The sequence below is a fragment of the Rhinichthys klamathensis genome, unplaced genomic scaffold (genome assembly GCF_029890125.1).
Source record: "Rhinichthys klamathensis goyatoka isolate OS25496 unplaced genomic scaffold, OSU_Roscu_1.1 h1tg000015l_1, whole genome shotgun sequence".
NCBI classification, from domain to species: Eukaryota; Metazoa; Chordata; class Actinopteri; order Cypriniformes; family Leuciscidae; genus Rhinichthys; species Rhinichthys klamathensis.
Window position 1 is genome coordinate 6,757 of NW_026606567.1, and position 113,043 is coordinate 119,799.

At 37.5% G+C, this 113,043-nt stretch overlaps 4 protein-coding genes across 4 annotated transcripts; 3 read left to right on the plus strand and 1 right to left on the minus strand.

Moving 5' to 3' along the window:
* Nucleotides 1-6,059: 6,059 nt before the first annotated feature.
* Nucleotides 6,060-61,043, minus strand: ntn1b (netrin 1b; the record flags this gene model as incomplete). The annotated part of the gene is made up of 6 exons (XM_056234055.1): nt 60,790-61,043; nt 59,575-60,624; nt 33,810-33,998; nt 14,471-14,620; nt 12,266-12,319; nt 6,060-6,134 (listed from the first exon to the last, which is right to left on the minus strand). Coding segments are annotated over exons 2-6 (1,483 nt in total), but the record flags the coding sequence as incomplete, so codon positions are not given.
* Nucleotides 61,044-65,682: 4,639 nt separating this feature from the next.
* On the plus strand, nt 65,683-81,032 carry pik3r6b (phosphoinositide-3-kinase, regulatory subunit 6b). The gene is made up of 19 exons (XM_056271648.1): nt 65,683-65,865; nt 68,756-68,860; nt 69,520-69,611; nt 69,781-69,849; nt 70,049-70,181; nt 71,439-71,508; nt 71,974-72,160; nt 74,317-74,458; nt 75,673-75,759; nt 75,849-76,236; nt 76,333-76,426; nt 76,503-76,616; nt 78,042-78,155; nt 78,302-78,416; nt 78,765-78,835; nt 79,503-79,593; nt 80,056-80,111; nt 80,227-80,330; nt 80,459-81,032. Exons 1-19 carry the CDS (start codon nt 65,859-65,861, stop codon nt 80,610-80,612), a joined length of 2,193 nt encoding a protein of 730 aa, XP_056127623.1. The 5' UTR covers nt 65,683-65,858; the 3' UTR covers nt 80,613-81,032.
* A 584-nt stretch (nt 81,033-81,616) lies between these two features.
* Nucleotides 81,617-84,411, plus strand: mfsd6l (major facilitator superfamily domain containing 6-like). Its single transcript, XM_056233895.1, has 2 exons — nt 81,617-81,776; nt 82,678-84,411. Exon 2 carries the CDS (start codon nt 82,701-82,703, stop codon nt 84,324-84,326), a length of 1,626 nt encoding a protein of 541 aa, XP_056089870.1. The 5' UTR covers nt 81,617-81,776; nt 82,678-82,700; the 3' UTR covers nt 84,327-84,411.
* Nucleotides 84,412-87,921: 3,510 nt separating this feature from the next.
* Nucleotides 87,922-109,205, plus strand: zgc:171844 (uncharacterized protein LOC100151763 homolog). Its single transcript, XM_056271661.1, has 6 exons — nt 87,922-88,171; nt 100,690-100,813; nt 103,298-103,371; nt 105,160-105,274; nt 107,336-107,406; nt 109,013-109,205. The coding sequence occupies exons 1-6, from the start codon at nt 88,093-88,095 to the stop codon at nt 109,129-109,131; spliced, it is 582 nt and encodes a 193-aa protein (XP_056127636.1). The 5' UTR covers nt 87,922-88,092; the 3' UTR covers nt 109,132-109,205.
* The last annotated feature ends 3,838 nt before the right edge of the window (nt 109,206-113,043 follow it).

Here is a 113,043-nt window from a genome sequence, read left to right on the forward strand (position 1 = left end):
GAGGTGCGACAGCAGGAGGAGAGGATGAGGTGTATAAAGGCCATTTCACAGGCCAAGCAGGGAGAGTGGATGAGATGGGAGAGTGTGGAACAACGTAAGATGGGCTGGCAAGACCTTTGGTCAATGGAAGAGAGTAGGATCAGTTTCCTTATTAGGTCAACATATGATGTTCTCCCATCACCGCAGAACCTAAACCTCTGGGTAGGAGAGGATCCCTCTTGTCCTTTGTGTTCATCACCTGCCACATTAAGGCACATTTTGACAGGATGTAAGGTGGCTCTTAGCCAGGGTCGGTTTACTTGGCGCCATGACCAAGTACTGCGATGTTTGGCTTTAGCATTAGAAGGCAAGCGTAACATGACCAATAAGTTGCCACCTGTTCTAGCAAAACATTACACGCAGAAGACAATATTCCTCCGCCCAGGCGAGCAACCACCAAGAAAAGGTGTTAACACCAATTCTCGCCCAGGACAACTGGAAGCTGCTAGGGACTGGAAGATGCTGGCTGATCTTGACCAACGGCTTATTTTTCCACCTGAGATTGCCACCACTAACCTACGACCAGATATTGTTTTGTGGTCTGGATCAGCACGCATTGTTCAACTGATAAGAGTTAACAGTGCCATGGGAGGATGCGGTAGATGAGGCATATGAGAGGAAGAAACTGCGGTATGCTCATCTGGCCACTGAAGCAGAACAGCGAGGATGGAGAGTCCAGGTTTATCCAGTGGAAGTGGGTTGTCGAGGTTTTGTGGCACACTCTACAACCCGGTTCCTCAGAGACGTCGGATTCAGTGGCCAAGAGTTGCGTCGCACAGTAAAGAACTTATCTGAAGCAGCAGAAAGGAGCAGCAACTGGCTGTGGTTGAGACGGAAAGATTCTAGCTGGCTGTGTACAGGCCGCCACGCTACGGTTTCGTAGAGTTCTTGAAAACTTGAAGAGTCTGTTGGTTTGTTTGTATACGTTCCTGTGGATATTGCGTGAATGACGGGTGGTTGGGTAGATATTGTGTTTTGCGGTAGGTGGTATGCCATACGGAACCGTTGTCCACTGAAACTGCATATTAACGCACCAGTGGGGCTCGACAGCCTTAGTCAACGGGTTGGCGCGTATGGTTGGGTTATTGTGGTTAGGTCTCAGCAGCAGGAGGGATGTAGAGGTCAGTAAGCTGGGCTGAGTTGAGTGGGGGACGGAGGGGGGTGACTCTGGGACGCCAGAGTCACTGTCGAGCCCTCTTGAGGTGTCGTGGGCTAGTCGACGAAACACTGAGGACGGAAGGTGCCCACTTGAAGACCCTAGAGATGTCCCCTACTCGGTTCAATCCAGACGGTTGTCGTGCTGGTCCTGTAGTTGCAGCCGTCGCGTGCGCTAACGCGCCAAGTACACTGCTGCCGTTAACGCCGGACAGAAGGGGAGTCACACTACTTTATGGAAAGAAGCGTAAATGGATGGAGAAGCATAGTTTACTGTAAAGCTACGTCTTAGTTTTGCTTATCTTGGCGAAAGCCGAGTACAAATCAGCATGAAGTTTTAACATCTACTCTCGTGTAATGGAAATCATATAAATGTATAGTTACAGTGTAGGCCTATTGTAACGCTAGCCAATGGATCCCAGAAAAAATTAATCCTATGTTAATAAAAAATTTTACATGTTAAATTAAAAATATTATACACAGAACGTAACAAGTCTAGGCCAGACTTGCAAATATTGCTTATGTTGTGTTGTGTAAAAAAGAAAAATTGGTCACAGTTTAGTGTCCAAATCTCACTCTTACCTAACTATTGCATAACTACGACTTTTGTCTCAATAAACTCCTAATTACTGCTTATTAATAGTTAGTAAGGTAGTTGTTGAGTTTAGGTATTGGGTTGGATTAAGGGACGTATGGTCATGCAAAATAAGGCATTAATATGTGCTTTGAGTACTAATAAATAGCCAGCATTCTAGTAATATGCATGCTAATAAGCAGCTAGTTGATAGTAAGAATAGGACCCTAAAAGAAAGTGTTACCGAAAAAATCATTGGGTCTCTCTCGCACATGGGGGCCGGTTGAATGGGGACACGCCATTAGCCCTTCCATACACCCCACCCAATGAGATTTATACTGCAGTCAGGACACTCGGCTTAGTCAATGTTACCTGTCCAATATAACATCAACATGATGAATGACTTCCCTAAGAGAGCACCCTCCGAGTATGAACACTTGTGGCTGAGAGTGAAAAACGAATGAAACTTAATATCACAGCCTGAACGATAGCAGCTACAGATGACCAGCAATGCCATTAATAGTTTGTTCTCTCTCTTTCTTTGCTTCATTTTATTGTTCAATTAGTCTTCGTGGTTGCTGATTCAACCTGTGGATATTATCTATATTAATATTATCTGCTTCGCCCCAGGAGATGCCTAAAAATGTTTTGAGAACCAATGTGATAGCAGAGAGGGATTGTAAATGAGTCATTTAAAAGTAATGAGAAGTACAGAGATCTTAATATAGATAAGGTGCTATATTAATGAGGAAATTGCACTTTAGATGGCCTGTGTGATTGGGATAAATTGGACATGTGTGGTTCTCTCTGTGTGTTTATAACCCTAATTCTGTGTGCAATAGTTTTAGCCGCAAATTCACATTTCAGTTTGTGCTAGATGCTGCAGACATGCCGAGGCCTTCATATACGCTGGGGTCCAAAACTCTGAAACCACATTGACAATCTGGAATGTTTTTCAAATAAACAAAGTTTTGCACATGAAAGCAAAGTTGCTTCTGCACTATTTCTAGGTCACTAATCATATAAGCAAATTTGTGACAATGTGCATGCGAACTTCTTTGTACAGATGTTTTTGCTTTCACTGAAGCTCAAGATGCTCTTTGGATCATTTTCAAATCATGCTGGAGAACATGATCAGCGAGTTTTGCACCTTAATTCAAACTTTCAGTTTCAAATATAAAACGTAATGCTAACCAGTGTTGTGGAAAGTTACTTTTAAAAGTAATCCGTTACAATACTGCGTTACTCCATAAAAGATGGAAACACATTTACCGAATAAATCCCCCTATGCACAACAAAAAAACTCATGTGACTTTGCCTCAACAGTGGATGTGATTGGATAACTTGACTAACCAGTAGGGTTGCAAAGGGGCGGAAAATTTCCAGAAAGTGTCCGGTAAATTTCCATGTGAAGTTAAGCTTGGGAATTTTGGAAATATTCCATATTAGAAACTTTCCATGGGAATAATGGGAATTATGGGAATTAATGGGAATTAATGGGAATTTAGGTGAACTAACTGGGAATTCATTGTAATGTAATCGATCATTGTATCATATCCAAGCATAAATATAAACAGAAGTCATAAGAAAACATCCATGCAAAATGTTTTCAACAGATATTTCAACAGATTTATTTGTAAGTAGAACAGAACAAGTTTTAATTATTTTACTGAACAATCACTTGTTTCATGGAAGAACAAAAACAGGAATATTGGGTTAAATATTACTCATCCCCCAACCCCACTCAATCAAAAATGCACCCCCATCCAAAAATCCCCACAAAGTCCCATTCAAAATGTTAAATGAAAAAAAAACCTTCTCCCTCCAAAACGTCCCATTTACGTTACAGATCAAGATAACTTATAAAGGTTTTTTAAACTACCAAACAAACTCACTTACATATATTTGAGAATCAGAATAGAAGATAGTTTATGACATGGTAAGCAAGTTTGTTAACATTTAGAAATAAAAGCGCTAAATCTGTCATACAGCGCTATTTTGGCTGTGGTGAATCACGTGCCAAGCATGACGCGTCACCATGGAAACCATGGGGGGGGGGGGCATCATGTCTGATCATGTCTGGGGGGGGGGGTCTGTCAGGCATCACGATGGAGGATGATATCGTCCATCGGCCCAACCCTAGTAAAAATACTAATGCAATGGCATGAACAGATACATAAATAGTAAGGCTAGCTAAACAACTGGAATGATCTTGAAAACATATTGCTGGAGGCAGAGAAAAACAGCCACATGAGGTAGCTAGCATCTACCTTATGTGGGTAAATAAAGTTATGCTAGCTTATTTAGCATCTAACTTATCGGCACTGCTACTAGATTAATACATTTGTATGTGATATTTGCAATTTAAACATTTAATAACCTAAATTCCCTTTAATTCCCATGGAAAGTTGCCATCTTTGAAAATTCCCAGAATTTTGCAACCCTACCCGACCAATTTTATTGCACAGCATCTCAAATGTTGGTTTGATCGTTCTGAAATGCCTGAGCCAAAGTCTGTCATGAGAATAATTCGGTTTAATTCCCTCCCAGAAGGTCTTGCATGATTGCGTTCACAAGCACCAGGCCTCCGAATGCAAGATAACATGACGAGTTTATTTATTGCGTTTCATCTATGCGCTCAGACGCAAGTCATTTATGATGTACAGTAGGATAAAAGAGCCATCGTTTCTTCCGCAATTGCAGTAACTTCCATTTGTATTAGATATTTTGCACCAATTTCCCAGGAAGTGATGATTTTGCTCTCTTGAACACATGGGATGGAAACGCTGCGTTATTCACAAATGTTAGTTTAAAAGTTTAAATTCTCAGCTTTAGATGGAAACCTAGCTTATGTTTGTTTATAATTTTTCCGTTTTCAGTAAGGACAGAAAAATGACTGCATTGCACCATTTTAGGACTTGTGTCTGTCTGTCTCTCTTCATTTTAGTTTTTCTTTCTAGCTTGGCAGTGTTTTTTTGCAGAGGCAGTGCAGTCTTCACTCTTGGACACTGCAAATCTCAGATGTGTTTCCAGACCTGAGGCCAGTAAGGAATGAGTTTATGATATCACACTGTGAAATCAAACATCTTTTCTTTTTCTCATCTCTGCGAACAGCCAGAGGACATGTGTGCAGTCAAAGACAGATTCTGCCTCTACCGAATATGCATGCAAGAGCCTTTGTAATGGTCCCGATAAAAGGTGAAGTATAACAAATATAGTTTGTATGTGCATTTATGAATTTAACAGACAATTTAATCCAGAGAAACTTCCAAAAATTGTAAAATAACATTCAAAGTATACATTTTGCCAGTATAACTATATAGTAACTATATCAAAAGTTTGGAGTCAGTATAATTTTTCTTTAAGAATGTAATACTTTTATCCAGAAAGCATTTTTTAAATCGATCAAAAGTGACAGTAAATTAATTAATTTATAAATAATGTTACAAAAGATTTCTATTTTAAATAAAAGCTGTTCTTTCTAACTATCTAAAATGATTTTTACAAAAATAACTTCCTATATAATAACAATTCTTGATCATCAAATCAGCATATTAAAATGATTTATGAAGGATCTTGGACACTGAAGACTGGAGTAATGATGCTGAAAATTCAGCTGTTTCGTTTCATCAGGAATAAATTACATTTTAAATGGTAATAATATTTCACCAATCACCATATTCCAGTTTTACTGTATTTTTTATCAAATAAATGCACCCATGGTGAGCAGAAGAGACTTCTTTTAAAACATGAACAAATCTTACCGACCCCTTGTTCTACCAGTTGAGCTACTTTGGTTTAATATAGTTGAATAGAGTTTAAAATTTAGTGTATGTGAAGTTTTCTGTATTTTTTTTTCTTTGTAATCTGTTTCTCATGTGTGGTACAACAACTTTCACAAGAAAACGAAAAAACTTGCATTGACCAGATTTTTAAGAATCTGTAGTGCCACTTAAAACCTACAACTACATTCTTGAACCTCTATAAGTCCTTTATTATATTAACTATATTAGTATTTAAACTTGTGAAATCTCTGCTTTGAACAGGAACCAGCTGTCCCCTTTGTCCTCTAGATGCTGCGAGGCAGTTTGAGCGTGTCCATCTGGAGAAACCTGCTGAGTTCACACGCTTTGATGCTATAACATAAACCTTTAGCCTCTGAATAAGCTATCCGCGCAATGAGAGAGGGGGAACACATTTATAGAGAGAGATAGAATAGACCTAGAAGAGAAAGATGTCTAGTGACGTGAAGTGAAAAGACAGCAGGCGTTTCTAAATAACAGCTACTTACCGAAATCTTTTTTGCAGTATTTTTTCATGGTGACCTTCATCTTGCCCTTGGGGCTCTTGCAGTGGGAGTCACAGTCTGAGGAAGATAGCAGACAGATAACTAGTGAAACACAGGTAAAGTCTTCTGTGAGAAACAAAAAAATTAGGTTTCAGCTGTGTTTGCAGGTGGAGAAACATCTGTCATTTTCAACATCTTTGGTACTTTCTTCTGTAAAGCCTGACATATGAAATAATAATCAGAAAAAACAAAAACAAAATTTGATAGGAAGTGTTTATTGAAGCATGAGACAAAATCTAAATTAAATAAAAGTATGCATATGCGTTTTTTTGTTTTGTTTTGGGTATCACATTTTATACATCAGGCTTTCATGGCTCATTTAGTATGATATATGAGAATCTAAAGATCATACTTGAGGAGGAAAAAAACACCTACATTTTATTCAGAGGCCCAAACTGAGCAAAAGTGTGCAATTTGGTGCAGTTGCTTATATTACCAAAAAGTAAGATGAAATTCTGATGGCTTGTAATGTAAATCAATTAGTTCTTTATAACAGTATAAGAGACATAAAAATCTCCCAATAATATGTCTTAGTAAGAAGAAGCTCTGTAGTTTTTAATTTTGGGGGTTAAAACAAATTGCAATGCAATACAATGATGATTGAGAGATGAACAAATAAACGTTCCTCAAAAGCCTGATGTATCATATCATCTTAACATGTTTTTTTCTAGAAAATGATGAATTGATAATCAAGTAAACGTAGTTTCAGTCCAGTAAGTGTTCATCTAGAAATATTACTAACAATATAAAAAAAAATCTTATATTTACTTAATAAAAATCAATAAAGATTTCACAGCAAAAAGACACATGTACCACAACTTTAAGGGGGAAGTTTTTAGAATTAATTGAGCGTCAGCGTCAGTTCTGGCAGGCCAGGTAGTCAAGCCGCTGCTTATGCTATTTGCTATCAACACTGTCCCGTCAGCTGATCTGCTCCAGCTGAGCCGCATTAGCTGGTTAACTCCCCTCGCTGTTCAATGGCCAAAGCTCAAACAAGGCGCCCTATTTAAAGCTCATTCACCCTGCTCATACATGCTTGCTGCTCGCTCTGCTGGCTCGCTGCTCGCTTCTGCTGCCCGCCACCTCCCCAGCTCCTCCTTATGCATAACGTGGCATTTGCTATGTCATGTTGCCTGCTCTGTTCACGGGGGGATATTCTAGCTCTCACAGTCTAAAACTGTGTGAGCGTTCCCTAATGCTGCTGCTGCTGTCCTCTGACTCTCTGCTATTTCATGGTGCTCATGAAAGGTCAGAGGACTCCCTGAACAGAGCCATACCGCCAAATTTCAATTCAGGAACATCAACCTGTTTGCAATCTATTCAAATAATTCTTAATTATTTTGTCTGTGTGTTCTTGACTTTATGGACCTGACAGAAGTATTTTACTCGCTAAAAAAAGTATAAACTATCAATCAGACGACAGAAGGCATGTAATAAATTGTGTACAATAGGTTTTCCAGCAAAGTTTTGATAATGTCGATAACGTAGAAGCCTTAGAAATTAGCTTATTAAATATGATACAGTAGGCTTCATACACAGTAGGTGAAGTTATTGAAAATGGACTTGGCTGTGGCACTAATGTATTAATATCATTGCTTTAGATAACAATATATCAAACCAAGTAGCATTTTTTTTTTTTTTTTTTTTTTTTGAAAAGAAATTTGAAATGCTATTTCCGTTTTCATTGGTTAAAAGTTACTAAAAAAGCATAATATGTTTATCAGTGCCAATTGTTTTGTTTTATATTGTCTAATGCAATAGCATTCATGCACTTTTAAGTGCGACTCAAGTGTCCAGATGATTTTGGGGCTGCTGTATCATTCATACATTTAAAGAGAGTTATGTTAGACCTAATTAAGACTTAATGGGTATTTAATCATTTAATCTTTTCTTCACTTAACCCAGTCATTTTCTCACCCTAATTATCAAGCGCCTCCCCATATCCCCCCACTTACTCAGCAATGTCAGGGCAGGGGGGTTCACAGGTCATTTAAACTTCATTCAGACACAGAACACCCCCATCACAATGCCCACAATACTGAATCCTCATTTAAACGCAGCTTTCCACATATAAACCTCAGGGACGGCATCCAGCACGCAATGATTTATAGCTCTAGTGCTCAGCGGATCCATTCGACACCACCATGGAGACCCAAACCCCACATTGAGCCCTCGGCGATGGAGTCGCTTCAACACCAGGCAACTCTTGGACTGAGACCAGAGTGTTAAAATGGCTCAGTTCTCCTGTTGCAAACCACAACCCGAGAGTCTCTCGTCGCAGCTACTTCACGTAGCGTATAACCTCGAGATTTCTGGTGGACTGGAAGAGATGGGAGCGAGAAGACCTTTCAGCTTTCGCCTGAATATGGACAAACTTCATTATTTTCTCCAGCCCTCTGTCCAATCCACCCTTTTCATGTCCCTTTATATTCCGTCTGAATGAGGTTACCTGGGCAACGGCGAAGCAGGAAAGAACCACCAACCCGAATATAAAAAAGTTTGAAGGGGAAAGTAAAGGGGGAGTGGGGGGGGGGGGGGGGGGGGAGTGGGGGGGTGCTAGAAGAGCGAGATGTCTGGCAGCTTTGGGGGGTGGTGGTAACACAAAAAGGTGGTGCGCAGAATTAGGATGTGAAGGACCGTGGGGGGAGAACTGGAGGCAGGGAGTGAGAAAGTGCAGAGAAGGGGGTGGAGTCGCAGAAAGTAAATGATTCTGACGAGTCCATATCAGCCACGCCTGATTTCCATGTTAATGCATGAACGAAGGACGGGGCTGCTTTTGTGTGGCGATGGCCCTTGTCCGCCTCATCCTGCTTCTCTTTAATAAGACTGGGCGTCCATTAGGCAAGCAGCACAATGCCCATTACACCCACGTCCCCCAAATAATGGACGTCCCCTGTGGAGGGACAAATGTCTGCTTAATAGAGTCCCTGAAGCACAACTGTGCTTCTCCACCCGGCAGCCACACCAGAGTAGGGTTGTGCGATGTCTACCAATTTGGCATCAGACGATGTGTACAGTGAAACATCGCGATGGACAATGATATCGGGAGGGGCGGGGCTAACATTCTAATTTTTCACTTAAGCAATAAGCCTGGCAAAGCCGTGTATTACAGTGGATTTAGAACAGCTAAGGGGCGTAGGCACAACGCAGAGATATTTTTCTCTACATCTCATCAGCAATTTCGATTTCGGCAGCTCTGCAGCAGCTGACCACTAAGGAGCGAATGTACAGTGACGTGACAGAACTGCCAGATTCAAACTGTGTGCTTTCGCGCTGTGGCTGGCGCTGAGCCAGAGATGGACGCGCTCAGCGCTTGTCATATATCAGAACTATTCAGTGTTTTTAACCACATAATGTTTATTTTAGGTTTCAGACATTTAAATACATATAATTTATAGCAAAACAATACATTTATAGTTTGTAAAATACACAATGGTGTCTATGGAAGCCGCAATAACAACCCATTCAAATATATTTGCCGACGGATTTTATTCATATCAGACACACAGTGTAAGTAACTAAAGTTAACTCTATTTTTCTCCCAGTTCACCGGCCATGTATTTCGGGAGAAACTGATGAATTCACGTGCTGTAATAAACCCAACAGACAGGAATCTGACGTTACAGATCAATATAATTTATAAAGGTTTTTTAAACGACAAAACAAACTCACTTACACGCATTTGAGAATCAGAATAGAAGATAGTTGATGACATGGTATGTAACCAGATTTGTTAACATTTAGAAATAAAAGTGCTAACGTTACATCTGTCATACAGCGCTATTTTGGCTGTGGTGAATCACATGCCAAGCATGACGCATCACCATGGAAACATGAGGGGGGGGGGATCGCGATGCTGGCTTAACATCGTGATGTCTGTCAGCCATCACGATGGACGATGATATCGTCTATCGGCACAACCCTACACCAGAGCATTCTTCACAGTAGAGTACAGCAGGACAGGTAAAGAGAATAAGGACTTAAGAGGTTAAACTTGCTATTACATTTAGGTTTTACCCTTTTGCCCTATATTGTATGTATGATTTGATGAAAACACTTTTGAAAACATTAATATCTTATTAATAACCTTGTGGAAACCATGATACATTGAAATGGTTTCCGTTTATTTAAAATAGGAATCTTTTGTAACATTTTATATGTCTTTACTGTCATTAATGTATCCTTGCTGAATAAAAGTAGTAAAAGTAGAAAAAATCTTACTGACCCCAACATTTTTAACAGTAGCGTATATCATTTATGATATAGTGATGTTTCATGTCTTATGTTCTCATTCTCTCATTAATTTCCTTTATATATTTTTTTCTTCGTTTTTGTCTCAGTTCTCTTTAGTGCTTTTAAAAATAAGTATGACAGAAAACCTAAAATATTAGCTGATATAAAAAGAGAAAAAATAAGTGGTCTGAGTCCACTTACAAGCCCAGTGACAATGTGAATGCAAAGTGAACTGTGCTTTTTCACTCAGGTCACTTATCGGGGTGAGTTTAATTATTTTGAAGGACGTTCGAGATTTAATGCTTTGTACAATTGTACAGTTTCATGATGAAAATTATGGCTGATGATGAACAGAGAATTTTATACACTTACCAGCCAATTTTATTTTTTCAATTAATGATATGGTCACGTCACACTGACCACCACTACTGCGTCTGATGCATGTGCGCTAACTGGGGAAATTGAAATACTCTTACTGAAACATCTCAGAGCCAGAAAGTGTTCAGCAGCTGAGTTTGGCTCCATGGGACGACTGCACGTCACGGGCGTTACTCCCACAGCGCAGACAGTGATCGGGCAGCTAGGGTAATTGAGTATGAATGAAAGTACAAGGGTGTATTTTCCCTCATGGCACAGCGCTGCGAGAGTGTGACGGAAAAGCAAACGGGTTCAAATGAAGCATGTAATCAGATTAAGGTCCCAGCCAGTTTCGACGGTGACCGAGACGAAGCATGTAGAGAAGGAAAGCATTGGCTTATGTTGATATCACCAGATCATATGTGTGAAAGATCCACCAATACATTTTTATGGCTCTGTTTTGGCAATCCAAGGTTTGCTGTACAGACACGAGAGGTCTTGTATCGCCATGAAAAGGTTTATTGTGTAATATTGACACAGGTAGCAATCTAAGTGGACATGAAATATTGATCTGGTTTGGAGTGAAATGAGAGACAAGCTACAGTAACACAGCTACAGTATGTACAGAATTTGCTGTTGAGACATATCTTGTTTTATTACAAGCTCTTTGAACAAAAAAACGCGACAGAGTGTACCTTTAAATACGTGAATCACATATTAATTCTATTAAATATTATATTAATATAATATTTAATAGAAGATTCACATATTTTGAAATGTTGTAAAAGTGACACAGAGATGGTGTTCTTATTATTCAACAGGTGAGTAAAGTATTTTATTGAACAGATAAATTGCCATTTGTAGCTCTCTAACATTATAGAGCATTATCTATTGTGAAGGGTCAATTTATTGTGGTAGTTGTAGCGCAGTGTACCGTGTCTATTAATGGGTAAAGCTACAGTGACGTCTTCAGCGAGTCAGCTTGAGATCCTTTCCATCTAAACTGATTATATCTCTTAAGCCTAATAGTGAATGTTTTATGAGCAGTAGGATAACCATATTCATCCTCACACAGTCACGCAGAGCCGAAGCACAACCAAAACAATGTTCTTCCGCAAAATACATGCAGTTTTGTTTTTTAACCGCTAGAGGGCCAAAAGTTACATAGTGTACCTTTAATTTAAACAATTTATTTATTATTAATTACATTATCATTAACATTGTATTCCATTTTATTAATCTTATTAACTATTACACTTAAACACATTTAAATTATGCTTGTAATTTCCCTTTTTATTCTTGTAATTTTTATCTGTAATTTTATACTTTATTTCAAATTTTATGGAGAATATATATATATATATATATATATATATTGTATAATGTTATATAATGTTTTATAATGTTATAATGTTATATAATGTTAATGTTTATAACATTATATAATGTTTGAATCAACGCATAAAAAATCTAAACAAATTTGTATTTGGGATATTTTACCATATAGAGCTTGATTGCTCAGTAATGCCAGTAAATGGTTTAATTTATTTTGAACTCACCTGTAGGCTCTTCTGAACTGCTGTAGGTGGCTGTGGGTGCAGCAACAGGGATTTCTGTAACAAACAGTCAAGAACAAACAATCAAAACCTCATGCCGTACATTTTTTTTCTAGGCATTGTTGCTTTCAATATACATTGCACCTGTTTTTTTATTTTTTTTCGTTTTTTTTCATTAGTTTTTAAGATAATTTTAGTATACATATCAGGTTTTTTAGACATATAACTGGTGTCATGAAGACGTGGTGGTGTCTAGTTTTAATGAGTTTCCTCTCTGAAGCCCCTTCTTCCTCTTTTAAGCGTTCTGCTGTTAGATATACGCCGATGGGGGATCGAGGCTTGTTAAAATGTGCAGTTGGCAAAATGTGTGATGTCGCAAAAATTTAATATCAGGCTATTAAAACAAAAGCACGTTATATCACAAAATATATGAGAAACCAAATATTTTCCTCTCGATTGTCAGGGCTCCCTCTCTCTCTCTCTCTTTCCAGATTTAACAGCACATTTGTTACTTACCCTGAGAAATTAGGGGAAATCTAGTTTCTAAGGGTTTCATTTGTCTACGTGAATCCTTGCCAAGCAAATCTGAATGGCTTCATGTCTATAGTTGCTTTTGTCAGAGGGCCAGATAAATCTTTATTTCGATGTCATCAGTTAGTGCATAATAGAAGCGGTTCACATTAATAGCCACATATTGTATTTCTCTCCCAGTGAGTATCTTATCGAGAAATGCCAGCTGCTGTGTGGGCCTGTCCTTAATCGCCACAGAGACCGTCTGCTGCCTTGTTGATACTGCCAATAAACACATCACCCATCATGCCCCTGGAGCAGGCGTGAGATTTATGAGTTGAAAGGCCGTCAGCAAGGTTCGGGTGAGACTAGGTCATGTCAGCCAGGGCTTTATGGTCTGTTTGACTTAGCGGAGGGCAATCAGCGAAATGTCCATCCAAGGAAATAATGGAACAGGGGACCGATACGGAAATTAACTGGGCTGGGGCCACGAAATCATGAATAATAATAGGTGTTTATGCAAAATTTCTTTGGAGTATTATTATTAATGTCTCTGTGGGTGGTAATGGGGAAAAAAACTCATGCTGCACCACCTCATTTAGTCCAAGAATAATTTTTGAAGGAAGCTGCATAATAGTAGATTTCTTTCTGCTTTTAAAACAACCATTTTGTGTCATTCTGTTATTTATTTGTAGGTCACACTAATTTTTCAAGAGGTAGAGACAATGAAATTTAAGATAATTCAGAAATGTTTTCATGAACATTAGTATGAGAATAGCTTCATATTTATTTGTTGTGGTTAATAAACAGTAATTAACAGATTTACTTAGATTGACTAAGAATCATCCTAATTAGGTATGTTACACAAATTAGAACATACAATCTCGAAGTTGGCGATGTTTGTAAAGAAACACTACGCACCTATAGACTGAACACGTAATACGCAAGCGCATGACGTCACCGTTTTCACAAATTTGTGTTTTTGTTGTTTACATCGAGACAATACCTGTATCGTTTTCAAAAACACTTCTAAACCCGTTTTCAAAAACATTTTCAGGCCAGAAAAACGCCAATGTTGTGGAAATGAACGGCCAAAATGCAGTTTTCCATTTTTATTCGAAAATAGTGTCGTGTAAATGGCGCCTATTTTTAATTTAATATACTTTAATTTAATATAATAGAACTACTGTACAAACGTTTTGAGTCAGCGAGAGTTTTGAATGTTTTTGAAAGAAGTCTCTTATGCTCACCAAAGCTACATTTATTTGATCAAATTAAGTTAAAAAAAGTAATATTGCAAATTATTATTATTACAATTTAAAAAACTGATTTCTAGTTTAATACATTTCTGTTATGGCGAAACTGAATTTTCAGAAGCCATTACTCCAGCCTTCAGTGTCACGTGATCATTTAGAAATCATTCTAATATTTATACATTTTTGTGGAGACAATTTTTTTCAGGAAAGTTCAAAATTACAGCATTTAATTGGAATATTTATCTTTCGTTACCTTTCACTTTTGATCAATATAATGCATCCTTGCTGAGTTACAGTATTAATTTCTTAAAATATATATATCTTGCAGACCCCCAAACTTTAGAATGGCTAGTGTAATTCATTTGTTGATTTTCGACACTAAGTATTAATAAACAACAAGACACATTAGGAGAAATAGAAAAAAAAGCCAGATAACTCTTACTGATGCAAGGGGCGATAGGTGATCTGCTTTGCTGGTATCCTTTAGCGCAGCGGTTGCAGGTGATGCCAGTCACACCATCTTTGCATGGACACTGTCCAGTCGTCTGGTTACAGGTCTTACCAGCTGCACCGACCGGATGACAATCACAGGCTGAAGAGAAAACATAAAACCAGTGGTTACTGATGCAGCACTTTAATGATCTAGTGACTCATATTTGCCAGATTTTACACTTTGTAATACTGTACTGTTGCTCTACATGCATGTTTACACTGCAAATTATCACTATATTAAGTGATACATCACTCAAAAATATAGAGACCTACAGAAAATAATAATAACTTTCAGCTGCGTAAGGATCGGATGTTGATTCAGTTACAGCTCTGTTGAAATCAGTCCAGTGAAATAATTGTCGACTGATTCAAAATGGTGAACTGGTCTTAAGCTATTCATTCTTATAAAACAGAGTACATTGAAAACTGTATCTCTATATTCATCCTTTTTGTCCTCTTAAGGTATATGCATTGCATTGTTCTTGTTTTTTTGTTACCCTGGCAATTTATTTGTGTCTGTGTATCTTTTTGTCTTTTTTGTTTGTTCCATGTTTATCTGTATTGCTTTAATGCTTTGTAATTTTTAATAATATATATTTTTTAGGGCTGGGCAACGATTAATCGCGATTAATCGCATCCAAAATAAAAGTTTGTGTATGTATAATTATTTTGTATATATATAAATACACACACATGCATGTATATATTTAAGAAAAATGTGTAATTAATATATCCAATATTTATATTTATATATAATATTAATTATGTATAAATTTATATAAAGTATATACATGCAAATATTTCTTAAATATATACATGCATGTGTGTGTATTTATATATACAAAATAATTATACACACTACACACACATATATTATGTAAACACAAACTTTTATTTTGGATGCGATTAATCGTTGCCCAGCCCTAATATTTTTTATTCCTAAACAAAGATGGCTTAAGAGACATTTGTTTGGGAATCAGACTACACTAGTTGCGCTCTGTTTTTGATTCAGTAAAAAGAATTGGCTCATAATATTCATTTGTTTGTGAATGAGACTACTGCTTGCGCTGTATGTTTTGATTCACTAAAAATAACCTTCTCATGACTCATTTTACCTACACTGGTAACGTTATATGTTGTTTTCTCCCACAAAGAAACTCTATATAAAGACATCTCTCGCCATTATTTCGCAGATAACTGTTTTTAATTGCATTGCCTTCAATACAGACTTCAAACACACCTTCGTAACTTAGGTAAAATATTATTTCTGTTGCCGTGGCATAGAAGATTTCACAGCGGGGGAGCGGAAGGTTATGCCTGGGTTATGCCCCTTAAAATGATATATCAAATCTGGTACTTTACTTTGCCGTATCACAAACCAGAAACGTCAGTTTGAAATAAATTAGTGGGGTTTTAAGAACAGTTATGGCCCACACCTGTGTCCATGCACTAGGTCTGGATCCTGTCCAGAGTGTGTATGTGGATTTGGTGGATACCCGCCGTGTGGAGGAAACCGACCTGTCATGCGTCTGTGTATGCAGAGTTATACTTTTCACATTCTGACACAGCGCTGTCATCCGCATAGGCTGAGCCCCGTCTGATCAAGTTTCCAATGTAAAGACTCTTGGCAACGAATAACCCTCACAAATAAAGGCTGAATAATGTTCACATTAATAATGACGGAACGGCGTCTACTTCAAAGGTGCTCTGGCTGTGCTGTTAGTCGAGACGATCACACGTTAAAATGTGAGAATTTCTTTGTGCGCTCATGCTGCCAAACGTTTACCATAAAGTTGCTTGTTTGAAGTCTCAACTTAACTCTTCCCATCAGGCCGTTTTTATGTAGCCAGGGATTCATTTGGAAATTATAAGAAGTGGTCCAGCCGTAGTGAAAGCTAAAGCTCTTGGGACTAAAAAAAATGTGATGAATATTAAAAGTCACTTCTTGAATTAGTAACAAAGGCAATTGTTCGTCTCAGATTTATGTCTGCCCTGGAGAAGCGGTACACAGTCTTAGCAGTGCCAGAACAGAAATGGTTGTTCTGAAGAGACGAGTCATTGCACCGTTAATCATTTGGCTTTTTTTCTCTGTGAGTTTTATGCAACCTCACAAGTGACTAATCTGAAAGCACTAAATACTTTAGACACTGTTGAAGCGTCTGTCTGTCTGTCTGTCTGTCTGACGGGTGGTCGTTCTATCCATTTATCTGTCTCTGTCTGTCTATCTATCATTCTGTCTGTCTCAGTCTGTCTGTCTATCTTTCTAACTGTCTATCAATCTGTCTGTCTCTGTCTGTCTGTCTCAGTCTGTCTGTCTATCTTTCTAACTGTCTATCAATCTGTCTGTCTCTGTCTGTCTATCATTTTGTCTGTCTCTGTCTGTCTGTCTATCTATCCTTCTTTCGGTCTGCCTGTTAAATGGTCGTTCTATCCATCTATCTGTCTCTCTGTCGGTTGTTCTATCTATCTATCTATCTATCTATTGGACAGTTGTTGTTCTATCTATCTATCTATCTATCTATCTATCTATCTATCTGTCACTCTGTTGGTGGTTCTGTCTGTCTGTCTATCTATCCATCCATCCATCATCTATGTATCATCTGTATCTCTGTCGGTTGTGCTATCTATCTATCTATCCATCCACCCATCATCTATGTATCTATCTATCTATCTATCTATCTCTATGTCAGTTGTTCTACCTATCTATCTATCTATCTATCTATCTGTCTGTCTGTCCATCCATCCATCCATGTCTGTCTGTCTGTCGATCTATCATGCTCTGTCTGTCTGTCTGTCGGACAGTCGTTCTATCCATCTCTCTGTTGGTTGTTCTGTCTGTCTGTCGATCTGTCTATCTATCTGATTAAGAAAACTGACTGTAGAAGAAATTTCAATAAACATTTTAGAATGCAATGTGTGAAATTCAGGTTGTGTAGTATTTCAGTAAATTATTTTTATTCACATTCATATATAGAATACGTCTTGGGCCTTAGCATTTGGCTAAAGAGATGAGAATGCACTCCGCATATTATTTTCTGAATAGAAGGCACACATGGAAGAACTGTAGAAATCACTAAAAAAAACATTTAAGAAAAATGTTTTAGCAGTGCATTAGTTTAATTTGGATTGCTTTCACTATTCCCATCACTGATGATTTAGCTGATGTTAATAAATGCTACACAAAGTGGTGGGATGCTTTGAATTTCAATGCCCACTTAACATTAGGTAAAAAGCAGCAATAGTTCTGCACTTAAGCCACCCACCAACCAGCCCACCGCCTGCTGAATTACGACACCGCTCTTACGCCTTCACAGGCGACCCTACAACTCTACAGCACATAATCTAAACCAGAGCTACTAATAATTCAGCAGTAGTAAGAAGAAATGCAGGGGAAATGACAGTGGGGCAATGCGGCATAAGTTCTCATGGCTGTTGAAAACCCCTCTCCATGTTTAAAGGAACAGTTCACCCGAAAAATGTAAATTCTGTCATCATTTGTTCACGTCATTCAAAATATGACACTTTCTTCAGTGGAGCACGAAAGGAAAAAGTTGTTTAAAGGGGGGGTGAAATGCTGTTTCATGCATAGTGAGTTTTTTACACTGTTAAAGAGTTGGATTCCCATGCTAAACATGGACAAAGTTTCAAAAATCAAGTTGTAAGTTTGATGGAGTAATTCTGTTCCAAAAATACTCCTTCCGGGTTGTCACAAGTTTCGGAAAGTTTTTTTCGAATACGGGCGTGTGTGACGTCAGAGTGGCCGGAATTTCCTTATACGGGTCTTAAGGGCACTTCTCCCGGAAGGGCGCGCGCGCATCTGTAGCCTAGTGCGTGCGAGAGTATATGGGATGATTTTAGTATCAAAATGATTAACACGTGCAAGCACACTTATCAATGAACTTGATACATGTTGCAGAAATGTTTTATCCATGCCTTTCAACTTGTGTGTGCAAAATTCAAAATTGAATGAATGTGAAGCAATTTGTACAAATAGAGACATTTTTGTGAATACAAATGTTTTCCTTTGTATTAGTGTATCATAATTTGCACATGCAACACAGAAGACGTGCATGTGTGGATCAGGTGACGCGCGTGCATTCATTGACTCGATTCATTGAGTCGATCCTATTTGATTCATTTGGATTTTGAGACTTTCATTTCGCGGGTTTCGCCTTGCACGATCCACACACAGCTGTCTGAGAAAAGCTGCTACCACTAGATGGCAGTATTCTGCTAAAACAGACAACGGCAGCATAATCAAGCGTTCTTCCGCATTTAAGACGCTTAATGAGAGTGATATTAAAGCACCAAATTTAGTACACAATAATATAGGCCTACCCTATTAATAAAGCATACTTTATAGAGGCAAACATTACGTCAGATTATGAACAACACCCATAGAAAACCATTATAAAACGCTTAACGTGCAATCGCGCGTTGCATGTTCAGTAAGGTGTATTGGCTACTGAGTTTAAATATCACTGTCTTACTGCATTGACGTTAAGCTTTTTCTTTATAATATGCTCTATGGGAGGAAAACTATATAGCCTACAGACAAGAGACTACATGAACGCAACGCACGGCGTTTCAAGTTAATACAATTTTCCTTCCTGCTAAAAAAAGGTGAAATTTCGCAGTTGCGTTCATATTATATGCTTATTTTTATCTGACTACACATTGTGTACATAGTATACAAGCAGGAATTTGAAAATGTCTGTTTTTAAATATTAAAAACGATTTTCGCAGTAGGCTACATTTGTTTTCCCTTGACCCTTAAGCCATAGGCTATAGTCTTACTATAGCACGATGAGTTTTAACAATATGCAACCATTGTATATCGACATGAAATATTAATTGAAAATCAACTGGCGTAGCGGGCCTGTAGCTGCATATTTCTACACGAGAATGCTTTGACGCGCTAACCACAGCTCATGATGCACAAGGGAACGTCTGCCAATTCCACTAACTGCGTTAAAACCACTGATCTATTAGGGGTGGTGAAAAAAATCGATTATTGATTAATCGCGATTATGTTATGGACGAGTATGAATCGATTATTACATTTTCAAAAATCGATTTTTTATTATATATATATAAAAAAAAATTGCATTATTTTATTTTGTAAAAAATGTTATACCGGAAGTTGAACGTCACGAACGCGCCCAGTTCCGCAAGCGCGTGTAACGGCAGCCAGAGCGAGTGAGAGCAGGTGTGCCGGAGACACACTGGCTGCGTGGCGGCGTCTCAGCTGCGTGGTGGCGTCTCAGCTGCGTGGTGTGTCCGTTTTTATTTCGGCTCCCATGTTAACTGGTGTGTCCGTTTTTATTTCGGCTCCCATGTTAACAGGTTAGAGCTTGCACACTGCCTGCATGAGCCGCGCGGAAAACGCGTGCATGCTAGAAATAGAACCGACGCCTATTTTTCACGCGACACGCAAGCGTGTTGGAAGCGTTTCCAGGCAAAATAGTCAAGTCAAGTCAAGTCACCTTTATTTATATAGCGCTTTTTACAATACAGATTGTATCAAAGCGCTTCACAGTGATAACATGAAAACAATATAACAAAGTTTGTTTAAAAAAAAATTGCGTCAATGTCCACCTTAAGTAAGGCAGATCAATAATATTATTGAATATTAAATGTTAAATGTCCCCAACTAAGCAAGCCAAAAGCCAAGGCAAAATAGAATAGGAAACGATGTTTATATGTCATTTTGTACACGAATACATATTAATAAATTACATTTTGATGTTTGAAAGTCTAGGTTTTGATATAAATTCAGATATCAATGTAATTTAAACAAATAATAATAATAATAATTATCGATTTTCAAATATTGCCATTATTTTTGCCTATATACAAATTTATGTCATTTTTATTTTTTAAACAATCGAGTCCTGGTGTTCACTACAGAGGTCATAGCATAACATATGAATAAAATATCTCTTTTTTTTCCATTTGTTTCTTATGCTCTTAACAATGTGATTACATGAAGAAGAAAAAAAACTTTTGAAAAAAACGTTCTGGGCCTCAGGAGGATATAAAGATAATAGGCTACAATAACAACATAGTGTGTCTTCTGAGTGACGGTCCACCATCAGGCTAAATATAGGCTCTTTAAAGCTACACAAAATTTGTAAATGTTATTGAAATAAACAGACAGCCCACTTCCCTATTTTTCGGATTTTGGAAGATGTGTGATAACAGTTGAAATTGTTGTCGTAAAGGCAAGAGGCAAGAGTTGAAATTGTTGTAGTAAGGATTAACACACCGCTAACCCAAATGTAGACTGTCCCTCTATGTCACCTAGCAGCAGACACGTTTCTGGTGTGCAAAGACACAGAAAACGCGACGCAGCTGACACGCAACAGAAACGCCACGCTCACGCCACGCAGCCAGTGTGTCTCCGGCCTAACGAGCGTTGCTTGCTACAACACCTTGTCTTTCTAGAAGAAAATTGTCCAATTTCTACAGTATGTTGGTTCTGATCTACTTCCTAAAGGAAATAAGCCTTTCATTTATTTGTTATTGTTTAGTTCAACTTGATGAGTCACAACACAATGTGATGTATTCATTTCTGTGTTCTACAGAACATAAGCTACATACAAATAATTCTGAAGTTATAACTACACGACACAGAAAGTGCTTTGAGTTGTTGTTACTCAATAAAAGAGTTAAGTAATTCAGCAGCTGACTTTTTTTAATACTGCAAACACTTTGTAGTGTATTTTCGTTTACTGTTGTGAAATGGAAAAATCAATAATCGCTAATCGCTAATCGAGAATCGTTAATAATCGAAAATCGACTGTAATCGAATCGGGACTTCAATAATCGTAATCGAATCGAATCGGGAAATCAGACCGATTAACCACCCCTATGATCTATAATGTCATTCTATATAGATCAGTGGTTAAAACGTATAATTTGTTTTAATTCAAATTACTTTTTAAATTTAATAACAGACATTTTCAAATTCCAAAGCTCGTAGAAGGTTTCTGTAAGACTGACTTACAAGTAAAATTTGGACAATACTTCCCTTCATGTAGCCTGTATTCTGCAGAAAAATACTGTAATTCACCAAAAGGGTTTTTTCATGTTCAAAATGGTTGTAGTATGTTCAGTGACTAGACTGGCTTACTACAGGTGAAATTGCCCCAATAACTCCCTTCATGTAGCCTATTTAGTAAACAATTATTATTTTATAAAAAAATTACTGTAATTAACCAAACGGGTTTTTGGTGACTTACTACAAGTGAATAATGTAAAATTTCACCTGACTTGTCACTAGGAACGTACTACAACCTTTGGAACATGAATAGAAAAACAATTTACAGTAAATTAAAAAATTGTTGGCTACTGTTCAATCGAGATATTGGCTGGACATAGTACAGTAACAGTAGGCTAAGTCAGTCTGCCCACTAGACTTCCAAGGTTATAATATAACCTTGGAAATATGTTCATTTGAATGAATGACTGGACGTTTATATTTTTTTGACTGTGAGTGGAGTTTGCAGATGGTCCCTTTATAAAATGAGGCGAATATCAAACTTCACTGCACTCTCGGACCGGTTGCTCTCCCATTCACATGCAAAGTTAAACGCAACTGCAGAATTTTTATTTCATGTTAAGCTTTTTCTTTTTAACAGGCTCGGGAAGGAAAATGTTATTAACTTGAAACGCCGTACATTGCGTTCATGTAGTCTCTTGTCTGTAGGCTATATAGTTTTCCTCCCATAGAGCATATTATAAAGAAAAAGCTTAACGTCAATGCAGTAAGACGGTGATATTTAAACTCAGTAGCCAATACACCTTACTGAACATGCAACGCGCGATTGCACGTTAAGCGTTTTATAATGGTTTTCTATGGGTGTTGTTCATAATCTGACGTAATGTTTGCCTCTATAAAGTATGCTTTATTAATAGGGTAGGCCTATATTATTGTGTACTAAATTTGGTGCTTCAATATCACTCTCATTAAGCGTCTTAAATGCGGAAGAACGCTTGATTATGCTGCCGTTGTCTGTTTTAGCAGAATACTGCCATCTAGTGGTAGCAGCTTTTCTCAGACAGCTGTGTGTGGATCGTGCAAGGCGAAACCCGCGAAATGAAAGTCTCAAAATCCAAATGAATCAAATAGGATCGACTCAGAAACGAGTCAATGAATGCACGCTCGTCACCTGATCCACACATGCACGTCTTCTGTGTTGCATGTGCAAATTATGATACACTAATACAAAGGAAAACATTTGTATTCACAAAAATGTCTCTATTTGTACAAATTGCTTCACATTCATTCAATTTTGAATTTTGCTCACGCAAGTTGAAAGGCATGGATAAAACATTTCTGCAACATGTATCAAGTTCATTGATAAGTGTGCTTGCACGTGTTAATCATTTTGATACTATAATCGTCCCATAAGAGTACGCCTATGCCCATCAGAGCGCTGGGCTCGGTCGGCTGCGCTGCAATTAAAAAAAGGGCAAGACAACACTGCACAAATTTCCAAAGAACCCAGCGTTAAGGGACCAGTGGATGGATTTTGTTTTTCCAGAGCAGCAACGGAGTTGTGCAAGTGTTTTTGTTTGTTCCCTTTATTTCGACGGTAATAGTTTTATAAACAAGGCCCAGTTCAACGCCGGATTTGCAGATCGCCTAATACTTTTAAGATGGAGCAGTCCCAACGATAAAGGTTCACGGTCATGCGTTGGAACCGCAGGCGGTGAGTAAAACTGCTTCAAATGTCTGTGAGTTGTTAACTATCGGCGTGTAAGCACAGCAAATAAACAACATGATCACATACAGATAATGTATATCTATGGACAGGGGTGCACATAACTGGTACGCAGGTACGCATGCGCGACATAAATCAGAAATGCGTAATGCCACTTGTTATTACGCGCCTTTGCGTACTTAAAGGGTAACTGTCGCCAAAATGCAACCTAGGGTCTTTTTGTTAATCTACCCGAGGCAAACTTTCATTTAAAAGCATAATTAGAATGGAAACGCCACTTTTAAGTTTGACCGTATTTTCGTTTTCGGTCAAATTGCCTTTTGAATGGGAGAGCTAGGGGCACGTATATGATAGCATCAAAAATCGCTATTTTTAAAACACTAAGAAGGCTCGACACAACATGAAACTTTGCTGGAAGTATCACCAGGGGCTCTACACATGAACTCGAGCATTGAGAACATTGTTTGTGTACACAGAGTTTTCTAAAAAGAAAGATAGTGAACAACTCACTGTAGCTGTGTCCGCCGGAACAGTAACACCCGCATTTTGTCAGTCAAAAATAGTCGATCTCCGAATGCGAACTGAACTGACTCTGAATTTTAGTATTGTTTCTTATATCCTTTTTCAAATACAAGGTCAATATTGTTTTTCACTTACGACAAAACAACAAATTATCCGTAAATTTATATGGAACTAAGCTTTAGGAGCTTTCCATCTTTACTCTCCTCCCTGTTAAGTTGCATTCGGAGATCGACTATTTTTGACTGACAAAATACCGGCTGACACAGCTATAGTGAGCTGTTCAAAATCCTCACCATGAAGTCTAATGAACTAAACAATCAAATTACACTTCAAATTAATTTTTTCCAAAGATGTTTTCTGTCATTTTAGGTAGTTTTTTTCGCGCTGATGTAAATTTAAGTGTTCGTTTTTTAAAATAAGTTCGGTCTTTAGTTAGTTATTTGATGCTATAAAAATGGGAATGTGATGTCATGATTGACAGCTGTGATTGACAGCTTCTACACTGAGGAGGACTGCACTTATTAAGACCACGCTACATATGGGGTGAGTACCAAACACCATCTCCTGGTACTCACCTGAGTAACTCACTGAAAAAGTTATGTGCACCCCTGTCTATGGAGCATGCGATGTATGGTGTGTGTGTTTAAATACATTTGTTTAGCTGGCCACTGTAGGTGTCAGTTTGTTTATTGTAAAAATAAATCATGTCCTCATAAACCACGAGTCTGTCTGTTTACAACACACAAATGTTATAAAACTCGCGCATGACATGGTGTTCTAAAAACACTGCGCTCAAGTTCAAATCATTTCTATTTTTTTTTAAAAACGCTCGAGACCTTATGGTTTTCACCCATGCATTTCACTGCCCATCTCACGTTTTTGTGAGCAAAAACGCGTTCTGTATGAACGAGCCCTTAGTATTGTTTAGATCCTTGTTCTGCATAGGATTACTATCTGATTGTTAGCCATGATTTATTTTAGGATGTCATTCACAAATTCCAAACGCTCTCAACGCAAAAGCTTCGCGCGCTCGTGTCGTGATTATTTAGCTCCGCCCACACGGCAAGCCTCCACCCGCTCGGGTTTTTCCGGAAAGACTCGGTACAGCCTATCTTTCTTTTATAAATATAATAAAACTAAAGACTTTTTGGAGATATGAAGGATGCAATACTACTCTATAGGTACTCAAGATTAACATGAGATTGAGTGAAACTAAGTGTTTCACCCCCCCTTTAATTTTTTCTTTCAGCTCGCTCATGCAATTGCAATTAATGGAGACTTCAAAAATGATACAAAAGCACGATAAAAGTAGCCCAAATGACTTGTGCACTATATTCTACATAGTCCTGCAGAGGGTAGTTACGTAATCGGATTGAGTCAGTGAACTACTCATTTAGACCTGTTTTGTGAACTGAATTAAACGATTCATTGAAAAGAGCCGACTCAAAAGAATAATTTGTTCACAAACCAGATATTGCTACTTTCTTTAAAGAAATCAACACAGAGATCTAGGTTGGATTTTTACGATTTTTAAAAAAAATACATTTTCAAGTTTGAATTTACTGTAGGGCTTTAGAATACTTATATTTTATGGTGATTTTTGCATCGTTTTTGTATTCTCTTTTCATTGTAACTGTATGAAAAATCATTTAAATGTCAAATTCCTCCGTGTTTCACAAAAGAAAGTCAAAGGTAGGGCTGCATGATTTAGGGGAAAATCTAATTGAACATTTTCTGATAAAAATAGTGATAGGGACTTAAGGTGGAATTTTTTTTTTTTTAAACAATAGATTTTTTGACAATTGACTAAAATGACCATTTAGATTTTATATCAATATGACTATAAAATAGTCTATAAAATTATATGACTATAAAATTATTATTATTACTATTATTTGCATTTTCTGTCTAAACTGCCACATGTAGAGATGGGTTTGTGTGGAGCAGCATTTACTGCAAATCAAGCCACTTCGAGACACGTTTCACTCTGATTATATTTTTTCCGTTAAACCCTAGCCTTTACAATTTGATAGTTGCACAAAGGCAAAGTTGCACTAAGTCGAGCAGCCTTAGTCAAAGGGGTTAATAATGATATGAGGGTGAGTAATAATAATAATAATACGTTTTATTTATATAGCGCCTTTCCAGGGCTCAATTACGCTTTACAATGAACAAGCAACAATAATGGCAATGGACAATAAATACGAGTGGACGAGTAAATAAATAGTGACAGATCTTTTATTTTTGGATGAACTTGCACAAATATGGGACAGAGAGAAATGTCGTAGTTCTGGAGGGTGGCATGGTCTTTATTCTGAACTCAATGAGGGATGAAGTTGTTAATCTGGGATATGAAGCATGAGGTGTTCCAGACTGCCACTGACAATGGATCTGGTTTTGGGTCTGATTTGTCTTGGTAGGTGCTCTGCCGTCTTGTTATTTACAAGCGATATTCCTTCCTTTTCCAAACGACCCCCTATAGAATTTTCGTACGCGCTGAACACTGCTGGCACGATGTTGCGTTTCCTATCCAAAATAAGCACAATGAGATGGTTGCCTGACACGAACAATAAATACAGCAGTCCGCTACACAACGTCACAAAGTTGAGGAGTTTTTCACCTGAGACGAGTGAAGCAATCAGCTTGACAATGGTGACTGGAACTCCTCAGCATTTCCCGGACAAGCTTTGACTCTACCGGCCATATTCTGTATGTTAAGGTCATTACAAGACCTTACAAGCCCGTATCCCTCGCATCTGGCCTCCGAGCATCCCATATATAGCCCGAGTAAATGTTTTGGCTGGCAGGGGAAAGCTGTTTAAAACCATTTGTAACCTCCCCTGAATCAAATGCATTCCTCTTGTGATAACACACAGCAAAGTCAATGTAACATGGGCAGTGTTTGCCATCCATCACATCTGCACATTAGAACCTGACAGTCCGCAAAAAAATTAAGCTACCCCAGTGATTGGGTTAGCAGCCTCTCATATCAATTATGCTGTGGTTTGTTGAAGCTTTCAGTTCGTCAAACTCTGGGTCCGCTAGAGTCAGATGAGAATACAAGTTATCTTGGCTTGAAGTTGGGAAATATGCAATAGCAAAGAATGTTTTGTGAGTGAATGGACTATGGGAACACGGGGGACAGACATTGTGAAATTCATCTGTGGACCAACCGTGGATCAAATCCATGCATTTAAAACTACAGCCGCCTTGGAATGTCTGATTTCGCAAGGCTGTGAACGGATTTCATTTTTCATATGAAAAATATAATATATATATATTTAAAGTAATATAATATAATAAGATTATCTAAATATATCTTTAGGCATGCATTTGCACAACTGTATGCCCATCTTTTTTTTTATTCATTTCATGTCCATAATCAGGCCACGTTGCAAAACCTAGTGAGTAGGAAAGTTGCATAAGAGACTGTTTGGAACGTTCTACATGGGCAGCAGGTGTGTCAAACGAATTATGGTCCTCATGTGAAGTGCATGGGAGATTACACTCACAATTGATTTCAACAGGGTGTGCAACAATAGCATTAGCATAAGTTTGCCAAGATACTTTCAAAATACATAGAAATACACACTGGAATATTATTAATTATTTAATTTAGTTTTTATCAATATTTTTGGCATTAAACCATTATTTATAACCAACATTTCTGTCATTTATCCATATTGAATGGTTCTTTTCACTAAGCCTTTCACAATGCATTGCTTTGTTTGCAAAGGATATGCAGTGCTCCCTTAGAAATTGGCCAAAATAAAGCATAATAATACTACCTACTGTACGTTTTGATATATCAAAAGGCCACGATATACTTCAAACGAAATCGAAGAACGAACAAAATCAGGCCGAAACGAAGTTTGTTTGGAGTTCATTTTGGGAGTTCGAAACAACTTGTACAAACTTTCTGGAAAAGTAGTACTTCTGATGAAATGAGACACTGTCACACAATATGTAAATGTATTATTTACCTATTATCACTCTAAAGCCGCTTTGGTTACAATCTAGATTGTTAAAAGCGCTATATAAACGAAGATGACTGTCACTGTTTTTCATGTTTAATACGGTAAAGCTGATTGATTTTAAGCAATCTATTGCTATAATAAATTGCTATTGCTATAATATTGCTATGATCTAAGCTATAATATGACGTGACTTTATGGAGTGCCGATTACAGAGCTCGTGCAAACAAACATATCCACGTTGCTATGATCAGATGCTTTTCTTATGCTTTATTAAATTGCTTGCTAGTTTTATAATTTTGTTGCATGTTTATTTTGTTATTGAGAGTAAAGCGCGCTGCACATATTTACATATTCATCTAACCGTCGCTTTTAGCAGTGTGGGCGGCGTCAGTCAGATGTGCGATAACAGAATATCGCAGGTCACGTATTTCGAATTTCGCAAGCGCCAACGCTCTACTGTTTGAGCTACAGGAAATAACAGAACCTTACACCCCATCTGACCACTAAGTGTGAACATGAGGTCTAGAACATGTGCATAATCTCTGGTGTCTTTACATTTATTTTCTTTCATGGGTGAGTGAATAATTGGCTTGTTTCACTATTATTGTTAATACGCTCTGTTGTCCCAAATTCTATAGCAGTCCTCCTTGTCTGCTTGGTCTGTGCTCATTTTCCAGGGAAACCCCATTTTACAAAAACTGTCTTATTCTAATCTCTTTCAGCTCAAAGTCATTAGAGTTGTATATCATGCAATTAAATAAAATTTTATATAAAATAATCTGGGGCCTATTTGTTCAATATTTGTTCATATGAAGAAGGACCTTTTGAATCCAAACCCAAATTTAATGTTTTCATTATGTAGTTGATCCTCAAAATAATTTATATTCAGAAATGGTGTAATTTATTATTTATTTAATTACATAAATTATTCTGGATAATAATTGCTGGCTTAATAATTGTTCTCAGTACTGCTACTTTTGTTTACCCAAGTAAGTGTATCCAAGTAAATGCAAAAATGTCTTATTCAATTTAATTCTTACATATGGATTCTTTACATATGGACTATTAATATAAAACGGTCATTTAAGCAAAGCTAATATTGTCTAATGTTGTCTTTTCTCAACTTTTCAGCATTTTAGTTTTTGCTCTTGTAACTTAGCAATTGCTAAACTGTGAATAATTTTGATTCTCTGTGATAAATTGTGTGTGATGTCCTTTACCTAAGTAGCTTTGGATAAAAGCATCTGATTAAATCCAAATATATATTACATAAATACACAGACCCCCTGGGTTTGGCGGTCGCGCCGGCGATACCAGCTCGCTTTTTTTCTTATCAGTGCAAAAGAGACTCAAAATACTCTGTTGATTTTGATCTTACATATGTAAGTGTTATACATCATTCAAAACTGTTAAATGTCTTCATTTATTTGTGTATACTCATAATAAACACAAAAATGTTGTGTTTTTCATAAAATAAAATAAAATAAACAATGCGCATTCTGCCGTCTCTCTCAATGTGAGGTTCATTCTGAAACGCGATAGAAAATGAACTGTAACTCAGCGAATGTTTGTCACACAGACTTGAGACATATGTCTTTAAAGAGCTTGAAGTCAAAATATCAAATTCTAAATATCAAAAACAAATATTCTGTTTAAGTAATCCGTATGAAAGCAACGACATGAACAGTTTCTTCAGTCCGTGCTCATTAGCTCTAATGTGACCACACCCACACGCGCAAGAGCGATTGACATGCAAATCGTCCACGTGAAGTAACGCAGAAGGAACGCCCTGTAAACGCCCCATCACCTCACAAACAAAGAATCAGTAGCCTACCCCTCTGCTTTTCATGAGTTTGGAAGACACATTGTGTTTGTGCTGTGCTGTCCAGTTTACCTTGGATTTACCTCAGAAGAATTAGAAGATTGCGATTTGAAGATGAGAAAGATTTTTAAGGTAAGACATGTCCACTCATAATAGTAAGCATGTTATTGTTATATAAACTTTACATTGTAGCAACTAGTCAAACTGGTACCAGACTAAAATGTACTTTATGAAATGAGATTGGAGTAAAAACATGAAGCCTAATGCTAAATTTATATACTTGTACACAAGGATGTTTTTATGTTCGGTAATAAAACACAGCATGATATAAAAGTAGGCTAGTATGAGTGCTCTAATATGGTGAATATTATAATGTTTAGACCCGTGTTTACTGTTAAATACTGTTTTTGTGGATATCTGCTCAAACGTAGATAATGTATAATTTGGTAACAATAATGTTTCATAGTTTGGAGCGGCTCGATTGCTTCAGTAAATGTTCTCTGCACGCACTGTGAGTTTTAGTCACTCGCGCTGTGGGTTTGAAAGGCATTAGGCTTCATGTTTTTACTTACTCCAATCTCATTTCATTACATCATAACGAATGTAAACATTTGAAGTAACATATGATAATCCATATATTTTTCTTTAGTGTAGTGTTACTGAAGTGTTCATTTTTAACGATATATAGGCCGCCAGCTATAGGCTTTTATTATTATTATTTTATGCCGCCCTACACGTATATGCCTACAAGGTACAACAAACCTGGTGTTCATTTTATATATATATATATATATATATATATATATGTGTGTGTGTCTGTATTTTGTCAATTTTAAATCACAATAATTTTAACCAGAAAAATCTAAAACGTAATCCCAAAATCATGCAGCCTATAGTTTATCTTGTTCTTTAGTTTATCAGCATGTTAACAGTGGTTTAGTTTTTTTTACAAGGACCAGATTCTACTGATGAGTCCTGCTGACTTAAACATTCACATGAGTCTCTGTACATGAACATGGTAAAATGAAAAATCAAACACCTTGGAAATGACAGGTATTTACTATGTTTCAGGAATGGCACAAAGTTATGTGACTGTTCAAGTCTCTGTCTTTAGATCAGTGTGTTCAATAATGAGCTTTTTTTGTTCTTTGTTGTGTATCTTTGGATTATGTTGTATTGTAAATAAATCCAAACAATCAAAAAAACATTCTTTTTTAAATCTCTCCTCATTCTTTGTGCAAGGTTCCTCATAATGATAGGGCCTGCTAGCACCTGATAGCGCCATTATGGGAGGGTCTTTGTCTTTCTAAGGTGTGAAACACATCAATATTAATGTATGGTTAACGCCTCCCCGCATAAAGCTTTCTTACACAAAACATGTCTTACAAATTTTAAATCAATATATTGTTTTATCTGAATGAGTACGCAGGATGATTTTCACATAGTTTTGAAGCAAATATTCTAGGCTACGTGATAAAATTTCCAAAAGTCTTGTAAAGAAATAATCAGTATGGGTTTCATGACCTTATTTCAGTGACAATTTTTTTGTGTTTTTTCACAAACTACCGTAATTCCTCAAATAAAGACCGGGGCCTTTATTTACCTGAACTGCAGATGGTAGCCGGCTTTTATTTGAAGCAGGCTTTTATTAGAGGCAGGCCTTTATTTCTAATTCGCGATCCCCGCCCGCCCGCCAGCCAAGTTTCCATGGTGACGCGTCATGCTTGGCACGTGTTCACCACAGCCAAAATAGCGCTGTATGACAGATGTAGCGCTTTTATTTCTAAATATTAACAAACTTGCTTACCATGTCATCAACTATCTTCTATTCTGACTCTCAAATCCGTGTAAGTGAGTTTGTTTTGTCGTTTAAAACCCTTTATAAATTATCTTAATCTGTAACGTGAGATGGGCACCGCAGTTCAGAGGTTCCTGTCTGTTGGATTTGTTACGTTACAGCGCGTGAATTCTTCAGTTTCTCCCGAAATACATGAAAGTAAGTGGCCGGTGAACTGGGAGAAGAATAGAGTAAACTTTATAGTTACTTACACTGTGTATCTGATATGAATAAAACACGTCGCCAAATATATTTGAATGGATTGTTATTGCTGCTTCCATAGACACCATTGTGTATTTTACAAACTATAAATGTATTGTTTTGCTATAAATCATATCTATTTAAATGTCTGAAACCTAAAATAAACATGTGGTTAAAAACACTGAATAGTTGTGATATGACAACCGCTGAGCGAGTCCGTCTTTGAGTGTACACTAATTTTTCCCCGGCCTTAATTTGAGACCGGCCTTTATTTGTCCGCGTTGACCACGCCCCCGGCCACTATCAGAGGCCCGGCGTTTATTTGAATACCGGTCTTTATTTGAGGAATTACGGTATGCATAAACATCATTATCTCAAAACTACAAGCTTTTACATATATGATGCTGACATATTATTGTAGTTTGTGCTGAATACAGTGTAATAAGAATTTAGCCATGAAAATGTCACAAGTAACAGAAAGAAGCACAAATCAAATGTCAGAGCATGTCAGGACACCTCCAGGACCCAGAAAACACCTCAGACCCCAGAGGGTTAATAACAATGACCATCTACAAACCTCATTATAGTATAACTTTGACGATTTTCAACCCGCTTTGTATTGTTACAATGTCAGTAGTACTATATGCTCGTTCTCCGTGTCACCAGGACTGAGAAATTCATTTCAGCCACATGTATTTGTCAGCCACAATTCAGGGCTTTCATAAAAACTACAGAATATACTTCCGCATTTTTGTATCCCCACCCACAGACAGTCGGATCGACAGAGGGTTATTAACAGAACAGTTATTGTAAGATTATGCTTATCATTGAAAATTGCATTGTTTGTCTACTCTTTAAACAGCATTATGGTAAAAATAGGACACCATGGCAGTAGCTTTTTTACCTGTACCCGGTGGTGTTTTTCTTTGAGGGGTTGGGCAGAACTGACAGAACAACAGTTCCCTTTAGAGTTTGGTTCTCTCGACATTGTGTCAGTCGCTGATGCTATTGGTAAACGCTTTTTTCAGAGAATACTGAAGCCCTATGAAATCTCGCAGACAATGGCGTTCAAGCGCGAAATAGAGGCAGGCTCTTCCGCTCAATAAGGCGCCGCTGAACGTTTTTCTCTCAGAATCTTTCTCTTTCAGACTGCCTTCAAGAAGCCATCTACAGCTCGCCGTTGAGGTATGCTCGCCAGAGGACGATTCCTGGATTGCCGCTCACCCTGTAGCATTCCCGTGAGTATGACATTTTTCTTTCAGATTCCTTCCGGACCGCTTTGTTTTCTGCCTGGGCGATGCCCACTCAGAAGCACCGCTGCTCCTGACTCATGTGATGAGCTCTTGCCTACAAAGTGTCCGCGTTTCTCTCACCCAACCCTTCAGGAAACAAACCCGGCTTCTCATGCTCTCTCTTCTGTGGTGGAGCTGCGAGCTGAGCAAAGAGACTACACCTAAGGGTTTTCTAGTTCCACAGGTCTCTGCCATGTACAGAAGAGAAAACATTTCCCGCCGCTCACTTATTCACACTATATAAGCATCCCCCTGCCTCAGAGCAGCAGTCAGTCGTGTACAAAGCACAAAAAGCTTCCGGCCGCAACGATATTCACACGAAATCCACATGATGTCCGCTCACTCATTCACACACACAATATTGCCTGCCTCGAATAAAGCGTAATGTGTTTGGGATTAGGGCTGGGTGATCTAGCCAAAAAAAAATCATAATACAATTTATCGATTTTTATCGAAATGTCTGCCATTCTTTTTTATTCTATATTTTGTTACTTTGTAAGGTTTTTTAAATAGGGACATTAGTTTGTCTGTACTGCTCAGTCACTTGCAAAATAGTAAAACCAACATGAAAAAGAATCGTGATAAAATCGTGAATCGTGATTTTCCTGAAAAAATCGTGATATGATATTGTTGCCATATCGCCCACCCCAAATTATGGGTGTTTTAAGTCTTCCTACCTATTTGGCCAAAGGTAAGACAACAGCCTTTTTTCTCCGTTTTTTTTTTTTTTGTCAGGTACCATCAATTAAAAAAAAAAAAAATCGCCTTTTTACTGTATAGGCATACAGCCAAGTTCTCTTTTAGGTTGTTTTAGGCTAGTTTGGACAAAATTTTGAGGAATATTAACATTTAAAAAATAATAATAATTTTATCTAGATTTAAAGTACATTATTTGCAGTGATTGCTTACCTTTGCAGGCTCGTCTGTGTGAGATGGCCTTGGTCATGTCTCTGTAGTAGCCCTCTTTACAGTAGTGGCAGTGGCGTCCGGCTGTGTTGTGTCTGCAGTTGAGACACACTCCTCCACTCCTGCGGCCCGATAGCTTATACAGCTCCATGTTGAAGCGGCAGCGGCGGGCATGAAGATTACAGTGACAGGCTTTGGAAGAGATGGACATTGGGAAGATGAGAGAAAAACAAGAGATATATTTAGTGGCAGTTCTTCAATTATCACAAATACATTACCTTGTCTGTTTCTGTTTAAAAATATTTTTTACACATTCCTTTTGAGAGCTTTAACTGACAGGAAATTGCAAAGGGAAAATGACTGCGAGATCACATTCCAACAATTTTACAAGTGCTTATCTGTAAAATACCCATGAAGTACATTTCTCAAACATTATATATTTTAGTGAACAATCATACAATTGCTTTATTGGTGGTGAAGGTTGTACCACTTCTGGTAATGTGGAGTCTGAATCTGATGTGATGTGAAATGATTTTCTGTCCCCTGGTGATCATAGAATACCATTAACACAGTGAGCGAGAGAGTATAGGCCAGATTCATCTAGACATATGACTAGTATCCTGAGAGAGTTTTATTATTTTAATGACATCATTGGATCTCTGGGCTTCCGTCCATTTACAATGTTTCAATAAGAGACAATGGCTTTATAAAACTACTCGCTCCAGATCCGGCACACACACACACACCTGCCCATGGCTTTGACCTCCAACCCTTACTGGCAAATGGTGTTCAAGCTTCATCTATTTCTACAGGGGTTGGACAATGAAACTGAAACACTGGCCAATATAGTGTTGGAGGTTGCATGTCTGTATATGCGAGGCCTGGTGGCCAATCTTCACTGATTGCACATTCCATCAGTAAGAGCAGAGTGAAGGTTGAATTAGCAGAGCAATAGCACAGCTGTACATAAAATATTGCAATACACACAACATAACGGGAGACATATCAGAGTTCAAAAGAGGCAGATTGTTGGTGCGCGTCTCACTGACTAGGCTATCTATCTTTCTATCTGATCAGTGTGCCGCACAAGTCCTGAAAAGTGAAGCCAAAGCTTCCCCAGGTGGCTGGATGCAGTATAGGTCATAAACCCCGCCCTCTTCATGTAATCGAATGGGACGTAAGACAAACTAAACAATCAAATTACACTTCAAATACATTTTTTCCAAAGATGTTTTCTGTCATTTTCGGTAGTTTTTTTATCACGCTGATGTAACTTCAAGAGTTCATTCTTTAAATAAGTTTAGTTTTAGTTATTTGATGCTATAAAAACGGGACGTCATGATTGACAGATGAGATTGACAGCTTCTCTGAGTGAAGTAGTCACTGAGGCACCAACTGACTTTTTTCTGGATTTTCTTGAGGAGAATGGAGCTTTAACTTTAATTTCTACAATTGCATTACTGTTTATTTCACTCCAACCTAATGAGTTGTTTGCAGTAAACTGTACCAGAGACAATTTATATAGAGACATGCCACTTCCTCAATCCTCAATACAACTATATAGGGAAAACCCGTAACGGCAAAGATGGCGGTTGTATGCACATGCCCCGCCCCTCCCGCTGGAAAGCTTTTAACAGTCAAGCCGGGAAACATGTAAGCCTATCGTCTGGTTCCACTGACGCATGCGCACAGTTGAGGTTTGTGACAGCGGAGACGAGAACCCTTGCGCATGCGTAGTAAACATATAACCTGTCGGGAAAAAGACCTTTTAAACCTTATTTTGGGGCAAAGTCATCAAACTTTTTCAGCGTTTTTTATCATATTTTACTGCTGTTTCTATACAAGCAGTTTTTATGTCCCGGTGACCAGTGAAAGTGCAGTTCTGACTCTCTGCCCATTCATTTAGATAGGAGCCTGGTCTTGTTAGTCCGAAATAGCTGCCCGGCTTTATTAAAAAAAAAAAAGCTGCGGCTTTATTAAAATGGAAGAGTGAAGCTGCGTAGTCCTTTTTTTTTTTTTCAGTCTATGGATCGATATAGAACAGAGATGGGCAACTCCATTCCTGATATAAAGTATATACGTTGAAATAACCACAAAAGAGAAGCCACATTCGTACTGCTACACACAGACTGAAGGCACCATCACACCTGCTGAGTGAAATAGGGACATGGACTGTCACTCACACATACACAGAAAAAAAGTGCTAAGCAGCTGTCATGTTTTATCCTGCCGACACTTCAACCACTCATCATAGTGATAACATACCAGGCCTTGACTATGTCTCTCTCTCTTTTACACACGATCTTCCATGCTACTTCTGATAGCGACAATTTTTTTACTTTAAGAAACGCATTTAAAAAATAACAGTGTGCTCATACATAGTCAAGTCAGTTCTGAAATGAGGCCTCCATGTTGAAATTATTTTTTGTGACTTTTCAGCTGGAAAAACACAACACAAATTGATATTGTAACAGTAAATGAGAATTGAAACTAATTGCTCTCCTTGCACCAGCTCCAGGGCACTTTCTTCTTTTTTCTCTGAAAAGAATGAACATGTTTTTCCATTTTCAAACCCTAATTCATTTTATTTGCGCCGAAATTTTTTCCTCACCCTCAGCAGATCTGTGCTTGTGTAATGTTTGTCAAAACATTGTTTGTTTGCACATTAAATCTCTTGCTTGTTTTTACTCCGTTATCTTCTTATAGGATCACAATATTATTACAAATATGTCACAATGTCAGTTAATCAGACATTGAGGAGATGATTTATTATTGATTGCCTAAACTAGCTGGAAATGGAAAAAGTCTGTTACATTTGTCATTCATCCAGGCACGCCAAGCTTGCATGTGAAAAGACATTCAGCCAAGCATGGCTCCATTATTCACAACAGAGACCAGCTCCTCTCACTACGAAAGCCTTGCAGGTTTTTTTGGGCAAGTGACTAGTAATCCTCAGAGAAATGAAAATCTAAAGCAAGGAGGTGTAGAAATGGGGCAAATGATCAGGTTAAACTCAGATGGTATAAACATGGTTAAATGAACTGAATCGTGCCATTAATGTTACCATTGAGTGATTCCAAATGGTGCATGTGTACCAAAGAGGGCAGATACATTGGTTAAAAAAAGACGACCCATCAGTGTTTGGACATCGTTTGTACCCAATATATATATATACTAAATACCACTATTTTACTACACCAGCTACTTTAAGAGTTTAAACTACAGCTCATTTCCACAGGCTTTTTTTATTATTATTATTATTTTGGGAAAGTAGCAAAGATTCCAGGAGTATATGACTGTACAATAATGACTGTACAATAATGAATCATATTTATCTATCTGGAATGCTTTTGATAGCCTTAGATAAATGTAAGCTCAAAGGAAAAAGAGAGTTACTCATGAGTCACTAATATGATCATTGATATCATAAATTGCCATGTGTGAGTTGAGAATAAGTATTTATGTGGAAAGAAGTGGATGTACAGCATCGGGGTTGACAATTTAGCAACTTTGTCACTAGATTAGTGACTTTTCGACTTATCATACACCTGTAGCGAGCGATTTCCCCCATTAGGCCTAAATATGTAAATGGAAACAGCTTTATTGGACATTCAGCTATATTAATATTAAAATACAGTATGTGAGCATGGATTAGGGGAGAAAGACCGTTTACACGACATCGTCTAACGTTAGTGACATATAGCGACTTTTTGAGCAGGCTTTACCAACTTTCCATTGTAAATAGACTCTTGCTTTTTTTCATTCCGTCAGAAATAAGAGTTAATATTTCTGTTTGATGTAGGTATAAAAACACATGATTTTAGTTGCTATCAGCTAATTTGAGTAGCTTTGGAGCTTTGGTGGTACAATTAACCCTAGGTTTGCCAAGTTAGAAACACACACTACTAACTTAGCCTACCTAGTTCTGAAGTGTTTCCAGTAAGCTAGTTTTTCCAATGAGAGGCAGAGTTACACAACCAAACGATACATTGTTTTTCAAATGCCTGAGCTGAGGGAATAATCAGTCACTCACCTCAACGGTCCTTCTCCTTCTCTATATGTAGGCTACTGTAGCGCAAGAAAGGCTTGAGTCATTCTAGTGAATCGATTAATCTTAAACGAATCTCTCTCTCTCTCTCTCTCTCTCTCTCTCTCTCTCTCTCTCTCTCTCTCTCTCTCTCTCTCTCTCTCTCTCTCTCTCTCTCTCTCTCTCTCTCTCTCTCTCTCTCTCTCTCTCTCTCATACTTTGGCTGCGTGATTCATTCTAGTGAATCGATTAATCTTAAACGGAATCTCTCTCTCTCTCTCTCTCTCTCTCTCCTCTCATCTCTCTCTCTCTCTCTCTCTCTCTCTCTCTCTCTCTCTCTCTCATACTTTGGCTGCGTGATTCATTCTAGTGAATCGATTATTCCTAAACGAATCTCTTTCTCATACTTTGCACTGTCTGATTCATTCTATAGTGAATCGATTAATCCTAAACAATACTCTCTTTCTCTCATACGCAGCAGTGAAAAGATAAATTAATTTTATTGAATCAGTTTATTCGGCTAGTTCAGGTAATGTAAATAAATAAATTAAAAACTGCTCATGATTCAAGTCCCTGTAGCCTACTATGTATTATATATTTTCGGTGAAAATTAGGGTGTATTTGTTGTATTTTTGAGTTAGCAAAAAATCAGCTCTGATGAAATTATGAAATAATTGGATTCTTATGTTTTTTTTTTATTTAGGCCTATAAAAACATATTGCCCCTTGAGTAACCTTTTTTTTTTTTTGAATTTGGAAAAGGTTTCAGAGGTCACTATAATTACACTATTCTCAATGATTAAAGAACTGTTAAAAAAATATATGCAAATGCTCTCACAAACAAAACGCTCTTCTTCTCATTTTTAAAAACTCTTTCCTCTCCCGCGTGGCTATCTGGAAGAGCCTCTGTTCACCCGAGTGTGCTGTGATGTAAGGACGGTGAGAATTAAGGGGAGTTTCCGTTATGGGCCTCTGTAATCGTTTGCCAGCTCCAATTAGCGGGGCAATCGGACCTCCCTGCTTTTTGTTTGTGTAACTGCTTGCCACAGTTGCCTAGTGAAAGTGATATACAATGTCTCAACAAATACGATCTGACCAAATTAAGCCACAGCGCGCGCTTAACTAGCAAAAGACAACAAAGAGCTTTCACTGGCTGTGAAATTGCTACAGCATTCATCACAAATCGGTATGATTTTGCACGTTTAAAGCAAAAATGTATGTGACCTGAATGGCATCATCATTTAACCTGCTTAAGTATTATTGGATTACAACGTACTCAGCCTACTTCATGTGATGTTTAATGATTTAAAAAGACTATCTTAGATCAGCACAGGGACACATGCCAGTAGAAAAGTTGTAAGACAACATTATACAGTGTATACTGGTTTAGACTGAGTCACAATAATTCCTAAAGTTGCTTCTGGAGGTCATGAGCCTCTTAAAGTGTGGAATCGTGGGACAACTCAATGCAAAATAAAGATTTAGATAAATATATAAAAAATATATAATTGTATAATTATTCAATAAGTAATGTCCAGCAGGGCTGTACACAGACATTTTAGGGGGGAGATGTTTAAGTGAGAAAAAAGGGCACCTCTCTCAATTACTATACAAAATGCATAATATGAAGTTAGTTACATACTAAATATGTCTTTTGTTGCCATTATGCTGCTGGTAATGAGCAAAATCAATGTTGTGCATTACTGACAGAAATTACTATTTATTATTACTATTATTATTATTATTTAGATACATTTACACTGCAATTAGTTGCAAGAATAATGTTAGGAAATTAGTCTTTTTAAATTTAAATCTTTTAACATAGAAATATGAAATGGAAAAAAATGAAATGATACTTTTCTGTATATACCTTTATACTAAACTGAAATCGCCAGTAGGTGGCGGCCAGTCTAAATATGTGAGTCAAAGAATCATCCATTCACTGATTCGTTCAAACCAGCTGATTCATTCATGAACGAAACCATTACACCCGCCAGTTGGAGTACCCAGGATAACCCCCAGAGGGCCTATCTCCTGTACAGCTTTCCCATCATGAACTACACTTCCCAAAACCCATTGCCTGGACTTTATGGTTTCATTAATTCCACCTGTGTGTGATCAACTTGTTTGTGTTTGCCTTTTTAAGCTCTGTGTTTTCACTCACTCATTGCAAAGTCTTGTATGTTGTTGCACTGTGTTTCTAAGCATTATCCTGGTTTCCTGTTTTTTAATTCTCTGCATGGTTTCTGGATTACACTTTTTGGCTGTGTTTGCTGTTGCTCAATTTTGGATTGTTTGCCCATGTGTTTGATCTATTGCCTGTTATAGGTATTTTGCTTTTGGATTGTCCAATAAAGATGCATTTGGATCTTCAACTCGAAGTAGTTCGTAAGTCTTGGGGTAGTTCGTAACAGAAACACCACTCAGGGAGACACAACTGTTTTGCTTTAAAACTTATTTTTGTTTGTGAAATTGAACAAAATTGACATTACTGTGTTTAAAATTTTAAATTAATATCAACTTGTTGTTCATTGAACTTTTGTACGAAAATGAAAAATTACATTTGCGACGTGCTGATATTTGGGAAAACAGCCCTTTGCTCGAGTGATATTGTTTAACTGCCTAGTTAGCCTGCTCTTTGTAGATATTGTGATAGAGGTTTAATTTGACACTATCGTTACCTGGCTGTCACCAGAGAATGCTGCTCCACTTGATTTGCAAGGTGGCTATGATGAGGGACGGAGAATTAGATCTTAATGCAGTTTTCAGGCACACATTTAATTGAGAATTGATGCCATGGGCCAAAAAAAAAAAAAAAAAAAAAAAATGTATGACTAGGTCTGAAGTTTTTCCTTTGAGTTTTCTGCATACAGACGAAACCATTGTCAAAACAATCCCCATTCACACAGATCTGCGAAAACGACCAAAAACCCTGTATGCTGCCAGGCCATTAGATGGCGATGAAACACTATAGACTGAACACGTACAGTACTACGCATGTGCGTGACATCATCGTTTTCAGAGATTCACGTTTTGGCTGTTTACACAGAGACCGTTTTCAACTAAAAACGTAAAACTTTGCATGCATTTTGGCCGTTCATTTACACGACAACGGCGTTTTGAGTGCCTGAAAACGTAAACTTTTGAAAAACAGATTTCAAAGTGCAAGTTTTTGAAAACGGTCTCTGTGTAAACAACAAAAATGCGAATCTCTGAAAACGATGATGTCATGCACATGCGTATTACATGTTCTGTCTATAGTGTTTTATCGCCATCCAATGGCCTGGCAGCAGAATACAGAATTTTTTACGTTTTCGCGGATCCGTGTAAATTGGGATCGTTTTGACCATGGTCTGTACGTGGAAAACTTAAAGAAAAAAACGTATCCGTTTTAAGCATATCGTTGTCATGTAAACGTACCCTTAGAAAAGGGCACTTATCTAGTCTGAGACCAAAAAGGAAGGTGCTTGAGCACCACTCGGGGTCTATCTGTGCACATGGCTGATGTCCAGGTCTCCATTTCTTTCATGAATAAATCTCGCTAGTGCATTGTGCCAATGATAACAACATGAAATGGATAATAATACATAATAGCGAGAATATCTCTGGCCATTTCTCCTGTTTAGAGTGCTGGAATTGGCCCAGGTTATCCCGTAAGGAATCTGGCTGGTACCATTACTACGCTCAACTCTCAGAGGGAAGCGGTCCAACTGTTCTCAGAATCGTAACTTGTTTCTCATGGCCTGTGGATCTTCATGTCACACTCTATTGACTCCTCGTAGAACCCCTGTGCTGTGTTATTAAACCTCTCTGAGGCTTATTGAATAAAAATGGCATTGAGTATACGAGACCTTACAGTAAGAGTGACTTGACTGCTTGGGCGGGCGGCACTGGAAAACATTGGCCCATAAAAATTTCCAATTAAATCACTGGCTGACACATTAGTCGTGCTAATATTTCAGGGCTTCTGAGCAGTTTGGGAAAATAAACAAAATAGGTGGATGTGTCGGCATGTTCTGTTGAGGAGAGTATGTTTCTTTTTGGAATATAATCACAGGAGAAATGTGCCAGGGTGAAACTCATCGCACCGCGCTGACTTATTGCATCAGCGAATCATTGCGCGGCTTGTTAGTCATTTGATTTATCTCCGAGTTTTGCCTGTTTGTTTTCATAAACCCAACACACCCATTGAGTAATTGGTGATTAATTTGCAGCACTTTAATTTTTCTTTACATGTACAGTGTTGAGAGTGTGGGAGCAGCTGCAAATCTCAAGGAACAGCTAACCTGCCAACGGAGCTGTTGCGCTGTAACTTTGCAGCAAGAGTGGCCTTAGGAAACTTCAGATGCTTTTCCAATTCAAATGAAAACATCCTGTCCAATTAAGACATCTAACATCAAGGAATATAGAAATATTGCAGGATCCATACCCAAGATTTAGCGTGTCTAATTGGACTTTTACTGATGTTCCTGTAGCTTAACTAGTATAGCATGACGCTAGCAAAGCCAAGGTTATGGGGTTTCTTTCTTAGGGAGTGTTTGAGCAGGGTTGTGCCCCATTCAGAATTTAACTGAGCATGTTTTGAGGTACTGTAGCAAAAGGGATGGGGAATTGTAATTGGAATGTGACAAATAATTCAAAGAAATTCTGCCATTTGTAATTAAAAGGCTAACTTCGAATGTTGGCTTGATAAAGCGTTGTTTGGAAGTTTTGAAAAAATTCTAAAAAGAAGCTTAAAATCATCAAGTTTGTATGCAGATTGATAAGTTGCTTTGAAGTATTCAACAAATTCCTCTTCGTTTCAATTCATTTAGCAGAATTAATTCTGGTACTTTGCATGAAATTGCATTTGTTGCATTGCCAACAGTCGTGAACTACTTGAATTGGAAATCAAAATTTCTGATTGGCAAGTTCAATGTATTTGAGACTGTGACTGTAATTCTCCCAGTTTATACATTTGTCAGATTGGCTTTTATTTCAAGACGCATATTTTATCTTGATAATGTACTTCCAGGGAAATCAACCCATGGTGTTGTTGGGACCATATTATATTAAGTTGAGCAACAGGAACACCTTATGATCCAGCATAAACATTATCCCAGTTTCTTTTACAGTTAACGTAAGTTTTGCTCGGATTTCTCACGTTTTTAAAGTCTGTTCTTCTTTGTATTTACTGTATTACCCTGAGTAAATGTTCCTTCAGTCATTCAGTAAACTTCACTAAAATATCTCATGTTGTCTCAGAGACAAGTGAAACTGGTGGAATGGAAAAAATTCTAGATTGGAGCTGAGTGCAAAAGATAAAGACATTTGTAGCAGCACTGGACACTAGACGCTGAAGAATTTGGCAGGACTGGATAGGCTTCCCCATGGAACATAAATCAGTTTGAAAGAGGGGGACCGCAATGTGAGCGCTTCCCATCTTTTTGGCATGCCTTCTGTTTTTCGAGCTTATGTAAATCATCCTCACGACAGGCCCGGGCTGCAGATGTGTGGCCAATCGGTTCCACCACAGCTGGAGTCTGGGGTCCAAATCCCAAATGATCCGTAAATAGGAATCTCCCTCGGATCACGCTGTGATGTGGCACGGGACGGAGGGATTGTGCTTTTCCACTGCAGGTGTCGTCACTCTCATTGTCTATCACCAGCTGAGATTTACAGCCCTTGAACGGCACTACGAAGCCTCATTGACGCTGCGTTACTGGAATGCAGCTCCATGCTGAGGAAAGGCCTCCGTGATGAGCTTTACAAGGTGTGCAGTTGATGTGGATGATTGAAAGGCAATGAATGACTACAGTGTGCTTAACTTGGTGGTATCAGTGGCAAGTTTCAGTGTGAATTCAGAAGGGATGCAGGCCTATCAAGACTTGTATTTGTCAATATTGGATGTTTATCAACTTAGAATGGATATTTAATTTTGGATGCTTATTTCGCTAGCTATTTTAATTTCAACTATTCAACCATTTTATCAACAAAATCAGGTCTAACAGTCATTCATATTTCATACTGTACATGATAATATTGTGATACATAAATTCACTCAAAGGAATAGTTCACTTAAAAATGAAAATCATTTACTCACCCAAGTTGTTTCAACCCTTTATGAGTTTCTTTCTTCTGCTGAACACAAAGGAAGATATTTTAAAGAATGTCGGTAGCCAGACAGTTGATGGGAAAAAAAATACTATGGAAGTCAATGGGGTCAACTGTTTGATTACCGACATTCTTCAAAATATATTCTTTTGAATTCTGCAATAGAAAGAAATTTATACAGGGTTTAAACAACTTGAGGGTGAGTAAACGATGACGGAATTTTCATTTTTATGTGAACTATTCACCTAATAACATTGGTTTGACATTGACAAAAAATATTGATTTGAGTTATTTAGAGTGTTTTTTTAAACAGTCTTAAGGAGATGGGTCTGTTGAATTGCAATTCAGTAAAATCCTCTGAATATTTATTCTGGTAATGAGAAAAGCATGAATGCATTTTAATTCTGTTTGGATAAAAGTGTCTGCAAAATGCATAAATGATTTTGCAGGTATACTATTACAGTTTTTATCAATTGCTAAAACACAATTTCTGAATCCTGCTCCTTTTTCTGAAAACATTAAACACAAAACCTCATCTTCAAGCACTATTTACAAAACCTCTGACTCTTCTTGCAAAATGAAACTTTCGCCTCAAAACAGTTTTACTTGTGTTCAAAATCAAACACTGCTCTCAAATCATAGACAAAGTGATCAAAATGATATACACTATCAAGCAGTCAGTAAACAATACACCAAAAAATAGAAAACACATTGTTCAAAACATACAGTTCTCGAAAGATATCTACGGACGGCTATTCTGTTTGTAGACTTACCTGTGACACATTACTGTACCATCAAAATTTCAGGGAGAAGTACATTTTTAATCTTAAAACAAATTTCATATTTGTCCGTCATTGTCTTTTGATGAATGAAAACATCATAGTAGCGCAAAATTGATCAGAAATTACTACTCTGCTTTGCTCTTTGCAATTTTATTTGTTCTTCCTCCTTGTACCCCTATTTTTACAGTACAGTGCCCTGCATCTCACAAACTTCTCCTTTGTCAGTTCTATTGTTTGATACTGTAATTCTTGTTCTTTGTTGATATGAACCTGCAAGTGCAACCAGTAAAATCTATTGAGCATTCAGTACTGTAACAAATGGTACTGTTACAGTAACGATGTTCGGGGCCATATAATTTGTTAATTGTACAGTATACAGCCTACAATGCACTGTACTACAGTATACAATACTAAAAGGGACAAAAATCAAAGGAGTAAACGTGATCAGTGTGCTTCTTCTTGTCTTTGGGCATCATTTGAAACAGGTTAAATCAATTTTGAGTGGTTGTGTTCAATCAATGACATTTGTTCTCTATTTGTATTTGATCATTGCCACTTGTGTTTACCAGTATGGATGACGTGTGCATTACAGTGCAGAATATGTTTTGAGAATGAGAATGTGTTTAGCGTTTTGCTGAAAAGTCTAAGTAAGATCTGCAAATTGTGTTTTGCCATGTGAAATAGTTTAAGGTATTGACAACAGACTGCACAATTAGCTAAATGAGTTCAGGCAACTGAGAACTGTGTTCAGCCAATGGGTTTTAGTGTTTTAGCAATTGAGAAAAACTATAATTACAGTAATCAGTAGCTCACACTTCTGCTACACTAAAAGTCACACATTTGGGGCATACAATTTATTATTTTACAACATGCAATTTATTGAAACATTGGCATTTGGATGGATATTTGCATAAAATTGCATTTGTTTTTGTTTTTTACAATAATTTTTATACAAGCCATTTATTGGTTAACATCCATAGCATTGAATATGTTTTCACTTATGCTTTAAATTTTACTATGTTTAAATCCATTGCACCGGTTTTCCACCAAAAATCTGCACAGAATATGCAGGAAAAAGTCCTTTAATGTCTCAGTGCACAAGAATGTATTAAAGGGGTCATGGAATCAAATTTTCCTTGTTAAAATCTGTTAAGATTTTTAAAAAAGAGAGGTTTAATGGACTTTGAAAACATAATGTAATTTCAGAACTCAAAACATCAGTGGAAACTCGTAATGAAAAAAAATGACATGATATGACCCCTTTAAGGTCTTAGCCATTTGTATGCATGCAAGCGATCTGTTTTTACCATTTAAGTCTATTACAATAAGGAGCTAGAGAAAAATGGACAATAGATGTAGCTACATATCCATAAGCCAAACCCAACTAAAGACTGCAGACAAAGAATATGAAGGTGTGTCTGTTATTAATTATAAGTTTGCCTGAGGAACAGAGAGCAGTAGCCTGCTGTCAGTCAGACTCAATTATAGAAGCCCCAAGAAAATGAGATGAATCTCTGAAGGGCTGGATGTGTATTTTCAGTAGACGCCACAGCGGGCTGAACCTCAACCAATCTGCCACACGCTCTAGCTTGCAGTTACCCCACCGCGGACAAGAAGCCGATAGCAGAGCTGTAAATTACAAACTCCAGGAGCCCATTCATCCTAACTGTGCTTTGGCTGTTTTGTTGCAGGCCTGTCGTACATAACACTACAAACTCCTTGTGTGAGTTCTATAGCCTCTACATGCATTACCGACACTTCTATATTTGAATCTGAATAAATATTTAATAGGGATGCACCGAAAACCATGGCCGATACGGATAACCGATAAATCTTTATATTTGAAAGCCGATAACTGATATATTGGCCGATAAATCTAAACCCAAATTTTTATATAATTTTTAAGAGCCTGATTGCAAAAGCAAAAGTCTCACATTAAAATCCATGTCTCAAGCACACAATTATTATGTTTTCGGTAACACTTTCCAATAAGGTTCATTAGTTAACATTAGGTAACTACCTTAGTTAACATGAACTAAGAATGAACAATACTTCTACAGCATTTATTAATCTTAGTTAATATTAATTTCAACATTTACGTATTATTGTTAACATTAGTTAATGCACTGTAAACTAACATGAACAAACAATGAACAGTATTTTTATAACTAACATTAATGTATTGCTCATTGTTACTTCGTGTTAATGAACCTGAACTAATAAACCCTATTGTAAAGTGTTACCATGTTTTCATTACATTTTTTATGTAGCCTATATGACAGATTTGTGATGTGCATGTTACACTTTCTTTACTGTATTTTCCTTTTTTCAAGTGATTCCAATCATATTTCAAGCAATTCAAAACCATCATGGCGAACAATGCACATCTGAAGAAAATAATCCATTATTTTTCTGCTTTAATATATTGGCCAAATTTTCTTATTTTCTGGCTGATAACGATACAAATTGAACATATATCGGAAGATACCAGTATGGTGGCCGATATATCGTGCATCCCTAATATTTAATAAAAAATAATAAGTCTGATCACTTCTAGCACCTCTCTTCAACAAGCCACATGTTTTGAGGTAGCACCATTATTTGTTATAATATGAAATGGCAACTGTGTAAAGAAAGCCAAGCCGCACTGTGCCACATACAGTACACTTTATAATGAGACACACTTGTAGCTAGGTGGCTTCCAGCAACAGGGGTGGGAAAGGAAGAGGGAAAGAGCTTCCTGCTGTGAGCCAGAAGTGTGTTGTCCCAGGAAACACACTATAGCCAATTACATCCTGAGCAAGAGAGCACACACAATGATCTGACCTGCGCAACTGTTTGTCTGGTAACCCTTGGAAACACAACATGCAATATGTCATCATCGCTCTCGGACCGGCTTTCCGCATCTGTCAACACAATGTGGCGCATCAGCTCCACGGAATATTTGAAGTGTTTGGAACCCCCAAATGAGTTGTAGATTCGAAAATTTGCACTGTATGTGTAAGTGGCACATCATTGCTTCAGCATGCCTATTAACAAGGTGCAGTATTTACACTGGAAGTAGTTGACTTTTAAGTTCTATGTTTGTGGCGGTACATGCATTCAAGTTTTCAGTATTTATAGTGTATAAGAGTGTGCTAAGGAAATGGCGAGTGTTTTAGCTGGAGCAACTGTTGAGTGATCTTGACGTTTGTGTTTTGTTGTGACGAACACAGGACACAGAATTCACTCCGTTTCCCATTAGAGAGTTTAGAGGGCAAATAGCATATCTCAACAGAGATATCCTGCGGAAATAGAGCTTGCTATTCTGGACAAATATACCAGTAATAGGGCTTGAGCCTTTGGTGTGATTTGACATGTCTCCAGTTAAACGCTTGGCGCACACAGGAAGGATTCACCAGTTTCCAAAAAGTATGTTTTTCTGTATTCATTTACTGAACAGAAAAATGATGTTCCACACTGAAAGTGAAATGCTGACGTGAAGTGATGAAAGTTATGATCCGGTCGGATGCTGTGAGGTTTTTATCAGTATGGGTGGAAAACCAGTCAAATATAAGGTAACACTTTTATTCAATAGTCCACTTTAGACATTCTACTAACTAGTTTCTTTGCAACTACATGTCAACCAACTCTCATTAGAGTATTAATAGACTGTCTGCTTAATATCTGCTAACACTTTATTTTGATGCTCACCTAACAGACATTTAACTGAACTTTGCAACCACGTCAACTTATTCTACTGACCTGAACCCTAACCTAACAGTCTAATACTCTAATGAGAGTTAGCTGACATGTAGTTGCAAAGTATAGAATGTCTAAAGTGGGCCATCAAAATAAAGTGTAACCAAATATAAAAACCTAAATCTTTCCAGATAATTATGTTAAATCTTTCCTCATTTGAAACAATTTTTCTGCAGATGTAACCCAAGGCTGATGGATAAAATTAGCAAACAATCTAATGACCATTGAACCAATAGTATCTGCATTTAACATCCGTATGTGATGGTATTTCAGAGTGAAATTTATTTTCTTGAAATAAATAAAATACGAAATTTAAAGGCATTGCAAAATGTTTCATTTCACTTGCACAACAAGTAAGCTGCAAATAAACAGCAATGATCCCAAACTTGTTTTACAGACAGAAATCTGATCTTCTACGATGGTGTAATATGCAGAAAAGTAATTGTGGCTTGAAATTGCCTCTACTTTCTGACAGTATAAAAGTATGCCTGAATCATCTCTCAACAGCCAATGACAGAAGACCTTCATCCATCATTTCCTCCTCATTGGCAGCCATTGCGCAGATGTAGTCATGATTGGGATGCATTCATTTCTGTGTTTACTGCAAATGCAGCCTTTGATGTTGCTTGTAATGACTGTAACAGCAGTGTGTGTTGGGAAGGCTGGTTTGAAACTGTTCGCCAGGCTACAGCACAAGCTACTCACCATTTACTAAAGTAAGTCAACTACAGTCAAGCTAAATGTTAGCTTTAATTGATCTGAAAGGAATTTGGGGTAATAGCTTGTTTTCATATGACGTCACGCCACTGCGTTGCCATGGCACGAAATGCAAATGGAGGGCAGGAAGTGATTTGCTGTATTTAGAAAGCACTATAACAAGCTCAAAATGCCTATGTTTTGCGTCGTTTATGGTTACTTAAATCGATCAAACCACGAGGAGTTTTTATCGTGTACCAAAAGTTGTTGTTCATAAGGGGGGAAAATGCAAGAAATTGACCGAAAAACTCCGGAAAAACGGCTTGCAAACCTACGTCTGCGGTCGGGAGGAGCCGGATGGGAAAATGCCCGTGTGTGCAGTGATCACTTCGTCAAATGTGAGTTAATACAACTTAAGTGGCTGTGTTTGTGTAACGTGTAACGTTTCCGAACTTTGTAAAGTCAAAGTATGTCTGTAAGACGAGGTAGTTGCTGATATCTACCGCCTCGATGGCAGGAAAATCTTTCAATTCAGTTGAAAATCGCTCCTGAAAATCGCTCCTCTTCATAACGTAAGATCACGTCCAACATATGTTTGATTTTTTTTGTTTATATCTTTCTCTTGTAATAGCGTGTAAAGTAGTACAGTACGGACTTTCCTCCATCTCGTCCATTGCGCTCTTCACTCCCTGCCCTCCATCTGAATTCCGCGCGTCATCATAATCACGTGACTGAAACCCAGCTATTGGCTAGGGGGGAAAGTGTGTGTATTAGTAAAGAAATCTGATCATCTGTGTGTTTCTAACCCGGCACAAAACCTTTTTTGGCGGCGTGTCCATTGTGTTAAGTCGTGAAGCATGAATTCTGTTGGTGTGTGCCAGTGTGTGTAATCCAAAAAAGCAAAAAAGTGTGTGTGTGTGTGTGAGAGAGAGAGAGAGAGAGAGAGAGAGAGAGAGAGAGAGAGAGAGAGGAGAGAGAGAGAGAGAGAGAAGAGAGAGAGAGAGAGAGAGAAGAGAGATGAGAGAGAGAGGAGAGAGAGAGAGAGAGAGAGAGAGAGAGAGAGAGAGAGAGAGAGAGAGAGAGAGAGAGAGAGAGAGAGAGAGAGAGAGAGAGAGAGAGAGAGGAGAGAGAGAGAGAGAGAGAGAGAAGAAAATGTTGTCCATTTACTCTATAGCATTCATTATTCCACCTTTTCTCTCTAGCTCAGGGTGGTCCTGCCTTTAGCCAGGGCGCTATCACAAATGCAGGCCATAAAGATTCAAACCTGCACAGCAAAACCAATTGAAACATACATCTCACCACCATACACAAGCAGATTTTGACTTTTTCACACAAACACAACTATGAAAGACCCTTTAACCTCAAATTACATGTTTACTTCTGAGCTGCTGTTGTGGTTGCTCACTGAAACCAATGTGAGCTCGGGTCAACATACTGCGTCATCGGTCATTGGTGGAGTTTGGGGTGGCTGGTGGGGACAGCAAGAGCCTGAGTTATGAATAAAAAAAAATATATGAATTTTTATTTGTCTTATCCTATCATTTTAGTGGTAGAATGAGTAAAGCTGTTTGTTGTTAGGATGAAAAAAAGTTGTAAAAGTTACATTTTTAGGCTGCTCTACCTCGGCAGTCTAACAGCACTCATCAATGTCAAAATGATCGAGACGCCAATCAAATCAAAAGAAGGCGGGTCTTACTACTTACTGTCACTGTCACATCGCAACAAGAGTTTTTACAAATAGTGAAAAATGTTCAGCGGCCGACAGTAATAGGCTATCTAGTGAGCAAAATTTCCCCTTTTTGAATTGAAAATATGTGATCATGATTCATAAATGAATGTGACGAAACAAGAAGCATTTGCGTTGTGTTGTTTTTTGACACACAAATAAGAGTGATGTGTGCACATTCTAAAATAAAATATTATTTGGCAAATAGTTTAAATTGATTACTTCATAAATACAAATTGTACCTAGTAAAAAGTATTATAGTATACTAAAAAGTATTTTACAATACTTATTTTACCATTCTTATTTATTCCCTTAAATCTTATGTAATCCTTCAATTGTCTAATTCCTATATTATTGTTATTAATAATAATATTAAGCATAATGGTGTGTTTAAATACTTGAAATTATGCTTTTAAGTTATTTTTTTTCATTTTTTGGACATATGCATCGTGGTTTATAATGAGTTATTGGGTGATATGAGGAAGGCTGAAGACAGACATATTAATCTAAATAAATACTCCAATTTAATAAATGAGACTTAAAATGGATTAAACCAAATAAAGACTTGTTTAAGATAATATTTAATCAAGTTTACAGTTTGTTTGTTTTTTTGTTTTTTTAGCCTATGGTTATTGGCCTCTCAAAATAGAAAAATGCTCAAATATGGGCTATTTTATTTGCCTGGCCTATACAGTATATCCATGTCATTCAATAGTAAATATCAAAGCGACATGGTATTACCATTACCATTTGATATCTATACTGTACTAGGGTACAATGCTGACACAGAATCATTTTATTCAATTTCAGCATTTCACAGATGATGGTTCATTTTCCCAAAACAAGTGTATTTCAAAAGTGACATCATCACAGGACCTGAAAACTGCCGGAAAGCTTTGGCAAGAGTTTCAACCCCTGGGAAGAAACACCGGCACAGACATCCAAAAAGAGATTCAAATAATACCCAAAAGGCCGATCGCAAATATACACTGACTGACAAGGGATTCAAAACATAAATATTAGTGGGGAAACAAGCAGAAGGCCAAAGCAAGCAGACCCTTCCACCAGAAAATGGACCACCTCTCCTAACCAGCCTCTAAACCCAGGATATATCGTGTTTTCTCTGAACTCCCATAAAGCCAAACAAAGCCTTTTGGCTCATAAGTCAAGTGTGTTTCGAATTATGAGCTCAACAAATCAAAATCCCTAAAACATGGAGCTCTTTGCCCAGAGGACTGCAGATACACTCGGGTTTGGATTTTGAAATCCCAAAATGCATCCCTTTTGTGTTTTCTTTGTCTTGTTCTGTTTTTTGTTTTTTTTTCTTCACCGCAAGAGCACAAGCCTGCGATCCTACAGTTTTGGTTGGTCAAACAATGCTTGTGGTTTAGAGGATTTTTTTTTTTAAATGGCTATAAATAAATGAAATGTTACATTAAAGGCTTATTCTGTAGAAGACAAAAATAGCATAAAAACTCTATAGCAAGTAAGAGCATAAATATTATAGAGCCATTGTTTTTTTTACTTGTGAGCAAACCCATATCTCTAAGTGTTAAACTACAGTGCATAACTTGTGTTGAGGAGAGATGTGGCACAACTAACTTGGTGGATAAAGCAGGCAAAAAATCCCATAGACTTGCACTGAAGGAGGGACCTACTTTGGAGTGGTCAGCCTGAAAACCTTAGCAACCACATAACGAGCTAAAAAGCATTTAGAACACGTTGCAAACGCATAGCAACACCTTGGCAACCATCAACAACAGCCTAGCATTATGGCGGCTCATATATTCTTCTGAAATCGAGTTGTCTTTTCAAGAAGTATAGCCATGGCAAATCGTAATACACTACAGATTATTTCTGTTTTCTGTTCTGATGCAAATGTCCAACAATCATCTTGATAATTGAATTTAACCTGAGTGAGTCATCGAGTCACCTGACTACAGGGTCCCGCAGGGGAATATATCAGGAGATGTGTGAGTTTACATGTATTCCGGGTCAGAAGCAGCTCTAAAGGACTGACCAGCAGCCCACCTGCTTCTGATTAGCAGCTCAAAGTCACTCCTGCTCTTTCTCTCTTTCTCCTTTTTTTTCTATCTCTGCATGTTTTCATTTTTGTGGCTTCATTTTCTTTTCATTTAGGAAAAAGGATCACACAGGGGTAGTTTTATGAGATTTGAACAATTTCATTTCCTGTTTTTTAACAAATAACTTTTGATTTTCTTGAGGCACATTGGTAACACAAGGTCATAGCCAATTTTTCCATCCACAAATTGCTGCGTGGCAAGAAACAAATCAGTGCCAATCAGAGGATATGAATGTAGTTATGAGTAGAAGGATTTTGGACCAATCAGATTTCACAGTAGGTGGGGCTGTACTCATTTACATTTATGCATTTGATAGACCCTTTTATGCAAAGCGACTTACACTGCATTTAAGGTGTACATTTAAATGGGGGGGGGGGGGGGGGGGGGGGGGGGGGGTGAAACACACAGTTTCAGTCAATCTCATGTTAATCTTGAGTACCTATAGAGTAGTATTGCATCCGTCATATCTCCAAAAAGTCTTTAGTTTTATTATATTTATAAAAGAAAGATAGGCTGTACCGAGTCTTTCCGGGAAAAGCCGAGCGGGTGGAGGCGTGCCGTGTGGGCGGAGCTAACACGCCGATAGACACACACAGATATTTGAAGCAGTTCTACTACTCACCGCCTGCGGTTCCAACGCAAGACCGTTAACCTTTAGTGTTGGGACTGCTCCATCCTTGAGAACTAAACGATTAGCAAATTCGGCTTCGAACTGGGCCTTGTTTATAAAAAAATCATCCTCGAAATGCATGGAACAAACAAGAACACTTGCACAACTGTGTTGATGTTCTGGAAAAACAAACTCCATCCACTGGTCCCTTAACGCTTGATTCTTCGGGAATCTGTGCAGTGTTGTCTTGCCTTGGCAACCGAAAACACACTTCTTTGGTGACATATTCGAGCGCAGCCGATGCACAGCGCTTTGATGGGCATAGGTTATGGCTATCGCCCTTCCGAGAGAAGTGCCCTTAGGACCGTATAAGGAAATTCCGGCGCATCTGACGTCATACGCGCCCATACTCGAAAAAAAAACTTTCCGAAACTTGTGACAACCAGGAAGGAGTATTTTGGAACAGAAATACTCAATCAAACGTACAACTTAATTTTTTAAACTTTGTCCATGTTTAGCATGGGAATCCCAACTCTATAACAGTGTAAAAAAAACTCACTATGCATGAAATAGCATTTCACCCCCCCTTTAAACACTTACACGAACGTTCATTAGTGTCATCAAAAGTACCGGCTTCGGTACCAAGTCGGTCCTGAAATTTAAAAAATGTAACGTTTTGAGCGCTGTTGAGCGGAATCATAAACACCTCTGATTGGCCATTGTGTTCATCCGCTCATCAGATATGTCTGTGATTGGCTACAATGATCAACACACGGAAGTGTTTGAAAGTGTTTTGAAAGCGGGAGCGTTTGAAAGCACAAGCAGGCGTCTATCAGCAGACCGTGTATCTGTGTAAGCGCTTGGTGAAGAGCGTCATTGATGTATATTTACAAAATGTTTTTGAAGCGCTGATCATTATAGCCAATCACAGACATATCCGATGAGCGCCTGGGTACAATGGCCAACCAGAGCTGTTTACAATTCCGCTCAAAGCGTCACATTTTTTAAATGTCAGTACCGACTTGGAACCAAAGTCTGTAATTTTGACAACAAACATACTGTCTGAGTAGGTAATATGTTTGTAAACTATATTTTACTATCACGGCCGTTAAAAAAATCCGTTTTATAGGCTATACAGTATGGGTAGGCTAGTATGAATAAAATCCAGGCGTGCTACATCCGCCATGTTGTCATTATCACGTGACCTACCAGCGTCAGTTCACTGTCATTCACAAATCCTCTCCTGTGGCCCCATGGGATAATAAAGTGTTCATTCCATGCACTTCAGAATCTCTCCGGAAGTAGTAGCTCATCCGGGTACTTTTTTTCACTTACTGTTTTTCAAATGCTATGTATTAAAACATACTACTCTGTTGGCGTACTGCTTTTTGCATAGGGAAATATTTGATTTCAGACGCAGTATTAGTGCTTTCCCTGGGAATCGAACCCATGACCTTGGCGTTGCTAGTGCCATGCTCTATTGTCTGAACTATTGTCTGTCCTTTTTACGTAGTGTGACGCTGCAGAAATGGAAAACTAGTAACTGATAAAAAAGCTGGGAAAATTTAAAAAAGAGTTTGTTGAAAAAAAGGTCTAAGCTGCTAAAAGGAAAATTGTCCTGAAGCCTCATTTAAAAACAAATGAGGAACTGAAAGTCATTGTTTTCTGCAGGGGGACCCGAGAGGTTTTATGACATCACCCTTTTGCACAATTCTTTCATCAGACTTATGGTCCAGCAACACCACTGAGAAACCCACAGATGGTCCACAGACCTCGAGCAGCTCTTCATGGTAGCCCAGAAATCTGCTCACGGTTCCTGTTAGTCTGCTCACATCACAGCAGGCCAAAAACACTACGACTCAGAGGACCAGAGTGGAACAATGCAGAGAGATCCAACGGCAGGACAATTCCAGCCGTCTGCTCTGTGTCAAGGGCTGCGATGCACGTCTGGCTCAATCAGCTTCCACCCGCGGGTCAACTTGCTTATGTGAACATTTAGTCAATGACAACATTTTGTCAAAACTACATTTACATTCAAACTACATGGCACATTGAAAACCTCCTGCCTGCTGAAGACATATGTATGCACAATAAAAATGGACTTCTTGAAAGTTTTTAGATATGTAGAATTCTCATCTAGTGTCAAAGTCTACAGATTTTTTTTTTCTGAAATTTTGTGTTTCAGTGTGTCAATGAAATTTTCAGCTTTTATCAAAAGAGATTTTATCACTGTTGCCCTTTTAAATCTAAAGTTTAAACATGGTAGCTCTAAAATAGATACAGTATGAGCTGCATTGTGGGATACATTAAATACAATGGCACATTTAGTTTTTTAAACCACACAAAAATTGTCTGTCAAAAACATGTTCATGTACAGTAAGTGATGATCTTTCTGAGGGATCTTAAGTCATGCGCAGATTATTTCAAAATATCTACTTGATATCACTACTCATATCTTACAAAGATCCAAAGTTCACATACCAAGCTCTGAACTTACTCTGAAAACTATAGTATACTGTGATCTCTTCAAATTTGAAACAGTTTATGAAAGGTAAAATGCATCAAAACGCTTTTTATGCACTTCATTTTTGAGGAGGCGCCAGTGTAAAAAAAAAAAATTACATTTTTAAAACTATTTCGTGTAACATAATTTTCCATCTGAAGCAAAGCATCTTGATTAGACTGACCAAATGTACACATGCATATCAGAGCATTTTTAATAATTGAATTTTTTCAAAAATGCATGCAAAGCATGTTGAAAAGCTGCATTTAAATGGATCTGATTGTGAAATCCAAAAACTAATTTTAAACACTTTTTGTGGGACAATGATTTTGCATCATTGACAGCTGAGATATTTGACAAGTATTTCCTATCAAATCATTTATAGAATTTATTGACAATATCAGTGACATTAATTTTAACCACAGCATTTGAGGATAGACTTCCTGTTCTCTCATTAGGAAGAACCATTGCCATCATGTGTGGCCATGAAACTAAATAAAGACATTCTATTCTGTATTCTTAAAATATTGTGGTGATATTTAATGTATTTTCAAACAGCAAGACTGGTTTTAGTGTTTGCTAATGAACTAAGGTGAGATCTTTAAAGTTGTATCAAGTTATATTATCATCATAATGCACAATGTAGTATATACTTATAAAATAAATACATTTATCTGTTCAACATGACATATTTTAACTGTTTTTTTCTCTGTCTGATATGTGGTGATAATGGCTTTTTGCTCTGCATGTTTTTGCAAGTTTGGCAAGAATTGTACAGAAGATACATCAATGCCGGAAGTATCTATCTAGATAACATTCTTATCGTCCTGTGAACACTACACCTAATTTCCCTCAAATACCTGCCTTGCCCACCACCCCATTCCACCGAGAAGAATGGAAAGAATCCGCACAGAGAGACTTAATCTTAATTATGAATCATTTAAACAAAGCAAGTAAATTCGTAGCAGATGTAACAATCTCTTTGAAACTGTTTGAGACCAAACTTTGTCTTTTTTTTTGGGGGATTCTGTCACAGATCTCATTTATAGCTTCATCATCAAGCCTTCCTGTTCAGCTTTGTCGCGTGCAAAAGCACACTGTGAGAAAACAGCTTCTGTCAGTCATCTCTCATATCATGATGGTGCCCTCATTCTCCATTCATGGGAACAAACTTTTATTTATAACCACAAGCCTACTGACACATTAATTTGCTGCACAACAATGTTCGCATATGCGTGACGGCCATCTGTCAGGAGTGTTTCATATCTATTCACACATTTTTAATTTACTTTTTGACTTTGCCAAGTGACAACAACCTCATCAAATAGAGCTTTTGCTGACAGCTTGATGCTTTTGTTATGGAGTCGTGCTTGGAATAGAGAAAATCTTTTTACGGCATAAATGTGACAGACCAAAAGAACAGCAACTTATCATGAAATTTTAAATCGTAGATGTTGATAAAACACCTGCAGGAGCCCCTTTTAAAATTGAGAAAATGAGAAGAATCATTCAGTCTGCCCAAGTTCTTTCGCAATAACATTCTAATAGATTTTTTTTTTTTTTTTTTCTTGACTGGGGAAACTAACTTTTCATCTGGAAACAAGCAGTTTACTTTCAACTTACCAAAACAAACAACAAAACTGATGTAATCTTTCCTTCAATCTGATAATGACACCTGCCTTGCAATAACACGACAAGCCTTTTCTCTCCCTCCAAAATGTTTCCTTCCACAGAATGGATGTTGAAAGGCGCTTCCAAACTCAGTTACACCCACACACCCATTGAAGTAAAAAATGATTTTCATGATCTGTTGCCATTACATTTTTTCTTTTGTCAGGTCAACTTAGATATGCGGTTTAGATACCATAACATAATATTTTGAGTTTATGTTGATAAAACCAATCTCCTTCACTGTATTAACTCAATTTTTTTATTTAAATGAACTCAAAATATTAATGCAAACAGTTTTGCTTACTTTTTTAAGTGAAACCAACAAAAATGGTTGACTCACTGGACATGTGAAAGATTTCAAGCTAAAGATTTCAATCAGATGATTTTCATTTAACTAAATGTAAGGAAATCCAATCAAATGTCCCAAATCTAATCAACTTATTACTGTTGTAAGAGCAAATATTATATAATAGGCCCTGATGTGGATACATGGACACATCCATAGTCAGGTGAAATGTGGTTTCTAGTTCAATTTAGTTACTTTTTCTGAAGGATTCCTAACATAAAATGTGAAGAAAAGGCACTGTAAAAATTATTGTTGGTTTAATTTAAAAAAAAGTAAGTAACCTGGTTGCCTTCAAATTTTGAGTTAATACAATGGAGATTGGTTTAATCAACAGAAACTCAAAATATTATGTTATCTGAGCCACATGAATTATCTAAGTTGATTTGACAAAAGTTTTTTTTGTAATAAGTCATGGAAATGTTTTTTTTTTTTTTTTACAGTGTATCCTGCTCACAAATTGCAATCTAAACTGATGTAGATATTTTAAATTAGAATGAATGCTGTTTACTTAGTGCATTGATAACAAACTGTTTCAATAAAGCACTAGTGTGCAGTGTTTCAGGTCGGATATGAAAGTTCATACACAATTCATAAGATTCTTAATCATAAGTTTGTAAGGTTCTGTTTGCTGATAGAAAAAAATAAATATTAATAGATTGCATGAAATTAATAAAGATGAATCTGATACTGTATGTTCCATTTGAATTAATTGGTATTACTTTTGGAACTAAAGTTGATCAATTCATCAAGAAAAAAGAATGAATGAAACCAAAGTCTGACAATTCATTCAAACAAACCATGTCGATGAGCCTAACATACTGGATATATAATACGTTTTAGTGGTCATGATTTTTTTTTATTAACTACGACTTCCTCCTCAATAAACTCCTAATTACTGCTTATTCATAGTTAGTAAGGTAGTTGTTCTCACTATAAACTAGTTTCTTATTAGAATGCATACGGATAATGACCATACTCTATCCCTTATTCCTACCCAATACCGAATCTTAACAACTAACTATGAATAAGCAGTAATTAGGAGTTTTTATGAGGCAGAAGGGTTAATAATTAGTTAATAGTGAGAATTGGACCCTAAACTATAAAGTGTGACCTTTTAAACCCGTCCAACCTATTAAACATTTTGGACATTTCTACCTCTGGTGAGGTCCAAAAATCTGAGGCCACTAATGTCGTTTATTTTGCTTTTTTCTAATTAAATACACATATTTTCCATCAAAAACAACACCATTATTACAATTTAAGAGACAATTGCTTTCGAAATCCAAGAAACCCGTTTATTTTAAGGTTTGAATTAATTTTATGTGTGGTCTCTCAGACTTTTGGACTGGGGAAACACTTAACAAAGTTGATTAAAATTAAAAAGCACATTAAAATAAGCACATTTTCATATTTGAATGTACCACCATTATAACATTTATTAACGAAACCTATTATGAAGTGTTTCCTTTCAAAGAACCATCAGCACTCACCGACACATTCGTTCGCCTCTCTGGCCGTCGCACGCTGCCACGGCCGGTCGTAGTGGAACGGCTTACACCTGTCACACTCCGGTCCCGCCGTGTTGTGCTTGCACTCACACACTAGGTTCCCTTCCCGGTCCTTTACGCACTTTGACGCGTGCCCGTTACACTTGCAGCGACCGCCGACCTGCAGGTCAGACACCGCGTAAAAATACGAGTCCCTGGCGAGCTCCGAGTCATCCTCATTCTCATCCCCGAACGTGTGCAACCGGTTGAAGGTCACTTTGATATCGGTGGCCGTGACCCAGTCCTGCAGAACGGGAGAGTTGTCGAAGTCATGCGCGGAAGGTCTGCCATCCAGCGTGCTGAATGCGATGAGCCCACCTGTTAACGGCTGCATGTCCGTGTGAGAGTCCGTGCAGATCGCTTCCTGCTCGTTCTGCTTGGTGATCGCAGCTTTGCTCGGCTTGTTGTACATTTTCTTGCACTGGGTTGAGTAGAACTGAAAGGGCACCCAGGTTTTCCCATAATCCATGGACTTGAGGATGGCCATGGATTCAGGACGAGGAGAGCAGAACTGGAGGCTCACATAGGTCACCTCGAACTTCTTCCCCAGGGACAGCGTCAGAGTCACATTTTGGGGGTATTGCACGTAGTTCTCCGATTGCCAACAGGTGAGGTTGTGAGGGTTGTTGAGGTCTGTGAGATACGCAGGTGGATGGGTCTTCTTGGGGTCCGTGGCGTCGCAGATGTTGCAGTCCCTCGATCTTTCCTCGCCCTTCTCGGTCACCACGCAGTACCGCGACGCCGGGGTGCCGCAGGTGCTGGAGACGCGCACGTCCTTCCCGAACGCGGAGTTCACAAAGTCGGGGATGCAGCGTCTGGGGTTGCCGTTCTCGTCGTAACAAGGGTCCGGAGGAGAGGATTGAGCCGCGAACATACTCATTCCGTATCCACCACGACCACCAGCAACCATCGCGGTGATGGACACCATGGAGACGCAAGTTACCAAAATCCTTATCATTGCAACCCCTGGTCCTCAGTGTCCCTGAAACTGCACTGAACAGAAAAGAATCGTTTTTGCATGTAAAAAATGACTAGTTTTGCAATGCAATATGCAATCTAGAATGGAGTTTCCTACATGCTATGTTGAAAGTGTGTGAAAGATTTGTGCGTAATTATAGGCGACTTTTCTAAAAGACAAATCCACAAAGTGCACTATACCTCAGAGAGACTGCTTTATTCGGGTGGAGAAGTATGTCAAACCCCTCTAAAAAAGAAATTATAGTGTTCTCTCCCTTTCTTTTCTCTCTCCCGGATATGTTGTAATCTCTTTCCCACTTTCAACCAAAATGAAACAGAAAACCTGCTATTACTTTCCAAGTCTCCCTTTCTTCCTCTGACTAACTCACTCACACCTCTGCCTCTCTGTGACTGAGTGTCGCAGCTCAGCCCTTCTCTCTTTCTGCTGCTCTGCCTGTATTCAATAGGAAGGGGGTTCAGTCATTCACCATTCTCTCTGTGCGCCTGCATGAGTAAAGCGCTTTATTGCCCTGTGTGCAAGCACAATGGAATTCTGATGTACGTTTATCTAGTTGCATTTTGGGTTATTCGTAATTATAGGGTAACGTTCAACTATACTTTCAGTCGTGAAAATTTCAAATTTAAACCGTTTTATTTATGCGCGATGACTTCAGTTTTGTGGAGAGCTTTTTGGGGAATGCAATTTGAAAACGCGCAGATCAAATTATTGAACAAAAATGTATATTTTTGAAGTCTTGTGAAAAAGTGCAAAGTAGATTTTCCCCTGACTAACACTTTTTTTTTTGTCGATGGGGATTAAAAAGTCAGTGTTGGGGACAAGGGCGAAATAGAAAAATTCTGGCAAATATCAACACCTGAAATTATGAAAAAAGAATTAAAGTGACACAATAAAACGTCTTAATCTGTGTTCGTTTCATTACAACTAAATAAAAAAATGATTGAAGTTATTTTTAATTTAATTTAAATATCGTATAGAACAACATTTCCCATAAATACGAACCACATAAAACAGCACACTGCAATACATCTACATTACCAACAAAATAAAAGGATGGATGGATGGATGGAAATACAGATTGCCAGATCTTCTTGACAAACTTTGACTTTGCATGCACAATAGAACTTTCCAGCTACACAATTGCAAAGTTGTAGCCTACATTGCATATTGAGTTATAAACTCTAACCCTTTTTACAGAACGCTCCGTTTAATCTTTGAAAACGGAAATAAATAGCATATGCACATCATACATGTAGGCTACATTCAACTCCAGACGCAGTTCTGATTACGCAACTCTTGGCCACCCACCGTGCCCAGTTGTTGATTCACGGTTCCTCACAATAAAGAAACAACGACACCGTGTGGTAGAGTGGAGAATAGTCCGATCAACAGCGAATCACTAGACTAATTAATTACCTTTATACGAGAATTAAGTAGGCTACTTACTTTGCTAACTATACTTTCTACTTACTTAACTTACTTTTACTAATTTTCTAATAGCTACAGCTTGTAAAATTAATCTACTCTGGATAACATTTAATATTCGGCAGCTCCCAACTTGTTACCCGTTTTATAGGATTTTATCACACAGGAAATGTCCATTTTAGTCATTTTTTAAAAATTATAAACAAATATATGTGCCATTGTTGCTCCATAGTTTTAGGTTTCAAGCTATAAGAACTTTGCCACATTCAATGCATTTAAAAATGTAATGTTAGGCCTCTGCATGTGAACAGACACAGATGCTCGCATGTTGACATCCACCTAAAATGATTAAAATGTCAATATTTTTAGCAGGCTACAGAGTTTACAGAGTGTATGATACTTCTAAAGAAGCTGAAGAGAAGTGACGTAAAGATTTAAACAGGGAACAATCATTAGCATTCGTATTCTTGGCGTCATTATGTATTGTTCAAGTACAGGTCCACTGAAAGCCACAAGACCACAGGCAACTTTAAAGTCACCATGAAATAAAAGTTGACACTTCTTATTATTTTTATATGTATGTGTCCTTATAATCTTTAATCCTCGCTCTTTAAACAACATTTCTTTTCTGATGATGTTTACTTAGGCGAGGGCGGGACAACCTGTCACTCATACATCACAGCAATAGCAAACCACAACCATCCAATCAATTCCTCATGGACAAAATCAAGCCCCGCCCAACATTTGTTCTTGTCCGAGATGCCGTTTCACTCAGGCCTATGTCACAAAAGGGAAGTAAAGGCTATCACAACTTCTGTTTTTATGCCGACTTTAAAAAAGCAACAAATTCATAAGCAGAGCATCTTCTAAAATCACTAAATTGGATCACATGTGTTCTTTTTGTTTCCTGGCAGCAGATGAATGTATTTTGTTTTTTTATCCTGCATGTCATTTTTTTCTTGCCACTGTCCTTGGTGCTGAAGTCTCGGACAAACTGGAATAATGTCATCATCACAGGTCTCAGAGAAATAGCAGGTTTTCCATCATTACCAAAGATTTGTCTTAACAAATAGGCTACTAAGACTGAGGTTCACTGAAACTGCAGCCGTCTAGCACATCATTATACAGACTCTATTTTAGCACTGATGCGTCGTGGGTTGCTTCCCACTTGCGTGGTATAAGACGACTTCAGATTTTTCCATCAGTATTGGGTTTCATTCGATTTACGTAGGCACAATGGATTTTTATGACCACTGGCCTATGATGACTCACGCATGTGAAGAGCTTGAATACAGAACATAGGTCAGTTTAAAACCACTGAAATAAGGAAATGCATGTGCATGCAAGGCAGTGTGAGGTTTCTCATGTCCTCTTTTACATCAGCAAAGGTTAATATCGCAAATTAACTTCTTATTTTACCTCTTTGGTGGTAATGTCATAACACTGCCTACTTCAGGTGGAAGTTATTTGTTACTTAGTGCAAACCAGTGTTTTAGTTCCCATGTGCTATGAATGGATTTTTAAGACCAGGGGCTGGTATTGTGGTTGTCATTGTAACTGCAACATTTGTGCATGTAAAAAGCATGATAGATGGTCATCCGTCAAGCAGCTTATCATCTCGTTTTGGGGTGAAATGAAAATGAAAAGCTACATGTGAGGTGTTCTTTGAGTACAAAGCAGGGTTGTGGTGTATATGAATAGGAAGTAGACTGTTTCCTCGCAGACAAAAAGAGCTGTGTGTGCAAATATAACTGTGTACAAATGATTTCCCTTTTATGTACATCTGACTTATGTACATGGGAGTTTTCAGAGTCTGTAATCTTAGAAAGCTGATAGGCATATTGTATTGGTTTGTCAAAAATGATATTTTTATTATGTTTTTTTATATATATTTATTGATGCATTAGCCTATATGTGGTATTTTTGCATTGAAATATTTTTATTATTTTTTTATTATTTATTTATATTAATAATTTGAGAAGTTATTTATGTAGTTTAGCCTACTTATTTATTTATTTATTTATTTGAGTAGAGTTCTTCATTTAATTTATTTATTTATTTGAAAAGAGTTCCTTATGTAGGCCTACGTCATTTCTCAAAATGTTATCAGTCGATCAAATGATTTCAGAGACGTCATTAATTTGCTTTGTTGATTGTAATGGGAGTGCTCCAATGGGAAGTGACGTGTCCGATGTGGGCGGGGCTACACAAACGCTGCGCTCCTCTGTCATCTGTAAAGGGTGAATGAACTGAAGCGGATCTGCTTAAGACAAGCACGAGAGGTAGGTCGATTGAAAATGTTCTGTGACTTTTCATAACTAACTTTTTGTAAATCTCATGGCTCAAAAATCTACTTCCTATGAACTTCGGTTATATGTTGTATGTATTTATTTATTTTTGTTGTTGTTTGCCTCAGTCAAGATGCTTTACATGGTGTCAACGTAATAGATCTAAATCTTGCTGATTATTGTTGACATTTCAATATAGTGATTCGAAATATATGCTATTAAGCCTATATTCATGGCATATAGCCTAAGTTACCCTTATAGTATTTCATATATTTAGCCTATGTAAAAGAACAAGTGTTGCTCACAATCATTTTTGAATCACTCGTTCAGGGAAAATTAGGAAAGAAGTATAACAAATACATTAAAGATGATTTTTAAAAAGAAGTCTAATTAATATACAGAAATGACTGATTAAGCACAAAGTGGTAACACTTTATTTTTTATCATTGTTACATGTTACTTGTATAGTTACTAATAACTATAAATTATGCATACTTAAACTAACCCTAATCCAAATGCTGATCCTAACCCCTATAGTAAATACATGTTACTCAATATTACTCAATACTTAAATGTATAAGTACAGTGTAACAAAGACACCTTAAACAAAGTGTAACCCAAAAAGTTCAAAACTAGACTAAGTTTACGAACCTTAAACACAGACATCATGTTGGGTCATTTAGGTTGGTCAAGTCATAGGAGAGACATTTTTACCATTGTCGTTAATAAGTAAGGAAAGATGTTTACATTTAAATTTAAACAGTATATGACTTTCTGACTTAAAGCTTTTACAGTAGGTAAACCCCATGTGGGTTCTCATTCTGTTTCTGTAAAGATTTAATTGGTCAGTAATATAAAACCAGAATGTCCGCATCCTGTTTTGATGAATGTCAGATGAATGTGCTGCAAGTTATTTATTATTGTTTGTTTTTCCAGAAACTCGTTGTCAGGGGTCATCTGCATAAGTTGGGCCAGTAAATCGTCTGGTTATGAATGCTATCATATAGTCAGATCAAAATCTGGATTATATCTGACAGTTCCCTTTTCTTCGCAAGATCAAACAGGGGTGGAGCTCAGGTTTTGGTCTCTGTAAAAAAGTGTGATGTCCGGTTTTATTTGCACAATAAAGGAGACAAAAACACAGTCACAGTATGTGTGATGAGCATGAGGCTTTGAGTGAGGGCCTGTCTGGACGAAAGGTGAAAAAAACGACAGTGCTAAAAATATATCCGCTTAGCTTCATTTAGCCACACATTGGTATGGCAGGAAACCAACTGAGTAGTCTTCAGTCTGTCTGTGTTCGAGAGAGAAAGACAGCATTTGAATACCTTGGCCTGTTTAAAGGCCTGTTTGAATAGTAAAGAGCCTGTTTCTTCCTTTTATCACAGGCAGGCGTTCACACAGATGATCAGACTGAGGAAAAGAGACTTCCTGATGAGCAAGATTGTTGTCAAGATTATTCAAATACCGTCTGCTCTCGCACGAGGACTGGGATTATCACATTATCACTGTTCCTTATAGGAACAGCTGTTTTATGCATGGAAGGTAGGCTTGTGTAATGTACATTTACTGTGTATTTCTGTTTTGCTCATAATTTTTGTGTGTGGATAATACAATAATAAGCAAAGAATAATCTATTAAAATGTACTATTTTTAGGTACAGGATGAAAGCAGCAGCATTTGTTTTAGTCTTATTATTTAAAAAAGAAGGTTGTTTCCAATCCAATCCATTTTATTTATATAGCACATTTAAAAAAAAAAAAAAACAGGTTTACAAAGTGCTGAACAAGAAATACAGCATAAAAACACATATAAAACACATAGAAACACTTAAAACAACAAGACGATACAGCTCTCATGCATGCTGGGCTAAAAGACAGGGAATACAAGTGGGTTTAAGACGGGATTTAAAACATTTAAGGGTCGGGCCAATTTGACCTGTGGAGGTAGCTCATTCCACAGTTTAGGGGCTGCTGCTGAAAAAGCACGATCGCCCCTGGTTTTTAACCTGGTTTTTGGAGTGACCAGCCGAAGTTTAGATAAAAGCCTCAGGTGATAAAAACTGGATTTAAGAACATTATTTATCTGTTTATCAAGTTTAAAACCATTGTCTATTTTCACACCCAGTTTTGTCACTACGGGTTTCACATATTGTTGCAGGTAACCCAGGTCAACAGAAAGGATATCACTGGCCCGACTGGGTCCAAACACAATGACCTCAGTTTTATCTTCATTTAAATTTAAAAAGTTAGAAGCCATCCAGGCCTTAATATCTTTTAAACACTATAGTAGAGGTACGAGGGAGTTTTCACCTCTTTTGAGGGGCAGATATATTTGGGAGTCGTCCACATAGAAGTGGTAGGAGATGCCATGCTTTCTAATTATGCTTCCTAGGGTGAAAGAGGGAAAAGAGAAGTGGTCCAAGAATTGAGCCCTGTGGAACACCACAAAAAAGGGGGGCAGTAGATGAGCCAAAGTCCCCAAGCTTTACTGAAAAACATCTCCCAGACAAATAGGACTTAAACCACTGCAAAGCGAGTTTTCACCTCTGCAAAGCTATCAAATGTGGCGGTGAGGTCTAAAAGCACTAGTATGGCAGAATTTCCAGAGTCAGTGGTTAATAAGAGGTCATTAAAAACTCTTAAAAGTGCAGTTTCAGTGCTATGAAGTGCTTTAAAACCAGTTTAACAACTGTTTAGTAATGGTTTAGTGCATGTTAAGCTCATTCATTTGTAAAATGCAAATATGTAATTATGTCTAACACATGATTTATGAGAAGTAACAACATTTCTCTCACAACATGAAAACCCGTGAGGTTTTCACCCCTTTGAAATCTGCTTCCTGTGCCGAGAACCGTGGGGTCTTTTCTGCATCCGTGTTGTGCTCTCTAAATTTACAAACTGTGACCTCAATGCAGGAAATGGGCATACATGCAATATAATTATATTGCTGATGTGTGTATGCGCTCACACAAAGGCGTGTTCTCCTTATTTTGTGCTTGCAGACATGAAGAACCCTCAATGGAAGAAACATGTACTAAAACACTCTTTCCTAACACATGCTTTTCTGTTACAGACTCACTTCCACTTTATTCATGGGGGGGGCGATGTAAAAAAAAACACTTGCATCACTATAGGTGTAGGCTATTGTGGTTGTCAAAACATTTGGTAGCCTAGCTACACATACTTTTATTAAGTTTAGTGACAGCATGGTGCAATAATTGGTATAGAGGCTACTGCTTTTATTATTGCTTGATACAAATTTTACAATTTCAATTAAATTCTTGTGGTTTTATTCTGATTTTGATTCAATTTGGATACATATTATACATATAGGCTACAGAAGATGTTAATTTTTCTCAAGAAAGAAAAGCGCACCTAATGCTGTAAACATAGAGAGCCCTGTCAGCTGGTATTATTAAAGGTTACAAATATCAACTCAAATTAAATATAGGCCTAATGCGTTTTTTTATTACAACAACTTTATAATATTTTAACGATATAAGTAAAAAATATAATAAATATGTAATATGGTGCACATATTTAGCAAAATACTCATTTATACTAATACTAAATATATTATAAAATACTATTTTTTCTATCCAACTTACGTGCTATGGTCATTAAATGGCTTCCCTGAGGTAAATGTAGGCCTACTCCAGCTATTTTATTGACCTCTTTCCGCGGTTGAAAAACACTGATTGGTCGATATTACAGAATGGATGTATGCGATCTGTCACACCTAAAAGCGCCAAAACGGTATTTATTGTTAGAATTTCGTAATAAAATTGACAGAATCTGAGAGCTGGGAATTTGTTCCAATATTTATTTAGTAGTGTGTATGCAATGGGAGTATATAGTACTACCATATATTACTGTAGTACTTTACAATGGATTATTCAAGTTTGCTTTTATTTCAAATAAATGCTATTCTTTAGAACTTTCTATTCATCAAAAGAATCCTTACAAAATGTATCACGGTTTCCAAATATGAAGCAGCACAACTGTTTTCAACATTGATGATAATAATAAATGTTTCTTGAGCATCAAATCATCATATTAGAATGATTTCTGAAGGATCATGTGACACTGAAGACTGAAGAAATGATGCTGCAAATTCAGCTTTGCATCACAGAAATAAATCACATTTTAAAATATAGTCAAATAGAAAACTGCTTAGTTTAAATTGAAATAATATGTCACAATATTACTGTTTTTACTATATTTTTAATTGAATAAAGGCAGCCTTGGTGAGCATAAGAGACTTCTTTCAAAAACATTCAAAAATCGTACCCACCACAAACTTTTGAAGGGTAGTGTACTGTATATATTTACACTTTTCATTTCTTATTAGTCTAAATCTGCTAATTGAAAACTGAAGTTTTCAAACATCTGTATTGTTGGTGTTTCATGAGGTTGTGTGAACTGTTTTGCAGTCGATGGCGTCTCCTCAGTCGTGGAGTCTAGTCTCTACCACAATGTCCATTCCATCCTCAGAGAACTGGACTGTGAACCTCAAGCCGGATCAGCCTGCAATAAAGGTACCGACGCTTTTCTAACAATCTAAACTAAAAGGTAATACAAATCTATGCATGTTAAATCTGCCTTGAGATATCATGCAATTCACCCTGAATGATCCATAATATGCTATTTCCTTGTCCAAGATGTGAAGATTAACCCTCTGATGCATTTTACTTCAAAACAATAATATATAATAATTCCTAATGTTTTTATTCCATCAAAATAGTGTATTCTGGGTTTCCTTTTTGTTATTTTTATTCATCTTGATTATTGATCATTATGATTATTAATCATAACATTTGTGGAACCTTCTTTTAACTTAGTATTTTTATAACCAAAAAAACTAATGTTCCCAGAATGTTCCCAGAATGTTCTAAAGTTTCAAATATTGCAGAGAATGTTGTCATATATACAATTCACAATAAAATATAAACAGGTCAGACACATAGAATTATGGGAAAGGGTCAAAGGTAATTGCCTATGATGACTTTTCGCAGTGGACATCATCATGCTTCAGAGGGTTAATGGAACAGTTCACCCCAAAAATGTTCAACTGTTCCAAAACTAAGCATTTTTGAAGACTTTTCTTGCAGCTCAGTATTATAGTTTATGCTAATCACATCTGAAAAGGCCAAAAAAGTATACGATTTAAGTTTATATGTTATGTCGTTTTGTTTAGGCATGTTGAGATGGACTCTGCATAACAGGGTGGACAGAAACCCATCTATCAGTGTCCCTCTGGTGAGGGTTCTGATAAAAGAGCTCGAAAAGGTCTGTTTCTTTAAAGTTAAATTTGTCAAAGGTCTGTTTCTTTAAAGTTAAATGTGTCAAAGGTCTGTGCGGAACAAGATTTTACCATCAAAGCTGAGTTGTAGTTGTGCAATTTTCACTGTGAATGATGATCTGATTATTTCTCTCCTTTTTATACGATTTATTCCAGGCGGAGAGAATCGATTCCAAGATTCGCATCATTCCTTTACTTCACACACTTGCCTACGCAGTCCTACAGGTCAGATTTCTGTAAATGATTTTGTTTGTTGTGTTATTGTTTCCAGTCAGTGATGTGCAATACATCTGCAAGCAGGTTCCTGGCAGATTTGTTATTGTAGGAACAGTTCCTTGTTGCTTAACTGGAAATCAACATGATTGGATTGTTTTCTAGCCATGTGTGATGCATGTTGCTCATCAGGTTCTCTGCTGTATTTCAGTCTGTATGTATTCCAGAAGACCTCTATCGAAGGATGTACATTTGCCTGAGAAGTTTAGTTACATTACCTTTACCTTACTGTGCAATTGCACTCAACTATGCAAGACAGATGAAAATGGAACAAATTGCACCAGGTAATACAGTTACATTAAAGCATGGAATGCTGTCTATGTATCGAACTAATTGTTAAACTGGAGTTTTGGAGTATTTTTCAGTTTCATTTCTGGTAACATTGTTACTCGAATACACTCATTCAACCCCGTTTGGTTTGCATGGGAATTTCTTACTAACCACCATTGGTGCACCTGTAACTCATGCGAGGAGATGGCATGTTTGGATGCAGTTAAAGGGATAGTTCACTTTGAAATTAATTTTTGGTTTGTTTTAGCTTGCCTCAAGGACATCCAAGATGTAGGTGTCTTTGTTTCCGCAGAAGTTTTAATTTTGATATTTTTAGGTCAAACCGTTCTTGTCTGTCAGTCATGCAGGTCTATGGTCACCACCTCAAAGAGCATGCACAGAGAAGTCCAAATTAAACATGATTTAATGACTCGTAAATGTAAGTACACATTGATGGCCTAAGACACGAAACGAGCGGTTTGTGTGAGAAAACGAACAGTATTTATATCGTTTTTACCTCTTGTAACCACAGCCACGTCCAAGTGATCTGAGGGCGCAGGCGCTTCGGTCTGCGCAAGCGCCGGAAGTGATCTCTCGCGCGGTTGCGAAAAAAAATCAACATGTCTGTTGATATATAGAAATCGTCTTCCATTGCGATTTCCTGTATATCTAAATATGTTTAGATCTTAACAGTGAAAGGTAACACTTCCGAAATCTCTGTGTAAAAAACGAGTGACGTACACGCGCGAGAGATCACTTCCGGCGCTTTCCGGCGCTTTCCGGCGCTTGCGCAGACCGAAGCGCCCGCGCCCTCAGATCACTTGGACATGGCTGTGTTTACAAGAGGTAAAAACTATATAAATACTGTTCGTTTTCTCACACAAACCGCTCGTTTCGTGTCTTAGGCCATCAATGTGTACTTACATTTACGAGTCATTAAATCATGTTTAATTTGGACTTCTCTGTGCATGCTCTTTGAGGTGGTGACCATAGACCTGCATGACTGACAGATAAGAACGGTTTGACCTAAAAATATCAAAATTGAAACTACTGCGGAAACAAAGACACCTACATCTTGGATGCCCTTGAGGTAAGCTAAAACATACCAAAAATTTATTTCAAAGTGAACTATCCCTTTAATCTCAATCATATTTATGGCATTCAAAAGATGCACCAATGAAAATATGGATAGCTACTTCATATGTGTATTTCATTCTGTGGAAATCCCATCCTGCAGCAGTTTTCAAGGTGCTGTTTTCAATCTGTTCCAGGAATACTGTTTCAGAGGAGAGTCATTGCTGAACACAGCCTACGTAATGATCTTTATCCACTTCATGAGAAGTAAGATGATGCCAGTCTATTAATATTCCTGTACTTTTTTATACACTACCATTCAAAAGTTTGGGGGCTGTACTTTTTTTCTTTTGTTTTCTTTAGATAATTAATACCTTTTTCCAGAAAGGATCCATTTAATGGGTCAAAAGTGACAGTAAAGACTTTGAATTTAACTCTGATGAATAGCTACATATTTAAACCCAACCAACCCATGTGATCTGCCCACATTGGTTAATAAGTCAATCCGTCGTGACTCATTTACGATTCGGTCACACTATTTTTTTAATAACATTCTAAGAAATGTCACCTCATTTGTAGTATGAATTCCTCTTTTTATTTCAGGCATATGAAATTAAAGTGTTACCATGCCTTTTTACAAGAGGGAAGTTTTAGTGATTAATTGTTTTTATTTGTAAATGCACTTTATGGTCTTTGTATTCACTGTGTGCAACTCTGTGTTTCTTTGATCAGGGTGTTTGTGTTCATAGATCCCGCTGTGTTTCCTCCGTCTCTGCTGAATGCGCTCAAGGCGGACGTGGAGTCTGCGGACGCTGGTGGTGGAGACCCGTTGATGTGCAAACGCAGGGTTTTACTGCACACAGTGATAGCTGGATTAGGAAAGCAGTGCCATGTTGACCAGCTCGCACATGCTCTAGAGGTTTGTGTGCGATTAAAAATATCTGTAGAGCATCACTATATTCACAAAACATCCCATGGGATTTCAAATGATAACATTTATATATACTGTACTGTTCAAAACTTCTGTCTGTGAGATCTTTTGAAATAAGTCTCTTATGCTCAGCAAGGCTGCATTTATTTGATCAATAATACAGTAAAAACTATTTCCAGCATCATTCCTCCAGTCTTCAGTGTCACATCATCCTTCGGAAATCATTCTAATATGCTGATTTGATGCTCAAGAAACATTTCTAATAATTATCAATGTTGAAAAAAGTTGTAGAAGCCATGATACATTTTTTTAGGATTCTTTGATGAATATAAAGTTCAAAATAAAAGCATTTATTTTTAATAGATTTTTTGTAACAATGTAAAAGTCTTCACTGTCACTTTTGATCAAATAAATGCTCGCAAATGAAAAGTTTCTTTAAATGTTTTTTTTTTTTTTTTTTTTTTTTTTACTCAAATGGGATAATAACAACAATATCAATTGAGATGGGTGCTTTTTTATATTTATAATCAGGTTTAAACTTTTTAATCCTCTAAGATGTACAAAGTATTTAATGAAAAAAACTATACTCTAAAGCAGTGGTTATTAATATTTTTAATTATTATTAAATTAGATTAAAATAAACTAATAAAATGTTTGAATAATAAAAAATAAATAAAAATTTGATCAAAGTTTGACATTTAACAGTATATTACTAGTGAGTATACAAAATATACAATAATGTAGCTTAATAGAAACTAATTTTAGATTTATAATATAATTTTTTCAGTGTATAAGTGTTTATAAAAGATAGATGCCTTTCAGGTTGGGGGGCCCTCACACGAGGATATTTGAGGGCCCTTGGCATCTAAAAGATTGAAATCTCCTGCTCTAAAGAACACTATGGCCCAGATTTACTAACAGCTCACGCCAGCGCAAACCCTGTTTTGGTGTTAAAAAAATAGTCAGGATTTACTAAAGACATGCAGTGAAAAATAAGCACTGAAAAGGCATGGTCAGGGTTATTTTTGCGGCTGAAATTACTGCATATGCATCTTCGCTAAATTTATGGAAGGAGAGTATTTAAAGGTGACATATTATGCCCCTTTCCACAAGATGTAATATAAATGTATGGTGTCCCCAGAATGTGTCTGTGAAGTTTCTGCTCAAAATACCCAACAGATACTTTTTATTATAGCTTGTCAAATTTGCCCCTTTTTGGGTCTGAGCAAAAACGCGCCGTTTTTGTGTGTGGCCCTTTAAATGCAAATGAGCTGCTGCTCCCCCACCTCCGTTAAGAAGACGGCCGATCCTTTGCATGAGCTTTGGATACTCTGGCAATAACAAAACACGCGAATAATCTCTCTCATCCAAAATCTCAGAAATAACCAGTAGCAGAGTGGAGAGGCTCAGGAAGAGGTTGCAACTTTTAGACACACCTGGACGTTTCTGAATGGTTAGTGGATACATTTATGTAGTTGTTGTGGAGTTACATTGATTCATCTCACCGACTTGCATGTACCGTCATGTTTAACTTTTACACAAGTTGACTTAGTTCCTTTAGGTCCCTTATGAGACAGCTGTGACATTTTTGATCTAATAGTGCTCTTTGCTACCAACGACAGAACAGTTTGCATGCTTTGCTCGAACTTTTGCCATTGCGTTAGAACTGGTTACACTAATGACGCTTGCGTAAACCGAATGGCGGCGCCGTGGGCGTAAACGTGCAGATTAAGGGGCGGTAATATTATAATAAGATCCCCTTCCTATGTCAGAAGGGGAGCGAAATCAGATCGGTTTATTTTTGACATGCTTGCATTGAAAAAGGCTTACCGAAGCAAAGTTACTGGGCTGTCACTTTTCACGTTTTCTGGGTTGGTAGATGCACTGGGGACCCGATTATAGCACTAAAACACAGAAAAAGTCAGATTTTCATGATATGTCCCCTTTAAATGAATCACACAAATTGATTTATTAAGGTTTGCGCTCATCAATTTACTGGTATTTGCCTCATTATTTGCCTCCCAAAAAAAGCACGTCTTAAACCAAACGCCAATTTGCTTGGCTCTTGGTAGACGCTTTTATGGGATTGCACTCTAATTTGCCCTGTTTAGTAAATCTGGCCCTAAGTCTTTTGTTTCTTTCAGCATTTAGGTGAAGACCTGGAGCTGCACTTCCAGAATGTTGTCACCATCCTAGAGCAGAGAACAGAAGATGGAGCTTCTGATGATAACCAGTACAAAACAAGATTACAAAAGATCTACCAAGACATCCTGACTGCTGCAAAAGGTAGAAATATCCTCACCACAATCCAATAAGACACTATTTATAGACACAAATAGACAGACTCAAACATATAGGCCCGGTTTCACAGACAGGGCTTAAAGGGATAGTTCACTTTGAAAAAAATTTTTGGTATGTTTTAGCTTACCTCAAGGGCATCCAAGATGTAGGTGTCTATGTTTCCGCAGTAGTTTAAATTTTGATATTTTTAGGTCAAACCGTTCTTGTCTGTCAGTCATATAATGCAGGTCTATGGTCACCACCTCAAAGAACATGCACAGAGAAGTCCAAATTATACACGATTTAATGACTCGTAAATGTAAGTACACATTGATGGCCTAAGACACGAAACGAGCGGTTTGTGTGAGAAAACGAACAGTATTTATATCGTTTTTACCTCTTGTAACCACAGCCACGTCCAAGTGATCCGAGGGCGCGGGCGCTTCGGTCTGCGCAAGCGCCGGAAGTGAAAACTCACCACTCCCGGATGAGTTCGCGCGAGCATACGTAATTGTTTTCATTTACGACGGTTTAAACATCCCGGATAAGCGCAAATTAATACCATTTTAATTAGCCGTCTTACCTACAATCTCTGTTCTGTCTAAACAATGAGTGACGTACACGCGTGAGAGATCACTTCCGGCGCTTGCACAGACCGAAGCGCCCGCGCCCTCAGATCACTTGGACGTGGCTGTGTTTACAAGAGGTAAAAACGATATAAATACTGTTAGTTTTCTCACACAAACCGCTCGTTTCGTGTCTTAGGCCATCAATGTGTACTTACATTTACGAGTCATTAAATCATGTTTAATTTGGACTTCTCTGTGCATGCTCTTTGAGGAAGTTACCATAGACCTGCATGACTGACAGATAAGAACGGTTTGACCTAAAAATATCGAAATTGAAACTACTGGGGAAACAAAGACACCTACATCTTGGATGCCCTTGAGGTAAGCTAAAACATACCAAAAATTTATTTCAAAGTGAACTATCCCTTTAAATTAAGCCAGGATTAGGCCTTAGTTCAATTAGGACATTTAAGTAGCTTTTAAAAATGTACCTTAGAAAAAAACATTACTAGTGTGCATCTTAAGACAAAACAATGGCTCTTACATATTTTAAGATAAGTTGCTTTCAATTAAAAGTTCAAAGATGCATTTTAGTCTGGTCTGTAAGAGGGGGGGTTAGTCTTTTAATATTCACACTTTTGGTCTGTTTAGATTCATCATGTCCAGCCTCGAAAGTGGAAACTCAGCTGCCCTGTCCTGAGGTCAGCTTCCATGTCTGGACCAAAGAGGATGAGATATGTGAGCTCAACTGCTGTTATTTCAACTAATGCCTGTACAAATCTGACATTGGACGTAGTTTGATTGTTTTATGTTTTCTTTTTAAACAGGGAATGAGCTGGTTAACTTTGCACTGATGGTTCCTGCAGACAGAAACTCTGCTTATATGGACGAGGATGACCTGAAACGTAACTCTGTCATGTCCACCGTGTCCATAGACAGTGGCATCGAGGGAGACATGCCCATCAGTGAGTTCTCCTCTATAATGATAGAGTCTCAGGGAGGCCCAGAGGAACAGAGCAGCTCCCAGTCCTTCTACAGGAGGCCGTGTATGCGATTGCCTAAAGCTGGGAACAGAATGACGCTCATGATGGAGGCCATTAAGGGAAATGGAGGATACGTCCTCAATAAAGAGGAAAGGAACCTCACGGCTCGCATTGTTGTTATGGGTGACGACAGAACGCTAGGACGGCTAGCCAAGACTCTCCACACTATACGGTAAGATGTCTGCATGGATTCTTTTACACGTTTCATTTGCATTTGAAAAAGTAAAAGTCTAGTTTAATGATTTCGTCTTGCTGTGTTTGTGCTCAGGAAAAGGGAGGCACGACATCTGCTGCTGACAAAGAGAGTGAATCTGGAGATGTATTACATTCCAGTCACTGACCAGTCGCCGCCTTCCATTCAGGTAATATAGTTTGTGTTTTTAGATGCTTCGCAATGACATCTCAACAGTGTTTCATTGTAATGCATGTCTTTACCAGGGGGATCTTCCTGAAGACATGCTGACACTGGCAGGGTACTTGGGAAGCGTGGATCTGTGGTATGACTGTAACATCACCGGTTTGGGGGCCATGATTCTTAAACTGGCCCAAATGGTAATTAATATTGTATTCCGGTTCCAATTCCTCTTATCTATTCCGGTTTCTTAGTGGTTCCATTAACAATCTTTTAGATGCTTTTATGGGATAAATATATGGAAAAATAAATTTCATTTGATATCATTTCAATAACAAATACATTTAAAACAATCATTGCAAAAGGTATGTTTACATATTGAATGTTAAAACCCTAGACAGGTTTCTAGATACAACAAAAGTGTATCTAATTATTGGACTTAACTATATATTCAACTACAGTACTAAGATTAAAAAATATATTCTTTTATTATCTATCATTTATACTGGCAAAGTGCATAATACATATCTTTTTGTTATATGAACAACGGGTCAGAAACAACACGGAATGTCTCGCGGTTAGTTGTACATGTGATTCGCTTAAAAGAATCGGCTCATAAAAGTAATTCGTTCAGGAGTTGGACTACACTGGGAGAACCGTATGAGTTTGATTCACTAAAAACAACCATCTCATAAGAGTCACTCGGAAGGTAAAGGAATGGTTCACTTCAAAATGAAAATGTTGTCATTGTTTACTCACCCTCAAGTTGTTTCAAACCTGAATGAATTTCTTTCTTCTGTTGAACACAAAAGAAGATATTTTGAAGAAAGTTGTTAACCAAACAGTTGATGGACCCTGTTGACTTCCATAGTATTTATTTTCCTACTATGGAAGTCAATGGTGTCCATCAACTGTCTGGTTACCGACATTCTTCAAATTCTTTTGTGTTCAGCAGGAGAAAGAAATTCATACAGGTTTAAAACAACTTGAGGGTGAGTAAACAATGACAAAAGTTTAATTTTTAAGTGAACTAATCCTTTAAACTTCACTAGTTGTGCTGTATTTTTGATTCACTAAAAAGAATCGGCTCATAAGAGTAATTTTTTCTGCAATCAAAACCGTTTCTCGATTCCAACTCCCAACCCACAGTCATAAATCATCCTCAGTCTTTTCTCTACAGTACTGTACTGTTCATAACGGTACATTTACATAATATAACTTAAAGTGAGAGCATAACTGTGTTTTTAAGTGCAAAAAAAAAAAAGATTGACAGCTCTAAAGCATCTGTGCAGCAATATAGAGAAAGGAGCCTTACTTTACTGTCTTGGTGCTTGAATAATGGAGTAAAAATGTATGTTATTCTATTTTCAACTCTAGGTTTTTGAGTTTCAATATGTTGACATTCATTATCTGTGAATTGCATTTACATTGACAACATTTGGAAGGAAAATACACATGTAATTGTGCTGGCCCTGAGAGTTGATTACTATATTAATGTATTGAGTTGAAAGTCAGAACACACTTTTTCACCTGCTTGCCTGAAATTGTATGAATATAACATATTCAAGAGCAGTTTGAATACGGGTGTTTTTTTTTAACCTTCCTCTTAATTGGTTTCATTGTAGCAGAGCATCAGTCAGAGCGAATCTTCAGACCCCAACACCTTCCTGCTAGATATCATCTCGTACTACACGCGTGTCAGCCAGCATCCGGTGCACCTTCCCGTCTACTCTGTCAAGGTTACATTCAATCATGCAAACCAATGAATGAATACTTGTGCGAAAAGGACATTGCCTTTGTTCTTACCAAAAGTTTGTCAATATTGTATAAATTGTGAGTTGTTATCAATGACAAAAGCTGAATATCTGTATGCTGTCACATCTAGATCTGCTTCTCTGGGCTCAGAACCCACGCGGTGGAGGAAGTGTTTGTGGCTCAGCTCGCGATGGACTTCCCCGAGGTCAAACGCTACAGAACTACGTTTAAAGACACAATTAAAGGTGCTCATGCCATTGAAATGTTTTAAGTCCCCCTGTAGTCAATCATTTTATCCCTTAAAACTTACAGCAAAATTACATATTTAAACGTTTTTTTTCCTTTTTCCTTTTTGAGACCGTCTCTGGTTCACTGCAGTTTTAACTAGAAAATACTCTGCAATGATTCAAAATGAATTTGCACATGGTTTATCTTAAAACACCACATAGACATATGAAACCATTAAAAACTTGATTTTCACCACAGGGGGGGGGGGGGGGGGGGGGGGGGGGGGTTTACTACAAAATATATCTACTGTATGTGCTGTTTCATCTGCCTGTACTAAATGTTTGTCATTAAATTTTGCCTTGAAGGTTCAGTGCGTTACAAAAAATACAACCTACAAGAATTTCATGGTGCAGTTGTGTCAATAAATTATAGAAAGGTGAGTTTCCTCTCAAACTATTGACTCTTAATAAGGGAAACTAACTAGCTAACATTATTTTGGAAAACATATAAAAGAATGTTAAGATTTAATCCAATGTTTTAGTATTATAAACACTACCAATCAAAAGTTTGGGGTCAATGTGTGTTTTTTTAAAGCAACGTTTAGTAAGGATGCATTAAATTGCTCAAAAGTGAGAGCAAAGACTTTTTTATTATATTTCAAATAAATTCTGTTCTTTTTAATTTTCTGTTCCTCTAAGAGTCCTGAAAAAAAATGTAGAACAGTTTCCTCAAAAATATGAAGTAGCACAACAGTTTTCAACATTGATAATAATAAGAAATATTTCTTGAGCATCAAATCATCACATTATAATGATTTCTGAAGGATCATGTGACACTGAAGACTGGAGTAAAGATGCTGAAAATACAGCTTTACTATCACAGGAATAAATTACATTTTAGAAAATATTTCAATAGCAAAGAGTTATTTGAAATTGTAATTACATTTTATGATATTACCAATTTTACAGCATTTTTGATTCAATAAATGTTGCGCTGGTGAGCATAAGAAACTTCTTTTAAAAAACATTAAATCATCTTACTGACCCTAAACTTTTAAATAGAAATCTATGTAATAAAAGATTTGTTGTTAACATTTCTCTTAGGCCTCAATAAGTGACCGAGAAGTTGAGAAGGGAATGTCTTTGTCAACAAGTGGCATGTTAATGAGGGTCACACCTTCCTGCAGAGTCAGAAGTACGTCACATATTTACAATACTACATTCTTCTTTTCGGTTTATTTATGCGCAAACTCTTAGAATTAACATAATGTCAGTTAGATTTTATTGTATTTTATTTTAGTATCATTAATATACTTTTGTAGTATATTATTTATTACTGTAATATTTGTTATGTTTTCTGTTTCATTCTGTTGTGTTTTTGTTGCTTTTTATTTCAGTTTCAGTTCTAGTTATTTTAGTTATTTCTAAATTTAAATTACATTTCTTAGAATTTGTATATATATATATATATATATACATATATACTGTATATAGTTTTAGTTAACAATAACAACATTGGGTCATGGCTGAGAGTATTTATTAAAGATGTATCAAATGTACTTTCATCAACAATTAGGTACTGATACATATTTAAGATGAGGAAAATAATTAATGATGTTAGTTTCCTTGTTTGTAATGTGGCGCTTTGGTTCTACAGGTCTACATAGTGTCAGCATGAGTTTCAAAGATACGAATCCCACAAGGCCTAGCATGGTGAGTGAACGTTTGGACAGCGCTTATAAAATAGTGATTTCTCTGTTACATTCTAGATGTTGTATTTAGTAATCTTGAATGAAATAATAAAGTAAAAAGTGTATTTTCTCTCTAGCCTTCACTCAGAGCTGTCAGTGCCAATATCAGGGTTCTGGAGGAAAGAACATTCAGTGTGTGTTTGGATAAAGACCCACATAAAACATTCAAGAATGTCCAGAGGTGAACAGTCAGATTATGCCTTTCTATACTTTTTTTTTTTTTTTACCTTAATGCCAAGCATTACCTATTAGGTAAACCATATATATATATTCCAGACAGAGCCATTATGTGTGATCTTTTGCCCACAGCATTGAAGTTTCTCCATGCTTGGACCCGGGATACTGCCATCAGCAGAGTACCAAGTCCAAGTACAGTCTTGGAGAGCGAGGCGAATCACTGAGCAAATATCTGAATAAAACCCTCACGCTACCAATCAACACCTTCTGTGGCAATGAGCAATGACATAATGACTCCAATTCATGATATGAGCCCTTATCACGAGCGGAATGAAACCTTATACCTCTCTGAGGCTTTTACATGTGCATTTCCTCTTTTTGCCTCTTCTCTGTTGTCTAAAATGTAACCTCAAGAGGCCATGACTTCCTGCTGAACTGTGAACACATGCCGTTTATATAGACTGTGTGAATGTGTACTGAGTTATGTTAAAATGGTGTCTGAGGATTCATCTTGATCTAAAATGCATGATTTTTGTAAAAACGTCCTTCAGTCTGCACATTTTAATATGTCATGTTTACACTACTTTTATCATTTCATGCATGACAATATGAATAATGTGTTTGTATATTACTTTGGACATGTAATTTAACACTTTGGAAGCACTTCGACTTTCATGTGACACTTGCCAATAATAAACGTGATAGAAAAAAACGCTTGGATTATTTTGTTGTGGGAATTTTGGATCAGAATAGCATGCTACCCCAGTTTTTCTGCAGTAGCCTATAGGCCTAAACACTTTGTGCAGTATGCTAGGTTGGAAACCTGTTTTGTTTGCTAATATGTGCAGTATCATATGTGGGGTGTTGAATTTCACAACAATGTTCTCGATTTTTATTTACTAAGACAAATGAACCTGGGCTAATAGAAATGTGTTTAACATTTTCTTCTTGACTCATGATTTGATCGGACGCCCAATAATTTTTTTTAAAGAACTAAAGAAAACATTAGGTTACAATATCCTGAAGTGACTTCCTTAACAGGGCAAGTTCGTTACAGAAATTCTAATACAAAGACGGGGGATTTTGACATTCGGCATTTATGAATAAAGAACTTGTCATTCAGAACTTAATGGTCGAAAAACAGCTTTTTCTTTTTTTTCAACTGCAATGTTATCTTTAAATGAGATTTAAAAAGCGCTCATGTGATCTTAATTCCTTAATTTTAAACTGTGAGTTCATCCTCTCACCAACAGATGGCGCTGTAATCTCAAAAATTCGAATTTGCTCAGTTTGCCGCAGATAGGAGGTCGGCCATTGGTTGTTTGTCAAAGAGAAGGAAAACTTTTTGCACCTCAACTGGATACGGTATGGACATGAAAAGTCAAAGAAACCTTTAATCGACGATATTTTGTCAATCAAACCATGGTTTTACGGATACGACAAATCTCAGGTAAATAGTAGCTAAACGCACGGCAACATCATGACGTGTGACAACAGGTGCAGGATTACGATTAACCTGTTACTGAGAGTGTGTCGTGTACTTGTAGATACTGAAAAGTGAAGTTTTTTTCTTTAAACCAACACACGCGATTTAAAATGAAGTTTTACAGACTTATTAGAAAACATCGGCTTAAACTCTGTTATAATTCTTATGTATAGGAGTGATTTTATGAAATTGCGATATACTGCACGTTCTCTTCCGTATTATTTTAATAGATAGCCTACTTTTTATTTGTTTTGCTCTCATTTGATATGATATGTCTTGTTTTCTATAAATGTCCTGTTTAAAGAAATCATGATGACACGATGTGTACATATGACTAAAAGACGATAGTAATAATAATACAGCTAATACAGACGAAATACAGCTTCCATATGGAATTTATTAACCCATTATGCTGGTGACGATATCATATTATGGAATTCTATGAAGCGCCTCGAAGTACCATTTAAACGCTATAGAAGCCTAGATTGTTGTCTTTTGTGACAATTCATGTGACCCATTAGAAAGAGAAAATATAAAATGAAGTATAATCATTTCAACTAAGAAAAATTACCATTATGATATTACTATAAAACTTTTATAGCACCACGTTTTTAGAACATAATAAATAATATCATCAAATTAAAAATATGCAGTTACATCATATATGTAGCAAAAATTCCAAACATTCCACAAGATGTAGGCTACCAATCTATTACCATAATAACATACTGTGTTATTTTTTAAATTACCTGGAAGTACTATGGTATGTGAATTCAGTGAATGTGTCAATCATTCAGTTAGCCTGTGTAAAGTTGCCAATATTTCTTAATTTCAGTTTTCTTCTTCTTTTCTTTAAACTACACAGAACGCTAACTCAAGTCGACAAACATGAAGAAGGGAGCAATGCAGAAGAGCAGGCAGTGGAACGTGAAGGGAGCCTTGCGAATGGCTGGCATCTTTCACTTCCTCCATTCCTGTGGCTCCGGTTGCCTACTTCCCTTCCTGACGCTCTACTTCCGGCACCTGGGTCTCAACGCCGCCATGATCGGAATCATCATGGCGTCCAAGCACCTGCTCGCCCTGGCGTGGCGGCCGTTCTCCAGCGTCCTCGCCAGGCAGTACGACAAACGGCGGACGGTCATAGTGGGCTCATTGCTCAGCTCGGCACTGGTGGTTTTTACTCTTCTGCTCTTCCCGTCCGCAGGAATCCAAGCTGAAAGCGGACGGTGTAACGCTAGTCAATCCGATGCTGATCCTACCGCGCTTCTAGCCACGCTAGAGCAGATGACGACATCGCAATCAAACGCTACTGTTTATTCAGTGAATCAAACTTCTTTAAGTACTGAACAACCTGTCGAAGTTAACACATTTGTAAGTCAGAACTGGTCAGCAAGAGGATTGAGATCTTTGAAAAAGGAAGAAGGTCTTCATTCTGAGTTCCTGGGGAGCCTGAAAGCTATGGATGCCCAACACCAGATGTTCTTTCTGGTTCTCATAGTGATGGTTTTGTGGGAGTGCATGGCCGCCCCGTTGGAATGGACGGCAGATGATGGACTGTATGAATACTTGGATTTCGTAGATGCCACCGACCGCTATAGTGGCGTGAAGGTCTGGAAGCAACTTGGGGCCGCTTTTGGCAACTGTGCAGTTGGTGTTCTAGTAACCAGCCTGTTTTGTCTTACAGGAACTTCAGTGGAGTTTTATTCCTACACCGTACTCATGATCCTAACCATACCTACTGCCGCCCTACTACCAATCTACCTCCGAAAGCGTGAGCGCCTCACTAGTGGCGGCTTTAAGGCACTGCAATTGGTGCATGGGAACTCACAGGCGATACTTTGTGCCATCACTGTCGTTTTGATGGGCATGGTGACCTCAGCTGTGTCGGATTTCCTCCTCTGGCAGATGCAGGACTGCGGTGCAAGGGAAATCCACATGGGAATCTCTTTAGCCCTGGTGCACCTAAGCCAGGCTGCCTTTGCTCCACTTTCTGGGCATCTCTCCCGCTTTCTTAAGTACCACGGTTGGTTACTAGTACTCGCCGTCGTCATTTTAGCCCTGCAATGCCTTTATTATTCCTTCTTGTGGAGCCCGTGGGCCGTAATACCCGCTCAACTGATGGCAGGATTCAGCACCGGCGCCCTCTGGTGGTCCGTAACATCACAAAGCGAAGACATCGCCACTCCAGGCACCGAAAAGACCATTTTAAGGCTGTTTGAGGCACTTTCTCTGGAGCTGGGAGCTGCATTTGGCAGTCTGACGGCCGGGTTCGTTGTGCAAAAGTTTGGGGTCATGTTGCTTTTCCAAGGTGCGGGGGTCGTTTTGGCTTTGTGGAGTAGCGCTCTTGCTGTACTCAAGTGGAAGATTCCTCGGCAGCGGCGGATAAACTACTCACGGCTGCTGGCCGCCGACACCGAGATCAGTGAGTCCGAGTCGGACCAGGAGAAAGATTGGCTGGAGACAGCAATGGAAGATGACAGAGGGAAAATAAGTGGACAATGGAAAGTAAAGTAAAGAGTGACTTGTTAACATCTACAGAGAGCAATTTAAAAGAACTGAGAGTAAAATGACACTAAAATTGTTCATTAAACTGTAAAAAAAAAAAAAAAAAAAATCTTACTCAGTATTTTTTGTCTTGTTTTCCATATATCAAATATCAAAATATTCTTAAATCAAGATACGTTTACTTGAGGAAAATTACTTAAGATGTTAAGACTTGTTTCTGGAAAACTGATCAAATTTGAGTACGTTTTTGCTTAAAACAAGACAAAAGTATGTAAATGGGGTAAGAAATATAAACTTATTTGAAAGGGAAAACAAGATAATTTTTCTTACCGCATTGACACCCCATTTAATTTTCAGAAAACACGACTTTGAGTAATATCTTAAGTCATTTTCCTTCTCAAGGAAATGTATCTTGACTTAAGAATGTCTTGATATAATGGAAAACAAGACGACAATACGAAGGCAGAAAATAGTTTGAGAGTGCTTTGAGGCCGAATCATCATAAAGTCCATCAGGGATGAAGTTACATCAGTACTCTTTCAAGCCATTTAAATCTCTTTCTGGGATCATTTAAGGCTTTGAGAGAAGCATTACAGCTCCAATACTTGAACATCCTAAAATGTACATCATTCTTTTGTGAAGATTTATGATTTTATATTCGCCAGCTCTTTGGTACACTGATGACTGGACAATGACTGGAGACGAGCTGATCTGGTTTGTTTGCTTACAGTAAGCGTGTGAGCAAAGCGGCAATAATCACGTGAGCAAATAGTGCCTATTGTTTAACATCTTCACACCCTTTCTTTCCCACTCATTATGTTTTGAAAAGACTTGTGATCTGAAGGTAAGCCTCAGTTACCTGTTATGCAGAGACTTTTTTGTATTTATTGTGTATGAGGCACTCATGTTTTGCACTATTAGGTGTCACTAAAAGGGAAGAGGTTTATTGAAGATAATCATAATAAAAGTGTCATATTTACAGATTAAGGGATTGAGAAAGAGATGCTTGGCTTAGATGTGAGATTTGCCAAACTTGTATTGGGGTGGGGGGAAGCTTCCCAAACTTGTTCTTGAGTACATTTTTCTGTAGAGCTGGTCTGACTGCAGAGCGGTCTAGTTGTGACTAGCAATTCTTTAAAAAAAAATGTGAGGAAGGATTGGAATAAATATTTTTTACATTTCATATATTTGAAATCAAGAACATCTATTAAATGATTATTTCCACTTTCAACAAATGCATGAAGTCAAGTGTTGTTGTGTTTTTTTCTTTCTTTCTAAAATGTCTTGATAAGCCCTGCACCGTAAAAAGGGGTGTACTTTGATCCTGTTTGTCCAGCATTAACCATTTTATGACATTATTATGTAATGGAATCAATAACCTTGAATTCGCCGTGTTGACTTTTTTTAATGGCATAGCATTGTGTGTCAGTGTTGATGTAATTTCCTTTGGATCGGAACTGACGCTGCTTTAATATAACAGCATGCATTGACACTAGGATCAGACCACATAGCTAAAAGTGTTTTCTCCTCAATTGCTGCTTCAAAAGCATAATCTATCAATGCAACCAGGCTGTTAATGGCTCAGCAATAGATGCCTTCATGCTGTAACACATTCTTTAGCTGAATCCCAAAATTTTTTGTAGGCTTCATTCCCAGTGCAAAAGTATGTATGTTTAACTTTTATGTCCTGACTGTTAAACCACTTGATTTGCAATTCAAATTGATTTATGTGCATGTTCATATTATCACACATAGAGGAAAGCCTGTATCATGTAGATGATTTACGTTAGTTTGCTCTTATAAAACTTTCTAAGAATTTGTGTGATCATTCTTTTACAGGCGTTTAAATTGTATAGCCAGTCTTACAGCTTTTGTAATGAAACTGTAGATGCGTTAATGTTACAGTACTTGTCTGTTTTTTACTTTTATGAAAATGAACATGACTAAGGCATCAAGTCAAATGACCCAAAGGCTGAGAGCGTTTCACATTTTAAAGGTATCTACTACAGTAGTGTTACTTTTAGATGTGAGAATTTTGACTTTCCATAAATGTCAACTTGAACTAACAGAAAACATCATGGTTTTATGTGAATATATACCTCTAGCAAGTAAATAAGTAACTGATAGTAGGTTTTTTATTCAAGTGGTATTTTCCATTTTGCTTGGGTATTGCTAATTGGTAATTACAGGCATTTAAAAAATATATTTTAACTGCCATTTTAAGCCATGGCACCATAATACATATGCCAAGATTGTTATTCTATGTGGGAGAATACCCACAATGCACTGTGAATTCCCACGTCTGACCAGGAGATGGCGCCTGCAGCTCAATCATCCATCTGTCCATTTTCCAAACCGCTGGTCCAATGTGGCTTCAGCGTAATCTCATGCAGGTACATTTCTTTTTTATTGATTTTTAAATAGTTTAAACGAGGTTTAGTTTCCACGACAGAGTTCAGGATACATCTTTTTATTACTACTGGAGCTGCTAGTTTGATAACATTGAAATAATTATTAGACATCAAGCAGGTGCAAAAGCATCGGGCAGAGTCCGAATCATGGTCCGAATTCGCTCACTCGTTTTCATTCACTCCTTCAAGTGGACTTTATTAGTGGAGTAATGAAGGGGATAATAGTGAATGAGGGTAGGCTATAGCCAGGGGGCAATTTTGGACACATCCAGACTAGTTAGTTGTTTACATTCATAAAGTGCAATATTATGTGCTTTAAAGACATTCTTAATTAATTTAACGCTGTCTCGTCGTGACACTTTGCAGACTCATGGCTGCTGTGCTCGTTCACGTGTTTTGGAGACTGAAGGGAGGGTGGGTCGGCATCTTATGCTTTCAAAGCAGTGTTGTCAGACTGACATACGATAATTATCGTATTTGTATGATAATTTTGATATCTGTATGATGTACGACCAATAATCCCATAATGTACGATAATTTCAGAATTTTGTGACACTTCAAATGATGGTCGTTGTAATATAGGGCTTCTATAGCCATTGATCCAGCTTTGAATCCTACGTCTACCATCATGATTTTGAGGAGAACGTGAACGTGGTGAGGTGGTTTAGCAATAAAGTAATTTGCAGGTCATGTCAAGTTGTTGGTCTAGAACTCTACACAAATAACGTTAGCTGTATTCTGTACGTTTGGCTCGTGTACGATAATTTTCTTCTAAATACAATAACTTTGAGAATCTGGTATAGGCCTACTTGGGCATTTCCAAACTAGCAACACTGTTTCAAAGCTAGCTTGCTATTGTTAGCCGTTCCGAAATCGCCTACCTTCAAGGTTACTGAAATCAAAAAGCAGACACATTTTTGGATTTTTTTTTTTATAATATGCAAATGTGCATGTTGAGATGCTGTCTAATTAGCTTACTTTTAAAACTTAAACGGGTGAAGTAACAATACAAAAATGTTTTGTGATATGTTTAATTTTAAAAGCAAGGTAGGCTATAGCCTATATTTGATCTCAATTAATGAACATTTAACTTAACGTCACTTTTCTCGTTATTCACAGGGTGGCGCTTTCAGGTAATGGGAGAATAATCGTGTTGAGCATCTACAATGTGTCACACACTGACTCACAGCAGCATCGATCGGCAGCAGGTGCGAGCGCGCGCATCACTCAGCATCACCGATGACATGGAGTTAAAAACCTCCATCAGTCAAACTGCGCTTTAATTCACCGGCCGAGGAGCAAAGCAGCGACATTCTGCTCCAGCTCAAACTTCAAGTCTCAAGTGTGTTGTGGAGCTTCACAGAATGGAGAAAGGGCGAAGCACCTCGAAACAGTACGGATCTCTGGATCAAACAGAGCTCTGCGAAGAAACAGGAAAACAAGGTGGGAAGAATATTATGAATAAACTCATCCGTCTCTGCGTTTATGAAGGTGTTTGAGTGCGTCCACATTGCATAGGCTACTTGACTTCATTTTGACGTACTGTATGCACGAAAGAACTTACTTTTAAATTGATGCAGTTATCTTTACCATTGTCAACTTGCTTAGAAATGAAGTTATTTACAGTGCCACTAATAGTTACAGAAAGCTACATGCATGCAATGCAACGTGAAGACATTATTTTAATTAAATATTTTTGAGAGTGCAATTGACTCATTAATACAAATAGACAACATGATACAATTTTTATAACTGTTTTTATTATGAATTATGAAAAATTCACTATAGCTGCTTTTTCACAATTTCCCTTCCATACAATATCTTTAGTGAATATTATTTGGATCTTAATGTTAGAAAGACTGCTCAATTACTTTTTGTTTCAATCTGAAGTGTACTAACATTTCTTAGGACTAGTAATGGGCATGATTTGTCCCTCATCTAACAGTAGATTCGATTTTAAAGTTAATTTTCCTGTCAGGTCCCAGTATCGCTTTCACCCCTTTCACTTTTATTTTTTTAATGATCCAACAAAGGAAATGCAATAATGTTTTCTTCATTATACAGAAATAGTGACAGCAGGGTGGAAATAGTGAGACCGCTTTCTGCTGTCGTGACTGATCCTGACTAAAGAAATCCCGACAAACAGACCTTGTGGGAACTGAATGCTCACCAATTGAGATTGATTATCAATAAATACTTGTTTGTGATGCCCGTTCAGCAGTTATTCCTTAAAATATATTCCTTCTCACTTTAGTCGTAATGGAGACAACAGACTCGTTCTGTGATCTTTTAGTTCTTTAAAGGATTACTGGTCGATTATACTTAAGCATGTGTTTTTTACTCAGGGTGTGTTCAGTTTATTTAACTAAAGGCCATTAGATTTGAAGTGATCATTAGTGATGGAAGATTAAAGCAATTGTACATTCCACATCACAGATTCTTTCCAAATCCATATGACTTTCTTACCTTCTCTCAAACACAATAGGTAATATTTTGAAGAATTGTAGTCTCTCTTGTTCAGATTGAGGAAACTTAAAAAAAGACACAAACATACTATAAATGTGGTGCAACCACTTAGCTTTGTGTGAAGAACAAAGCAAAATTGAAGCCATTCTTTTCTGATAATCTTCTCCCGTGGGATGTCAGGGAGTTAAACTTAAGAACAGTCTGATTTGGAAACTAGATCAACTGCATGAATCGTTGGAAGGATTTGAGATGATTGTGTATCATATAATGAGAAAGTTGTAAAACAGATGGGGTCCCTACAGTATAATGTGATGATGCCAACACTATTCTGTTAAAATCCCATCATTATATTTTTAATCATGAGGCACAATATGTCAAGACGTTAAATCTGGATCATGCAATTAAAACTGTTAGAGAAACATTCAACTTCATTGACTGAAAAAATGCAGTTCTCCGCATGACAATATGGCTCAGCAAACAGCCGTGGGAATGTTTCAATCAGAGTGTAGAGATTTTTATGCAAAGCGACCAAGCAAATTGAAAACTGTCTTTGTGATTCAGCTTTTCTGCATGACATAACTGAATATCTGAGTAAATTGAATAAGAGATGTCAGAGGAGGCTCATCGCAGATGTACGAGTCTGTGAAAGGCTTTCCGTTTAATCTAATGTGGTCTGTGGAGTCTCAACTGTTTGCCAAACCGTCATGCACAGCTTAAGTAAAGCGCTCCATTGTGATTCTGACAAAAACAAGCACAAAACGCATGGTTTAACACATCTGTACTAGTTTAAGTCCACTTTTTTTTGCGTTATGTCTTTTTAAATTTGAAGGGGTGATGAACTGCATTTTTTTTATAATGTTCACTGAGGTCCACTTATACTGTTATCAATATTTTACATAAAAAAAAAACAATTTAAAAGTAATAGGCTATTTTCTATCCTGTTTTTGACCCTCTCTTTGAAAGACTCCTTTTTGGTGGTTGTGTCGCCTTCTTGCCCACTGCTATGTAGAGCCCGACCGATATATCGGCGCGCCGATATTAGGCATTTTCCTAACTATCGGTATCTGCCTTTATAATGGCCGATAAATTAATATTTTTAAAAATGCGGGTGCGGTGATTCATGTAAGGGTGGCGCTGCCAATAAAGCACATAAAAGCTGTCACAAAGAACTGGCAAAAGTAATGATTGTGAATACATCAAATATAGCAAGGAGACATTTTAATTTTGTATTAATAAACAAGTGTTTTCAGTCAGTGTCGCTGCAAAGTTGACGACGCTGACTCGAGATCTTCAGTGAACATGCCAGAGAGAAATGCACATTTCATACGGATTACAGCAGAGAGCAGTCTGTCTTTCGTTTTGAATTGTTCTGTTTAAAAGTAGACATTTCAATATAGATATATTTCTGCTGAGTTTTGGTTAATTTATAAGACGAGTTGCAGTTCACGCGCCGGCCGGCACCTCCGTGTCGAGATTATCTATTGTCTGCTATACTATGATTGGGTAACAGTTTTGCATATTAAATGATTTTCATATTGTAATTTTGCATATTAAAAAACTTTCGATGTTGAAAAATGGCAACCTAGTCTGATCCCGAATCAGAAGACGTATTACATAAGTCTTGGTTGTGGCAAATAAAGTTTAAGTACTTGTAGTTACCACAGTTATAACTGTAAAACACTGTACAAAATGTACTGTAAAAAATGATATTATCAATAAGTTATGACAAAATATGTTTTTACATTGCTCATCAAACTCATCAAAATAAGTTAAGCAAGATTTAACTAATTTTTAAGTCAGTTTAATGTAATTTAAGTTGAAATGACTTAAACATCCAAGTTGATTGTGCTTAAAGATTTAAGGCAGCAAACTTTTTTTTACAGTGTCGTTGACAAATGTGCTTGTGCTTGCGCTATGTATGTTATGCGCGCAGTATGTTCTGTCTCGCATGCGCGCTCTAGATTCCGGGAGATTTGAACTAATTTGCGGGCATCAGGGAGACGCTATCAATATGCGGGAGACTCCCAGGCCACAGACAATTTGAGGAAGTGGTGGGGGAAGTGACGTATGCCATAAAGCAGTGTTTCTCAACCCTGCCCCTGAAGGACCCCCAACACTGCACGTTTTCTTTGTTTCCCTAATCAAACACACCTGATTCAACTCATCATATCATTATCACATATGTGATAATGATATGATGAAAAAAGAATACAAAAAGAACTACAAAACTCGACTGCTTTATGGCAGTGTTTCTCAACCCTGCCCCTGAAGGACCCCCAACACTGCACGTTTTCTTTGTTTCCCTAATCAAACACACCTGATTCAACTCATCAGATCAGAGTCACATGTGATAATGATCTGATGAGTTGAATCAGGTGTGTTTGATTAGGGAAACAAAGAAAACGTGCAGTGTTGGGGGTCCTTCAGGGGCAGGGTTGAGAAACACTGCCATAAAGCAGTCGAGTTTTGTAGTTCTTTTTGTGCTCAGGTTACTACCCGAAACCCGAAGTTACATAGTGCAAGTAAAAGCGATACAGACCACGTCAGGCTATGGCAGACGTGTCATTTAACCTATTGTAAGTCGATGTACCATCACAAGGGTCTTGAAAATATATTATGAAGGTTGAAAAACTACATAGTGTTACTTTAAGTGAGTACAAATCAAACGGTAACAGACTAAGGAATAGTGAAAACATTGTAACATTTTGTGCAATGGAAAGATTCCATGGATTCCATCCATGGAACCATCGACGCCAAGAAAGAACCTTTATTTTTAAGAGTGTAGAGTGAGCTGTATCGTTGCAGTCTCCGAGTGAGATAAAACACCCGCGCTGACTTCGCTACAAACAAATGGTCTTCGCTCCAGGCAGAATCATGCAAATCCACTTCCACTCCAATACTTTGGCATGTGTCAGCTACAAAAGAGCTCTGACTTTCAGAAAAAATACAGCTGAAAAGATAAAAAATTTAAATGTGTTTTTTAGACAAGCCTCTGAGGGTTTCAGAGTACAGCGTATAACCTTAACCCATATCAAAAATCTGTGGTAAGATCCGAAGACCGCCGTTCACAAGAAATCTGACAGATCTTCACAGAATCTGCATAGAAAAGTGTAAGAAGCTCCTCCAATCCTTGGGCACAATAATACTTTAAAGGAGCTGTATGTAAGAAATGTATTTGAATTAATCATAAAATGGCCCTGATATGTCACTAGACATTGAGAAATCATGTTCATTTCAAATACTTATATCACTGACAACAGTAGTCCGGCCAGGATATTGTCATTTAAAAAGTGAAGTTGCAGCCCTCAACTGATGTTGATGTTGTCATGTTGTGTTTTGGTCTGATGCTCCACCCTCCACCTATCGACCATTCACGAAGTCAGTAGTGTTGCGCCATCCGGGTTGCCAGCTCTGCTCTAGTTACCACAGCTGCAGCTACACACGTGTCGGATAAAAAAAATGCAGCCGATCTGGCAACCTCGAGTCAGGGGGGAGGGGGAGGGGATACACCGCTCTACAGTAATTTTAAAGTGATTGCAGTACCGGTTTTGGCCACAATCTTACATACAGCTCCTTTAAATCTGACTCATTATTTAGATGCAATGACATTAACGGTTATAGGGTTCACCAGACATACTAAATACAAATAATGAGATAAAAAGTGCTGTTTTCCTCACATCTCTTGGGTTCGGCTGGATAACAAGGCCAGAGTGTATGTTACGTAGTACTACTTTGATGCTGTTTGCGCAGCGGGTGTGCGGGCGTAAAATACATGTGGTTTTAAATGATCTAAATCCTGAGGGTTGTTACAATGACCCGGTGACCAGCTTTGCTCATGAGGAGGATTAAACAAGAGTGACAGGAAAACTGCGAGATGGAGAAGTAAATCATGCTTTAAATCTCAAAAAAAAAAATCCTTTCATCTCACCAACTGCATAAATAATTAAACTAACAGGTTTCCTGTTTACTCGCCTCCTTTCACCATTGGTCGAACAAACAGATTTATAGTGTTTTAGAGAAACTTTTGATGCCTTAGTTCTTGTGATTAAATGCGTTTGTGTGTGTGTGTGTGTGTGTGTGTGTGTGTGTGTGTGTGTGTGTGTGTGTGTGTGTGTGTGTGTGTGTGTGTGTGTGTGTGTGTGTGTGTGTATTGTAAGACCGCATGAGCTGGTGTAGGAGTGTCTCCAGGCATTGTGACTGAAACTGTGAAGATTGATTGACACTGTGAGTTAGTGTGAGATCCCAACGCCTCCACTGTTCCAACGGGGATTGACGTAGATTTACAATCTCCAGGTTTAAGGGATTCTCAAGCGTAGGAGATGTGCCAGCCTCATCTGTTGTTGTCGCATTCATGTTTTAAAGGCTATTAACCTACTATCATCATTTACCATGTATTATTGTGTATTCAAGAACAGTTATTTTTAATTTGCTATAGTTCAGACACTGGTGATAAGACCAGCTTAGACCAGTATGAATTTCCTTGTTGGTTCACAGGTGAATCTTGTTTTGAAATTTTTAGGAAATAATCAGTCTATTTGGGACAAAAGAGTATATCCAGGACTCTTAAAGCCCCACTGAAGTGGCTTGTAACGCGCAGCGTTGTATGATGCGTTGACGTAATTTCCAATGAAACAGGAAGCTTACGGCGGGACACATTGAATAGCTTCTCCCCCGAATGGCGTTTAGTTTACCTCACAGACTGCAATCGTACTTGACAGCACCATGGAAGCGAATTCGAGCGCTGATGATACGTTGGATTCAATAGTAGAGGTGTGAATAAATTCTAGCCGTTCCATTCTTAACCAATGTACAGTTGGAAAACGGAATAAAACTCGAGTGTTTGAGCAACCGAACACACATCTCCAACCCATATTGCTCCTAAATGCGAATTTTGTCATTGTTTTGAAACACACCAGCTTATTCATAACCTTAAGGCTAACATATTTATACTGAAAGCTAAAAAACTTACATTTTGATTTCAGGGGGCCTTTAAGCACAATTGTTCCTGGGAAAAAAACCCATATTTGTATACTTAGAATTGAACAGAGAAAGGAGACTTAAAAGTGCTAGTTGTTGTGAAAATAATTTTATGGTGCAAAAAAAAAAAAGAATGGTCCTTATCAAGTTCAAGTTCACAGTTTTGCACGATAGCCTCGTGGGGAATGCAGCATTTCTTCCATCTCCATCTGAATCCTCTCTGACACCTCACCTGTTCCCTGTCAGGGTTTCACTGTTGTTTTTATTCATGAAGCTGTGAATTCATGTCTGCGCCCTGAGTGAGACAGAGCAGATCTGTGGTGAACTGACACATGAGAATAAAACTGTCAGGACTGATCTGAAACATTTGGGTGCAGGGCGGCAATGACTGTCAGCACACTGACCAATCCACATTAGGATATGCCATAATCCTTCTCTTGATTTAGTAGCCGTTTTCCAACCCTGTTGTTTTCCCCTGGTGGATGAGAATGTGGTTTGTTTAGTTTTTTCTCCCTGACTGTCAGGCAATTAAAAGCCAATATCTGCTCAGCGCTGAGGTGAGTCATAGCTTGTAGTGTTTCCGAGGGCAGAGAGAGAGAGAGTAGCCTAAGCATTGGAGGGATAAAAGATGTAGCCTACCTTATATCGGAACAATCTCTTTCGCTCTTTACAGCCTTAGAAGGGTGTCAGTGTCAGCTGCGGGTAAACACACAGATAAAACCCTCTGGAAGCCATGAGGAACGTCTGTTTACCGCTGGATATAAAGTTTACCCCTTTAAGATCACTGCTGATTTTTTTGTTTTTCATCTCTGTTTTATTGATACTTTTATTCAGCATGGACACATTCAATTGATCAAAAGTTTAGGAAAATAATTACATTAAAGACATTTATAATGTTACAATAGATTTCTATTTCAAATAAATGCTGCTCTTTTTAACTTTATATACTTCAAATAATTCTGAAAAAAATCCAAAAACATATTAAGTGTTTTCAACATTGATAATAATTAGTGCAGTGCCCGTGCAAAATCAGTTTTTGTGTGTGTTTTTAGTAATTGTTGGTTTGGTGTGTTTGAGTCCTCATTGTTACAATTACACAGCAAAAGTTCGGAGATGGTCCTCACTGCAGAACACGAAATCCAGGGGGAGGAGTTAGATCTGGATCTCCCACCTTACATATACCTAAACCCTACCAATCTCCGCCCCCTGATCCCTAACCCCACCCCTAAACCTACCCATCTCCGCCCCCTGATCCCTAACCCCACCCCTAAACCTACCCATCTCCGCCCCCTGATCCCTAATCCTACCCATCTCCGCCCCTGATCCCTAACCCCACCCCTAATCCTACCCATCTCCGCCCCCTGATCCCTAATCCTACCCATCTTCGCCCCCTGATCCCTAACCCCACCCCTAATCCTACCCATCTCCGCCCCCTGATCCCTAACCCCACCCCTAAACCTACCCATCTCCGCCCCCTGATCCCTAACCCCACCCCTAAACCTACCCATCTCCACCCCCTGATCCCTAACCCCACCCCTAATCCTACCCATCTCAACCCCCTGATCCCTAACCTCACCCCTAATCCTACCCATCTCCGCCCCCTGATCCCTAACCCCACCCCTAATCAAACCCATCTCCACCCCTTAGATCTGGATCCAACTCCGCCCCCTGGATCTCGTGTACTGCAATGAGGTGCTACTGAAAGTTCCGTGACATTTTTATTTGTGCATGACTTAATGTTTAGCTGACAAAGTGTTTGTCAGAATGTTTATTTTTAAACCACAACCTTCTAAACATCTTCAATGTGTGTTTCTTTTACCGATATATATTTACCGATATCTTTTGCATTTCTAATCCAAACAACGTCAAACTCAGCACTGCACTTACTCGTGCCCGTAGCAAGACACCCGTCAAGTTTGAAATCCAACGGAGGTTCGAGAGATATGCGAATAACAGCCAGACAGACGTTCCTGTAAATTATAGATAGATAATAAATGTTTCTTGAGCATCAAATGAGCATATCAGATGATTTCTGAAGGATCATGTGACACTGAACACTGGAGTAATGAAATATGTTACAATAGGAAACAGTTATTTTAAATTTTAATAATATTTCACAATATTAGTTTAAAATTTTGATCAATAAATGCAGCTTTGGTGAGCATACGATATTTATTTAAAAAACGTTAAAACCCGAACTTTTGAAAGGTAGTGTATACAAACTATGATACAAACTAGGGCTGGGCGATATGACCAAAATCTCATATCACGATAGAAGTAATCTCATATCCCGATAACGATATATATCACGATATACTGTAAAACATCAAAAAATAGCCCGGCCTTTTATTTTCCCAAATCGCCGAACTGCACCGGCTTGTATTTGAGGCAGGCGTCTATGAGACAGGCCTTTAATTTAGTGTAGGCCTAGAGATAACGAAGATTACGTTTTATTTATAAATGTGTTTAACAAATCCGTTAATCTAAGAATTAGCCTAGGCTACTTTATTATGTCTAAAGGGGGTCGCTCACCGGACGAGAAGCGCGCGCGCCGTGTCTATAGCAACTCGAGGTATCGCACACCGGACGCGCGCTGTCAGTTTATGGCAAATTGTTATGTTTAAGGACATTATGGAATTAAGATCATGTCTGTACTATGTTATGATAGTACTGTACAATTAAATACAATCGTTGCTTAGTCTGCAGTCTGAACACTTTACCTCAGAGCGTCCGTTAACTGAATGAATTGGGAATATCACCTGAAAATCCGATAACAGCATCAATTTGAATTCAACCAGCTGATTTCTGTAAATGAATGTACAACTAAATGTATGTTGCAGCACAGGGTGAAGTCAGTATATACATAACGATAATTGTACATTTAATATAACCATAGCTTTTAGATTATTGGCAGGATAAAAAAAAAACGAAACGATGTGACAGCCATGGGCTGAACAATACATTACTGGTAATATCCATCGAGCCTATGAACTTGTTGCCCGAAACACATCAACAAGAAAGAATGAAGGCTATACCCTGTAAAACGATCTCCTTCTCTCTCCGGCCTCCGCTAACTCTGCTTGCGCTAACAACTCCGCCCAGATGCGCACAATCTGCACCACAGAACTGGTTTAAACAGACGATCTGACGGGTTTTAGAAGATTAAATACAAACCGAAACTAAAAAACAGACCAGGCCTCTATTTGAGACTGGCGTTTATTTATCCAAACCACCCTAAAATGGTCAATACAACAAATAGAAAGTTAACCAAACCATCTAGCCCCTCGTTTAGGAACGAGCTCCTCGGTTTGTTCTGGCTGGTTCTTCTCCTGCTCGGAAACACCCGGTTCTGTCACCCCTTCATTCATGCTGTTATTCACGTTTCTGCCTGCATCCCCACGTGGCGTGAAAGATTGCAGTCATCCAAATTTTTGCCGTAAACAATGTTTTTTTGCGACACCACGATATAAACGATATGGCATAATATGAAACGATAGGCTTTTTATATCGTCCATCCGATATATATCGTCATATCGCACAGCCCTAATACAAACCCATTTATTCTGTGTGAAAAATATTATAAAAACAACATGCTGGCTTCTATGTTATTAAAACCAAAACCAATTAAAATATAATCTGGAAATTATTTGCTATAAAGTTAATATTTTTTTCTAGAATATTGTAATATAATATTTAGAAATAAATGAATAAGCATCCCCTTGTTGCCCGAGGACCCTAGTTTGAAAATCCCTGATCTAAATCACCTTTATTTTGGCTCTCGTTGAGTACGTAAGGCCGACTAATATCACACTTACATTTTGGCAAGTAAATCTGTTCAAGATCAAACATAAATCAATTTGTCCATTATATCAGAGAGATATTGTTCACAGGGGACTCTTAAATCATGATAACCTGATAAGTATTGAGTATTATAACAGCAGACTCTCTTAATAAAGATGCAATATGTTACCCGGAGGAAATGAACCACCGGATGCTTACACATGCCTTTTTTTAAGCTTGCATGTGCAAAAAAAAATTAAAATCATAATAACAGTAATGTTCCTCTGACTCATTTTATGCTTTTTGTATTTTTGAAAAGGACAGCGCTGATAAATATTGAACAAAACCAACAACCCATATTTATGATTCTGGTAAATATATCTGAAAACTAGCTTACTATGTTGTTCATATTCATTATAGTTTTGTTTACTTTACCATGCAAAGGTGTAAAATAAGAGAAATGGTTGTGTTGCGTTGTTGTCATGGTGTGTGTTTTCTTTGTCGATCTGCACCAGGGATCACAGTGGCTTAAACCATGCAGGACGCCACTGGGTTTGGGGGTCAATCCCATAGTTTTGAAATCCAATAAAACTGTGTAAAACTGAAGGCCTGGGTTGTTTCCATAGAGACAGAACTTTATTTTATGAGACATTGCAGTTGTTGAACGCATCATGGGATAAGCCAAATGAGTCATCAGAGGATACGGAGTACGGACCGCCTTGCTTTTTAGGGTGCAAAAAAAATACTTGGCCTTTTCTGCTGTTCTTCTCAAGGCTAAAAAACCTCGAAATGTTAAAAACGAATGAGCAATGCCTGTGCACATAGAATACAAATTAAATTATTCACCAAAAAAAAGACGTTTTTTCATCAACTGAAACAATCTAATTAAAACCAATTCTAATTCTAAAATAACAGGTTTTAATGTATAATGTGGAATTCAAGGTCAGAATTTACTCTTTTGCCCAATTTGTTCAATTTTTTAGATGTTCTTTGTTTTATTAGTGTCTGATTCATTAGATTTACCCTGTACTGTTTTGTATGCACAATTAAGTCACAAATCATGCAGACTTACTATAAATAGAGAGAGCACTGATCCTCTGAATAAATGCTGCATGCGATGAAACGAAGATGTTGATCTGTCACAGACTGAGTGACCAGAACATTCTCACCCACCCTCGGATTCATGCAGAGTTCAGTGAGGATAACACGAGCCCAATTAACACAGTGTCGAGCGCCACATACACAGCACGTGCTGCACGACTAACCAACTCATTGCTTTCAGCCTAGTTTGAAATGTGGCTGGGGTGCTTGTTAACTGATTCCAGATATGATTCCTGAACAAATGTGTGAGTGATGATGCTTTTCATTTTTCTTTTCAAGGGCACAAAATTGGAAAAACAGTATAACAATATTACAGTATCTATTGCAAAGTGTTTGCTGTCAGTTTATCTGGAATATCACCATGCATGTCCTGAAATGCACATTGATTATATTATATTATATTATATTATATTATATTATATTATATTATATTATATTATATTATATTATATTATATTAATTATATTATATTAATGATTTGATTCATTTATTTGTTTACATGCATTTTATTTTTATTTTACAAAATGACAAACTTCCTTGTTAAATTTCTTGTTGTTACAAATATGCAATTCACATACATTTTTTATTTTATTTTAATACTTCAAGATTTCATTTCAATTATGCTTAAATTCAAACTGGGAATTCCAGGAATTTTTCAAGTTGGAAACTTTACATGCATTAACAGGAATAAATGGGAATAAACTGGAAATTTGCAAAATTGCAGGTTAGCCTATAACAGAGAACTTAAATGTTGTTGAAAAAAATTCTACAGTTTATGTAAATTACCTAAATTTCCAATGAATCCCCATAAAATTCCCATTAATTTGCCAACTTGGAATATTTCAAAAATTCCCCAGCTTACTTCCCATGGAAACTTTCCGCCCCTTTGCAACCCTAATCAAGACCCCCTGTGGTGAAAATCAAGTTTTTTATGTGGTGTTTTTAATATGCTTAGACAAACGTGGTGCGAATTGAAAAAACAACACCATTGCTGAGTGGTTTCTCCTTAAAACTGAAATGAACTAAAGACCATCTCAAAAACAGGGTTTGAAACTGTCCCTCTCTCATACCATCACAAACGTAACCAATCCCATTAACGGACAGGGCGGTGCTTTTCCTATCAAATATTTCTAAGTATGCTGATTCTTATAAGGCAGCTGTCTAACTCTGATATGGCGAACGGGACATTAGCAACACATTATTAGCAGTCTGATAACATAGTCAAGCAAAAGGCTAATCATAAAATTGCCGTTATTTATCCGATGATGTAGAGAGAGAGATACATAAAACACATTACCATTCTGATACATCGTCCTCTTCATTTTCTGAATCAGTTTCTGGTTCAAAAATATATGGCTGAATTAAACCAGTATTTCCACCTGCCATTGTGCAGCGTTTACTACAGTAAAGTTGACCGAGTGGATCAGGTATTCTGAGCTGGTGTGAGTGAGTGGAGGTGGGGCTAATTTGCATATTCATATTCATTCAACAAAAACATGGCATTTAGAGAATTGTATCTAGTAGATAACAGCGATTGGTAGCATCTTTCCGAAATTGCTTCTTCAGATGGGCATAATGTAATTATGTGCTCGATGTGAGCCATATATCACTCATAGTTCATGTGTTGTTCCTCACAGCTGAAGAGGATGTGGTGTCCATGGCTGATTCCACCATCACTGTGGAGGACATCGAGGGGGAGTTGTTCAAAATCGAGCGGATAAAGGATGCGCTGGTCCGGAAAGAGTCTGAGCTCAGATATATGTGAGTGAGGTTTTTTACTATGGTAAAACCTGAGGTGGCTCCTTTATATAGGAGGTCAAAAGTACAATGGTATGTCAGCTTGCACTGCATCTTGTGATATCATATCCTTTACTGTGCTGCACTGCATCATTGCATTCATCCCTTCTGTTCAATACATTAGACAATGCAACACAGTGAAGACTACATATTATCTCATAATGCAGTGTAAGCTGACATAACCCATACCATATGCAATATTTTCATGATTATCCATTTTATTATTTTGTCAAATCAACTTAGATAATTTATGTGGTTCAGATAACATAATATTTTGAGTTTCTGTTGATTAAACCAATCTCCTTCATTGTATTAACTAATTTCTTTCATTTCAATGAACTTAAAATTAAGGCAACCAGCCCACTTGCTTTAAGTTAAACCAACATTGTTTTTACAGTGTGTGAATATCATCAAGTAATAATGGGGCAACTGACATGCTGTCAAGAATTACAAATGTCAGTGAGGTATTTTCTTATAGAACTAAAGGATAGGCTTGAACCTGGGAAATGAAAATAGCATGAATAACATTTCTGAAACAGTGGAACATTATTTCTGCCATTGAAATGTATTTCCACGGATGTATCATTAATATCAGACTGAGTGTCACAGTTCTGCAAGAGATAGGACCCAAATGCAAATGAGTAGACAAGGGTTTTTTTATTTACAGGACAGAAGACTAGAGAAAGCAGGGAGAGTGAAGCGTGAACCACACTTCAAACAGTAGGGCAGGGCAGACGACACGAAGACAGGCAGGATGAGTGACCACTGAGACCATCAGTAAGATGGGTTTGAAACTCGCGCCACCTTCTGGGTGTTGTCAGGAGCAGTAGAAGCAGTTGTAGTAGTGTCAGACAGTCAGAGAGTTAGAGCAATCTCATTGGCATTGTTGTTATTGTCATATATGTGTTAGGGCTGTATATTATTACATTATATCAGGATAGAATACTTATAGTATATTGTTATTAATAATTATAGTAGCATCAGAAGCATCAATATCCTCATTTATACCAACTGGCACTGGCATTTTTATGTTCCCCTGCATCCTCTGTTCCTTGTGAAAGGATCTTTTCCAAGGCTGGAGAGGTTTTGTCCAAAAAGAGGAATCGTCTAAACCCCAACACGCTTGCAACATTTTTTGTTTCTCAATAAAAATCTATTGTAATCCTAATTCCTTGTCCCACCCCAAACTGCAGTGTTGCAGTTTGCTCCTCCAGTCCCATAAGCACAACACTGCACTCAAACTTGTAACAGTCCACTGCACAAAAACCCCAGAACCCCTTGTAACCCCAGGGCTCCAAACGATGGCTCGTTTTGCCATCACTAAATCTGACACTAGGAATATGATAACAAACTAGGATAATTTCAAATCACAAACCAGAAACACCACAAAGTACATACACAAAACGAACCAGCAAGGACATGAGGGAAAGAGGCACAATATAAAGGCACCAGAGCACATGAGGATCAGGTGAGCACAATTAGTGAAACAAGGACAAGACGTGGACTAAACAAGGGGGCGTGGTAACAGGAAACAAGGAGGCGGGATATGAGGAGCACATGGCAAACACAAACCAAGACAGAGCCATGTGCTCAAACACAAGACAAACATAATAGAAACATGAAACCACAAAAACACAGACAAGGCTGCCAGAGCAGAACCCTGACACTGAGACCATGGAGCAAGAAGTACATTATGGCACATTTTACCCACAATGCACATTAATTTGACAAAACTAGCTATACAATGGAAGTGAAACAGCTCTGGTCACCATTCACATTCATTATATGGAGAGAGAAAAAAGCATCTTGGACATTCTGCAAAATGTTTGTTTTTGGGCGAGATATGCCTTTAAGCAAAATCAGAGAAAGTGTCACAATGACTGTTATACCACAATGTTTGTTTTTTTGTTCAATAACAGTTTGAACAAAAATAAATGTAGCAAAGATCCGTGCAGAGCAGGAGTGTGAGATACAGACATAGACGAAATAAAAGCAGAAGAACTTGTTGAGGACATTTATTGATAAAGGGATTCACTGCACTTATCTACAACAATAGCTTCTGATGGGAGTCTGTCGCAAGCCCTGCAAGTGAGATTTGTGTGTTATGGCAGTAATATATTTCTGCTGGAATTAGACAACAACTGCAAATGTATGTGTCTGTGTTGTTATTTGTGTGCGTATGTATGATAGCAATGTGAATACTACCTAGCAAAACATATTATCTGTTATTTCATTGCTGAACAGAGACTATACTTTGGCATCAACCAGTGAAATTTGTTTTGATAAAATATGGTATTCACACTCGACATGCAATACTGTGGATCTAAGAGCATGAAAGACAGGCTTTTGAAGTCATTTGTGCATTTATTTTCCATAGAAAGAAATTTTGACTGGTGGTTTAAAGAAAAATCTTGAAAGTTTTTCTTCGTTGTGTTCCTCATTCCTCAGGATGGATGACATCCAGTTGTGTAAGGAGATTACAAGGCTCAAAAAAGAACTCCAGAAATTGGTTTCCATCCCAGGTATGTTCTCAAAAAGATACTGTACCAAAATATTAAGCATTAATATATTGCTGGAAGATCTCATTCTCAGTGGTGCAAAATCAAATCCTAAAGGCCCTTTGTGACCCATGAGCATCAAATCATCATATTAGAATGATTTCTGAAGGATCATGTGACACTGAAGACTCGAGTAATGATGCTGAAAATACAGCATTGCACCACAGGAATAAATTACATTTGAAAGTATATTCAAATAGAAATCAGTTATTTTAAATTATAAAAATCTCACAATTTTTTCAGTTTTTACTGTATTTTTAATCAAATAAATGCAGCATTGGTGAGCATGAGAGCATTTCTTATCAATCTCAAACTTTTGAACAGTTAGTGTATAATAAATTGATTAAGCTAATCCGAGAAACCAAAAAAAATACAATAAAAAATAAATTGCCTCCCCTAGTATTATATAACTACTTTTTAATTTCTGCATGCTCTTCTGATTCTCTTTAATGGCCTCGTTTATAGTTCCTTTCATGTCAGCCTCTTTTCTCAGCACATGCTTGTGACATACTTCACTATAGGTCTCCTGTTTCCAAGGAGATGCACGAATGAAGCGTACACCACGTTTTGTTTACTGCTGAAACCTCATTTCGCAAGTGCATACAAAACTTGCACTCACAGAAGAGGTTATTTATCCAAACTGGCAGATAATATTATCTTATACTATTCCATCAAAGCGGGAAACAAATCACATTCCAGTACTAGTGATGTCCATTTATTCTGAGACCTTCAGGTTCTTTCTGGTTCATCTGTGGAGTCAGGATTTTGATATACTTTGATATTAACTCCTATCTGTCATCATTTATTCATGTTCAATCCAAACCAGAATGATTTCCTTTCTTCAGTGTAACAACAACAACTGATATTTTGAAGAATGTTCTTGTCTTCCATATAGCAAAATAGCAGACATTGATACTGAAAATATTCACAAAGGACAAAAAAGCACAAAAAACATTTATCGATAATCTCTGAAATTTGTCTGTTGTTTTTTTAAGAAGTCTCACAGAGGCTGCATATATTTAATTAAAATACAGTAAAAACAGCAATATTTTGAAATATTATTACAATTTGTTTTCTATTTGAATATATTTTAAAAGTAATTTATTCCTGTGATCAAAGCTGAGTTTTCAGCATCATTACTCATTAGATCATTAGATCATTAGATATTAGATATTTTCTTTTACAGAAATCGCTTTTTAAGGACACAACAAACGGCTGGTAGTGACTACAAGCTTCTTCATGAGTTAGTGACATCACTAACCTTAAAATTCGTTGTTTTCTGCTGATCTCCCGCGCCCCCTGAGAACCACTGCATTACTACGTTGTTACTTTTTCTTGAGTCTCTCCATCTTTTGTCCGGTTTGAACATAAAAGGCTAAAAGTTTTTGAAATTTTCAGTGCATGTCTGTGTGAGGTAATCGGAGCTGCTAACACATCAGCTCTTGTATCTCTGCCCTCTGTGTCCCAGGAGCTGCAGCTCATTTGCATTTAATTTTAACATGCTATAAAAATATCTGTGGGGTATTTTGAGTTAAAACGTCACATACACACTCTGGGGACATCAGAGACTTATTTTACATTGTGAAAAGGGCATTATAGGACCCCTTTCAAATTCCAATCTTTATATATTCAAATATGTATATTCTAAGTATGTCAGACCAGGTTTGAAGTCAACAGCAGTCAGGACATCCTGGAGTATCATACAGGTTTGGAATGACATTTTGATTTTCCACACGTGTCTCCTTTCTGCAGACAAAGAAAAGTCTAATGAGGACAGACAGCGTGAGGAGGAACTATTTCAACAGATCCAGAAGCTGGTGGAGACGCGGGACTTTCTAGTTGATGACATGGAGTTTGAGAGGCTCAGGTCAGTTTTAAAGAGCCGCCAGCCTCCAGGGACAGGAACGTGGGCCACAACCCTTTAGATTGCCGGCTAGCATGCGTGACTACCTGCCCCAAGAATGTGTTTTGTCCCTCTTGTGGCTGTTCCCTCATCTGTGAAGACACTGCAATCCAATTACCCTCCTCTTGAAGCCAATAATCCACCCTTACCTCACCACGGCCGTCACACACACACACACACACACACACCTCACATCACGCTCACAGATGGTCCCAGCGGCTCTGATTCTGAAAACGAGAGATTGATTTGCAGGCAAGAAAGAAATGGAAAAAAGAAAAGAGATGTGTTTTTTCGATGGGTTGGGCTGATTGTCATCTGCCAAGATCTCACGAGTGTGTGTGTGTGTGTGTGAGAGAGATCGTGAGTGACGCACGCGTCAGAACCCAACACGAATGAAGTCCTCACAGTTTATTCATGGGATAAATAAGCCACTGTCACCCACATGACAAGCAGCTATTACACGGGTGGATGGTGGAGCGAGAGAGAGAGAGACCGCGAAAAACTGCCAAACACTCTCAGTTTGCACACTAAACCCATGTGCTAAGAGAATAATTGATTGCTTGGAGTTTGGGTGTGAATGTTCAGTGTCTCACTTCACAGTTGTTTGTGTGTGGGTCTAGTTTGACATGGCAGGGACTGGAAAAATAGTAAATATTGCTGCATTTTGGGGAACAAGCAACAACTGAACAAGAAAAATGACTTAATAAACATACTAAATAATATCTTAATGAAAATATAAAAATGCATAAAGCTTAGTGTAATGGTTAGGTTTCAAATTATGGGATATATATATATACTGTATATATATATATATATATGTGTGTGTGTGTGTGTGTGTGATCTAGATGTGATTAGCAGTATGTTTTGCTGTACTTGTATTGGCACATCCATTTTAATGTAGTGGATGTGCCAATACACTAACTGTATATAGGATCATTTGCAATGATTTTGTATCCATAGCTTCAAGAATGAGTGTTAATTTAAATCTTTTAGATCAGCAATATAATAAAATAAGAAGAAATTAAGTAATAAGATTCTGTTTTATTCTCAAATCTTGTATTATAATGGGTTTTTTAATAATATTGTAATGGAACAGAGTTGACACCTTATTCCTGAATGTGGAAGTCTCGCCCGACTCATGGCGGTACTATCCTTTACATTTCTAGTTTTTCTATTCAAATTAGCATAATTTCGAGCTTATAATATAACGAATTAGTGAGAAGATGACATGAAGCTGCCTGGTGTTAGACATTGAGAACACATGGGTGCTCATATCCTACATACAGATCCTGAACGGGGGAAGTTCGGGGCAGTTTGTCCTCAAAATGATAACAGCGCACATGTAGACTACCTTTTATGAGGACTATTTTAACAGAGTATTTAAATTGTCGTTTTCTCTTGTATACCATTCAAATGTTTGTGGTCAGTAAGATATTTTTTATTTGAAATTTTTTTATACTTTTATTCAGCAAGGATGCATTACATTTACCAAAAAAGGCAGTAAAGTCATTTATAATGTTATAAAATATATATATATATATATATTTTTTAATTGTTCTTTTGAGGCTCTTTGAGTCTTAAGTTTTATGCATCAATGAAAGAAAAATGTATTGTGGTTTCCACAAAAATAATAAGGAGCAAAAACTAAAACTATAACTAAACTATATTTAGCCCTATAATGAATGAGCAGCAAATCGTCATATCAGAATAATTTCTGACGGATCATGTGACACTGAAGACTGAAGTAAAGATGCTGAAAATACAGCTTTGACGTCACAGGAATAAATAACATTTAAAATATATTAAAACAGAAAATAGTTATTGTAATAAAATTTCACAATATCACTGTTTTACTGTTTTTTTTAATCAAATAAATATAGTGAGCTTTAGAAACTTTTTTCCAAAAACATAAAAAAATCTTACCGATCTCAAACTTCTGAACAGTTGTGTACACTTGACATTGAATCCTGACTTATGTATGTATTTGTGCTTTTGCCTCCCTGATACGTGCTATTCTTCACGCAGAGAGCGAGAGGAAGACAATGAGATGGCTGACTTCCTACAGACAAAATTCCCCAACAGATTCCGCATGAAAAGTATGTATAAGTGTGTGTGTGTGTGTGTGTGTGTGAGCTCAAGGCCAGTCTCTTAAACCTACGGTACACGAATTAACATAATAATACATTCTTTGAGCATCTCCATAATTGTTTTACTCAGTGCCTGTTCAAGTTGAATAAAAATGGAAACTAGAGACCTTATTAAGGAACCTGTGTGAATGTTAATTCTGTTCTCCGGGTGTTAATAAGCTGTCTTCATTTGTTTTCTTTTAGTTCACAACTAATGAGCTAATTCAGAACTGGAATAAATAGTGCAAAAGTATATGAATGTCAATAGAATTGGGAATGTTTGACTAAATAGTCAATTTACTAATTATGGTGAGAATTTGAAACTTCTCACAAAAATCTTTCATAATCTTTAGTGCTGCTGTATAACCTAGTGCTGTTTATTATTTACCCAAATAAACATATTATAGATTTATGTATGCAGGTAAAATAGGACTTTTCATATATCGTTGGGCGATGATATTGCTTAAATTTTTCAATAAAATATCAAGCTGTTATCAATCACTCTTAAAAATAAAGGTTCTTCATTGCTCCATATATTAAGCAACTAGTTGTGTTACTTAGTTACTTTTTATGGAAAATAATGCATTCCGTTATCTTTCAGCAATAATGCTGAAACACAAATGTGCTTTTTATCTTAAGTCATTTTTGCTTATTAGTATGGTTTAATTGGATCATCGAAGGTCAACAGCAAAGACATTGGTTTATAAAATACATAAAGTATATTTGTGTAATTTAACTCTGCACTTACTCACGATTTCTCTCAACATTGGGACAGTCAATAAATGGCGAAACAAAGTAACTTGCGTTACTTATTTGAAAAAGTAACTCGTATTTTTGTTTCTCAACTGCTTGATTGAACTTCACTGATTCGGTTCAGTTCAAATCAGACTGAGCTGAACCGTTCCTCTTAACTGTGTTCCTATAATCAGTTCAGTTCAACTCAAATTAACTGAACTCAAATCATCTTAAAGGTGCAGTGAGTGATTTCTGAAAAATGCTGTTGATATTTGAAATCACCAAAAACAAACACAAAAGGATGTGGTCCCAAAAGGATCACACCCCTATCTTGATAGCCCTGCCCCCAAACTCACAACACAAGCACCTCCCCCCTAATGAGCGTATACACACCTTACTGCTGATTGGCTACAAGTGTGTTGTGCTGCTCAGTCCGATCCACTTTCAACAGCGTTTCTCAGAAATCACTTACTGCACCTTTAACTGTGCTCCTCGAATCAGTCCAGTTCAATTCAACTCTGTTCTACTGACTTCTTAAATTCAATTCAGTCACTTCAGTTTTACTAAAGTGAACTTGACTCAACTCAACTCTGTTCCTTCAGTTGTATTTGTGTAGCACTTTTCACTATACACAGATGATTGGAACACAGCTAATTATTTTTTTTAACTAATATCTAAAAAAAAAACACTAGATGATGGATTTCAGCACAATACAATATATTTGCAAATGTTCAGCATCGCTCAGCAAACACCTCAGCGCTCGTGCTCGATGGTATTCAGAGATGCTGAGAATGATTCAGAGAAGGTCACTGCATTTCTCTCGCTCTCTTGTGTTTTTCAGGTCAAACCAAGGACAAGAGAATGACGTCCAGAGCCCAGCAGACCTCGTCTCCTTATGTGACAAAGACAGGCGTCACCCTGCTGAAGGGGTGCTGCGGCTTCACCTGCTCCGTCATGTAGATACGCCGGTGTAAAACAGGAGAGAGTGACAAGTAAACAAGCCCTCAGACCCGTGATTCAGCACAATATTTTCAAACACTCTTTCACATTCATTTCCTAACAGACGGCAGTACATGGGTGCCCAACTGATGTGCATATTATGCAGAATTATTGCATTAACCTAATGGAGAAGATGAGGAGTGTGATTAGATGGTACGGCTCCTTATTTCCACAATTAACACCGAGCTGTCTAAAAGCACAAGACTAACGTCAGACTCAAGTGCTGGATTCCCATGAGCAGTTGTTAAATATTGTAACTCTTTCTCTTGCTAGCACATTATTTTCTCCCTTCTTGCAAAAGAGCAAATTATCTGTTGTTGGGTTGCTCCACCTGCCAACCACAATGCGTGTCACCAAAAACACTGACAATTTCCTTGGGTGTTACGCACCCTTAGACAAAAGGTCTTTAAAGGGGCAACATTGAGGTCGTGACCAGAAGATGGTGTATTTAAGGTGGCAAGAGACGACACAACAAAGTATTATGAAAGAAAATAAAGTACGGTTTATTGTACTTGAAGTGTAAATGCAAAAGATGGACAATAATAATAATGATGATAAATATATTTGTGGACACTAAGAAAATAAACAAAATATAAACAGATTGAGAGTTCAAAAAAATAAACAACCCAAGAGAATAAGGACATAAATAGTGACGCCAAATAAAAGAAAGAAACAAAACAAACTCCGACTATCTAGTCCCAACCTCTTACTAACTAATAACAAAAAGAAAAGAAAAGACAGTAATCTTCAGCGCCTAAGCGCCCTCTCTAGCTGTTCTAACTAATAACAAAACATCCATGGGTGGCGTTCACTTCCCTACCTGGGGTTTGTATACATCGAGTTTGCTAAGTGTTGCTTTGTGTACGTCACGTGACATATTACCTGTCCGAATTTCTCTTGGTAACCTCAAAACACGCCATCATGGCAGAACACATTACTCTTAGCAATCTCAGAACACGCCGTCATGGCAAAACACATTACACTTGGTAATCTCAAAACACGCCGTCATGGCAGAACACATTACACTTGGTAATCTCAAAACACGCCGTCATGGCAGAAAGAAAAAACAACAGGACAATATCTGTAACGGAAAATAAACACAAAGGCGGCAAGCAAAGCGACAGAAAAGAAAGCAAGCCGACATGCGTTCCTCTCCCGCTTCCCTTTAAACTCGAGTGTTGAACTTGATAGGCGGCGGGAAGGAGATGACGTCACGATGTAATGATGATTGACATCTCTCCCAGCCAACAGCAGATGAGTGAGGACGCACACCTAAGAAGGTGATAGCAGAGAAAGAGAAACCAAAAGAAAACACATACGCGGAACCACAGGGACGTAACATTGGGTTTTTAAGGAATAGTTCACCCAAAAATGTTGTCAGTGTTTGATGAGAAGGACGGGGATAAGCAGATTTTGGACAGGGTAAATCAATTGATAAATTGATAAACAAAACATTTTAGGTACTTAAAATAAAATAAAAGTTCAATTTAAATAAACTATAAAAAACCTAAACGTAGCTAATATTATTTATTTAAAGCAAGGAGACATTTCTCATTTTCATTAAACACATTTCACACAACTTAGTTACTAAAACTTTAACTAAGATTAAATGAAAAATATTAACTCTGTCCTCGCCATTTACCAGATTTTCGTCAATTATAATTCAAATCACATACTCTCTTGAGTAGGTCCTTACTTTGAATAAGTTATTCACGACTTCTAGATAGAAATATACTTTTCGATTATATATAGAAAAGTACGTTCTATATTAGTAGGCTATGCATGTGTGTAGTATGAATGTAATCCGGACGTACTACATTCGTCCATGCTGTCATTATCACGTGACCTACCAGCGTCAGTTGCGTCGCATCACTGTCATTCACTAATCGTCTCCCGTGGCCTCATGGGATATGTCCATTGTCCAATCCATCATGTGCACACTTTAGATTCTCACTGGAAGTAGTAGGTCATCCGGATACTTTTATGAGTAGGCTACTGTGAATTCAGACATACTTCCTCTGTCACATACTGTTTTTCGCCTACTATGTATTGGGAAAGTATGCGATTTCGGATGCAGCCAACTAGTTTTTCCAGCAATCCCAGGTTTCACTGGTAAACGGTAGGGGGCGCTGTTATGCATCGTCTGAAGTAGTACAGCAAGTGACTGGAGATACAGTAATAAACCTTCCCAAATGTTTCATTAATTTAGATCTACTGAAGACTGAGTAGCAAAATTATGCCATACAATTGAACAAAAGAGTCAGCCAGAAGATCTGCGTACTAGGTGAATATGCACCATGTATACTTTCACATTTTACATCTGCATTTTTAACTACAATGTTGATGAAAGCTGTATTGATTTGTGGTGCCCAGCTTGACACAATATAAGTGCACTTTGAAAGTTAAAGTAGATATATTTATATTTCACCCAGTTTTAGTTTGTTTATCTTTCCCCACTGTAAAGTGCTTTAGCATATTATTTATGTATAAATCATGTACACTGCTGTTTAAAAGTTTGGGGTCAGTAAGATGTTTTCAGGAATTAATACTTTTATACAACAAGATGCACTGAATTGGTCTAAAGTGACAGTATAAACTTTTATAATATTACAAATTTTATATTTCACATAAATGCTGCATGGTCTTTTGAACTTTCCATTTATTAAAGATTCCTCAATAAAAATATATCACAGTTTCCCAAAAAATATGAAGCAGCACAACGGTTTTCAACACTGATAATAATCAGAAATGTTTCTTGAGCATCAAATCAATCATATTAGAATGATTTCTGAAGGATCACGTGACACTGAAGACTGGACTGAAAATTCAGCTTTGATCACAGGAATAAATTACATATTCAAATATATTCAAATAGAAAACAGTTATTTCAAATTGTTATATTATTTTACTGCTTTCACTGTATTTTTGATCAGATTAATGCAGTCTTGTTGAAGAGACTATTTTATAAAACATTTTAAAAAAAATGACCGACCCTAAACTTTTAAATGGTGTATTTGTGATGCATCGTTTTAACTAAATAGTGTTTATGCAAAAAAATTATGAAAATATTTTATCTTTACAAAAGAAATCAAATTGTGAAACTGAGAAATGTGTAATAATATAATGCTCACAGACACATGTGTTATGCTGCTTAGTTGTGCAGGATTTTATGTGTGCTTATGCTTCTATTGTTATTTTCATGCCTCTAAATGATATTTTTCCACTAATGAATAAAAAGGAATTCTGATGAATGAACCAATGCTTCATTGCCTTTTAGATTACACAGACTCGTAAAATCATCTTTTATTGCTATACAAATAACAAAATTATGAAACCCAAGGTTGCAAACTTAATATAAAATGAATAAAACAATTAAACATCGTGTAGAATAGTCTGCACTTTTAAGTTTGAATATGAAATTGAGCATTTGTTGAAAAAAATGTTCTGATTTTATGTTGATTTCACATTAGTGAAGTCTCCATAGCCCAGGAAAAGTGCCAACAAATCTTATCTTGTGCACCATCTTTAATAAGCCAAGGTCACTGAGTGTGTGGCTTCATTGACAGGTTCCAGTTGGCAGGAAGGGACCGAGGAATTAAGTGGCTGATGAAATCAAATCTGCTGGTATTTTGAATGTCCAGACTCTCGCTCTGGACGGTATAATCAGGATTTAGTTTAGATGGTGACTCTTCTTCTTCATCAAGCTCTGGCAGAGGATGCAGCGTCCGTGACATTTGTGTTGATTGGCTGAAGACTGTCCACAGCTGTAGGGAAATTCAGCTCATTTCCTGTGTGTGTGTGTGAGAGATATCTCTTAATTGGCCTTGACAGTATGTCATATTAAGTTGATTATTGGCATTCAGCTGAAAATGT

Bases quoted from the DNA above. Each gene is read 5' to 3' on its own strand.
- pik3r6b (XM_056271648.1), top strand. The intron at 78,836-79,502 runs GTGAGTTTCCTC...CATTTCTCTTAG, and splicing joins TGTCAATAAATTATAGAAAG to GCCTCAATAAGTGACCGAGA. The intron at 80,331-80,458 runs GTGAACAGTCAG...TTTTGCCCACAG, and splicing joins ACATTCAAGAATGTCCAGAG to CATTGAAGTTTCTCCATGCT.
- mfsd6l (XM_056233895.1), top strand. From the start codon at position 82,701: ATGAAGAAGGGAGCAATGCAGAAGAGCAGGCAGTGGAACGTGAAGGGA.
- zgc:171844 (XM_056271661.1), top strand. From the start codon at position 88,093: ATGGAGAAAGGGCGAAGCACCTCGAAACAGTACGGATCTCTGGATCAA. The intron at 88,172-100,689 runs GTGGGAAGAATA...TGTTCCTCACAG, and splicing joins CGAAGAAACAGGAAAACAAG to CTGAAGAGGATGTGGTGTCC. The intron at 100,814-103,297 runs GTGAGTGAGGTT...CTCATTCCTCAG, and splicing joins GAGTCTGAGCTCAGATATAT to GATGGATGACATCCAGTTGT.